Here is a 144,179-nt window from a genome sequence, read left to right on the forward strand (position 1 = left end):
TTTGTTTTCATCTCAATCTGGGACAATACATTGAAATTACTATTTTTTTCAGCTAATGAAAAGTTTCAAGAAATTTCCTACATCCATATGACTCTAATGATGCACCACACTGGTCAGTCAAAGGGAAGACTACATTGCATCATAGAAGATGTAGTTTGACCAGGGACCTTCGCTCATTGGAGAGAATGTGGGTAGCAGGACCCAAACTACAACTCCCATAAAACAACAAAACCTAAAATGAAATATGTTGTTTTGATTTACCCAACATTTTTTTTCCAAAATCAAAATTTTCCCATGGAAAAATTTTGATTTTGCAACAATTGCATTTTTCACTGAAAAATCAATTCTACACTAAATTTCCTACTGTTCTACTACTAAAGGAATTTATTGGCTGGAATATTTTCAAAAATATCAAAGTTAAGCTAATCTTTGTGATGTCTGTCTTCAGGGATCAGGTCATGTGACCTATGGCCAACATTTTCAAAAGTGACTAGTGATTTCTGGGTGCCTCAGTTTTTGGGTAGCTGATTTGAAAAGGACCTGATTGTCAGAAAATTCTGAGCACCATCTGACACCTTTAAGGTGTCTCAGGTTGAGCATCCAAAATCATTAGTCATTTTGTATAGTTTAGGTAGGGTTACCATATCTCATAAATAAAAAAAGAGGACCCTCCACGGGCCATAGCCCCGCCCATTTCCCCACCCCTAGCTCCGCCCCTTCCCCCACCCTAACTCCGCCCCCTCCTCCCTTCCACTCCCAGCCAGGGGGAAAGGGCTGCCCCAATGCTACCAGCATCACGGTTTCCCGGGCAGCCCCCAGACCCTGCACCCCCAGCCGGCGCTTCCCCAGCGCAGCTGGTGCCCGGGAGGGGAAGCGCCCAGCCGGGGGCGCAGGGTCTGGAGGCTGCCCAGCAAACCGTGAAGCCGGTAGCGCTCGGGCTTTGGGCAGCCCCCATGCCTCCGGACCCTGTGCCCCCAGCCGGGCACTTCCCCTCCGGGGCTCCAGCGGCTCTGCGTAACTTACACTGTATAAGTTACACAGAGCCGAAGAGGAGCAGAGCCTCCGCAGCTGGAGGCTCTGCTCCTCTTAGGCTCTGTTTAAGAGCCGGGCTGCCCCAGCGCTACCGGCTTTGGGCAGCCCCCGTGCCTCCGGACCCTGCGCCGCCGGAGCCCGGGAGAGGAAGTGCCCAGCTGGGGGCGCAGGGTCCGGAGGCAAGGGGGCTGCCCGAAGCCGGTAGCTCTCGGGCAGCCCGGTTCTTAAACAGAGCCTCCAGCGGCTGGGGCTCTGTGTAACTGACACTGTGTCAGTTACACAGAGCCCCGGGGGCTGGAGGCTTTTCTCCTCTTTGTCTCTGTGTAACTGACACTGGGTCAGTTACACAGAGCCCCGGGGGCTGGAGGCTTCAGCCGCCCCCCGCTCTATTTAAGAGCCGGGCTGCCCAAGCGCTACCGGCTTCGGGCAGCCCCCATGCCTCCAGACCCTGCGCCCCCAGCCGGGCACTTCCCCTCCCGGGCTCCAGCGGTGCAGGGTCTCCAGGCATGGGGCTGCCCGAAGCCGGTAGCGCTCGGGCAGCCCGGCTCTTAAATAGAGCCGCGGGGGCTGGAGCCTCCAGCCGCCGGGGCTGTGTGTAACTGACACAGTGTCAGTTACACAGAGCCGGGCTGCCCGAGAGCTACCGGCTTCGGGCAGCCCCGTGCCTGGAGACCCTGCGCCGCCGGAGCCCGGGAGGGGAAGTGCCCGGCTGGGGGCGCAGGGTCTGGAGGCAAGGGGGCTGCCCGAAGCCGGTAGCTCTCGGGCAGCCCGGTTCTTAAACAGAGCCTCCAGCGGCTGGGGCTCTGTGTAACTGACACTGGGTCAGTTACACACAGCCCCGGCGGCTGGAGGCTCCAGTCCCCGCGGCTCTATTTAAGAGCCGGGCTGCCCGAGCACTCCCGGCTTCGGGCAGCCTCGTGCCTGCAGACCCTGCGCCCCCAGCCGGGCACTTCCCCTCCCGGGCTCCGGCGGCGCAGGGTCTCCAGGCACGGGGCTGCCCGAAGCCGGGAGCGTTCAGGCAGCCGGGCTCTTAAACAGAGCCGCCATTTTCCCGGACATGTTCCGCTTTTTGGCAATTCCCCCCGGACGGGGGTTTGACTGCCGAAAAGCCGGACATGTCCGGGAAAAAGAGGACGTATGGTAACCCTAGTTTAGGCCTGTGTGTTCAATCAACACTGCTTTAATTTATATTTTTTTTAATACTGAATCCTTGTGATGAAATTCTCCTAATTAAGCTGCAGACAAAGAATTGCTCTGAGCAATTTATGCAGCAAACTATTTCTAATCATTCAAGAAAACTGTGATAGCTACATGGACAATTCATAAAGTGAATGTGTCCTGGATTGTTCAGACAGTTCCAATTATACTGTTAAATGGCACTTTTACTAATTCCTTAATGTGATCAGAAGAAAAGGGGGGAGAAAAATACTGAAATGAATGTTACCCTATGCTGTTTAAAGTATACAAGCCCTGGTCCAAAGACCACTGAAATCAATAGGAGTATTTCCTTTAACTTAGTAGTTTTTGGAGAATCATAGAATCAGAATCATAGGGTTAGAAGGGACCACAAGGGTCATCTAGTCTAACCCCTGCCAAGATGCAGGATGCCCATAGTTCATTACTAACTTTTAAAATCCTTGCTAAATTTGAATATATATTACAAAAGAATGGATGAACAAATTCCACTTTTCACCTTCTTTCCTTTACCCAGAATCAAATCTGAACCCAGCCTAATATAACCAAAGCTAATTTAGTTTGAGACTTTGTCCCCCTGCACTGGCCAGATCTTGTGTATAGACATGAGTGTAATACCTGCAGGTTCATTAATTATCCTTGCTCTCTAGCTCAAGCAATACGAACTCATGTTTTTAGATTCAGAGGTTCTAGAATCAGTCCCCATATATAACCCAGATAAATGCTTTGTTACACTAATATTTAAGTGTAAAAATATTTCCTTTCTTAAACAAACAAACAAACAAAAAATTGCATGTCTGCACTTCTTGCTTCCAGTCTATAGGGTCAGTCCCTTAGCAGGTACAAATTGGCATAACTCCACTGACTTCAGGAGAGAGAGAATGATTTACATTAGTTGATGACATGGTCAAAATCCCACACGACTGTTCTTGGTCTATTTCTAGCCAGACTTGAATCAGGCAGTACTAGAAATCTCATGAGAAGCCTGTACTTGGAAAAACAAACAAACAAACAAACAACCTACAGGTCACTTTTACAGTCCCAAGAGGTTGTGTTAAATTTCAAATAAGCATTTGGACATGGAGGTGTGCTCTGAACTAACTCTCTGAATCCCCAAGGAATTGCAATTGCATTCCTTACCTTGATAATTGGGACCTCTCAATCTCTGGCCATCTCTCTCCCTTGTCTATCCAACACAGAGCTTCCTTTTGTTTTTCCTTATGCTTTTACACTTCTCCAACCATGTGAACCACAGAAAAATGGAGGATTAAATTCCACAATACATACCACCTGAATTTTTTAGCACATTTGCATCAACATTTTCAATTTTTTCCAGATATTTTCAAACTGGTTCTATTGTGCATAAACTTAAAACTTCTCACTTTCAATGCTCTCTATGTTCTCATTATCTCCAAACTTCCTTACTCCTCCCCTTGATCTGCTTCATCTCTCCTTTCCCACTCTTGAATTCATGCCTCTCATTACGATTGGAATAGCCTTTTAATTGATGTATATCAATGCAATGCCCTCTATTTTCCTTTAAGAAACCTCTTAATGTGCCTGTTTTACAAAACATTCCAGCTATGATGATCACACATGTCGTGTTTGCTCATTGAATCACACCCATCCATGCATTAAAATTATAAGCACTTTGGGGCAACATTTTTGTTCTTTGGTGAGTGTTTTGTATGTATTGCAAATCACTGTGGGTAAGCCTACACAGCAGAGAGAGACCTTTGGCTGTTCAGTGCTGTCTGACTCAGGCTCACAGGGCTCAGGATGCAGGGCTATTTCATTGCTCTGTAGACTTCCATGCTCGGACTGGAGCCGAGGCTAGAGCCTGGGCCAGCTGCAGGTTTTTCTTGGCTGTGTAGACATAACATGTGTGCCCTGCAAAAGACTCAGTCCCAGTGCTTAAAGTGCACCAGAGCCAATAGGCTGCAAATGTACACAAAATGTCTACAAAGGGAATCAGATCACTAAGGGGTGCACATTTGAGCTCTGCCTGGAGGAAGACCCCTTCTGAATGGCTGCTTTCCTCACTTGCCTGCCTCCTGGGGCAGAGCAGCCAATCAGAGCTGCTGCAAGAAGCAGGCAGAACTGTCTCCGTCTCCCCTTAGCAACTGAAGACCTTCTCACAGGAGGAAGGAGGGAACAGAGTCCAGCTATTGAGAGCAATCTCCCTTCCCTCCTCCCTTACTGCGAGCAACAGGACAACTCCTCTTGTTCCCGTCTCCCTACCCGCAACATCAAGGCTGGGAAGGGGGAGAGAAGACCCTGCCTGGGAGAGGGAGTGAGGAATCCCAGGAGAAGCAGAGGTGAGGGTGGGGGCAGAACAGATATGGGGTCTGAATTGATGGCGGGCAGCGGGACAGGCAAATAGGATGTCACTTTAATTTCTGTAGAAGATGATAGGACCTGCTGTCCCACCCCCACACATTCTAATTTTCACAGACTACATTAAGCAATGCTAATTCCTGCAGTTTTGACTCTAGAAAAGTGGGGGGGACATTGACTTTAGTGGACATTTCAAAGGAGTATGGTCTTTAGGATTTGAACCCATCATATTTATCATAATGGTTAATAAAATAAAATGCATGTTTTTTTCCCCCCAGCTATTCTCTCTGCTGTGGGGATGTAAAGAGATCAAGGGAACTGGGATGATTCATGAACAATAAGAGGGCAGTGATGTTGTCTTACAAGTTTACCAGAGCTTTCCACGAGAGTGGGAAAGACTAAGGAACAAATCACTCCCTCACAACCACCACTGGAGAAAAAAATAATCACACGTATTTTTTCCCATGGGGAGTGGAAGAGAAAAAGGAGAGAAAGCACATGTGCCAGATGTTAGTCAAATCACTTATGTCTAGATCCTCAAAAGTCTTTAGACATTTAACTGCTTGAAATCAAGGGGAGTTTTAATAAATGTCCCCAACGGCTGGAGATGGGACACTGCGGACTCTGAATTATTACAGTGAATTCTTTCCCAGATGTCTGGCTGGTGGATCTTTCCAACATGCTCAGGATCTAACTGATTGGCATATTTGGAGTCATAAAGGACTTTTCCCCAGGTCAAATTGGTAGAGACCCTGGAGGGGTTTTTGTTTGTTTGTTTGTTTGTTTTCCTCTGCAGCATGGGTCACTTCCTGATTTGAACTAGAGTAAAGGGTGGATTCTCTGTATCTTGAAATCTTTTAATCATGATTTGAGGACTTCAGGAACTCAGCCAGAGGTTATGGGTCTTTTAGAGGAGTGGGTGGGTAAGTTCTGTGGCCTGCAATATGTAGGAGGTCAGACTAGATGATCATAACGGTCCCTTCTGGCTTTAAAGTCTATAAGCCTTATTAGAACGTGTTCATGGCTAGGCTCCCCTCCCCGCAAATCTATCTCAACATCTTTTCTCCAGTGTGGATTGAATCACCCCACTCACATGCCCAGCACTGTAGCCAAAGCCCCACCACATCTGGCAGTGCCAGGCCAAGAACGGGGCAGGATGCATCATGGCAGAGGGAGGGCCCTATCTGCATGTGAACACATGTCACAGAACGTTGTGGTGCAAGCGATGAGAGCCAACAGACCAAAGCAGGGAGCTGGGCCCAGCCCCAAAGGACAGAGGCCACTGCTTGTGGGGTGGGTGGCCTGGATTTGCTCTCCAACACTCTCCTCCCCCAGGGCATCACAGTAGCCAATAAGTTTTACTTATCCCCCCCCCCAACCAGTATTTTCACCCACCGCATATGGGTATAAGAACCTGATGAGAATAGAATATCCTGCTCAATGGTTGTTGAATTTTTGTGTAGGAACAGAGAATTCTTCCTTCAAGCAACTTCTCCTTACAGCTGATGCACAGGCCATCCATCTCTGTTATTTTCTGAAAACTATGCCATGCTTCATAGGGAAAGCTGAAGGATATATTTTGGCTATATTATAGTGGGATCTTTTATTTTCTCCCATGTGTTCCTTAATGAAAGAGCAGACAAGGAAGTTCAAGCAAAGTTCAAGCAGATTTGCCCAAAGCACCACCTGATAACACTTTCTTAATGTTAAGACCATTGTCAGCTAAAATACAACCAACATACAAAGTTGGCAATATGGGCCAATGCCTTATCTTTCTCTGTTAAACTCATCCAGGATGTTCAATGAAGTACACTCAACAGGAAGGTACAATAAAGATAAGAGAAATATGTTGCTACCTTTTGAGCCTTGCAAATCCCTGACTGCAAGAGATAAAAGGCATTGTAGTGAAGAGTTCCTCAGTTTTCTGCAAAATTATTCTCTTCTTTCCATGCAAGACAATATTTTTTTTCCATCTGTGCAAGGAAGCCCAATGCTACCTCTAGACCAAGTGTGAAAGTTACCCAATGCATATTTAAATAAAGGGTTTCCAATATATGCAAGCCCAGAAAGCTATGATATCTTTTAAAGTAGTTTAACAGTGGTGAGTGCGAAGATATAAGAGATACCATTCCTCCGGGGACAGAGGCTTGCAGCTGTCTGGCTGGCTGATTATCCCTGTCTGCTGCATCTGAGAAAAAGTTGGAACTTAATTACCTGACCCTTATAAAAGAGGACAGACGGAAAAATGGAGAAGGGAGAGTGTAGCATCTTCTGGGAGGCTGGGGTCTGTGCTCCCAGTCGACTGCTACTGAAACAACTGCAGAGAGGAGGTGCTCCAGAAATCAGATGGAAAAAAGGAAACTGGGTGGAGTCCTTTATTGCTGAGGCTCTGAAGTAAGAACCAGGAGATTTTAGTTCCTGAAATTACTGGCGTGAGGGACAGACTTGGGAAAGGGACTACTCGGCCTGCACAGACTTTTGAGGGAAGAGCCTGCAAAGTTTTGATTTGTCTGTTAAGAAGGTTTAAAATATAACTAACCAGCCCTTCTGGAAACTGCTTCTCGGGATTCCCTGAGAGAGAGCTCATACAGAACAAACCCAGGGAGTGAATTGACTCAGCAAGAGCAAAGCCTAGTCTGGTAGGAGGAGGGTGCTATAATATAAGCCCCGATCTTTTTACAGTGAGACTAAAGTTCATGCCACATTCATTTCCAAAACACTTGCTAAGTGGTTGTTGGCTACCCGGCTATATAGTGGTGCCAGGTTTAGGCTGAATAGAAACCTTTTTGGTCGATCTTGCGGTCAATGCTGGAATAATGTACATCTCAAAATACATTAACATTTCCAAAGAGCATGACTTCCAGTTTTTAACCATAGCAAAACAAAAATCCATAAAAAAAATAACAAAGGAGGGAATGTTCTGAAAGTGCCTTAGTTAATACATCAGTTGCTATTAAAAGTGCCTAGTATGCTGGGTGCAGTCTAGGTTAACTTTTAGAAACATAAATCACATCTGTCAGAATCAAGTATGTCTTTGCAAACACTTGCTCTACTCCATGATTAAATTTTAATTTTAAAAATGTTTTCAATGAGAGCAGCTCTTTGTTAGCTAATGTGGAAGGCAATTTGTAAATGTGCATATTTTCCACTGATCTAATTGTACTTGAGATATTGGGCCAGGAACATGGAAAAAATAAGATAGGGAAAAGAGATACTATGCTGGCTACAATCTCCACCCAAACTGCCATCAGCCCCTCCAATGCAACCACTAGAACTGGCCTTTGAGTCCTGCAACATCTGTTGCTGCAGTCCACCCTTGATTTGGAAGACATGTAAATTGAAGGAAGATCTCAGCTTTTATTCTATTACATTATTTTTCTAGCCCTTTTCTTTGAGGAAAGTAGCCATAAAACATAAACTGACAGCACAAGAAGAAACATCTGAGCTCCACTTCTGTAGCATGCCTGACTCTGTGATAGCTGGCACCCTGCAGCATGGGTAGAATGGACAGGAAAGGGGCAATATACAGTATCGGACAAATCATGAAACACTTAGGCCTGGTCTACACTACGACTTTAATTCGGATTTATCAGCTTTAATTCGAATTAACCCTGTAACCGTCCACACAACGACGCCATTTAATTCGATGTAAAGGGCCCTTTAAATCGATTTCTGTACTCCACCCCGACGAGCGGAGTAGCGCCAAAATCGATTTTGTCATTTCGAATTAGGGTTAGTGTGGCCGCAATTCGATGGTATTGGCCTCCGGGAGCTATCCCACAGTGCATCATTGTGACCGCTCTGGACAGCAATCCGAACTCGGATGCACTGGCCAGGTAGACAGGAAAAGCCCCGCGAACATTTGAACTTCATTTCCTGTTTGCCCAGCATGGAGAGCACAGGTGACCACAGATACCTCATCAGCACAGGTAACCATGCAGGCTGATAATCGAAAAAGAGCACCAGCATGGACCGTGAGGGAGGTACTGGATCTGATCGCTGTATGGGGAGAGGATTCAGTGCTTGCAGAACTTCGTTCTAAAAGACGAAATGCAAAAACTTTTGAAAAAATTTCCAAGGGCATGATGGAGAGAGGCCACAATAGGGACTCTGAGCAGTGCCGCGTGAAGGTCAAGGAGCTCAGACAAGCCTATCAAAAAACAAAGGAGGCAAACGGTCGCTCCGGGTCAGAGCCGCGGACATGCCGCTACTACGCCGAGCTGCATGCAATTCTAGGGGGGGCTGCCACCACTACCCCACCTTTGTTCGTGGATTCTGGGTCGGGGATAGTCTCGACGCCTGAGGATTCTGCCGATGGGGTAGAGGAGGAGGAGGAGGAGGATGAGCTTGCAGAGAGCACACAGCACTCCATTCTCCCCAACAGCCAGGATCTTTTTCTCACCCTGACTGAAGTACCCTCCCAAGCCTCCCAAGCCAGTACCCAAGACTCTGACCCCATGGAAGGGACCTCAGGTGAGTTTACCTTTTAAAATATAAAACTTGTTTTAAAAGCAAACGGTTTTTAATGATTACTTTGCCTGACTTTGCATTCGCGGTCAGTTCAGCTACTGGAAAAGTCTGTAGCTACTGGAAAAGTCTGTTAACGTGTCTGGGGATGGAGCGGAAATCCTCCAGGGACATCTCCATGAAGCTCTCCTGGAGGTACTCCAAAAGCCTTGCCAGAAGGTTTCTGGGCAGTGCATCCTTATTCCCTCCTCCATGGTAGGACACTTGACCACGCCATGCTTGCAGCAAGTAATCTGGTATCATTGCCTGACAAAGCCTAGCAGCGTATGGTCCCGGTGTTTGCTGGCATTCAAGCAACATCCGTTCTTTATCTTGTTGTGTAATCCTCAGGAGAGTGATATCACTCCTGGTAACCTGGTTGAAATACGGGAACTTAATTAAGGGGACAGAGGTGGCCGTTCCTACTGGGCTGTTTGCCTGTGGCGGAAAATAAATCCTTCCCTGCAGTTAGCCAAGCGCAGATGGGAAATTGGCCCTGAGGTTTTCCGCGTCTGGCTAGCAGGGTTCTTCCCTGTTACCAGCCACGCGGTGGGGGGAGGGTACCGTGATCATCCCAGAGAATTCATGGCGAGGGGGGGGGGTCGGCGGCGGGGGGGGGGGGGTAGTTTGGTGCCTGCAGGGATCTTCCCTGATACCAGCCATGCGGTGGGGGGAGGGGTACCGTGATCATCCCAGAGAATTCATGGCGGGGGGGGGTTAGTTTGTTTTCTGGTGCTGCTGAATGTTAACAGAAAAACCGCAGCACTCTACTTGCCTGAAGGGGCCCAGACAAGCCCCCCCACACTGCCCCCCCCCCCAACTGGCTGAGATTGGCCAGGCTTCTGCAGCACTCTACAGGCTATGCTTGGTATGTGGGAAAGGAGGGTGCAGAAGCTGTAAAACAATGGCTTACCATGGCCGCATGCAAGCCGAATTCTGTTGCCCAGACCTGTGATCTCTAGCAGCAAAGCCACAAGCACTCAGCATTAAGAGGCAAAATGCGACCTTGCACAGAAATCACATGTGCTATGTAATGTGAACAGTGTTGGTCACCGTGAAAGAGTATAAGCATTGTTCTGCAAAATGTAGCTTTTAAAACAATTCTCTCTTTTTTCCCCTCCCTACAGCAGCTGCAAATTCCTCAAGCCTCCCTCCTCCATCCTGAAGGTTATCACAGATAAGGCGTCGTAAGAAGAAGACGCGGGAGGACATGTTTTCTGAAATTATGCAATCCAGCAGGAGTGACAGAGCTCATCTGAATGAGTGGAAGGAAACAGTTTCAAAGTATAGGAAAGAAGTCAGTGAATGTGAGGAGAGGAGGGACCAACGTGAGGAGAGGAGGGACCAACGTGAGGAGAGGAGAGACGATCGAGATGAGAGATGGCGGCAGGAAGACCAGAGGATGAAGGATGCAACGCTGGGGCTGCTCCGGCGTCTGGTGGAGGTTCAGGAACGGCTGCTGGAAAACAGACTGCCGCTTCAGCCCCTGTTCCACCCTCCCCCCTCCCCATGTTCCGTATCCTCCTCACCCAGACGTGTAAGAACGCGGGGGGGGAGGCTCCGTACACCTTCCCATTCCACCCCAGTAGACAGCCCAAGCAAAAGGCTGTCATTTTTTTAACCTTTTCTTTGTGGCTTTTTCCTTCCCAGCAATCCTCCTCCCAAATACCACCCGGGTTCCCTCCCTCTTTTTCTAATCTATTAATAAAGAATAAATGATTTTTAAATGATAGTGACTTTATTTGGTTTGAAAGAAAGCTGGGGGAAGGGGCAGGGTGGGTTCCTTACAGAAAATCAGTCAGTAAAGGGGGAGGGTTTTCATGAAGGAGAAACAAACAGATATTTCACACGGTAGCCTGGCCAGCCATGAAACTGGTTTTCAAAGCTTCTCTGATGCACAGCGCTTCATGGTGTGATCTTCTAATCGCCCTGGTGTCTGGCTGCGCGTAATCAGCAGCCAGGCGATTTGCCTCAGCCTCCCACCCCGCCATAAAGGTCTCCCCCTTACTTTCACAGAGATTGTGGAGCACACAGCAAGCAGAAATAACAATGGGGAGATTTCTTTGGCTGAGGTCAGAGCGAGTCAATAATGAACGCCAGCGACCTTTTAAACGGCCAAATGCACATTCTACCACCATTCTGCACTTGCTTAGCCTGTAGTTAAACAGCTCCTGACTCCTGTCCAGGCTGCCTGTGTATGGCTTCATGAGCCATGGCATTAAGGGGTAGGCTGGGTCCCCAAGAATAACTATGGGCATTTCAACATCCCCAACGGTTATTTTCTGGTCCGGAAAGTAAGTCCCTTGCTGCAGCCCTTTAAACAGAGTAGTGTTCCTGAAGACGCGAGCGTCATGAACCCTTCCCGCCCAGCCCGCGTTGATGTTGGTGAAACGTCCCTTGTGATCCACAAGTGCTTGCAGCACCATTGAAAAGTACCCCTTGCGGTTTATGTACTCGGTGGCTTGGTGCTCCGGTGCCAAGATAGGGATATGGGTTCCGTCTATTGCCCCACCACAGTTAGGGAATCCCATTGCAGCAAAACCATCCACTATAGCCTGCACATTTCCCAGAGTCACTAACTTTCGTAGCAGCACCTGAGTGATTGCTTTGGCTACTTGCATCACAGCAGCCCCCACCGTAGATTTGCCCACTCCAAATTGATTCCCGACTGACCGGTAGCTGTCTGGCGTTGCAAGCTTCCACAGGGCTATCGCCACGCGCTTCTCAACTGTGAGGGCTGCTCTCATCTTGGTATTCTGGCGTTTCAGGGCAGGAGACAGCAAGTCACAAAGTTCCATGAAAGTGCCCTTACGCATGCGAAAGTTCCGCAGCCACTGGGAATCGTCCCAGACCTGCAACACTATGCGGTCCCACCAGTCTGTGCTTGTTTCCCTTGCCCAGAATCGGCGTTCCATGGATAGAATCTGCCCCATTAACAACATGATCTCCAAAGCACCGGGGCCTGTGGTTTCACTGAATTCTGTGTCCGTGTCCGTGTCCATGTCCTCATCATGCTTGTCGCTGCGCTGCCGCCGCCGCTGCCTCCTCGCCTCGTTTTTCTGGTCCTGGCTGAGCATAAACTCCACAAGAACGCGCGAGGTGTTTGCAATATTCATGAGTGCTGTCTTGACCTCAGCGGGCTCCATGCTTGCCGTGGTATGGAGTCTGCAGTGTTCACCCACCCAGGAAAAAAGGCGCGAAAATGGTTGTCTGCCGTCCGTTGCTTTCATGCAGGGAGGGAGGGAGGGAGGGAGTGAGGCTGTACCCAGAACCACCTGCGACGATGTTTTTTGTCCCATCAGGCACTGGGATCTTAACCCACAATCCCAATGGGCGCAGGAGACTGCGGGAACTATGGGATAGCTATGGAATTGCTACCCACAGTGCAACGGTGCAGAAATCGACGCTAGCCCCGGTACTTGGACGCACACCACCGAATTACTGTGCTAGTGTGGCCGCACTCATTTCGACTTTATACAACCTGTTTCTCAAATCCGAATTATCTAAATTCGGATTAATCCCGTAGTGTAGACATACCCTTAGTTAAACTGTCCTTATATTAGTAGTATCATTCATTTTAGGTTTACTAACATGAGCAAGAGTTTCCCAATATCAGGCTGTATATATATTCTCTACGTATTCATTTGGCTACAAATCTGGAAAACCCCAGCACTCTATTAAATTGCTTCTGTAAAAACAAAGCTGTTTGACTCATAGGTGTATGCAGTATATTGGGCAGTAAAATAGGTAAAACAGATACCCCAATGTTTCAACACTATTTTTTCTGAGGCTATATAGATCCTAGTGCTCTATGTTGGTCCTAATCAGTCAGTTATTTTCATTAAAGAACAAGAATGAGACTTCTGTATCAGGGAGACAATTAACGAAGATGTAAAAAAACAGAACACAAGGAAAGGTGCTTGAACAAGTCAAAATATACTAGGTTTTTAATTATCCACCAGATGGAGCCTCTTACCTCTAAAATGCTTTATTTCATCAGGATAAATTAGCCTAAAGATGCCTGTTCAGATGTATTCAGTAATTAAATATAATAATCTGACCAAAACTGGTGATAAAGCCAACTAAAATACCACCAATACCCCAAAACTTCAGTTATTTAAAAACAACATTCTATTGTATGCAGAATTTCTTTTAAAATAATAATGGCATAACGAACAGTAGCTAGTGGGAAAAAAGATCTTATTTCAGATTAGAAAATTCTATGAATGTATAAATTAATACAACACTGTTTTAGTTTCTATAAAAGTTTTTGCATTTTTAAAGGCTAAATACTAAAATAATATTCCATTTTCAGAGATTTTGTTACATGTGTTTTTTGACTAATGTATATTTTGGCTATTTAAAAAAAATCTGTAACGTGTGGTTGATCATAAATTAGAGAGACATATCAGAGAATCCTAATCTGATAAATTAGGTTTGATTTCTAGTAAAGTACTGTATATCAAGGGAAGTTGAGAGGATTTATCTATAACATTTTAAAATGAAATGTGCTCATTATTAGTTTGAAATTACACTTTTGAGAAAAATATTTATTTTGATAATATTTATATTTAATGCATATATAAAATGTTGCAAAATCACCATTAGTTGCCTAAACTGGCAAATAACATGAATTTAGGGCTCCCACTTCCCACGAGAGTGTCCTAAAGTATCGGGTTAGAGATTCATTGTTACTCTCTCTGGCCCAATGACTATCTGGATCATGGAAATGTTACGTGATTATTGTAACGCCACTCTCCCTGTGAGTGGGTCAACAGCAGGGGGGGATTGAATTTTGGATCTTAATGCATGAGCCTCAACTACCTGAGCTAAAGGGCCAGCTCTGTCAGCCAGTGCTCTAGCAGGCCCATGAACTTCTGATGCCTAGCTACCACCAAAGAGGGGCAGAGCACCAGACTGATGTGGGTTACAGTGTTGTTTTTATTATTTGTGTTCCAATATCTCCTAGACCAGTACTTCTCAAAGCCAGTCTGCCGCTTGTTCAGGGAAAGCCCCTGGCGATCCGGGCTGGTTTGTTTACCTGCCGCGTCCGCAGGTTCAGCCGATCACGGCTCCCACTGGCCGCGGTTCGCCGCTCCAGGCCCATGGGGGCTGCGGGATGTGGCGTGGGCCGAGGGATGTGCTGGCCGCCCTTCCAGGTAAACAAACCGGCCCGGACCGCCAGGGCTTTCCCTGAACAAGTGGCAGCCCAACTTTGAGAAGCACTGTCCTAGAGGTCCCAACCATGATCAAGGCCAAATTGTTGCACTAGGCACTGTTCAAAAACACAGTAAAAATCACTGCCCTGAAGGGGCATAGATAGACAAGACAGATAAAGGTGGGGGATGGGAAACAGAAAGGCGAAGTGACTTGGCTAAGGTTCTCAGAGTAGGTCAGTGGCAGAGGTGGAAAGAAAGCCCAGGTCTCCTAATTCCCATTCCACTGCTCATAATCCTCTATGCTACACTACCATCCATGGAACAAAACTTGGACACTAAAATTCTTCCCAAATAAGGCTTTTAATTGGCCGGTTCTACTTATAACTTATTTGTCCAAAAATCTTAAATTGGCAGTATAACCATATCATGAGGCTTCCATTTAAAAAAAAAAAGTTTATCCTACAGCACTTGAATTAAATCAACTTTATCTGCCTGAACTAACTCATGGCACCAGCATTCTTTTGGGAGCTAGGCCTTTCAAACACACAGAGGATGGTTATTAAACCTTCTATCTATTAATATTCCTGTGAGTAAAATGAGGACAAAACAGACATTTCCTTTCTTACATTTCCCAGTACGTTTGTATTCCACTTCAAGTGCTCCAAGAGATGCTTGAAACTCAGCCTCTGTTAGTAGAATTCCAAATGAGTCTTTGAACCTGATGGCAGAGCTGGGCCAAAAATAGGCTCTTGTCTCTGCATCTCTCAGGGTCAGATCCTAGTCTGTACTAAACACCTCTTGAGAGCTGCTGACTTTTCTGTGGGAGTTGATTGCTTAGTACTTCATATGATTGTGCCCATATGCAAAAGGAGAGGATGAGCCACAGAAAGACAATTTGTTGGTTTGTGTGACTGCTGTAAATGATGATGCAGCTGCCCACTGACTCTACCATAATATAGTTACCTGGAAACTACTGACGCACTGAACTGCATTGGCTACAGGTAAGACAAAGGATATAGTTCAAGGTCTAATTACTCATGCATAAAGCTTTATTAATCTAGGACGTAAGTATTTGTAGGATAGTCTTTCACTCCATTTTACCAAGGCAACTAGAGATTACTGTATAGATGCATGGACCCTTGTTAACTACAGAAGTTCACTCTGGATCAGATGATGGGCCTTCATGTACTAGGAGCTCATATATGGAAGTCATTCTCTGTCTCCCTCTCTGAGTTTTTTTAAAAACAACAAGGAGTCTGGTGGCACCTTAAAGACTAACAGATTTATTTGGGCATGAGCTTTCGTGAGTAAAAACCTCACTTCTTCGGATGCATAGAGTGAAAGGTTTTTACTCACGAAAGCTCATGCCCAAATAAATCTGTTAGTCTTTAAGGTGCCACCAGACTCCTTGTTGTTTTTGTAGATACAGACTAACACGGCTACCCCCTGATACTTGAGTTCTTTTAGAACTCCTTGTAAATATGTCCCTGTGGGGATTGTTTTGTTTAATTTCCCCACCACAGGTGGGGAGAAAAGTGTGTTTAGAACTCTTGTAGCTGGGGCACTGAGTCATTTATAAGTTTTAAACCTACATATTCTATTGTTGTATATGTTGAAAAAGCCGAGGTTTTGTTTTTGTTTTTGGTGTTGCATGACTTGTCAATTATTTAAATAACTAAAAGCAACACTCCCAGCATGTGTTCTAAAGAAAATCCAATCACACACATACACAGATGCTGGTACAAGCTCAGAACACCTTAAATAAGAGGGATCAAACTCATTTTATGATGAGGGCTGTACTACCCTTTCACTCTGGCTATATCTACACTATGAGCTAGGGGTGTGATTTCCCTGCTTCTGTACACAGCCTTGAGCTAGCTCTCCTCAAGCTAGTGTGAATATAAATAGCAGTGTAGCCATGATAGCATGGGTAATAGCAGCGGAGACATGGCTTAACCATGTCCAGTATGTATCCACCAGTTTCCAATATTCTCTGGGTATGTACTTATATGGCTAGCCCAAGCCTACACGTGGGCTACCCCTGGCTACACTGCTGTTTTCAGTGTGCTAGCTCCAGCAAAGTTAGCATGTGTCTACTGAGCTGGGAAGCCTGGTCCCAGCTGCAGTGTATACATACCCTCAGTGTCTGGGGCTGGATGTAAAAAGTTCACTGACAAGTGCCAAACTTGACTGTCTTCTGACTGGAGCATGTACGTCTTTAGTTAGTGAGGTAAATTATTGCATTTAAAAACAAAGCTTTTTTTAAAGTAAAAGCATCCATGAAACCTCCCTCACTGTGTATTCCCCAGTGTTCAGTAATCCCTTACATCTCCCATGTTTGTGAATTTTCCCTACCTGCTGCCCCACTTGGGGCATAAATGCTTTTCTCCAGCTAGGACTTTGGAACTGTTCCTCATCCACCTCTCTCTCTTTCTCTCTCCCCTCAATACCACCGCCAGAGAATTCTCCTTCCCCCTCACTCTTTCCACTTCCCTCGCTTAGGGTAAAAACAAACCTCCCCTTTCTCTCTCTCTTTCCTCCTCATTCCCAACCTGGCTCCACCTTCTCTTTGGGGAAACTCCCCCATATTTTTTTTCTCTCCCACTGGTTTCTGTTCCCTGAGGTAGGGCACTGGGGAGGGGGCACACAACAGAGAAGCAGCAACTTCCAGGAGCCTGATCTTGTAGGACTTAGCAGCAGAGAGGACTGAGGAGGATGCTGGAAAGACTTGTCTTTGATCCCAATGTTGTGGGGCTGGATGGCAGCAGGGAAAGAAAGAGAAAAGGAGCCCGGTTCTAGTATAGGGTTACCATACGTCCTCTTTTTCCCGGACATGTCCGGCTTTTCGGCAGTCAAACCCCCGTCCAGGGGGAATTGCCAAAAAGCCGAACATGTCCGGGAAAATGGCGGCTTTGCTCCTCCCCGACTCTTCGGCTCTGTTTAAGAGCCAGGCTGCCCGAGTGCTACCGGCTTCGGGCAGCCCCGTGCCTCCGGACCCTGTGCCGCCGGAGCCCGGGAGGGGCAGTGCCCAGCTGGGGGCGCAGGGTCCGGAGGCATGGGGGCTGCCCGAAGCCGGTAGCACTCGGGCAGCCCGGCTCTTAAACAGAGCCGAAGAGTCAGGGAGGAGCAGAGCCGCCGCGGCTGGAGGCTCTGCTCCTCTTCGGCTCTGTTTAAGAGCCGGGCTGCCCGAGTGCTACCGGCTTCGGGCAGCCCCCCATGCCTCCGGACCCTGCGCCGCCAGAGCCCGGGAGGGGAAGTGCCCGGCTGGGGGCGCAGGGTCCGGCAGCATAGGGGCTGCCCAAAGCCCGAGCCCTACCGGCTTCACGGTTTGCCGGGCAGCCTCCAGACCCTGCGCCCCCGGCTGGGTGTTTCCCCTCCTGGGCTCCAGCTGCGCTGGGGAAGCGCCGGCCGGGGGCGCAGGGTCTGGGGGCTGCCCGGCAAACCCTGAAGCCGGTAGCGCTGGGGCAGCCCTTTCCCCCTGGCTGGGAGTGGGAGGGAGGAGGGGGCAGAGTTAGGACAGGGAAGGGGTGGGGAAATGTGTGGGGCCAGGGCCCGTGGAGGGTCCTCTTTTTTTATTTATTAGATATGGTAACCCTATTCTAGTAGTGCTCAGCAATGGTAGCAACGGGGACAGGGGGTAGGTGTGACTGGAAAGGAGTCTTCACTGAGCCTGAACTGTTGGGAGTTTCGGCTCCGCTACCTGTAGCTGTACAAAACGTTGCTGAAACAGGAGGAGGGGAAAGAGACTGAGAGGCCTGTGCCCAGTCAGCCATACACTCCTCCCTCAGTTCCTTCCTCTCCGGCCCCAGCTTTTTTCTAGGCCTTTTGTGAACTAGTTGCAGACAGACAACTGTGGACTGAGTACCTTTGAAGTTTGCAGAGGGAGCTGCAGGTTGTTTGTTATTGTTGTTTTTTAAAGAAACGGTCTTGTGGCCAGATGCTACCCCTGGGCCAGTTATTTGACAACCTTCTCTAAGGCCTGGTCTACACTAGGCGTTTATGTCGAAGTTAGCGCCGTTACATCGAATTAACCCTGCACCCGTCCACACCGCGAAGGTATTTAGTTCGACATAGAGGTCTCTTTAATTCGACTTCTGTACTCCTCCCCGACGAGGGGAGTAGTGCTAAATTCGACATGGCCATGTCGAATTAGGCTAGGTGTGGATGGAAATCGACGCTAATAGCTCCGGGAGCTATCCCACAGTGCACCACTCTGTTGACGCTCTGGACAGCAGTACGAGCTCGGATGCTCTGAACTGCCACACAGGAAAAGCCCCGGGAAAATTTGAATTTGAATTCCTTTTCCTGTCTGGCCAGTTTGAATCTCATTTCCTGTCTGGACATCGTGGCGAGCTCAGCAGCACTGGCAACGATGCAGAGCTCTCCAGCAGTGATGGCCGTGCAATCTCAGAATAGAAAGAGGGCCCCAGCATGGACTGATCGGGAAGTCTTGGATCTCATCGCTGTGTGGGGCGATGAGTCCGTGCTTTCCGAGCTGCGATCCAAAAGACGGAATGCAAAGATCTACGAGAAGATCTCTAAAGACATGGCAGAGAGAGGATACAGCCGGGATGTAACGCAGTGCCGCGTGAAAATCAAGGAGCTGAGACAAGGCTACCAGAAGACCAAAGAGGCAAACGGACGCTCCGGATCCCATCCCCAGACATCCCGTTTCTACGAGGCACTGCATTCCATCCTCGGTGCGGCCGCCACCACTACCCCACCAGTGACCGTGGACTCTGAGGATGGGATAGTGTCCACGGCTGGATCCTCGGACATGTTAGCGGACGGGGAAGATGAGGAAGGAGATGAGGAGGACGAGGCAGTCGACAGCGCTCACAACGCTGATTTCCCCGACAGCCAGGATCTCTTCATCACCCTTACAGAGATCCCCTACCAACCCTCCCCAGCCGTTACCCCGGACACAGAATCTGGGGAAGGATCAGCCAGTAAGTGTTGTAAAAATCTAAACATTTATTTGTAACAGAACAGGAATATTAACAATTTAAAAAATGGGTTTCTCATGATTAGTTTGATTAGCTTAACGGTTCAGTCATGGGCAGTGCAACTATTGAAAAAAAATCTAGCAATGTCCGGTTTTGCATGATTGTCCTGCCCAAGCCGCTCTACTGGTTAGTCACTGCTACAGCAGCTACAGTAAAATGCGGTCTATATGTCCGGGGATGGAGCAGAAATCCTCCTGTGACATCTCGAGGAAGCTCTCCTGGAGGTAATTGGAAATCCGCTGCATTAGGTTCTTGGGGAGAGCGGCCTTATTGGGTCCTCCGTAGTAGGACACGTTGCCACGCCACGAGACAAGCAAGTACTCTGGAATCATTGCTCTGCACAGCATGGCGGCATACGGCCCTGGTCTTTGGAGGCTTTCCCGGAGCATTCGCTCTTTCTCGCTGTCAGAGATCCTCATGAGGGTGATGTCGCTCATGATGACCTGCTTTGAATGAGGTAGGGGAATGTTAGTGTTGGGACTGCTTTGCCGTTCCTTTACAGAACTGTAACCGCTGGTTTGCAGCCACGCGGTGGAGGCGGGAGAGGGGCAGCCGAAAGGGATCGTTCCCGGGGACAGCCGCGAGGGTGTGGGACAGGAGCAGACTTCCTGCTTGCCGAATTGCTGGCAGCAGGGACCGACATTGATTTCAATGTGAAATGAGGCCATTGCTAATATTAAAGTTTTAAGCTGCCACAAGTCTACGGCTTACCATGTCTGCCTGCAACAGAAATTCCGTTCTCCTGAGAGGCTTCTCAAATGTGCTGTAGAAGACCCCAGGCACTGAATGCGAAGGCCGAGAATTCGACCTTGTGCTGAGTGCGCATGTGATAGGTGCTGTGCATGGTCTTGTTCACAGAGAAAGACTATGTTCTTTGTTCACAACTACATTTATCTTTCTGAGGAATTCACTCCCTTTTTCCCATTCCCACAGCCCCATCTGCGACTGTCTCACAACCTAGCCTGTCATCACACTCCCAGAGGCTAGCGCGGATTAGGCATAAGAAGAAGAGGACACGGGAGGACATGTTCTCGGAGCTTATAGCCTGCTCCAGAGCCCAGGCAGCACAGCAGACCCAGTGGCGGGAGAACTTGACCCGAATGCACCAAGCCAACATGGATCGGGAGGAGAGGTGGCGTCAGGAAGACCAGCAGGCGACTCAAACCCTGCTTGGACTAATGAGGGAGCAAACGGACACGCTCCGGCGCCTTGTGGATGTTCTGCAGGAACGGAGGCAGGAGGACAGAGCCCCGCTGCAGTCCATCTCTAACCGCCCTCCCCCGCCACCAAGTCCAATACTCCCCTCACCCAAAGTGCACAGAAGGAGAGGCGGCAGAGTCCCTGCTAACTCTCACTCCACCCCTGCAGAGAGCTCGAGCAGCAGAAGGCTCTCATTCCCCAAAATTTGACAAGTTCTTTCCTTCCCGCCTGACACAAGCCCCCGTCCAAGTTTCACTTTCCCAGTTCCATGTTTGGTTGATAATAAAAAATACGTTTCTGTTAACTACTGTTTCCATCATGTTCTTTTGGAGGAGGGGGGGATAGGGGGTTGGTAATTCGACAGGACAGTCACCTTTGGCAGGGTATATAGTCGGGGGCAGGCACAGCAGCAGGGCACATACATAGTGCAGTGATGCAGTGACTAGTTACCCTGGTTAGTCTGGGAGGTTGTTTTCATGTTATGTGGTGGGGGGTGGGTTGCTCTGTGACTTTGTGGCAGGGGAGGGCAGTTACAGATCTTAAGCGGCGGTCCTTAGGCAGGATCACAGAGCCACACAGCAGGGGATCTGTAACCGTCCTCCCCCTGCCACAAAGTCACATAGACCCCCCCATACACACAGTCCCTATCAGGAGGGGTGACAGGCTCCGTTGAAACAACCATCCCACCGCAGCGGAGCCTGTCAATCCTTGAGTTTAGAAGCTGCATTCGCGCCACTACAGTACACCCGCTCCGCACCACAGTCTGCGTCCCAGTTTTAAAAAATTCCCGCGAATACAGTATTAAAGAAAACGGTGTGCTTTAACAAAGTAGAACTATTTTTATTTTGAAACGTGTGTTGGAAGTGGGGTGAAGGGGGTATGTAACTGGATAGGATAGTCAACATTAACTGGGTAAAGAAACGGGGGCAGGTTTAGCTTCTCAATACACAAACTTTAAAGTCACAGGTTACCCTGCTCACTCAGGAACTTTGCTTTCAAAGCCTTCCGGATGCACAACGCTTCCCGCTGGTCTCTTCTAATCGCCCGGCTGTCTGGCTGTGAGTAATCAGCAGCCAGGCTATTTTCCTCAACCTCCCACCCCGCCATAAAGGTCTCCCCCTTGCTCTCACAGAGATTGTGGAGCACACAGCAAGCTGCAATAACAATGGGGATATTGGTTTCGCTGAGATCACAGCGAGTCAGTAAGCTTCTCCATCTCCCCTTGAGACGGCCAAAAGCACACTCCACCACCATTCTGCACTTGCTCAGCCGGTAGTTGAAGAGTTCTTTTTCAGTGTCCAGGGCGCCAGTATAGGGCTTCATGAGCCAGGGCATTAGCGGGTAGGCTGGGTCCCCGAGGATGACTATAGGCATCTCCACATCCCCAAGAGTTATTTTGTGGTCCGGGAAGTAAATACCTTGCTGCAGCCGTCTAAACAGACCAGAGTTCCTGAAAACACGAGCGTCATGAACCTTGCCCGGCCATCCCACGTAGATGTTGGTAAAACGTCCCCTGTGGTCCACCAGTGCTTGCAGCACCATGGAAGAGTATCCCTTTCTGTTAATGTACTGGCTGGCCTGGTGTTCCGGTGCCAGGATAGGGATGTGAGTTCCATCTATGGCCCCACCGCAGTTTGGGAATCCCATCGCTGCGAAGCCATCTATGATGGCCTCCACGTTTCCCAGGGTCACTACCTTTGGCAGCAGTACATCAACGATTGCCTTGGCTACTTGCATCACAACAACCCCCACGGTAGATTTGCCCACCCCAAACTGGTTCGCGACTGACCGGTAGCTGTCTGGCGTTGCAAGCTTCCACAGGGCTATGGCCACTCGCTTCTGGACAGTCAGGGCTGCTCGCATCCGGGTGTCATTGCGCTTCAGGGCAGGGGACAGCAACTCACAAAGTTCCAGGAAAGTTCCCTTCCGCATGCGAAAGTTTCGCAGCCACTGGGATTCATCCCAGACCTGCAGCACTATGCGGTCCCACCACTCAGTGCTTGTTTCCCGTGCCCAGAATCTCCTTTCCACGGCATCAACATGACCCATTGCCACCGTGATGTTCTCGGCGCTGGGTCCCCTGCTTTCTGAGAGGTCTGTGCTACTCTCAGACTTCAGGCCATCACCGCGTTGACGTAGCCTCCTCGCCTGACTTTTCTGCATCTGCCTCAGGGAAAGGTGTATGATAAGTTGCGAGGCGTTGAGAGCGGCCACAACTGCAGTGATGGTTGCAGCAGGCTCCATGCTCGCAGTGCTGTGGCGTCCGCGCTGTCACTGACTAGAAAAGTGCGCGAACTGATTTCCCGCCGGCGCTTTCAGGGAGGGAGGGCGGGAGTGATGGACGGATGACGACAGTTACCCAAAAGCACCCTGGACACATTTTTTTTACCCAGAAGGCATTTGCGGCTCCACCCAGAATTCCAATGGGCAGCGGGGACTCCGGGAACTGTGGGATAGCTGACCACAGTGCACCACTTCCAATGTCGACGCTTTCCCCGTTAGTGTGGACTCACAAAGTCGAATTACTGTCCTTAGTGTGGACACACACGTTCGACTTTGCAATATCGATTCCAAAAATTCGATTTAAGTAAAATCGAACTACTCTCGTAGTGTAGACAAGGCCTAAAAGGTGTAGACTTGCCAGAAGCCTCGTTCTGCCATGTCCGGAAACAACTAACTCATGTTGAACCAACAGGACTTAATCATAAGTTGGAAGAATCAGACGGGGGCGGGGGGGAGGGAGACAACAAACAACTCCTCACCTCCTATGGACTGTAGAGCTCTGCTCCACTATGTGTCTCTTTCTGTAGCAGAGGAGGATATTGGGTACATGGCATCTGAGGGGTGGAGTAGAAGCCAGATCTGACACAGTGGAGATCCTGTGTAAGTGATTAACAGAGACCCCAGATGCTACTGCAGCCATGGTAACATAAGCAAGATCTGAATGAGCTCTCCCCTGGTATCTACTGATGAGCTGGGGGAAAAGACTTCAGGACCAGACTGTGTTAGATAGACATGCCTACTCTGCCTAGGTATGCAGCAAGATGGAGCTGCTTTGGCAAAATGATCAATTCTGGCTGGTTTTGGGTTACAAATCACTTTGGTATTTGGATGCATGCACAATGATATGTTATCTTTATTGTACAAGTGTAAGGGCAGCAGATCTATGCTTAGCATGATCTGATTGAAGGTGTCACCCTAAACTGAACTTCACTGGCTAAGCAGGGGGTAGGGATGGCAAATCCCAGTGAAGAAGAGAATGAGTGGGACAGATGTTTCTACCTGGTGGTGAGAAATCTGCCTAGACACCATTTGACCCACCCCTCTCCAGGGTTAATGACAGAGCTGATTAGACTCCATTAAGAGTTCTTGTCTCTAGTTGGTGAATCCTAGAGCTGTCCTCTCTGCTAAGGCCTAGGGGCTAAGCCTTAGAACTTGTGTGGGAATGTTGAAGGGCAACACAGAAACTGCGCTAGCAGTAAGGTTCCCCACAACCTGCTGAAATCCCTGAGAGCTAGGTTAAGTGGTGAATCCTCAGAATGTGATGTCACAGCAGCAGTGGCAGAGAGAGGGAAGCCAATGGTGGCAGAGAGAGTGATGGCAGAGGTGGAGAGTGGCAGCAGACAGACATTAGCAGCTGTGAGCCAGTTGCAGAGCTGACAGTGGTGGAGGCATTGCTCAAGGCTGTCTTCCTTCCTACCCCCAGGGTGGGAGGTGAATCCTGTCAATGCACCTCTGAACTTGAGACTTCGCTAACCAAGGACAGCCAATGGTGAGTGGGGTGCAATGGAGGGAGAGGGGAGAGAGGAGGGATGTGTTAAGGGGATATTAGTTCATCAGACTTTCCCACCACCAGATGGGAAACTGAGGCAAGGGATCTGGTTTGCTTATGGTCACATACTTTTGAACGCAATTGTGGTGTTTTCCCAAATTAATGATGTGTTCACTTTCCCTTTTAGTAAAAGTTCTCTTTTGTTATGCACAAGCTCAGTGCTTGCAATTGGGGAAGAATTACCTGTTAGAGGCACTTAGGGGGTTGTTCAATTTTCCCAGATTACTGGGTGGGGCTCAAAATGGTTCTGCTTTGTATTGTTAAGAGGAACCCCTATACATTGAACCTGACCCTTTTTTTTCTGCCAGAAGGGTTACAGTAGTAGGGTAGAAGGGTTACAGTAGTAAGTAATGGCAGTGAAGCAGCTGTGAAGTTTCTCTGTACCAAGTCGCTGGATTGAAGGTGGTAGTAAGATTCCTATCTGCAACCCATCTTAGATGAGCTTTGCAGGGATGAGGACAGGTGCAGCATCTGGGACTAAATAATGGCCTATTTGCTCAAGAGGTAGCTTGAGATGTGAGGAATGGGAAGGACAGGCTATACTTAAACAATCCATTTATTCATGTTATTAACTCGTAAAGCAGTGGCAATGTAATTGCTTGGAAAGCACATGACATTTACTGTTAGTATTCTGACGTGACATAAATCTTTGCTGTGATTTGGTTCTGTATTACATACAATGGTACTATACTTCTGAAAACCTTATAAAGTAGGTATAAATGCACTCTTCTCTCACATCACATGACAGAAAATCTGGCCCCAGTGTTACAATGCACTTCATACAATATCATTTTAATGCAAACATCTGAAAAAGTTAATGCAGAAATGGGTCAGCAACCCATATAAATGACTTTACAACACATTCAATGGTGTACTTAGATGAATGGAAATGCAATTAACCTGACTGCTGAAGTTAACTGCAGTAGGCCATTTCTTATGACAGGCATCTGCCTACTGCAGCTAGCTGTGTTTTTAGTGATATTAAATACTTTTCAATTTATGAAATGCCCTGTCGACTTTTTGTGAAACCTTTAATTAAAATATTTAGCTAATTATTTCCTGGTATGAAAGTAGGTGGTATTTCACTGAAAACAACCAACAACGCAACAAGCCTGCAAAGATAAGGGGATCAGAACAATGCAAAAATGATAGCTAAGGTTTACTGCAAAGACAGTTCAAAGGAAGTAAGGCTGTAATTTTAAAATAACATCTCATTAGTTTGTTTAATTACTCATTGTTGGCAGTAATTGATTTTACGGCTGGAAACAGAAACACATAGTACTTAGGAAAAAGAAAGTAATTTTACTCTAGTAAATTGGACACAAGATGGAAGTTCTATCTAAAGTGTGTGCCACTCTGATTAGGTTTCCTAAGTGGTTTAGACTACTATATTTGGAAACTTTTGACCAAAACAAATAGTTGCAGCAATGATTAGCTGTTTGTGACTTCGTATGTTTGTTTTGTGTTTTTGTTTTTTTAAAGACAAATGGAGGAGCTGAGGGAGGGGGAAGTAATTTCTGGGAAGACGCCTGGGTGTGAACTTGGAGGCAGGGCCGGCTCCAGGGTTTTTGCCGCCCCAAGCGGCGGGGAAAAAAAAAAAAAGCTGTGATCGCGATCTGCGGCATCTCCACCGCGCCGCTTTCTTCTTCGGTGGCAATTCGGCAGCAGGCTCTTCCCTCCACCAAATTGCCGCCGAAGAGCCTGACGTGCCACCCCTTCCCCTTCGCCGCCCCAAGCACCTGCTTGCTCAGCTGGTGCCTGGAGCCGGCCCTGCTTGGAGGGTTGTTGGGCAGAAAAGTATGGAACAGAGGGGTTTTTTTTGGGGGGGTGGAGGCATTGTTAGGGAGCTTCCCCCATGCAGACCCTGGCTGACCCCAGCCTCTCCCATTCCATCATGCACATCTGCCCCTGTCCCCATGTCCTTGCACCCCCTGTCCACATGTCCTTCCACCCCTACTCAGACACCCACCCCCCCATCCCCATGTGTTTCTGTGCCCCCACTCAGCCACCCCCCTGTCCCTATGTGGCCCTGCACCTCCCTTCCCCCTGTGGCCCTCTGCCTCCACTCCCATTCAGCCCCTGCCCCAGTCTGTCCTCCCCCACTAGCACTTATGTGCCCCTGTCTGACCTCCCACCAGCCCCACACTATCTGTCTCCCCATAGCCCCTGTCTCCTGACCTGGCCTGACTGGTGCTGTGATGAAAGCAGGCTCTTTCTCTTCTCTAGCTGGCCAGGAGCTGCTGCTCTGTTCTATCACCACAGCACCCTCTGCTTGGCAAAAGGTGAAACTGCAGTAATTTTCCAGCAGAAGCTTTTTTCTGCACAAAAAAAAGTATGTGCTGCTCATTAATTATGTGCACAGGCCGTGGTGCAGAATTCCCACAGGAGTAAGAAAAAGAGAAATGTGAAGGAAGTGAAAGTTAGAAGTGAAAATAAAAGACAATTACTGTTTACTGGGCTGTACAGTACATCTTCTTTATCATTTTGATTGTCCATTCCACCCCATTGTAACAACTGGATTGTGGAAAATACTGCTAATTCACAGAGCTGATCAAAATTCTCCAGAAATCAAGTTTCAGTTAAATTTTTCATCAAACTTTGATGAAAAAGACTTTTTTTAATGTTATCAATTTTGATCAGTTCTACTAGTTAATCAATAGTAGAAAACATGGCTTTGCATTCCTAGCATTCAGGTGTAGAATTAATTCACCAACCAAGTCTTGTCCTTATAATCTGGGGCAATAGAAATCCACTGCTGTGTTGCTGGGCCAGGGACCCTTTTAAACAGTTGCTGTTAGATCTGTTGAGGTCAATAGTCAGAATCCTGCTTCCAGGAAATCTACATGAATTGACACTTAGAAAGTTTACTTTGATGTGAATATGCTCTGCAGAGTAAGGGCAAGAAGGAAAGCCAGCTGAGGTTTTATTGAGTATGCCTTGTAAGAGAACAACCACAAATTGAACTTACAATACTTGCCCTATATGGCAGCAGAAAGTTTTGAGGTTTATTTTCTTCCCTTAGACATACCTGTGGTGAGTGTGGGACAGAGAATGAACAAATGAGAGCAAGTCCTGCTGATATGAGGAGGGAAATAGTTACAGGAGGAAGTCCTTTAACTCATGAGGCAGAGGTTTATACTTTTAGCTCTGTTGGTGTGCAGCAGCCATTTTCTCTTTACTTTGGCTTTTTTCCCCCATTAAGAATCAACATTTGCCAACAAATACCTCACAGTTATTTACTCTTCTAAGCAGAGGAGGGAAATTGATAATCTGAGATATCACCGTGGCAAAGTTTTCTTAGTCTTGGGAAATGATGCTTAGATTGGGAATAGATGTGTCTATGTTGCAACGTAAGCCCAGGGTTAGTGGGACTCGAATCATCTGACCCTGGGTTACAGAACCCAGAATTTGAGTATCTACACTGATTGTTAACCTGACATTATAAATTTTCTAACACAGGCTTGAACCTGGGATTCTGGCATCCACACAGCAGCAAACAGATCCGAGTAAAAACAACAGTATTCCAGCCTTCCTGAAATGTAGGTGTTTTAGTCCTTTCACTGTGGTGCACTGAAGAAAAACTTGACTGTTCACCCTGCACATTGCAGAAAGTTTGAACAGCCCACCCACATATCCTGGCGAGCGGTCCTTTTGGTCTGTGTGCTCCTAGCTACCAGAGCCATCACCACGAAGGAGGCACTTTCTAAAGAACGTCTTTTGCTTGTGTAACCCACACACCTTCTGGGTGTGGTGGTCTGTCCCATCTAGTGGCACCGAGACCATTTAGAGAGAAAAACAAAATGAGACTGTTCTATAGCCTTAGCTAACAGCCAGTTGGATTTAAGCTCATGCAGTAGAGGCTCATGCACTAAGCTCCAGAGGCCCCAGGTTCGTTCCCACCTGCCAATGACTGGGGTTTGTCAGTGTGACACTTGTACTTTCACTCCTGTGTCAGGAAATGGATACAGCTTCCATGAAATGCTGGTGGACATTTTGGCATTATTTTGTGACCTGTCAAAGGCACCTGACACAGCTTATGATGGAGCAGAAGCAGCAGCAGCAGGAGGAGTAGCCAGGCATGGCAGACTCTTATTGGCTGATGCGGCTCATTACATTTGATATAGCTGCTGGTACCCCCTACATCAGGGGTGGGCAAATTTTTTGGCTTGAGGGCTGCATCGGGTTTCAGAAATTGTATGGAGGGCCAGTTAGGGAGGCTGTGCCTCCCCAAACAGCCAGGCATGGCCCAGCCCCCCCCCCCCATCTGACCCCCCCGCTTCTCATCCCCTGATGGCCCCCCGGGACACCTGCCCCATCCACCCGCCCTGCTGTCTGTCCCCTGACCACCCCTGGACCCCCTGAACCCTAACTGCCCCCCGCCGCCCCATCCAACCCCCCTCTCCTTTCTGACTGCCCCCCCCAGACCCCTACCCCATCCAGCCCCCCTTCTCCATTCAACCCCCTGTTCCCCGCCCTCTGACTGCCCCCACCCCTATCTACACCCCTAGCCCCTGACCACCCCCCAATCTCCCCTGCCCTCTATCCAACCCCCCTCCACAGTTCCCTGCCCCCTTACCGTGCTGTCTGGAGCACCGGTGGCTGGCGGTATGAGTGCACCAGGACAGGCAGCCGCGCCTCCCGGCTGGAGCCAGCCACGCACTGCGCAGCACAGAGCACCAGGTCAGACCGGGCTCTGCAACTGCGCAACCCCAGGAGCTTGCAGCCCCGCTGCCCAGAGCATTGCACCTGTGGCACAGTGAGCTGAAGCTGGGGGGAGGAGGAACATCGGGGGAGGGGCTGGGGGGCTAGCCTCCTGGGCCAGGAGCTCAGGGGCCGGGCAGAATGGTCCTGCAGGCCAGATGTGGCCCGCAGGCCATAGTTTGCCCACCTCTGCCCTACATAGATTGGCACTTCTGGAGCAGGGACACAAACACAGACTGGTGGACTCACATCGTCATGCAGATCTGGGATGATCAGCAGTGAGTCCAGAACTTTTGCATGAAGAAAGCTACATTTCTGGAGCTTTTCGAACTGCTTGCCCTGACCCTCCACCATAAAAACTCACTTGCCAGGTTACTATAGCCATCTGGAAGCTGCCTACTTTAGACTGCAGGTCTATTGCAAACCAGTTTGGTGTTGGAAAGTTGACTGTGGGTTAAGTGCCTCAGAAACCTACACTACCAATCAGGCACATGGTTTACCTCAAGTCACAGGCATAAAAAATATTCTTGACTTAACTATTGGCTTTGAGAAAAGGGGGTTTCCAAACTGTGCTGGGGGGATTGATGGGACTTATGTGCCCATAGTTTGCCCTCCTCCAGGAGCACATGAGTATATAGACCTTAAAGGGACTACTCCATTGTTACGCAGACCCTCATGGACCACAGAGGGAGATTTATGAATATCAACATGGGTTGCACTGGAAAGTTTGCAATGTCATGTTTTTTTTTACTGAACAGGAGTCGAGATTCATGGACAAGCTGGGGCGCTACTCCTACCAAATTACATTGTCATAAATGGAGTTACTGTCCCCACCGTTATTCTGGGAGACCCTGCTTTTGCCTTGGCTTACAAAACCATACCCTGGTTTCAGAGGCTGGCAAAAGACAGTTTAATTAGACATTCTGCAGGTACAGAATGGTGTTTGAATGGGATTTTGGCAGATTGAAATCCCATTGGAGATATTTGTACAACCAGTGTCATCAATGTTGTCCTCATTTACTGCGGCTTGCTGTGCTCTTCACAATCATTGTGAAGCCACCAGTGAATCATTTCCCCATGAATGGACCTATGATAGCTACAAAGTGCACCTGCCACATCTGGAGCTGGATGCATCTGGGCAACAGAAGTCAGGGATGCTTTGTGCTCCCACACTATGGACTTGCATGGCCCAATGAAAGAGGGGGAATAGTATTTATGGTGCTCGGCTGGCAAAGGGAGATGTTATTCCAAGCCGCTAGGAGGAAGCCTGCAGTTTATGCAACAGAAATACTCAAACATGTAGTGACTAAACAGCACATCTGTGAGTAGAGTACATGGGTCAGCTACCAAGGTGGCCCTGGAAAAGACCCCCCTTCCTCAAAATGTAACTACCTATCTGGAGTTCCTGCTTCAGGAAAAGTTTGCAGTCATCAGCATCCAGGACTGGGTCAGAACTCATGAAGGAATCAGCAGGATGCAGCGTTAGCTTCCACATGGCTTATCCTGTTATGGCGGTGTACAAACGTGCAGAAATCCATAGCCGCCTTCCTTCTTGCCCCTGGCACATTTCTGGACAATTTCAAACCACAGTTATACTTAGGAGAAACAATTTTGTTACCTGTGAACTGCATGGACTACCTCTAACTGAAATGGATTAGATTTGTGAATGGAACACATTTCCCCAAACACACACACACACGCAGAGAGTTCATGATTTCCAAATACATTGATTGAATGTATTTACAGGCATGATAATATAACATTATTATTTCTAAGGACTGAAACTAGAAAAAAAATCTGTGCCTGTCCATTAAAAATATATTTTAAAGGTGTTCTTCATTGTTGGCATGTCCCAGTCAGCATTTTGAACTCCATGTGGTGGAGATGGGCAGGGGCCAAGGGGGAGGGTGGGGGAACCACGCTACTGGGATACAGTCCACTATTACTGGATATATGCTGCTAGCCAGGTTCATAGAGTGGAAATCCTTTCCATTATGGTAGTAATAAACATTACAATGGAACCTATCAGGCGCAAGGAAAGCATCTGTCTTGTCTATCTGCTGTAGGCTAAATGGCAGGCTGTTCCTCAGTGGGGTGCATCATCTCCTTTGAGTATGGACCCACAATGTGTTACTGACCAAGTCATCACACACCATACAGTGTCCAGCACCCAGGCAAACTCCTGATAAAATAGGCATGATTTTGGTGAGTTGCCCAAGGTGTGGTTATGGTCCCTGGTCTTCTCACACTCATTCCTGAGCCACTTAATGCACTCCCTTCACTGGTCACTAGTCTGGTAAATTTGCAAAGCTGTCAGCTTCTTCACTATTTGCTGGTATGCATAGTTATTCCAGGTACTCTTACTAAAGTCCACTCTTTTGCAGGCCTCGCACCAGAGATTTACCAAAAATCAGGCTGTGCTCCTGTGGCCATGAAGCAGCTCACTTTGCAAAAGACTTGTTCTGTCCATTCTCCATTGCAAACACAGGCGTCTCTCTGATGGTGTGTTTGCAACTCAGTGGTCAGAAGAAGGGTTAATGCTGGCTCACTGAACTGCTGTAGCACACCAAAGAGGACTGTTTCCATTTTCACTAGAGTAGATTTGAGATTCTTGAGATAGATGTAAGTGGGAGAATGGTCCCGCTGTTGTGGGAAACTTTCCTGGCTTATATACTACCCCGGCGAAATGGGCTAGCAAAAGGATCTAGGTCCTCGCTCCAATTTCCTTTACCCAGAGACCTGCCTGACCTCAAGGGCTCTCCTTCCACTCTCCTGTGTGGCAGAGTCCTCGTAACCCAAACAAAGCTGGGGCCAGGATTCCTGGGGGGCTCGACCCTCAACTTTGTCATAGTCACTTAGGGCAGGGGCTAGGGTGTCCCCACTCCAGGGTGCTGTCTCTGCACTGGATGCTTCCCTGACCCACTGATAATTACATACAGTGCAAAGCAAATGCAATTTGTTAAACAGCAATCAATTTTTTAAAAAGGGAAAATAGGAAAGGTTAAAGGAAAACATGTCACCTCTCTCTGTGGCATGGGGACATCACAACCAGTGCCTCTGGAATGTAAGGGAAGTTCAGTCTGTTCCTCACACATCCCAGGCCTCCTTCTCAGGCCCTGGCTGTGCTACAGGGATGCTGCAGGTCGGACACTTGCTCTGGTGTTGGCCATACCCCTCAGGCTCTATATGGCGGGACCCTTCTTCCCAGCATCGCCCCCGCCCCATCGGGGTTACAATTCCCCTCCAAGTCTGGCCTTCAGGGCCTCTTGGCTGGGGGCGTCTCCCTGTGCTGGGCCCGCTGCCCAGGGTCCCCCTTGCTTTCCCCAGCTGCTCACCGCACTCGGCTCCGGCCTGCTCCAGCCCCAGCTCCACTCTGCCTCTGCACGGCTGCTGCTGCTGCTCTGCCTCCAGCTCCCTGGGCTGCTTCTCTGGCCCCTCTGACTCTCGTTGCCACAGCTCTGCTCCCAGCACAGGTCTGCTCTGTGGGCTGCTTCTGTGACTCTTCTCCCAGCACAGACCTGCTTCCTGGGCTACTTTTCTGGCCTCTCTGGATCTGGCACAGCTCTGCTCCCGAGCTCATCTTGGGCCCCTGCTTTCTCCTTAGCTCGGCCCTACTCTGTCTGACCCAGGCAATTCTAGCTCACCCAGAGGATGGGACCCCCCTGGCCTCCTCACTCCCTGGTTAGCCTGCCCGCCTTGTCAATCTGGCTCACCTGGAGCATTGGCCTCTCCCCATTGTTCCTGGGGATTGTCAGACTCAGGGTCCTGATTTCCCATCAACCCTTCCCTTTTTGGTACTGGGAGCTAGCCAACCAGAACACCCCCACTGAGGTTTAGTAAGGGGACAATAGTCCCCTTACATAGAGAAAACAAAGGAAGTTGATCCATGGGATTGTGGGGTATTTTTCAGAGCACTCCCAGGACCCAAGTCAAGCAAGGATGTGCCTACAATAAAAGCAATAGGGCTCAAACCCTGGGTCAAAGATTGACCTGGGCTCAGACCCACAAGGTCTGAGCCCAGTTAACACAATTTGTGTGTAGATGGAAGGGGGGTTAGGCTTGAGCCTGAGTCTGAACTCAGGCTTACATTGCAGTGTAAACATATTCTACGTGTGAGCTATGTTCTGCCTAGAACTTTGTACTCTGTCTCCAACTCCACATGTACAAACCCCATTAGGCATCCTCTATATTTCTCCTCCGTATTCTATCTGACTCTGGTGTCAACAGGGACTGGCAGAGGTTGAGTTTTCTCTTGCCTCTTCCCTGCTTGACATGTTATGCTTTCGCTTAATTTAATGTAGTTTGCAATCAAGCTCATTGCTAGGCTATGAGGACAAGATATCCTATGTTGAACTTTTATTGAAAGCAGTAGGAGTTAGGTGCCTAAACCTTCAAAGAGCTGGCCATGAGTGCCTGGCTTCTCTGCTCACTTCCGTAGGAGGTTACCAGAAGCAACATAATCTCAGAAACAGGTATTGGAAGGAGAACTGACAGTAGTTTTAGGAAAACAGAAGGAGGTGGTCAGTAGGAGAAAAGAGGGAGTTAAAGTTTAATGGGAGAGATTTGAAGATTGAGTCATAAGTGAGGAGAACACTGTATATGTCACTTTCCATATGGCCTTGCAAGACCTGGACTGGACTAGCTCTCTATTCAGTCCTCTTCAGCTATAAAGATTGTGGCTATGATGGAACTTGCTGAGGATTTGTGTGGGAATAGAAGTATGTGGAGTGTCTTGAGTCCAGAAAATGAATCTTAGCTATCCTTCAGCCTAGGGTTACCATATTTCAGCAAGCAAAAAAGAGGACGGGAGGAGCCCCGCCCTAGCCCCGCCCCTGCCCCTCCCACTTCCCGCCCCCCCAGAACCCCCAACCCTCCCCCCGTTCCTTGTCCCCTGACTGCCCCCTCCTGGGACCCCTGCCCCTAACTGCTCCCCAGGACTCCACTCCCTATCTAAGCCTCCCTGCCTCTTGTCCCCTGACTGCCCCAACCCTTATCCACACCCCCACCCCCAGACAGACCCCTGGGACTCCCACGCCCCATCCAACCACTCCCCACCCCCTGACAGCCCCCCCCCCAGAACTCCCAACCCATCTAAACCCCTCTGCTCCCTGTCCCCTGACTGCTCCGATCCCTCTCCGCACTCCTGCCCCCTGACAGCCCCCCCGAGAACTCCCAACCCATCTAAACCCCTCTGCTCCCTGTCCCCTGACTGCTCCGATCCCTCTCCCCACTCCTGCCCCCTGACACCCCCCCCCCAGAACTCCCAGCTCCCCACCCCCCCGCTCCTTGTCCCCTGACTGCCCCCTCCTGGGACCCCTGCTCCTAACTGCCCTCCAGAACCCCACCCCCTACCTAAGACTCCCTGTTCCTTGTCCCCTAACTGCCCCCTCCTAAGACCCCCCCCAACTGCCCCCCAGGACCCTACCCCCTACCTGTACCCTGACTGCCCAAAACTTTCTCCACTCCCCCAAAAAGCCCCCCCCCCGTTTCTTGACTACCCCCTCCAGAACCTCCCTGGCCCCCTTACCCTGCTGCTCAGAACAGGGTGTTGGGCTCTGTGCGAGCCGAGCCGGACACATGGCTGCGCTCCCCAGCACAACAAAACCCGGTCCCTGGCCCTGCACAGTGCTGCTGGACCGGGCTGCCGGGGAGAGCTGCCGGCTCAGAATGCAGGGCGGATCCGGCTCCTCTCCAGCTGCTCCAGAGTCCAGCCCGGGACTTTCCTGCAGCCCTCCCAGCTGCTCGCTCTGCTCTGCCGGGGGAGGGGGGGAATCCCGGACATTTTGAGTGTTTTACAAATTCCCCCCGGACGCTATTTTTAGAACAAAAAGGAGGACATGTCCGGGTAAATCCGGACGAATGGTAACCCTACTTCAGCCCCTTCCTCCCCAAAAATTGACTACAAATAAATGGACTTAACAGGTATATCTTTCCATTTATCAAAGAAAATGAATGTGCTCACCTCTTTCCCTGCTGACACAATCACTAGAAATGCTTTTAAGTAACATTCATTTTTGGACAAAAGCAAGAACATTTCAGAGTTAAAACTGACACAAGTTATTTAACACATGTATGTAGCTAGGTCTCATGGGGTTCTCCAGTCACTCTTCATGATGTGTGCTTTGATAACAGCTACAAAATGGAATGAGTTAAGGTTGAAATGTGTGCATTTTTGTGTCTCCCTTTAGTATGACTCTCCTTGACTCCATCAGTCTGTGTTAGAGCCTTGGGTTCAATTCTGTTCTCAGATACATGAAACCTTTAAAGTTGCATGCTCAGATACATCTTCCCTGTTAAAGTAAATGAGAGTTGCACTGGGGTACTGCAATGAAGATAGAACTGGGCTTTTTAATGTTAATAGTACATTAATTTAATGTTAGGCTTTTTCTAAATGCCACCACACTTTATATTTTTATGATGTTGGCCAAAGATTAAGAGCCCCATTTTCAAATGGCGTGCATGCAAAAGTGCTCATGCACCTTTTTCACAGACCTCATTTAAGCAAGTAAATACCTCTCTATGGTGTTTCTAAAGTTTCTCACTATGACCTCTAAATACTATGCATCCACTCAAGACAGCACTGATCATGCCCTAAATTGTAATGCATATATGTAAGTTGTTGCATCTCCTTATTTACCCTCCAGTCTCTCCAGTTGTGGTGAAAAGATGACCACTACTGGTGGAAAGCATTAAGAAAAAATTGTGTTTTGCATTTAAACCTAAATGCAGTTAGGATTGGATTCAAAATTGCCAACCCCAAGCATTCAAAAAATGTGTCAAACCTATACATTCTGGGTGGTTCTCATTTGCCTTCTGTGCCAGGAGGGAAATGAGGGCTAAAGACTCCAACCCCAGCCCCTTTTTAAGTGGAAGCTGAGATTCTCATGCAGTCTCATCATTCAACCATTTGAGGCTCTAAGAATATCAAAATGCAAGAGCTGGCAACACTGCAGTCTTATTTTTCTCTGGTAAGGAGATCCAGAGCTGGGGTCAAGCCACAAAAAATGCCCCTTCAGCTGCATCTCAGTCTTTTGTAGTGGACAAGACTAGTCATAGCATCCCTGAATAGCTGTCATGGAAAATCATGGATTAATAGGTCATCTATGATATTTCCTGGACCGAGCACAGGGATCGACAACCTTTGGCACGCATCCCGCCAAGGTAAGCACCCTGGCTGGCCGGGCTGGTTTGTTTACCTGCCGTGTCCACAGGTTCGGCCGATCGTGGCTCCCACTGGCCACAGTTTGCCGCTCCAGGCCAATGGGGGTGGCGGGAAGCAGTGGCCAGCACATCCCTCGGCCCATGCCGCTTCTCGCAGTCCCCATTAGCATGGAGCAGCAAACCGCGGCCAGTGGGAGCCGCGATCGGCCGAACCTGCGGACACGGCAGGTAAACAAACCGTCCCAGCCCATCAAGGTGCTTACCCTGGCGGAACGCGTGCCAAAGGTTGCCGATCCCTGGCCTAGCATAATAGACGTCTTTTTTTCTGCTGCAGTTCCAGTTAGTGTAGGGGCATTTCTCTGGGGCTCCACTTCCAGGTGCTGTTGTTTTTAGTTCTTGTAGTCCATGAAATAGTATTGCCTTACCTGTAGATGGGAGCAGAAGAGGACCAGGATGATCTCTGCTCCTTTCTTGCTGAGTTTTCCTAGTGGGTGGTTTTGAGCATATGCTTCCCTCAGAGTACTCTCATGGGGTTTCACAAGGTTCTGTCTTATTTCCCTTGTTGTTTGATATGTATCTGGGGTTGTTTGAAAAGTTATTGAGGCAGCGTGGGTTGTGGACAAGGTATCTTTTCACAAAAAGCCACAAAACTTTATCAAAAATGGCTTTAAAAACTCAACCTCTTATTTTGGTAATCAATTTTGCTTTTTGTGCAATAAAATTTAAAAATTGCAAGACATTTTGAAAAACAAATGTCTTGGGATAATTAAAAATAGCATCTAGAACTGCTAGGAAAATGCCGATATCATTACAATGTGTTCTATATGGGGCTACATTCCAACTCCATGCTGAAAGAAACTATAGTGCAGAATATTTGGCATATCAGCATAAGTGCATAACATCAGAGCTCTGGGATCTGCACTGGGTGCCGGTTATCTCTTTGGAGGAGTTTGTGGTGTTTGTTTTTGACCTTTAGTGCCTTAAAGGTTTTGGGATGTTTCTCTATGAGAGACTTACCTCCAGGGTTTTTGCCGCCCCAAGCGGCGGGGGAAAAAAAAAAAAACGTGATTGCAATCGGCAGCACTTTGGCGGCAGGTCCTTGCCTCCGAGGGGGATCGAGGGACCCGCCGCTGAAGAGCCTGACGTGCCGCCCCTTCCCATTGGCCATCCCAAGCACCTGCTTGCTGAGCTAGTGCCTGGAGCTGGCCCTGCTTGCCTGGACAGAGAGTCATACTGCTGCAGTTGCAATCAGTGGGGGAGGTCAATATAGAGATGCCCTCTTCCTCCTTCCCACATATGCACACACTTCAAAAGAAAGCGAGCTATTTTCTATGAAAGGCAGAGGATCTTGAAACTTGTTCCAGTCTTGAAAAAAAACCTCAAGTCTGTTGACCTTTACACACGCTTCAAAGCTCAGCTATTTTCCCAGGGTTTGGGGCATTGGAGGAGTGTGTTGAGGATTAGAGTTCATAGGAATTGTGGGTGATTCTGATTAATTAGTTGTCAGTTAAACCTGGGCTATAGGATGTAAATAGGCTGCTGCATATTTATATGGATTATATCTTTAATTATTGGCAGAAGTGCCTAGAGCTGGGAATAGGGTTTTTTAAAACCATACACATTAAGATAAAGCAAGAAGATAATAGAGAGATCATTTTTATAGCTGGTTGATGTGATATAAACAATACTGAAATGTCACTGAATTTCTGAAGCTGAATTCGGTGCAGTCACAGTTTTGAGTATAATCTTTGTAGCATATTTCCTTAAAGGAGAAAAAAAGTGTGAAACTAATTATAGTCACTGCCTTGTGCCTTTCATAGTGTGTGAGGCTCCTCTATGGACAATCAAGATACCTCCGCATTTCAAAGTTAATGAGCCAAAAAGATGAGACTTGTTTAGTTTCCTGTTCTTCTGCTTCTAATGGCGTAGTTGTTCCTCTAGCAAACCTTACAAACTGCTGAATTAAATGAAACATGCATTTTGTTGCTGAAGTCACAAAGCAATATTCATATGAAAGCTGATTGAATTCTTCCTAATGGCAGACTATTATATGGTAGCACAACTCCTTATCTCAGTGAATTACGTGGAAAATGAAAGCAATGAACAAAGCTGGTTATAAACAAATCCAGTTATACAGCATCTTGAAAGTTAGCTCTGTAGAATAACCACTGTCATCTTTTTAAGGGTCTCTTCCTGTCCTTTTTCTATAATTGAGACCTTGTGGATAACCTTCCTACTTCAGGAGAGGGTAGGAACTTGAGGTGTGCAGCAACTGCAATATTGCTGTTTTCCTTAGGCATTAGTTGATGCTGTCCCCTTATAAGTAATTTTTGGATAAACAATCCCGCCGGGGGTTAGTACAGCAGACAGTTAGGTGTCCAGAAATGCACTGCATTATTTTTACCACCCCATTAAGCATCGCTGACATAGGCATGGTGATTAGAATATTAGAAGCTAGAGAACAGACAAAACACAGAGATGGCACAGAGAAACACGTTTTTTGGTAGACTGGAGGAAAGCACAGCTAGAAGGAGATGTGGATTTGTTATCTTTCTTATCTCTTGCATAGAAAGCATATTTACTGTGACCTGTATCTGTCAATATGGTACTACCTCAGAAATATACTCAGCATTTCTACTAACAAAAAATCACTGATTGGCACGGTTATTCACAATGCAAAGAATGAGAGTGTATCCATGTAGCTAGATATTGGATTACAACCTGCAGATTGTTTTAGGATGGTGCTCGGTGTCGGTACAAAAGAGTATTTCTTAACCATGCTCTGAACTTCACCAATGTCCAGATCACCAAAGCCCTCAAACAGGGGTAATTTTAATCATCTTTAACCATAAGAAAGTGACTTCAGTGACACTCATATTTAAAATTAAATAGGTGCTTAAGTACTTGATTTGAGCCTAATACCCTATTTAACCAGTCCTTAACAACAAGTGCAGAGAAAGCAGGTACCCTATTAGGAGAGTTCTTCACAGTTAGTGTAAAAAGAGAGAGAGAGAGAGAGAGAGATTTCTACTGAATTTAATAGCCTATCAGGCCTCAGGTGTGCAGTAAAAAAAATAATCTTTACATTAACAGTAACTTAGTGGAGCAGAGCTCACGTTATTCAGTCTGCCTTTCTGCATCTCCTTCCTCCTCCACAGTTGACACCACATTGCTTCTGCTCAAGATAAAAGCTAAAGAGAGCATGATCTCTAGCTCTGCCCCCATGGGAAGATTATGCTACAAATTGATTGTCCTCCATTTTGAATCCTAATCAAAAACTCCTGATGCAAAAAGCAGCCAGAAGCAGGCAGGGCTGGCTCTAGTTTTTTTGCTGCCCCAAACAAAACATTTTTTGGCTGCCCCCCACCCCAGCCCTGGGCTCTCCCCCTCCTGCTGCCCCAGCCCTCGGTCACTGGTAACTCGCTCCCAGGGCGGGTCATTCAGCAGGAATTTTGGATGTGCACAGAACACAGACAGGATTGGTTCCCATATGGTTACAGAACTGCAGTAAAGTGGAACAATTTTCAGCTTGTGTGACTAGAGGATATCTGGATGCACATTATAAGACTGTCCTACATAAATGAGGAAAAGTTGAGGTGCCTTTATTATTCTTTTGTTCCATTCTTTGTTTCTATGGGGAATGCACTATCACAGTCTTTCTTTTAAACAAATAAAACTAAAACTTAAAAAAAAAATAAAGCAATGGCTGTTGAAAATAGCAACTCCAGTCCTAATAACCACTGGGAAGCATTTCTTGCTCAATTTATTCTACTTTTTATACAGCAAGTTACAGTGGATCAGTATATTTGATTTGGGGGAAATGAAGTAACAGCTGCGCAAATTGAGCTTGAGCACTCCTGAATTTTGAGGGTGTTCAAATCTGGAAGGCAGGTGCTAGATTCCCTTTCTGAATATTAGCTATATCTGGAGAGGAAAAGTCAATTTCTGCTTCCATGGCTCAGAAGTGGAAATCCTCCTAAGTGTCTGGTACTGTATCTAAAGCTGCCCAGGTCCAGAGCCTCCCCTCCCTTACTTTTCATTTTAAATTCTAGTGGGATCTACATACCTCCCTTGCTAGGCTTCAGATAGAGAGGTGCACTGTCCATTTAGTCCCCACAATTCCTTCTTTGGGGGAGAAGCCCAGGGCTGGGGTGGCAGGAGGTGCGGTGGGGGGGGGGGAAGAGCCCAGGGCTAGGGCGGCAGGAGGTGCGGGGGGGGGGGCAGAGCTGGGGTAGCAGGGAGTGCGGGGGGGGGGAGGGAGGGGAAGAGCCCAGGACTGGGGCAGCGGGAGGTACGGGTGGGGGGAAGAGCCCAGGGCTAGGGGAGTACAGGTGGGGGCCAGAGCTGGGGCTGCAGGGGGTGTGGGCGGGGGAGAGCCCAGGGCTGGGATGGCAGGAGATGCGGGTGGGGGCCAGAGCTGGGGCAGCCGGGATGCGGGGGGGGGGGGGCAGAGCTGGGGCGGCAGGGGGTGTGGGTGGGGGAGAGCCCAGGGCTGGGCAGCAGGAGGGTGCAGGTGGGGGCCAGAGCTGGGGTGGCAGGAGGTGCGGGGGGAGGGGGAAGAGCCCAGGGCTGGGGTGGCAGGAGGTGCGGATGGGGGGCTGGGGATGCGGGGGGGGGAAGAGCCCAGGGCTCTGTGTGTGTGTGTGGGGGGGGGCAGCAAAAAACCTAGAGCTGCCTCTGTTCCTACCATTCACAGCAAGCTGCAGATTTCAGTTCCATACTCCTTTCCCACACCCCTTCCTGTTACTAGTGACCGAGGGAATGCTGGGAAATGTAGTTCTTTTCCTGCTCCAGGGCTGGCTCTATAGGAAGGGAGCTAACCAAGGAACTACAGCTCCCAGGGGCCCCTGTTGGTTCTTAGCTCCCATGCTGGATTCTTGTGCCCTTTGCAAATCTGCCGCCCCAAGCAACTGCTTGCTTTGCTGGTGCCTAGAGCCGGCCCTGGAAGCAAGTAAAAACAGGAAAATGAAGGAGGAAGAAAAAAACTTAACAAAGCTTGGGATAGATTATGCATCCTTCCAAAACCCTGACCACTTTCCGAAGGAAAACAGGTAAGGTAAATAAAAACTTGGTTCTTTGGGACAAGGAATGCCTCCTGTCATGTTTAACACCCCAATCCCCTGCATGGTTAAAAAACATTGCTGCAGATCCCGTGACACTGTTTCCCCTAGTCATACAGGAAACACTGTAGACACATATGCCCCCATATCTTAAAGAAAAAAAATGATTTTTCAGGGGAAAAAAGAAGGAAAGAAGTGACCTTCACCCAAGTGCAATCAGATAGCACAAGTCCATGTGAACCAGTTGGTTCATGTTAAATTGGTTACAATAAAGCATTGTGCAGTCCTGCACTGTAGTTAATTTCATCTGACAGTATAACCAACATGGATTTATTGGATGTTACTTAAAGAAAAAAATCTTTTTTTCTTTTTTTAAATCTCAAGATGACTATAAAATAGGAATTATAAAGCATTACGCAGAGGGATGCCAGGCCTATTGTAGGACAACGACATCTGCTCATATGCATAGATATGTGCTTTGGCTCCAGTCATGAACAAAAACAAGCATTTCATGGGACAACACATCTTTCTTTTCCTGGTTTAAAGACGCATAAATGAATTTGCATTTTGAAATCCACAGAGAACTGTGGGTTGTTAGATTGTTATGAATTCCACCAGGCGGAGTGTGTTCAACAGTCCCTTGCAATATGATGGTGACATTCTTATTATTTGAGACTATTTTTGTATGCAGCATAAAATATTTCCTGTAATATTGCTGTCTCACAGTGCATTATGTACATGGAAGACTGATTCTCATTGTTGTTCTTGGGTCTTTATGATTCATTAAGGGCTGCTTAAGTCGTGTGTGCGTTGTGGACCTCAGTGAGCTTTATTATTATTTTTCTACTATTCAGTGTATGAACATATAAGGTTAATTAGGTAGTGGTTTTCTTTATTCTATAGCTATGTGTATATTCATGAGAGGAATTGTAGTATAGTACAATAGGTAAGTAAGCTTTCATGTTTACACTTTAAATTAGATGACTCAAGAAGGATTTAAATTAACTAGGATGATTGCTGTATGTTAAGTACCAGTAGGTTATCTAAGCAGTAATACAACAACACATGCTGTGTTTACTGTAGCCACATCCTGTGTTTCTAACATTTAAAGTAGTGCTTATTGAACATAAAAGGCCCAATCCTGCTCACGTTTGATTTTGCCATTGACATCAGTGGGACCAGGATCAGACTCGATAATGCACACTTCTTTTTCAGTAAATCTCTATTGTAGTTATGTAGTGGCTTTCTTTTCACTTTCTTTTATTTATTTTTAGTGCTAACTTACTGGTGCTGGTAGTATCTGTGACCAAGCACTTAAAATGGCACCATATCCGTGAGCAGTGGCATCATATGTCAGAGAGCGAGAATCTTGATAAACTGCCTCTATAGTAAACTGAGTAAACTTAGACCTGAAGTCACTGGGAAACCATGCAAAAGGACCTCCAGCATACCATTTTAAAGAGTAGCATTTTCAAATGGAGCTGTATTTCAAGGGGAAAAAAAATCACAGATACTTCATGTACAATTATCAAATGGTCATGTCTCTGCTAAATCAAAACCAGTGTGAGTCCCCCACAACCAAGAAAGAGCCTTTTCGTCCCTGATTATTATGGACCCAATGCTGCAAGAACTTATCTGTTTCAGTAATTGTATGCATGGGAGTAGTCCTGGTGGCTTCACTGTGAAGACTCACATGAAGAAAACTACTTTCATCCATGATGGTGGATATGATAGTGTGTATAGACTCCACCCGAGTCAGAAAAAATTTAATGGGTGGCTGGATGCCTTAATAGATCCATCCCGTGACACCTGAAGCTAGTGTTTGGCTTCCAGGGAGAAGCAAAAAGGAAGAGTCCAGCTCAGCTGGTGGCTGTTTGGGAGGGAGAATAGACTTCCAATTTACTATGTGGGGCAGCTGGGGATAGGAAGTGGGGAAGACTTTGCTGAGGATTGAGCCCAGGAAGGCCGGAATACTTTGTTTCTCTGTGTTTATTTTGTGCAACGGGTACCCTGGAAAGGCGTGGAACTCTTATATAATTAAGCTGAAGAGCTAAGTAACCTCATTCCGGAAGGGGTTGGAGACTGGGTGGATCAGCTGAAAACCCTGAGGAAAACAGGGGCAGAGTGACTGCTGTATGGTGTTGCAGCATAAGGAGGCATGCAGAGAGGACTCTTGGCCACAACGTGAATGGCCTTGGACAAGTATTAAACTTCAGCTGTCTTTGCTGTAGTTCCATTTCACACATAGGGTGAGGAATCAGTATTTTTTTTTTCATGCCCACCAACCACCTCATAAGGATTTTTCTCTAATTTAAAAAAGTAAAATATAGAAGACAGAATCCAAGCCTAGACAAAGAAATAAGCTGCAAAGATGAACGCTTTGAACAGGTGAAAGAAAGAGATTAAAATTGAAACAGTTTTGCAAATTTAGGATCAAAATTCAACCACTTTTACTCATTATGAGTAGCACATTAGTCCATGCATAGTGCCATAGAAACAGTATATCCATTTTATGTAGATATTTATTATTACTTGACATGCCTTCCAGAATATATGAAAACTATTTGCATTTTCTATAATCACAAAGACTATTTAAAAAAAATCAGTAATTGAAAAGGAGTGGTTTTTGTTGTTGTTGTTTTTTTTTTCAGTGAAATTTAAAATGTCTTCCCTTTGGTATACCCTCTTGACAGAAATAAGTCTATCATGAATTCAGTTTCTAGATTGACTGCTCAGTCAGTTTTCTTATTTTACCAAAAACACAGTGATGACTGAGTTAATGACTGTATTGCTTTTTTGTCAAATGTGCTTGAGTTTTGCATTTGTTACTAATTAGAGATCAGATGAATCTCATTAAAAGGTTATTGTAACTTTTCTCTCCATTGAGAAGAGACAAAGAATTTCTCGTCTGAAAAACAATGCAACTGTCAGCACCTAATGGATTTGCCAATGTTGTTAGGAGTGAATAATAAACAGAAAATGACTTAACATGAACTTTTGTGGAGGGTCTAAATTCAGCTTCACAACACAGATCAATATATTTTTCAAGATGTGACTATGTATTAAAAGTGCTGAGAGTTTTGTTGATAGCAGAGTGACATTTTCCTGTTCATTTAGCTTAGATTTCTCTCCAAAGAAATCTGAAGAAGTGAGGTTCTTACCCGTGAAAGCTTATGCTCCCAATACTTCTGTTAGTCTTAAAGGTGCCACAGGACCCTCTGTTGCTTTTTACAGATTCAGACTAACACGGCTACCCCTCTGATACTTGTCTCCAAAGAATGAAATAGATAAATGAGTCGTGATACACGCTCTAAAATAAATGAATTGCTCTTACATTTAGCTTCCACCATAAACAATGATGTATGTGTTTTTCCTCCTTTTTGTTGTTTCAATAAAATAAGCATTTGATTTTTCCTTTTGTATGTAGTAAAGCCTATGCTATATGGGATAATACCTAAAATAATGGCAGTATATTGTTTGTATTTATTATATCTGTATTGTTTGTATCTTATTAACCTTTCATTACTTGTTTGTGCAGAAACTGTTCTCAGCATCAGTGCTATGTAATTGCAAGGTGTTACTATTACTGCTGTTGTTTCACGCAGGTTTTACACAAAACAAAGTGCAACATAGAACTTTAATGTTAATTTGTGAGTTTGTGAAACCTGTCTGTTTTGTAATATTGTAGTTTGAAAATGTTACAATAGTTGATGTTGTTTATAGTGTGTGTATCTCTCTCTCTCTATAGCCAGCTTTATAGTAGGGCTTGAATCTTCAATTGACAGGTGCTTAGTTCTTTACAGGACCACACCTGTAATGAACTAAGTCACTGTTCCCCCCTCCCCCCTTCAGTTAAATTTGTACAACCCAATTGGTACGGACTGAGATGAATGTTTGTAAATGAGGCTATTTGTTTCTATGTTTTTAATAAGTCTTCAGCATTAGTTCAGATGTAAAAGTTTCACTGAAATAATGAAAGCAGTACTACACAAGTCGAGTTGTTATAGATGTGTTTAGTTTTTAGATAAGAGAAACTTACGAGGCAGCATAGTCAATAGGACTGAGTGTGTAAGTGGAAATTGGGTGCTCTAGTCCAAGCACTGGAACTGAGAAGAGGGAGAATAGCTGTTGTGCTCTCCATGATTCCCTTTCTGATGTCAAGGCATCCTGGATGAGAAGGGGAAAAGTGTCTTACCTGCTTGAATGCAAAGGAGTGGGGAGGGTTAGAGGCTGACAGAAGCAAGCTAGGGGTGAGGCAGTCCAGAAGTGATGAAAGCAGGTGGGGACAGACACATAAAGTGAGAGGTAGGAGCACAGGGAGACATGGTAAGAAGGGGATGGATATGGAAAGGGGTTGAGGGCAGATTGTGGGGAGATGAAGCAGAAGGGCCCGTAAAGACTGGTGCACACTTCTCTCAAAACCTGTAAACAAACCCAGAATTCCTAAGAACCTACTCCTCTGCTGTCAGCAAAAAAGCTGTGAAACTCACTCGCAAAGTGTGTCTCATCCCCCAGGCATTACTGATCACAAAGAGGATAGCAGCCTACCACTACTGTCAAGTTATTCTGTTAACTCAAATGGTAGAGGTCTGTACTGTGAATTTAAATGTCCTAGCCCTGATGACTCATGTGGGATCAAAATGGTTCCACATGATGTGATTTCTGTTTTTATTTAAGCAAACAAACAAAAATAGAAAATGATGACGACAAGAAATATGCCAAAATAAGAAATAAAGGTTGCAAAGTCAAGCACTCCATAGTTAGGAAATGCCAGAATTAAGGTTGCCTATGTTAGACAGTCAGTGTATGGCCTTTTCTCTTATATTGAGATTATTGTATATTTCTTATATATTTGTTAGAGTGAGAAATCAAAAATAAGTGATCTAGACTACTACTCTTCAGCCTGTGGCCCACAGACCCTGGGAGTCTGCAGACTATGTCTAAGATTTCCAAAGGGGTCTGCACCTCCATTTGGAATTTTTTAGGGGTCTGTGAATGAAAAAATGTTGAAAACCACTGATCCAGATTGAAAGTACATGTTTTGATCTTGGGGTGCTGAGAAATATGTCACAGATGAGATATAGCTTTAACAAGCAGCCATGGACAAACTCTAGGAGCAGATGTGACAGAATACATAGTAATGCCATCATACACAATAATACTACTTCTTTATAAATGAATGGGCAACTAATCTCCATTTTCACAAAGAAAATGTTTGCTTGTATTCTATAGTACAGGAAAATCTGAGATACTTGCTGTTCCATTTCCTTCACTACAATCTTAAAGAAAGTGTTGTATTAAAACCAGCATTCTCTGAGTTCAAGAGAACTAGATGGAGAACTGCTTTTTGATTTTATCATTATTAGTCATGTTTATTAGGACAGTGTCTAAGAACTAACTAGGAATGGGGCCCCATTGTGCTAGGCATTGTATGCATACAGAGTAGTAGACAGTCCCTGCTCTGAAGAGCTTGCAATCTAAATAGACTAGACCAGGGGTAGACAACCTATGGCACGTGTGCCAAAGGCGGCACACGAGCTGATTTTCAGTGGCACTCACACTGCCCAAGTCCTGGCCACCGGTCCGGGAGGCTCTGCATTTTAATTTAATTTTAAATGAAGTTTCTTAAACATTTTAAAAACCTTATTTATTTTACATACAACAATAGTTTAGTTATATATTATAGACTTATAGAAAGAGACCTTCTAAAACATTAAAATGTATTACCGGCATGCGAAACCTTAAATTAGAGTGAATAAATGAAGACTCAGCACACCACTTCTGAAAGGTTGCCGACCCCTGGACTAAACCAATGCAGGGTGGGGAAGAGGTAGGGGTGCTGGAATAATTTATATAGGGGGAGAGCTGAGAGCCATTGAACAAAACTGTTAACCCTGTATATAATGGAAACTACTTCAAGCCAGGGAGTGCAGCAGCACCGCCAACACCCCTAGTTCCAGCACCAATGGGAAGGGGTAAACGTCACAAGCAGAGAGAACAATGTGATGGCAGCAAACATCATGTTAGTCACATAGTTTATTTATTTTGTGCGTTTAGTTTGAAGGGGATGAGCTAAACTTAAAGAAAAGTGAAGAGAAGGGGCTTTGGAGGACAGGGCAGGGGAGAATAGGGGAAGAAGTCCAGGGAAGTGGTCTGTGAGGAATGAGGAGGGAGAGGTTTAGAGCAAACATTCAATCATCCGAAGGCAGAAAAAGTTCTGGAAAACTACAGAAAGTTCTCTGAATATCTGATGGTCCCTTCCCTGATTTGGTTGCTTTTGCAGCTGCTCCTCAAGGCTCAAGTTTCTCTGGCTGGCTCCTCTGCAGTTTTTCCCCAAGCCCACATGGCAGGGGGTGGGGGTGAAGGTTTATATGTTGATGAGGAAGTAAAGTAAAGCACCATCTGGGTCCTAATTTCCCCAGAGTAATGGGGGGTGCCCCTGCTTAGAGCTGTTTAATCAGCTAGAGGGTTTACTATTAAGTGATACAAGATTTTTTCCCAAGGCTGAGACCTTGTGCTGCCTTTACAGTAGTTCCAGTCCCTGATAGCCAGTAAGTCGGAACCTAGCTTTGGAAATCAAACTCCATGTTCCAGTCTAGCAATGGTAGTGATGGAATACCTCTAAGAATTTGGGAATTTGATAGCATTTTCCTAGTCACCGATGGAGCTTGTTTTTTTGTTTTTTTTTTTTAAATAAATATATATATATATATATATATAAAAAACCTTTCTATTCATAGCAAGACGGCTTAGTGGGGACCAATTAAAAGTTCCAAGAAAGCTTTTTAAATGAATAAAAGTGAACTGCATGTGTGCACTTCAGATATAACAAATGTGGATGCGGAGGGAGGGAAATGCTTTTAAAAGGCTTCAAAGTCACTTAAACTTTAAAAAGGTTCATAAGGAGTTTTTTAATGAACATTTTTTTAAAAAATGTAAAGTGAAAGTTAATAAGAGATGCAGGCAGGCACTTGTTGGTGGCAGAAATCTTTCAAATAAAATAAAAGTGAAAAAAAAAACTATTTAAGGCCCCATCAAGCAACAATGATCCAACTGTGTAATTTCTGCGGTATATGGTACTCCAACACTGGCCTGGAAAATGTGATAAACACAGTTGTGTCTTGCAGCATAGCAAGGTCTGAACTATATATTTCCAAACCATGTCATAGCTGTGGATGTTTGCAGGGCTACTTCATGACTTGGAAACATGATTGTGCCCCATCCACTTTGCAACACCAAACTGTGTTTTAATTGGTCGAGGAGCTACAGTGTTCTAACTTGGCCACCCAAAGTAGTAGAAATTGCAATGGCGATGGCATTGAACATAAGCCAGAATGGATGTTAACTCTGTTTCCTTGGCCAGAGTATGAAAGAGGTGAGATGTTTGTTAAACGGGTTCACCAAACCCTGCTAGGTTAGTGATTTATACTGTGGTTTTGAAAACCAGTTTAAAATCCTTTGTTCACCTGTGTGCATGCTGGTCAGGCAAACTGTTTCAGCAGCATCTTGGTAGCAAGATTTAGGTTTCAAAAAAATAGTTCTGCAAACATTGTTCCAGCTCCACTGTACTCAGGGCCTAAGAAAAATCATTAAAAAATCATATGGCTACATGGGGAACAGAAGTGGATGCACAATAGCCAAAATAGAGGTACTTGAGGGTAGAGCAAAATAGTGAGGTATATTGGTAGGAGCAGTGGTGTGGTGTTTTAAAAAAAAAGTCATAGTCCCCAAATGAGAAGTGGCTAAACTCAGTTTACCCTTGACTACACTACTGGGTACGAGAATATATCTGAAAGGGAGCAAGCTAGGGGAAACCAATCTCAGGGAAGCTGAGAAAAGAGAGTCCTATGGATTGAACATGAGCAGAATCAAAGATGAAAGGACAGGGCAGTACACCTAGTTGAAACATTTCTATATATTTTTTTTTAATGAAAAATTGAGCGAGGAATGGAAACTGGCTAAAACTTTTGTGATTTTTTTTTTTCTTGGATAAATCAGAGCGCAAGGGGAAAAAAACCCTAAGAGTACAAACCATAAGTAAAAGTAGTTGAGAGAAGCTGGAATTGGTTAGAGTGCCAAGAATCATAGTCTAGAAGCCCCAACTGTCCCCTAGTCAGGTGCCAAATCTCTAGTATCACCGCAACAACTTCTATGATTCAGTTAGGCATTTTTAATTCAAAATTCCCCATTGAAAACTTAATTTAAGGGTAATATAACACTCATTTAATTTAACTGCAACTAAAATAACACAATGGGTGCTGTACTTGTTGCATTACTCATTTTTATATTTAATTAAATAAAACCCTTTATTTTGATTCACTTCAGCAGCTGTCACAAAATGTCACAGCAGAGTGTCATGAATCCAAGAGCTCATGCAAAACAATTTGTCAGTATTGGCACAGAGTGTGCAAGGGGCTTATTTGATTTCAAAAACTCAACCTTGCAATTAATATTATTATTATTTAATAGAATAATATAAGCAGCCATCATGAGGGATACCTAACCAAACCTACCTTCATTGCAAATGCACGGCACATTTCTTTGGCCTTGCTTTCTCTAACATAAATGCATAGCAAGGTCTGTGTGTATATCACTTCTTTGCCTTTGCTTTATCCCATTAATTGGGGTTGGCGTATCTTCATCTCCAAGTATTCCTGTTGCGTATATCTTCCAAACTGTCAAGACAATCTACTACATATTCATATCCCTCTAGGGAGAGGATGAGAGAATAAGTAACAGATGATAATTGTTAGTCACCTCACTTAATGCATTACTTGAAGCCCCTCAGATACTTGGCTGAGGAACACAGTATAATAACCTATATTGAACAGAATAGCAGTGTTCAAGAATTATAGCTCACTAGATGTTATTCTGGCACCATCTGTTTCTCACTACAATTGACTTTTGAAAACATTAGCATCTCCAGCTTTCACAGTGACCTCACAGGAGCCAACCTGCTTGAAACAAACCACTGTGTATTTATATACTCCAGTCCAGTCCCTTGATTTTATCATCACTGATACTGAAAACATTTCAGATCACCACAAGCTGGAAAATGAATATCCCACCAAGGTATGTCAGAATGTCTAAACATGATGCTATAGTATTTCATTAAAAATTATTATAGTATTAAATGCCTCATGACAGAGGTACAACCCAATTGGGTTACACAATTAGGTTTTGTAAAAGGTCTACAAATCTTTGACTAATATCAAGAAGAAAAAAATTAGCTGTGACCATTCACAAATTGGAAGTAACAATTTAATAGAGAATTCAAGGTTTTATAGCCTTCAACTATAAGACCTAAAGGTGAAAATCACCCATATGCAGAGGGTCATCACAAGACCTATGCACTACTTAAATCCCACATAAATCCTATTTTGAGGCTATAGGCCCTCTGCACAGGAGTGACTTTCTGTTTTGGTGAGCAGAAGGAATACAGAGGATAGTGCTGTGCTGATAAATGAGCAGAAGAGACCCAGAAAACCTATATGTTCTATTTTGGAAAATAAAACAATGCATTGACAGAAACTACCACTATTGCCATTCAGATAATGCTCCTTCTCTTGAGAAACCAATACAAAGCTTTTTAAAATTGTATTTGTGTTAGAATTCTGTATTCCCTGGGATATTGAAGTTTTCACAGCATCTATGCTGCCTAATTGTACTACTACTTCCTTTTCCTCACAAGGTTGGTCTATCACATCAATGGAAACAGTGTCTATTAAAGCATTCTGTAGAAATTCTAAAAAATGTATAGAGTTAATGCAGAATATTATTCCTTCTATAGATTTTGGTTTTAAAAATAACATTTAATTACAGCAGAAATAAATTGCAATTACATTTTGCTGAATGGTTCAAAAATAGTCTGACTTTTATAAGTTTTATAGTTTTGTTTTGTGACTTCTCCACTGCCCTCTCCCCCCCAATCAGGGTCAGGACTCCTAGTTTCTAACTTGGATTTTGCCACTTTCTCACTGCATAATTCTGTGAAAGTCACTTAGGGTAAAGTTATCAATTGCCTCTAAAAATGCATCTGCAATACTTGCTGGTGCACCTGTTTGCAAATGCAAAATTATGTATTTGGAAGAGCCAGTTGAGTAATTATATGTTAACCCATTTAGGTAGATGGGGTGAAACTCTTGCTCAATTACAGTTCATAGCAAGAACTCCCATTTAATAAAATGAGGCTATGAGTTTAATTCAAAAGCTTTTGATACTTAACTTTGTGCCTTTGTTTACCCAAATAAATACATACATTTCTAAAATGCATATAATAGTAGTTAACACACAATGGCTTTGTGTAGTTTCATTAATTGTGTATTTTTTAAACTTCTGTGTACAGGATGATTTTATTTACAAAGGGTATTTATACACTGCTATTAGACACATGCGGCTGGCCTGTGCCAGCTGACTCATACTCGTGAGTCAGGCTGTGGGGCTGTTTCATTGCAGCATAGATGTTTGGGCTCAGGCTGGAGCCCAGACTGAAGTACCCTGCAAGGAGGGTCCAAGAATCTGGGCTACAAGCCCAAGATCGAACGTCTACACTGCAGTGAAATAGTCCCACAGCCTGAGCCCCGTTAACAAAAGTCAGCTGGCATGGACCAGTTGCAGGTTTTTAATTGCAGTGATCACTGGAACAATCACATTCATTCAGCAAAGCAGGTTCCAGGTACTATGGGCATTAAACTGCCACAGATCTACTCCTTAAGTGTCTCTTGAATTTTTCACCTCTTCCATGCTGTAGCTTTCTATATGGTGTTGCAAAAACCCCACAGAAAGGAAGCTCTCTGTTAAATTCTGTAAGCTTTTGGAATATCTTTATATAGAATTCTATTAAATTTTTGAGGAACCCTATGAGTTTAATATGCTGTATCCTGTAGGGATACATTCATTAGTGTTTTATAGGTATTATAAGAACTGTATAATGGATCAGACTTATACTTATGCCTATGAAGAAAGAATAGAAATACATTCTGAATTTATGATAATGACAAAAGAAATTTGACAGGCTCTTCTTCTGTTCTTTTTCTCTCCCTTCTGTTAGCATTTATTCAAATGTTGTTACTTTTTTTTTTATTTCAAAAAAGACATGGTGACATTTTTATTATGGAGAGGAACTATTTATCATGTTTATATATATATATTAGACAGGTGGGAAACTTGACATGTCCTCTGAAGATTGTGACAAAGAGGAAGCACATACTGAGAGAATGGAGGGTACCCCCCGATCTCCTTTTGAAGGATCTGTAAACCCATTGACCAGCTGAAGGAGAAGGGGAGCTGAGTGACCTCTCCTTCTCCACTTTTCATTAATTTAAACCTTATCTTGAATTCCTGGGAGCCTCATCCTGCTCCACTTCAGCTGCCCCCCCCCAATTTTAGTATCAGAACTATTTTTTGCAGATGCTGTGGATCCACTTGATCACTTTCTAGGGGTGTCAGGAAGGAATATTTTCTTCCTGTTGGAATCATTTTGGCAGAGGCCTGGTGGGACTTTTCATTTTTGTTTCTTACCTGCCTTGCAGCATCCTGGATACACAGTTGAGGGGGTTTAGTAATTGGTGGTAGTACTATGTAGAGATGTTAGTTTGTCACAATTTGCAGCCAGTTTCCAGTGCAGTTAAGACTGGTTTCCAGAAGTAAAAGACCTGGGATTTTGCTGATGGAACTTATACCTCTGGGATAGGTGGAAACTTCGGTCTTCATGTGCCAAGGCCTGCCCCCATTTTATTACCATCTGTCCCCCTCACGGAGTGGGGAGGGGAAAGGTGAAAGGATTCAGAACAGCAAGCTGAATCACAGGGTTAAGTAAGGAGAGTGTACCCCAAGTGATGGGTTACATGTTAAGAGCCCTGTAACGCCTGCATATGAACCACTTAACATGTCTAGTATTGAGCCTCCCCTGTGTCAAGCTTCTCCTGTTGCTTAAATTCTATCCCTCATTCATTGATGTGTCCTGGTCAATGTAAGGATGAATAGTCGTAGGCATTTGGTGCTCTCTTCTGCATTGTGAAGTGACACTGCACAGTTATTTGGCTAAATTATCTCTTCCAGTTGGTAGGCATAATAGTCTTGTCATTCAAGTTGTGACTGAAATCTCTTATCTGAAATCCATTCCCCCTTCCCCCGGCCCCTCATAGGTGTGCATCATTGTTTTAGCATGCAGAGATATGTTAAAATAGGAAGCTTGTCAAGAAAACAAATCTGTATCCAGTTCCCAGGCTGGAAAACCCAGATAATGGGATGGCAGTGTTAACATGAGGTGTTATCATTTTCTCTTCAAAACCAAATTGAGAAGAATTTGGAAGGGATGCAGTGGTAACAAGATGGTGTATTATTAATGTTCTGTATCATGTTTTTGCTGTAGCTAACAAGCCATTATAATGATCTGATACCATGCCTTATCAGTCAGATCTGATGAGGTGTATGGAACTTACGTGCGTCATCTCTACTCAGTAAAACCTACAGATTGGTACTGCAATATAGATGTAAATGCAGACACCCTGCTTGTTAAAGTAAGAACACCTCAACAAGAGCAAAGACATTCTAAGTTAAAGCTGTTTCACTACTCTTAATGAGGCTTTCTTCTGCTTACCTAATGCGTGGTATAGCATGTAAGCTCACCCTACTGATAGGAGTACATTTAATAGCCATATGTTGCAAACTTAGGTCCTGATCTGATAGGTTTTGTAAAAGAGAGCCAGAAAAACTTTTTTCTAATTCCACTTTTCCCATATTGAGTGGCCTTAGTAATAATACTTTGCATTTATATAGCACCTTTTAACCAATGATGTCAAAATGGATTAAAACACTAATTGTGCCTTATATACCTCCACAAAGAGATGCAAATTACCTCTCTCTATTATAGCTTGTCAGAATATGGTCTTTCTATCCTTCTGTAAATTCTGCCATTTCAAAATTGGAATTCATCCTAAATCAGGACACAAAGCTGAAATTATTGAAGAACAGAAAATCCTAAAATACTAGTCTTGTAAACATCAGAACCATCCTTTTTATTACAAGCATGTTGAAATATTACTATATTACATAAAATATTACATTTGATATTTACATATTGAATATATGTGATTCATTCATGTGTAAAAGTTGGGAATCAAATGAAATAGTGAAATTAAAATACTGCTTTTATTTTAAATTGTTTTGGAAAAACATGAAAATGTCATTGTAAGCAGTACACTATGAAATCCTGGATGTTTACAAAATGCTCAATTATTTCAAAATGCTCTGCAGAGATGTGCAGTTCTTTCGCTTCTCTAATTCGGAATCTTTATGAGCCAATTTAAACAATGTAGTCAGATGCTGGTGTGATGGATATCTTAAATATTTTATTATTAATATGCCCACGGTCACTAAGTAAGTTGCTGGAAGAGATGGAACTGGAATCCATATTTTCTGACTCAGAGAACCAGGTCATCATCCCCTGTTCTAACCCATTTGTGCTGCTCTCTCAGTGCAAAGGAACAATACAGCCATCTCAACAGAGTGCCTAGTGATTCCTCTTGCACAGAAGCAACCTTGGTTGGTATAGCCACCTCTGTCAGTCCATTTTAATTCCCGCTAGGAGTTAGGTGTGACATGACCTCCAGGGTACAACCTGGAACTGTGGGACTGCTGTGGCCCCTTAACTCTCCAGCCTGAGCTGTCTCTCATGATGTTTGGCTAGTGACAAGCAGCACACCCCTTCAGGCGCTATAACACTCAGCCACCAACGTGCAGAGACACACATGCAGCTAAGTTGCATGAATGCTCTCCAAGTAATTTGTGAAGTATAAAGAGAGAGACACCAGTAAATCCCCCCAACCTGCTGCCTTGCACCCCAGAAATGTACCATCTTACACTGCTCTTCTTACACTTCTCTTGAACAATGCAAGCTCATTAATTAGTTTGCCATTTTGTCAAAAGATAGTGGACATACACCAGTCCTTGTAATCTGAGCAGATTCCCCAAGCACATTAGACAAACTCACTGGTAAAAGTAAAACATTAAAATAAGTTGTTATTTATCTTACCTACAGAAAGATAGATTTAAAGTGGTAGGCATAAAGTTCAGAGATAGTTTTCTAAGAAAACTAAACATGCATTTTGAACTTTCAGGCTAAGCAAGATTTGACTCGAACAGTTTTTCGCACCCCACTGTGTATTGCAGGTAGGTGACAGTTCTCAATATATGGGCTGAATTTCCTTCTCATCTGGGGGCCAATCTCCTCAGTTCAAAATCTTTGTCTTCCCGTGTTCTTGTTGCCTTCAGTATAGGTAGGGGAGTCAAGAGGTGGTTTCATGATGCCACTGTCCCTTATTTTATATTCTCAGTTAATCTCCCAGGGAAGATACTGGTCCAGACATGTCTTGGTGGGCCTTGCTGAGTCATAGAGTTGAACAATCCCCATTGTTTGGTGCTTGCACAACTGTCTCTTACAGAATGATAAATCTCTTGTTTCCAAGTCCCCATGGCTGGTCATGGACACTTAATGTCCGTTTAGATGGGGGTCACAAATTTTGTTGCCACTTCAGAACTATCTGTGTGCGTCTCCTGGACACACAACATATGTCAATAACACCCATATAGCAGATTCCATATGCAATTATGATACACATATTTTGACAGAACAATGAGTTTCTGCAGATCATGACCTTTCATATGATACTATGCAAGGCACGTTTGGTATGAAATACCACAGCCATATACCAGTGATTAATATGGGTGCTACTTTTAGGTACAGTGTGTCACAGTATGTCTGTAATAAGAAGGGCAAGTAATAAGAAAGGAACTATATCCCAACAATCTCCACTAGCATATAGTTTATAAGCAGTAACTGCAAGCAAGTGTAAGTTACAGCAGACTTCACTTGTGTTGGGGGCTGGTTCAGCCAGCCCCAGATTGTACACATTTTGATAACTCACAGAAGGTATGTTCTAGTTGTTATAGCGTTAGGCCAGATGCCAAAGAGTTAAATTACAATTCAAAACAGGCTGTGCTCCAGAACAGAGGAGGAAGCCTAGCAGTTAACTACAGGGTACCAGAATACTCTCACATCCTGATGACTGATTTTTATAAAACTCTTTCTACAAATGAATTTAATGAAAGTTTACCTATCCATAAATCTAGGGGCATTTACAAATTACTCCAATTTGTAATTGTAAATAACAGTCACAACTGATACCACTGGACCCTAAAGCAGACACTCTTCTTCTTTACCCACCTCCACCCTTTCCACACCCTTCAAAACCCTGGAAAATACATGTCAATGGACTCTGTGAGAAAGAATGAATACTAGTGCCAAGAACTGCTCCCTGAAGCTCCCTTGAAAACTCCCTGCCATGAGTCTCTACCATTTTAAAATAAGTTGTCACCGAGTGATTACATGAGAAGAAGGGAGTGCGTGGTGCTTCCTGGTGACCGTCTGTACCTCTAAGTCCTTAAGAACATAATTTCATATATCTCTCTATATATACGTACATATTATCTGTCTATGCATTTGGCAAATATGTGACACAAACTTTCAGTAGAAACTTTAAATGACACTCTTTGAACTAAAATGTAAATATCAGATACCAGGGTATTTCCGTAGCCTTTGCTCTCTGCCGGTTGGCATCAAGGTGTCCTTGGGTTACAGGTTGTCAGAACCAAATCCATTTAGAACTTCACAGATCAGAATCGACACCCTGAATTGCACCAAGAAATGGAATTAGGAGCCTTCCACATGCACACACTTGCCATTCCATGTGACTTATTGATAATGGTGAGCTGTTGTAGACCTCCTGAATATAATTGTGGAGAAGTGGGAATCTTCTGATATATATTTATTAAAAATTGTGTGATTCTATTCCCCCTTACCATATATTGTTACCTTCTAGATGTAGAGGGATAACTATGAGGAACTATCAGCCTGTGAACTGAGTTATAGACTCAGAGTATTCAAAGACCTGTGTATCAATCAACTTTATAAGTGTTAAAAGTGTCTGTATGGGCAATAGGGGTGTTACAGGAGCTGCCGGAAGGATCTATCATCAGGAGTTAATGGAAATTCTGAGGCTGGTAACCAATCTGAAGAAACATTCCTCCCTTGGGGGAAATTACATATTCTGGTTTGACTTGGTAGGAGAACTCTGGCAAGCAAAGAACTGGACTATATACAGTGACCACCCAGATATGGTGATAGTGGTTACTCTTACCTGATCCAATCACAGTCATCAGGAGGGATGGACCCTGTGGAAAGGATCTGAATGACTTTGAAATTCACAGGGGTCTCTCTGAGATAAGTCAGACATGCATACAAGCTGTTTGTTGTTTTCAAGATGTGTTTTCTCTGTACTTTTTTTTTCCTGAATAAATAATACTTTGATTTATGAGGGCTGGCTAAGTTGTCATTGTCCCGAGAGAGAGTACAGAGCTGCAGGTGCTCAACTGAACTCAGATATGTTAGGATAACACTGGTCTACAATTTTTGAGAAGTCGTCTGCTTCAGAGATAAAATGTGCTATTTATTATGTATTTCGATGTGCTGAATTCAAATATGACAATTAAAACAACTGATTGGCTACTGTTTCTAAGATATTTAAGTTTTTACATTTTATGTCTATGTATATTGTGTAGATAGTAGAGTGTTAATCATAAATTGTAAACCTAGGTCTTTTCATGTGTTTATGGTTGCTTTACATGATAATATTTCACCTCTCCTGTTTATGTAACACTTTAAAAATCAGCAAAAGGGTTATATAAATAAAATTGATTATGAAACAAAGGGCAAAAAACTATTATGTACATAGTTTAGTCCTATTCAGTGTCTACTTGGCGCTTCTTGGCGTGTCTCTTATATTCATTAAATGGAGCATCTCTTGCATCATAGTCTGCAAGCATTGATGGGCTCCATTTGCCCTGATAGCGTTTCTCCATTGTTGCAATGTCCTGGTGAAATCACTCGCTGTGCTCATCGCTCACTGCTCTGCAGTTCGGTGGAAAAAAATCTAGATGAGAGTGCAAAAAATATATCTTTAGTGACATGTTGCAACCAAGGCTTTTGTATGCCTTGAGGAGGTTTTCCACCAACAACCTGTAGTTGTCTGCCTTGTTGTTTCCGAGAAAATGTATTGCCACTAACAGGAAGGCTTTCCATGCCGTCTTTTCCTTGCCACGCATTGCATGGTCAAATGCATCACCTCAAAGAAGTTCACGAATCTGAGGACCAATAAAGACACCTTCCTTTATCTTAGCTTCACTTAACCTTGGAAATTTTCCACGGAGGTACTTGAAAACTGCTTGTGTTTTGTCAATGGCCTTGACAAAGTTCTTCATCAGACCCAGCTTGATGTATAAGGGTGGTAACAAAATCTTCCTTGATTCAACAAGTGGTGGATGCTGAACACTTTTCTTCCCAGGCTCCAATGACTGTCGGAGTGGCCAATCTTTCTTGATGTAGTGGGAATCTCTTGCACGACTATCCCATTCGCAGAGAAAACAGCAGTACTTTGTGTATCCAGTTTATGCACCTCAAAAATTGTTTCATGTTGTCATAGGTTTCCTTCATATGGACTGCATGACCAACTGGAATTGATGGCAAAACATTGCCATTATGCAGTAAAACAGCTTTAAGCCTCGTCGTCAATGAATCAATGAACAGTCTCCACTCATCTGGATCGTGAACGATGTTGAGGGCTGCCATCACACCATCGATGTTGTTGCAGGCTACAAGATCACCTTCCATGAAGAAGAATGGGACAAGATCCTTTTGACGGTCACGGAACATGGAAACCCTAACATCACCTGCCAGGAGATTCCACTGCTGTAGTCTGGAGCGCAACAGCTCTGCCTTACTCTTGGGTAGTTCCAAATCCCTGACAAGGTCATTCAGTTCACCTTGTGTTATGAGGTGTGGTTCAGAGGAGGAGGATGGGAGAAAATGTGGGTCCTGTGACATTGATGGTTCAGGACCAGAAGTTTCATCCTCTTCCTCTTCCTCGTCTGACACAAGTGAGAATGATTCTGGTGCATCAGAAACCGGCAGTCCTTCTCCGTGGGGTACTGGGCCTATAGCTGATGGAATGTTTGGATAATGCACAGTCCACTTTTTCTTCTTTGACACACCTTTCCCAACTGGAGGCACCATGCAGAAGTAACAGTTGCTGGTATGATCTGTTGGCTCTCTCCAAATCATTGGCACTGCAAAAGGCATAGATTTCCTTTTCCTGTTCAACCACTGGCCAAGATTTGTTGCACATGTGTGGGGCCCACCTCTTGTCCTGATCTCCAATTTTGCAGCCAAAATAAAGATGATAGGCTTTCTTAACCATAGTTGTTATACTGCGCTTTTGTGATGCAAAACTCACTTCACCACAAACATAGCAGAAGTTATCTGCACTGTTCACACAAGTACGAGGCATCTCTGCTCACTTTGGCTAAACAGAAATGTGTCCCTTTGCAAAATCAAACACTGACAAATAAGAGAGCACGACACTGTATGATTTCTAGAGCTGATATAGGGCAATTTGTTCAGCAGAGTCATGTAAGCTTCATTATGATTGCATCATTCATGACTTCTGGGAATAACATGATGCAATTCACATCATGTATGATGCAATACCAGCTTCAGGTTGCATCATTCATTGTTTTGCCTAAAAAGCAAGTATTGTCCAAACCCAGTCATAGATTTATTCATAGATCCAGTCAAAGATGTAGTTTAGTCATTTCTAGTTTAAATTGAGATCCCTTCCTTTTATAACTCACTTATCCTCCCCCATTCCCAAGTCAAGTGTCGTATATACTGACCCAATAGCATATCTTGAAAACTAGAGCCAATCAACAATTTTAAGCATCATTTTCGTTCTCAGTGACCCAGAATTAGTAAAGTTTGACTACATTTATTTCAGAAGCATTTTGGCTGTAGAGCAGTGTAATCACAGCGAATTTCAGGAGGAATTGCAAGCTAATTCCCCAGTCTAGAGGAAGAGAGTCATGGGCTTCTGCCCTGAGAAAGCTGTCTGCTAGAGCTCTAAGAACAAAGTGGGGTGTCCTCAAGGAGGCCACAAGGTGGTCAGAGATGCAGCTACCTTGGGAACTGTGACAATAGTTGTCACAATTTCTTTTCCAATTAAGTGTTGTGTAACTTCCACCACTGAAGCAGGATTACCATATAACCATCCTCACAGTGATTACATTGCCTTTTAAAAACTTCAGACTTAAGCTTTGTTAGATCCTTCTTTGATTCTCTTTTAATTTGCCTACACTACAGGATATCTCCAGAACTTTATTTTTCTACACCCAACCCTCTGAATAGCAGAGAAGTATATGGACAGTTTAAGAGTGCAGCTCATTGAAACCTGCCAAAGCAGGATGATTGTCAGTGTCATTAATGCTAGTTTGATGGAATGAACTGACCAGGTGGTATAGTAGTAAAGATTACAATTGACTGTAGATATCTGGAACAGACTCTTTATTGGCAACTAAAATTGAGTATCCATGGGGGATCATTTTTAAGTTTGGGGGCTTCATGTGGACTGTATTCAGCAGGACCTATTGGCTTTTTAAATCAATATTTTTTGGTTTATTTGGAGCTTTTTTTTTTTTTTTTTTTTTTTTGCTATTGGGTCTTCTTTCTTTCAGTCATAAAGACTGAATGCATAGTTTCCTTATAAGCAAACTTTTCATAGTTTCCTTATAAGCAAAATACTTGATTCCTGCATTAATGTGATCATAAGTAGTTACTATGACATCCCTTCAGTAGAGTCTCAATGAAGTGGATCTTTATACAGATTTTCTCTTTCTTCACAAATTATCATATTTTAATTAGTGTTCTACAAAGCAGGTGTGTGTGTGTGTGTGTGTGTGTGTAATAGCTCAGAACACATTTTTCTCCTGAGGTGGGGAGGGAAATTGATTGATCATCACAATTGTATTCATTCTTTTATTGAAAACCAAAGTTTTCAACACATTTTTGTACAATATTTACATTTTAGTGAACCATTGATTACTGTTACATATGATATATGACTTGCTTTGGTATTCCAATCAAATACTAAGAAAGTTCCTGCACAATGTATTACTGATATCTGTTTTTTGAATAAAAATAGATAAACAAGTCAATAGTCATTGCAAGTTATTGACAGCAGAAAGAATAGCACCTGTGCCTCTAGCTTGCAATGTCCTTTTGATAATATTGCATATTCCTTCATCCACTAACTTCTGATTATAAGAAGCTTATAAGAGACACTCAGTTATATTGTGTAATTTTATTGATGGATGTTGCTATGGTGTCATTGCATCAATACTTCAAACTTACAATATAACTTTAATTGAACAGTTTCAACTTGCCAAAAGGGATTACTGATGTTTATAGGAATGCTAAAAAAAATAAGTGGTTACTGTGCATGCAAAACAGAACATCTCCATATATTTCTATCTAACAAAGAGCAGCATAAGTGCTTTGTGTAAACAATTTTGATTTTCTTTACAGCATTACTGTTATCAAAGTAGTGAAGTCTTGGATGTGTAAGCATGGGTTGTGAGAAAATCCACCTCCATTTTGGCTCTCACATATCAATATTATCCATTCTCTTAAAGGTCTAAAATGATACCAAAATATGCAGAAAGATTGAACCCAATCAAACGTTTTGTATTAATCAGAACTGTTATAGCATTAGATACAGGTGATGAAGGATTATGGAGCTACTTCCTAGATCTGTTTCCTAGAGCATGGTTATTTCTCCGATAATAGAGGGGCATAGAGGAGATAGGGAGCCAGTGTGGGGAACTGAGATCAGATGAGGAACTGAGGGGCATGAGGACTGGGGCTGGTAACCAGTGGGGTGGGGAGGTAAGAAAGACACTGTGCAAGGGAAGAACTGGGAATAGCTGGACAAAGAGACTGGGGTGAGGAGGAGACAGGGAAAGTGAGGACACTGAGATTAGATGAGAACCTTGTAGAGGAAGACTAGGACTAGGAGCCAGTGGAATGGGGCACATGGATGGGCTGACTGGAGGCTGGGGAGGAGAAAGAGATAGATCAGGGAAGTAGGATTGACTGGGCAAGAAGAAAGTCCCACTCCCTGAGTAGGGGAGGTTGAGATGAGAAATCTGGAGGGGTGACATTAGGATTTACTGGGCAAGAAAACTAGGGTTGGGACCAGAAACCTGAGGCATAGAGACTGGGAATGACTATGTATGGAGAATGGGAAAGGGGTGAGGAGCCAGTGGTAGGATAGTGACAGAGCTGGGGAAGGTACAAGTTGGAGGGAACAGGGCAGAAGCTGGCGGGCGGTGGGGGGGAGGGGGAGGTGGAAATTGGTAGAAGAGTCTGTGCCTGACAGAGCACATTCCCCTCAAGAGCCTGGAATGGAACCCAAAAACCCTGAGTCTCACCATTCCTCTGCTGTCCTAGTGCTGGTCCACATAGAGGTTATTAACAATATGTTAATTATTACTCTTGTTATATATTGTAACATATAACTATGTTAATTATGACTATATTATTACTATATGTTAATCCATTACTCAAGTGGAGGAGGTCAGTGTGGTGGATCAAAAGGTTCCAACCCTTTGGATGAACCAAGTGAGTACCAAGATGATGGAATTTCTGCCTTTTTCAGTTTATATTTTAAACACATACAAAAACAAAATGTTAAAGTATCATTAAAGTTGTAAAGTCAAGCACTCAAAGTTAGGAAATGCCAGAATTAAGGTTGCCCATGCAAGTGTAAGTGACCTTTTTCAATTCACATTCACTGGCAGTTCGGGGTGGGAGAGGGGATAATATATCAAGTCCGGTCAAACGAAAACTGAAAATTATTTTTAAAAAATTGGCAAATCGAAAAGAAAGGAAAAAAAAATTTTCGGTCAAATTAAACATTTTTTTTCAATCTGGGCTAGATTCGCAAAATGGGTGCTGATGAGATGGTAGTAGTGGTCCCCTCGCCCTTATGGCATTTTAGCCCATTGGTTACAGGCCCCAAGTGTCTCATAATTGGGCACCCAATATTGGTGAATATTTTTTTTCCTTAACCTATCTTTGCCTCAGGTCTCTGTCTGTAAAATGGTGATAATACCTACTCATCTCAGAGGAATTTTGTGAACATGAATTAATTAATGTTTGTGAAACACTCAGATCTATACTGATGAGTGCCATAGACAAGTCTCTGAGAAAAATAATTCAGTGTTCAGAGTAGAGTATGGATGGGTTTTAGTAAATAAGACATGGAACAAAGAGCTGCTTATTAAGTGAGCAGTATCCTTTCCGTGCACTGAATGAGGCAGGGATACTGTGGGAAAAATAGTATGTGATCATGTAATTGAAGAGGGTATCATAATACATATGCACAAGGGGGCTAAATTATGGATGCATGGGCAACCTTAACTCTGCCATTTCCTAACTTTTGAATGCTTGACTTTACAACCCTAGTAATCTTTTATTGTAGTTTTTGTGTGTGTGTGTGAGATATAGTATAGCAAGAGACAGATTGATTAAATAAAAGTGCTCTGATATATAGGAAGTGGATATTTTACGGATAGGGAAACTGAGGCACAGAGAGGTGACGTGTCTTTCCCAATAGGCAAGTGGCAGTGCTGGAAACAAAACCCAAGTCTCTCCTGAGTTGCAGTCTTGTGCTCTATGCACCAGGCTACACTGCCAGCATTATTGCCCCAAATTTGCTTATTGTCCAATTATATGGGCAGAATAATTTCTTTCTAGTATATGATGAAATAGCTGAAAGCTCTGAAAACAAAGGATGGGCAAAGAAAGACTATGGATTTTAGCTAATATTACTTCATTGCTGAAGTGCAGCCAGCTGGAGGTAAGAAAAGCTAAACTGGGGACAGGGACAAGACAATGATTGATATCCTTGTTTGAGAGCTGGATAAGATCAGTCTAACAGTTTCTGGCACAAGTTGTATTTCCTGCTGTTCAGGCAACTTAATTTCATTTATGACAGTTGGATGTAAGTTATTTTCTCTCTCTCACCTCCCCCCCCCCCCATTTTTGTGTGCTGAAGCTGTACCTTTATTTATTAAATAGCATATCTTTGGAAATATGTAATTAAGCTAGTGTTCACATACTCTACATATCTGAAATTTCTTCAGTTTTCTTTTTATGTGCTCAATAAGAAAGGAGGAGGAGGAGTACTTTATGTGTTCTTTGTTATCTTTCTGTCTAGAGACATACCAGCTTATTGAAACTCGTCTGTGAAATATTTTTCTTTGGACCAATTATCTCTCTGTCTTACACTTTCAAGATCTTGTAACTTCATAGCCACAGAAAATTCACAGTCAGCTATCAGCTGGATTGCTCCCCCCATGTGCGAAGTATTAAGGCATCAAACATGCAATCATTAAGGTAAATTATGTCCTTTTGGTGTGAACATTTAAGTCTCTGTGGGTTTGGGTTTTTTAGTACAAAAAAGATGTTCTGGAATAGGTTATATATAATGGGGATAGAAAATATGAATATCACAGAAAAATGCACCAATTTCTTTCTTGGAGCTCTAGGATAGCAAAAATTGAACATGTTGACAGGGTCTGGGTATACTGCTGTGTCTGGCTAAGTATCACTAGTCTTAAATCTGAGTTGGTATTCACACTGCTGTTCTCAAGCCATCCCGGAATACAAAAAAAATGTTAAAACTATTTTAAGGTCATTAATTTAAGCTCAAAAATCAGGAAAGGGGAAAGTTAATGTTCTAGTAGTATCATTAATTCCCCACACATTACATGTGTGTATATATTTAGATTACTAATTAGATTATTCAATATATACCTAAATATACCCAGTATGTGCCATGTGAATGAGTTACTTTGACCTAGACTATCACAGGCCCCATTCAGACACACAGGAGTAAACCCTTCCACATATACACCTTTACTCCCATGCATAGGTGGGTATGGGTTGTTCAGATTAAGGCAATGTCTACACTAGCACTTTTGTCAGCAAAACTTTTGTTGGTGAATCCCCCCCCCAACCGACATAAGTTTCACCAATAAAAGGGCTGGTGTGGACAGTGCTATATAGGCAGGAGACAGTCTCCCTCTGACATAGGTACCACCGCTCGTTAGGGGTGGTTTAATATTGCCGGCAAGAAAGCTCTGTCCTGCTGGCATAGATCAGCTACACAGGAGACCTTACAGCGGTGCAGCTGCAGTGGTACAGCTGTGCTGCTGTAAGATCCATAGTGTAGCCATAGCCTGAGATACTGGCCATGGAGAAGGGAAAGCCAGGGCTGCTTAGCCAATATTTCCCCTTGCAAGCAAGTTTATGGCGGGGAAAGAGAGGAAGAGGGAGTGGGAGGAGATCTGGTTCTACCCATCCTCCTCACCTACCAGCCAGGGTAGCAGCTTGTGCTCAGAAAACACAGTTAATTGTTCCAGGAAGGGTAAAGTAACTTATTAATCCCACCCCTATCCCAGTTGAGGAGGAACTGGGGAAGAATCAAACTAAGTCACAACTTATTCTCTGGTCTACTCATGGGCAGTGCACCTACACATCAATCCTTCAGATCCAGCTCCCATTGAAGTCAGTAGAAGTCTTTCCATTTACTTCAGTGAGAGCTGAACAAGGTCCTTGTAGCAGGGTGGTTACCCCCCTCCTGTCCTGAAGGGCTTAAAACAGCCCTGGGAGAGGGCTGTGGCACGGGAAAAGCTGGGCTGATTGGGAAAGCAGCCACAGTTGTAGCCAGTGGAATCAGGGCCCAGCTGGCCCTAATAAGAGGGCAGTGGGCCAGAAGGAAAGAGACTCTCTCGCTAACCTCTTGAGAGAGAAGGACCTGGCTGCCTGGGAAGGTGAGAAGGGTACCTAGGGTGGAGCAGTGCTAGGGAAGGGCAGAGGGAACTGGGGAGCTCCAGCCTAGCAAAGCTGCAGGCCGAGTTAAGGGCCCATAAAAGGGTACTAGGGCTGCAGAGGGGTAACGCAGGACTAGGCAGAGGCAGTTGATCCAACCCCCGTTGCTGATGATGAGTCGTTTACAGACTGCAGTCCTTCCCAGTGAGCAGGGGCTAGATGATGACTGGCAGTAACAACTAAGGCAAGGTGGGGATAGAGGGTTGGGGGTTCCCCTGGGAGCGGAGACCCAGAGACAGTGGGTTGCTGCTGGGGGCAGAACCCTGAAGTAGAGGGGCACCGAAGTCCATGAAGGACATGGGGGCCAGCGGTGGGCGAGCCACCAGCTAGCAGAGAGCGCTCTGAGCTGGAAAGAGCTAATTCCAGAGACAACCAGCAGGAGGCACTGTGCCAGTGAGTCGTCGCCCCACCACAGTCCTACATAAACAAAACAATGGCTAACATATAAACCCACTATGTAGAATGACCTGGTAACAAGACAACACTACGTAGATAAACACACAAGAGAAAAACTCACATCAAAGAAAATTTCAAGTGTATTGGACAGAACCCACAGAGCATTGCTGAGCAGGAATATGAATGGAATTTCTACCCTTTCCCAATAAACCCAAAGAACAATAAGGTAACAGAAAAACATTGGCAGGTGAGAGCCTTATTATATTAAGAATCTGCAGAAAGTATAAAGTTTTCCCTTTGGCATCTTTAGGGTTTGGATCAGGCAATGAATGAGGCCAACTTCTATGGAGTTACACCATGGATGAATTTGATCGAGTGTTTTTGGTGTCCTTTTTTTTAAGGTGTATTAGTTTCAGTTAAACTGAGAAACAAATCAGTAGCCTTAGGCCTGGTCTACACTAGGCGTTTATGTCGAAGTTAGCGCCGTTACATCGAATTAACCCTGCACCCGTCCACACCGCGAAGGTATTTAGTTTGACATAGAGGTCTCTTTAATTCGACTTCTGTACTCCTCCCCGACGAGGGGAGTAGCGCTAAATTCGACATGGCCATGTCGAATTAGGCTAGGTGTGGATGGAAATCGACGCTAATAGCTCCGGGAGCTATCCCACAGTGCACCACTCTGTTGACGCTCTGGACAGCAGTACGAGCTCGGATGCTCTGAACTGCCACACAGGAAAAGCCCCGGGAAAATTTGAATTTGAATTCCTTTTCCTGTCTGGCCAGTTTGAATCTCATTTCCTGTCTGGACATCGTGGCGAGCTCAGCAGCACTGGCAACGATGCAGAGCTCTCCAGCAGTGATGGCCGTGCAATCTCAGAATAGAAAGAGGGCCCCAGCATGGACTGATCGGGAAGTCTTGGATCTCATCGCTGTGTGGGGCGATGAGTCCGTGCTTTCCGAGCTGCGATCCAAAAGACGGAATGCAAAGATCTACGAGAAGATCTCTAAAGACATGGCAGAGAGAGGATACAGCCGGGATGTAACGCAGTGCCGCGTGAAAATCAAGGAGCTGAGACAAGGCTACCAGAAGACCAAAGAGGCAAACGGACGCTCCGGATCCCATCCCCAGACATCCCGTTTCTACGAGGCACTGCATTCCATCCTCGGTGCGGCCGCCACCACTACCCCACCAGTGACCGTGGACTCTGAGGATGGGATAGTGTCCACGGCTGGATCCTCGGACATGTTAGCGGACGGGGAAGATGAGGAAGGAGATGAGGAGGACGAGGCAGTCGACAGCGCTCACAACGCTGATTTCCCCGACAGCCAGGATCTCTTCATCACCCTTACAGAGATCCCCTACCAACCCTCCCCAGCCGTTACCCCGGACACAGAATCTGGGGAAGGATCAGCCAGTAAGTGTTGTAAAAATCTAAACATTTATTTGTAACAGAATAGGAATATTAACAATTTAAAAAATGGGTTTCTCATGATTAGTTTGATTAGCTTAACGATTCAGTCACGGGCAGTGCAACTATTGAAAAAAAATCTAGCAATGTCCGGTTTTGCATGATTGTCCTGCCCAAGCCGCTCTACTGGTTAGTCACTGCTACAGCAGCTACAGTAAAATGCGGTCTATATGTCCGGGGATGGAGCAGAAATCCTCCTGTGACATCTCGAGGAAGCTCTCCTGGAGGTAATTGGAAATCCGCTGCATTAGGTTCTTGGGGAGAGCGGCCTTATTGGGTCCTCCGTAGTAGGACACGTTGCCACGCCACGAGACTATCAAGTACTCTGGAATCATTGCTCTGCACAGCATGGCGGCATACGGCCCTGGTCTTTGCAGGCTTTCCCGGAGCATTCTCTCTTTCTCGCTGTCAGAGATCCTCATGAGGGTGATGTCGCTCATGATGACCTGCTTTGAATGAGGTAGGGGAATGTTAGTGTTGGGACTGCTTTGCCGTTCCTTTACAGAACTGTAACCGCTGGTTTGCAGCCACGCGGTGGAGGCGGGAGAAGGGCAGCCAAAAGGGATCGTTCCCGGGGACAGCCGCGAGGGTGTGGGACAGGAGCAGACTTCCTGCTTGCCGAATTGCTGGCAGCAGGGACCGACATTGATTTCAATGTGAAATGAGGCCATTGCTAATATTAAAGTTTTAAGCTGCCACAAGTCTACGGCTTACCATGTCTGCCTGCAACAGAAATTCCGTTCTCCTGAGAGGCTTCTCAAATGTGCTGTAGAAGACCCCAGGCACTGAATGCGAAGGCCGAGAATTCGACCTTGTGCTGAGTGCGCATGTGAGAGGTGCTGTGCATGGTCTTGTTAACAGAGAAAGACTATGTTCTTTGTTCACAACTACATTTATCTTTCTGAGGAATTCACTCCCTTTTTCCCATTCCCACAGCCCCATCTGCGACTGTCTCACAACCTAGCCTGTCATCACACTCCCAGAGGCTAGCGCAGATTAGGCATAAGAAGAAGAGGACACGGGAGGACATGTTCTCGGAGCTTATAGCCTGCTCCAGAGCCCAGGCAGCACAGCAGACCCAGTGGCGGGAGAACTTGACCCGAATGCACCAAGCCAACATGGATCGGGAGGAGAGGTGGCGTCAGGAAGACCAGCAGGCGACTCAAACCCTGCTTGGACTAATGAGGGAGCAAACGGACACGCTCCGGCGCCTTGTGGATGTTCTGCAGGAACGGAGGCAGGAGGACAGAGCCCCGCTGCAGTCCATCTCTAACCGCCCTCCCCCGCCACCAAGTCCCATACTCCCCTCACCCAAAGTGCACAGAAGGAGAGGCGGCAGAGTCCCTGCTAACTCTCACTCCACCCCTGCAGAGAGCTCGAGCAGCAGAAGGCTCTCATTCCCCAAAATTTGACAAGTTCTTTCCTTCCCGCCTGACACAAGCCCCCGTCCAAGTTTCACTTTCCCAGTTCCATGTTTGGTTGATAATAAAAAATACGTTTCTGTTAACTACTGTTTCCATCATGTTCTTTTGGAGGAGGGGGGGATAGGGGGTTGGTAATTCGACAGGACAGTCACCTTTGGCAGGGTATATAGTCGGGGGCAGGCACAGCAGCAGGGCACATACATAGTGCAGTGATGCAGTGACTAGTTACCCTGGTTAGTCTGGGAGGTTGTTTTCATGTTATGTGGTGGGGGGTGGGTTGCTCTGTGACTTTGTGGCAGGGGAGGGCAGTTACAGATCTTAAGCGGCGGTCCTTAGGCAGGATCACAGAGCCACACAGCAGGGGATCTGTAACCGTCCTCCCCCTGCCACAAAGTCACATAGACCCCCCCATACACACAGTCCCTATCAGGAGGGGTGACAGGCTCCGTTGAAACAACCATCCCACCGCAGCGGAGCCTGTCAATCCTTGAGTTTAGAAGCTGCATTCGCGCCACTACAGTACACCCGCTCCGCACCACAGTCTGCGTCCCAGTTTTAAAAAATTCCCGCGAATACAGTATTAAAGAAAACGGTGTGCTTTAACAAAGTAGAACTATTTTTATTTTGAAACGTGTGTTGGAAGTGGGGTGAAGGGGGTATGTAACTGGATAGGATAGTCAACATTAACTGGGTAAAGAAACGGGGGCAGGTTTAGCTTCTCAATACACAAACTTTAAAGTCACAGGTTACCCTGCTCACTCAGGAACTTTGCTTTCAAAGCCTTCCGGATGCACAGCGCTTCCCGCTGGTCTCTTCTAATCGCCCGGCTGTCTGGCTGTGAGTAATCAGCAGCCAGGCTATTTTCCTCAACCTCCCACCCCGCCATAAAGGTCTCCCCCTTGCTCTCACAGAGATTGTGGAGCACACAGCAAGCTGCAATAACAATGGGGATATTGGTTTCGCTGAGATCACAGCGAGTCAGTAAGCTTCTCCATCTCCCCTTGAGACGGCCAAAAGCACACTCCACCACCATTCTGCACTTGCTCAGACGGTAGTTGAAGAGTTCTTTTTCAGTGTCCAGGGCGCCAGTATAGGGCTTCATGAGCCAGGGCATTAGCGGGTAGGCTGGGTCCCCGAGGATGACTATAGGCATCTCCACATCCCCAAGAGTTATTTTGTGGTCCGGGAAGTAAATACCTTGCTGCAGCCGTCTAAACAGACCAGAGTTCCTGAAAACACGAGCGTCATGAACCTTGCCCGGCCATCCCACGTAGATGTTGGTAAAACGTCCCCTGTGGTCCACCAGTGCTTGCAGCACCATGGAAAAGTAGCCCTTTCTGTTAATGTACTGGCTGGCCTGGTGTTCCGGTGCCAGGATAGGGATGTGAGTTCCATCTATGGCCCCACCGCAGTTTGGGAATCCCATCGCTGCGAAGCCATCTATGATCGCCTCCACGTTTCCCAGGGTCACTACCTTTGGCAGCAGTACATCAACGATTGCCTTGGCTACTTGCATCACAACAACCCCCACGGTAGATTTGCCCACCCCAAACTGGTTCGCGACTGACCGGTAGCTGTCTGGCGTTGCAAGCTTCCACAGGGCTATTGCCACTCGCTTCTGGACAGTCAGGGCTGCTCGCATCCGGGTGTCATTGCGCTTCAGGGCAGGGGACAGCAACTCACAAAGTTCCAGGAAAGTTCCCTTCCGCATGCGAAAGTTTCGCAGCCACTGGGATTCATCCCAGACCTGCAGCACTATGCGGTCCCACCACTCAGTGCTTGTTTCCCGTGCCCAGAATCTCCTTTCCACGGCATCAACATGACCCATTGCCACCGTGATGTTCTCGGCGCTGGGTCCCCTGCTTTCTGAGAGGTCTGTGCTACTCTCAGACTTCAGGCCATCACCGCGTTGACGTAGCCTCCTCGCCTGACTTTTCTGCATCTGCCTCAGGGAAAGGTGTATGATAAGTTGCGAGGCGTTGAGAGCGGCCACAACTGCAGTGATGGTTGCAGCAGGCTCCATGCTCGCAGTGCTGTGGCGTCCGCGCTGTCACTGACTAGAAAAGTGCGCGAACTGATTTCCCGCCGGCGCTTTCAGGGAGGGAGGGCGGGAGTGATGGACGGATGACGACAGTTACCCAAAAGCACCCTGGACACTTTTTTTTTACCCAGAAGGCATTTGCGGCTCCACCCAGAATTCCAATGGGCAGCGGGGACTCCGGGAACTGTGGGATAGCTGACCACAGTGCACCACTTCCAATGTCGACGCTTTCCCCGTTAGTGTGGACTCACAAAGTCGAATTACTGTCCTTAGTGTGGACACACACGTTCGACTTTGCAATATCGATTCCAAAAATTCGATTTAAGTAAAATCGAACTACTCTCGTAGTGTAGACAAGGCCTTAGTTCTGTTGTAACTCTCAGGAGAAAAAAGTAAAACAAAGAGTCTGCTAAAATTGGTATATCATTAGTTCTTTGATATGTCATTAGCCATGAAAGAGAGAGGTACTAGTGAAACTTATTACAAGGATTAATGCAGCTCTAACAGAGCAAGAAGATGTGTGAGGGCTTTTGGTTCTAGTCCCCAAAAAACTAAGCATACTTTTTATAGGGCTACTGTAGTTTGTGAAACTGAAAATTCTGGTCAGCCAGAAGGTCACAAAGCATACATTCTCATCCAATACATTTTTTTTTAGGAAATTCAGACTCTTGTGTGGAATAATTTCTTATGCTGGCATCAACTTATGGCCCCCATCATGTCAACACTTGTGCACATGAGTAGTCCCCTTGAATTCAAAGGGAATACTCATGAGTGTAAAGTTTCCCATGTGCATAACTGTTTCCAGAATCAGGAGCTAAGTTAGTAGTAATAGTGTATCCCATACTGATTTTTCTCACTTCAGTTTCATTGTAATGTTTAAGCAGCAAATAGTCCTGTGGCACCTTATAGACTAACAGATGTATTGGAGCATGAGCTTTCGTGGGTGAATATTCCCACGAAAGCTCATGCTCCAATATGTCTGTTAGTCTATAAGGTGCCACAGGACTCTTTGCTGCTTTTACAGATCCAGACTAACATGGCTACCCCTTTGATAATTGTAATGTATAAATGTGTCAGATGAATGGCACAGTTAGAAAAACATCCATATGACTTCTCCTCCCACAATGACCTATCTCTGGTTATGCTAACTTAACAAATGTGGAACTTCAGCTGAGAAAGCTGCCAAAAAAGCACTTTTATCATCTTAAAAGGAAATTTAAAGTATTCCATAATGTATTTGAATGCCAATTTCAGGTGTGGTCATTTCATGTTTGAACTAAAACACATCTTCTAACCCAGAAACACACATATTCAAAAGACTTTGATTAAACAGAATCAATGTTCAATATAGTTGTCACTTTATAAATGGTCACTGTACTGGACATAGTTTGACCTTATAAAATAATATGGAAATACAATTAGAAGTATGAGCATGTGAAAGCCTGTTAATAATCAAGGGACTATCCTTGTTTTATGGTTGTTTTCCAATAGCATGTTGCCCACTACAAAACACATGTAAATCTTGATCCAAGGAAATTATTGTTCTCCTGTGCATGCAGACAAAATGTGACCAATACAGACTGTGAGAGGACATAGGATTTATTCATAGTTCTAGTAGCTGCAGTACGAAAGGGAATGAATTGGAGGTTCAATGTAATATTAATAGCCAGAAAATAAAATTTTATTCTCTATTAGAGCTCAAGCAAATGTTTGCTTAACAATCTGTAAGAGCTATGATTGCTTTTTACACATAAACCAAAGGGAAACTTCAGTAAAAAGAGGAATTCCGATAATTTGCTCTGGTCGAACTAAGAGAATTTGGTCTAGATTTTAATAGTAAAACCTCCTTCTATAATTTGATGAAATTAAGGGGCACTAGATGTTCAAGGGTTTTAGTAATGGAGAGAATGAAGGGAAGATATTGAAGGACTTGTATAGGGGAGAAAGGGAGAAGAAAATCAAAGATTTTTACAAGAGTATGGGGCTAAGAGATGGGAAGCATAATTGTGTCCTAAATGGAGACAGAAGGAGGGGGTAAGGAGAAGGATTGGGATTGGAGGAATGGTTTGAGTCTGAGATGTTAGTTGACCATCCAAAATATATCATATTTGGGCCTGGAGACTTCACTGGAGCTATGTTGTGAAAGGCTTTTTGTTCTGGGCCTGGCTACTACAACTTCCTATTGACCCATTAAAAAGAGCTTGACGGTACATGGGTATCAATCTTGACAATCCTCTCCTTGTATTCATTCCCAGGGGTATTCCTCCATAGTTTAACCAAGAGATCATATCATGTGGAGCTGCTATCTCTTAGCTTAGCTTCTCCCTTTCTAGCTATGGTAGCCCACCCCTCTGGAACTTGATTTGAGCCGTGTCTCTGGGCTTGTCTTCACTACGAGCTAAATTGGTGCTGCTGTGATCGATGCAGCAGGCATTGATGTAGCCAGTCTGGTGAAGACACAATAAGTCGATGAGAGATGCTCTCCCATCGACGTAGCGTGATGTAGACACTGCTGTAAATCGATCTAAGGTATGTTGACTTAGGTTGCATATCTATACCTCGTTAGGATAGACTCGGCCTCTGTGCTGGGGCTTGCACATATTCAGGAGGGAGGAATGATACTACTTAGGATCAGCTCTCTTCCTTCCTATAGGATTTGACCCACTGTAGCAGGATTTCAGCAATTGTTATGAACTCTCCAGCTAAAAATGAAGGGTATAATGTGGCCCTGAATATTTAGTAAGAATAATACTAGTAATGAATTATAGTAGTTACCTTACTAATTTACTAGTTAACAACTAGCTGCTAGTACTGTGTCCTAATACAAATTAACCAGTGTCTTGAGTTAGCATGGTCCATTGCAAAAACCTGGTGGTAAGTCTTGCAGTGTCTTTACAGGTCACTTCTGTATAAAATGCATTGGATTTCTACAGTTTTCTCCTATCTCACTTCCATATTATATTGCACCAATGAAATACAGTGATTATCCTGGGGGGAAAATGTCACATAGTAAGCACATAAATAAAACTAAAGTGCAACCCATTTTAAACCACTCTGTTCAATCAGTAATATTGGCTTTACTCTTGGGGATGCTCTTCTGTATCATGAATATATAAATGTAGCACATTTGGTAGTGCCTCCTCTGCACTGGATTAGACAGGCCAAGGTAGATTAGGAAATATAAGGTGTAAATTCTCTCACTACATCTAACACTAGGCTCTATTCTACAAGATACTGAACACTCCAATCAGAAGGAGAGTAACGTCCACGCCTGCTGTCTTCAACAGGAGTGGAAAGCACTCAACAACTTGCAGAAATCGCCCTGCTATATTTGATTCAAGCAAAATGTTTGTTTGTTTTTTAATTTCTATGCAGAAAGTGGACAGTGTAGTGGACTTGGATTTGGGAAACCTGAGTTCAATCCCTGGCTCTGCCATTGACCTGCGGTTTGACCCTAGGCAAGTTACTTCACTTCTGTGTCCGTTTCCCCTCCCATCTTTTTTCTGTCTTTTCTATTTAGATGGTGAGATCTTTAGAGAAGGGACTCTTTCTCTCTTACTATGTATATGTAGAGTGCCTAGCAAAATGGACCTCTTATCCCAGCCAGGGCCTCTAGGTGCTACTGGAATATAAATAATATTAAAAATCATTTACAATACTGCAACATTTTTTCCATCACCTGATACTCTTACATGTATCAGATACGCTGATATTTCACATGAGGCTCTAATTCTGCAATCGTTACTCACCTAAAATTTGCACTGAAATCATTGGGGTTTTACTTGAGCAAGGACTAGATAAGGATGACAGGAAGAGGCCCTTATTAAAAATTTATGTTGCAGTGATCAGGTTATGAGACTGTAATAAAAATTCCTACGTCCTTTTATAGGGTCCAATCTAGCAAAGCACTTAAGCAAGGGTATGAGTTCAAGCATATAAGCATCCCTGTTGATTTAAGCATGAGTGTTTTCTGGATTAGGGCCAGAACACAGAGATGTAAGAGGCGAGAGTGAAGGAAGCAGTCAGACTCTAAGCTCAGAGCCTAAAAATTGCAGGAGAAAATCAGAATTTTAGGAATACTTTAACACTTTTTAAAAAATGCTGAACTACACATTATGTAACAGAGTAAAGGCTTGCCTCCAATAGATGGAAAAAATTGAATAAATAAATTAGACCATTTTAAAATGTTTGAGTACTCATGCAGCATAATCTGTCTAATTCAAACTTTTTCTGTCCTCTTTGAAGTTATTTGTACAATATTATTGAATGATATGAAAGAGAAAAAGCACAAGGTTTGAATTTCTGAGTGATGGGGCTTTTCTTATTAATATTTCTCTCCTTATATTAATTGTAAAAATGCAGTTCTGTTTCATCTTTAATACAAGGCAGAGATATGGAAAGTGAATTTTCTCCCTTAGCAAAGAGATTGCTAATAATAAAATTACTGTCTTCTTGCAGGTACCAATTTGCTATTTAGTAATATGCTAACACATTGTTTCAGACTTCTATAACATACTGTACCAGCAGGGAGAGAATATGATTGTCATTTACATTTTTGCTATATCTTCTCATATTATATCAAAGAGAGGTGAAGAGTTTTACCTTGGCTGATGGCATGCCACATATAATAATAGCATTGCCCCCAGTACATTTGTTTTGAAAAGTACATTGGATACCTGCTGCCTGAAGGAACAATCTGTTTTTGTTCTGCTGAATAGAAACAAATAGATTAAATATGGGACTTCAGTTATCTATGTGCAAAGAAGGAGGGGAGGTGGTTGTGCCTAAGCATGCATCCTCTTTCTACTATCCATTTGGTATTCCTTCCATGCAGTTTATGCTCTATGGACAAGAAAATGTCAGCTGTGGGGGAGGAAGTGGAATGGCATTTGAGCAAGCTGGGCTTGGATAGCAGGGACTTGAACTTTGGGTCTCTGGCAGCACACATAAGCAGCCTACTCCCTGGGCTATTGGCTAGTCTGGGGTGCCTCTAGTGCTTGTGCGGGGGGGGGGATTGAAAGGTCTTGGTTTTCTGATGCGAAATGAAAACTAGTTTTGAAACCTCAAATTATTGTGTGTAACAGAATTCTTATTTTCCAGCTAGCCTTAGTACTGACCACTCTCGACTGCTGTAGAAGTCAATGGGAGTTGGGGGTGTGAAAGACTGACAATATCCCGAACAAACTTTATGAAATAAAGATAAACTTTATTGAATTAAGTTGCACCCTGTTGAATTAGGGTTAATACCTTTGAAGTTCTTTGTATTAAAAAATGCAATTTTGTATGTGTTCTTGTGGCATTTTATATACCTTCTCTATTAGGGTGAGGGAGGCTAATGTACTTCCTCCATTATCAGCCCTTTGAAGCCACCCCCTGGAGAGGTAAACATATATGAGTTTAAAGTGGTTTCTTTAGGGAACAACTAACAGAGAAAGGGATTTTTTTGATAAATAGCCTAATTTTAAATTGGCTCAGGATCTTCTTTCTGATCCAGCAAATCGACAGAACCCATGGTTCATCAGGGCCCCATCCTTAGAGTAGGTTTGGTAGGATGGGGCCTACTGAGGCATCATAAGACTGATTGCTTGTTTTGAGCTGAATCTGTGATTAATTTGTAACCACAAGGAATCCCCTTGGGTGGGGAGGTGGGGTGGAGGTTAAAGGACTGCTCCTACCAGAATCCATGTTAGGATGAACTCTGATAAATTTATTAGTATGCATATAGCTTCTTTCATTGTTTTAAAATGTTATCTCTATTGTGATTTTTATCTTAAGATTAAAGTAGGTTTGGAAATGCTCTGTGGTACCTCAGAACTGTAGCAATTACACCTGCTAGCATCATTGTCAGGATGATCTTTACCACAGATTTACTTACGGATCCTGAGATGACCCAGGAGTCCGATCCTGGAACCACAGACTCACCCGCTGTAGGTACAGACATTTCCTGGTGGGTCAGCTGCCTGCTGGGAGAAAGTTCTTTCTTTTTCCTTCCTTCTCCCTCTCTTTTCATCATGCTAGCAGTCTCTGAAGAGAAAGAAAGCAGGTATCTTTGGGCTGTCTGTGCTGGGAATAACACAGTGAAGGCAGAGAACTATGCAGCCTGGAGATACCCTGGTCAGAAGGGAGAGAGATGTAACTCTCTATCACAGAAAGGCAATGGCTGTGAGCAGGAAGCATGAGAGTGCGTGCCCTTGCTGTCCCATAGAGGGGAATACAGATGTAGTTGCCCTAAGCTGTAACAGTGGGTTATCAACACTTTTTCAGGACTGGGGACTATCCAATTGGGAGAACAACAAGGAGTCTGGTGGCACCTTAAAGATTAACAGATTTATTTGGGCATAAGCTTTCGTGAGTAAAAAACCTCACTTCTTCAGATGCATGTGAGGTTTTTTACCCACGAAAGCTTGTGCCCAAATAAATCTGCTTAGTCTTTAAGGTGCCACCGGACTTCTTGTTGTTTTTGTGGATACAGACTAACACAGCTACCCCCTGATATCTGACACCAATTGGGAGAGTCCTCCTCATGTGTAGATTTCAGTGTGTTCTCCATTATGAAACCACCCATGTCCTCCCTTCATTTGCAGCATTGGCATGTCTGAAGATTCAGATTCTTGTTCTATTCCAGCAAATAGAGTGTTGCCAGCTCCATCCAAATCTGAACTACATAATACCAGTGCCAAAAAACTTTGGGCTCAGACCTTGGATGAAGTGAGCTACAGAGCCCCTGGAAACTCTGATGCCAAAATTACAAAATGAATATTCCATCTTCATCATATTTATTCTTTGAATTTCCATTGAAGAATCGTCTCTGTAAGACTGGAAAAAGCATGTCTGTAGTGACCTCTTGATATCCAGCCACCTGGATTTATAAGACTATTTTCATCCTAAACTAAATTGCTTCCTTTGTCATGTCAGATTTTTTTTCTAGAGTTGCAAAGCAGCTATTTTATTTTTTGTTAATAACTTTGGAGTCATGGCTACATGTTGCCTGCAACTACAGAAATTGCTGTGGTTGGGATTCTGAACCGGAGAGGTGTTAGCACTGAGAAATGAATCAATGTCTCTAAACAAGCTGTCAAGATCTTTAACAGATGTTTTGTTAAATCATTCTGCACCATTGCGCTAAGTCAGTCTGAAACAAAACTTGCCTTTTTAAAAGATATGAATATCTTCCTTGAAATTATGTGGCTTATTGTTGAAGACAGGGGACAGCGTTCAAGAAAGTCGGGAAGAACTGTATAACCTAATGTAACAACTGTGATGACATGCTTTCAACAAAAATAAAAGAGTAACACTATGAAAGTAGGAGAGTTAGAGGGGTTAACAGATGCACAAATGTTCTGGGTTTAAAAATACTGATTTTTTCATCTCTGATCAATAAACTAGATCCTGTCCTATATAGTAGTTTTGTAGTTGTCAGATCCCAGAAAAATAGCCTTATTAGCTAGGGTGACCAGGCATCCCGATATTATAGGCTTTGTTTTATATAGGCAACTATTTACCCTCTCCCAACCCTGTAAAAAAAGTGCCCCAATTTTTCACACTTGCTATCTGGTCACCCGATTATTAATAAATGTAGGCAGATGGCACTTCTATCAGTTTTCTTCCACTAATTCTCCAAATAGCCTGAGGAAACTGCATATACCAAAACCTCCTCAGTTGGTGTTCGGTATCAGAATCACAGTCGTGTCTTTAATATCATAGTTTGAGCACATCCGGTAATCTGACCTGTCAGCATGCTAGCCAAGTGGAAGTGACAGTGAATGACAATAACAAACAAAATAAGATGGCTGCCAGGTGTGCAGAGAGACCTAGGGACCTCAGTCAACTGAACCACAAATCCATTAAATGATTTAATTTTGTGTATCCAACTGTGGGCTATATTTACAGCAACTGTGAGAAGTATGCAAAAATAAAACATGCATGTGAATAAACAATTGGACAGACGAACAGAGGTAACCCACAGAACAAAACCCACACATTTAATTATTCCTTAGTTATTTGGTAGACATAAGATTAAAGGTTAAAATCACATACATAAAAGAAATTCTTGTCTAATATCACCTTAAACTTTAAAAAAATCTTTCTTAGCAAAATTGCTTTTGACCATTAATGCTGAAAGGAAATATGCATTGTCCTCCATGAAAATAGGCTAGTCAGTTTGACTTTTGTTTTAAGCCGTCTCCTAGTCACTTTCACTTTCTGGCTCACAAGACGATGGAGGCAAACACAAACCAGGAATGTGTAAATTCACACAAAGCGTTTAGGCAAGATGATCTGTCTCCATGGCACTTAGCAGGACCCTGCATGGATCCAAATGTAGGAGTGCAGCTAAAATTGTGGAAATGTTCTTAGGCATTTCTTAGGAAGTGATCTTAGGCTTTTATAAAATTTCTTCCTTCCCACTCTCTGCTTAAAAATCCTTAATTTCAGGCTAAATCAACTCCTTTAAAGTTACTATTTAAAATATAAATCTAGTAATTAAAACCAACAAAAGCGCCTGTTATTCTACCTAAGGTACTTAGAGGGTGCCCATTACTGTAGTCTGAGAACACCTCACAATCTCATCTGAAGAAGTGAGGTTTTTACCCACGAAAGCTTATACCCAAATAAATCTGTTAGTCTTTAAGGTGCCACCAGACTCCTTGTTGTTTTCACAATCTCTAGAGCATTTATACTCAAATAATCCTCTGAGGAGGCAGTATTAGCCCCATTTCATAGCTGAGAGAAAGAGTGAGAGTCCTGCCCAAGGTCACACAGGAAATCTGTGGTAGAGCAGGGAGTTGAACCTAGTTGCAGGTGCTCACCCTAACCACTGGGCTATCCTTTTTCTTAGTATGAGTCTGACTATTATGCAGCTAGATAGCAGGTAAACCACAGGACATGGATTAACTGTAAAAGGGAATGGCTAAAACATGCCTTCAGTAACAAATCAAAATAGATGTCAGTCTACATTTATAAAGGAAAACACCCTTCTTTGACAAGCAAATTTCATTGAATTAACAAGTAGTGTATATTCCCTCTCAGGGGCGGCTCCAGGCTCCAGCGCACCAAGTGTGTGCCTGGGGCGGCAAGCCGCGGGGGAAAGCCTGCCGGTCGCCGTGAGGGCGGCAGTCTCACCTTTGTATGTTAGTTCACACAAACAAATAAATCAAGTTATTTGGATCTTTTGCTGATTTTTTTTCTCTCTGGGATTCCTAATCAACTGCCTTTTGTAATTAAGAGGTCTCTGTTTCCGTTAAACCATATTATTCAACACCTATTATTATAAATATCGTCATTTCTGGAACACAAGGGATTATCACCAATTTTTGATCCTTGGGAAAAAAATCCTGACTCGTGTATGACCAAAACTATGTCTGTGTGAAATGTACCCCTTCACCCAGAACAAAATGCAAATAAACTAGCTTTGTTTAGGGGGGACATTGTGAGTGTTGAGGGGGCACAGTGTCCATCTCCAAATCCATAAGCAGGTTTGTGGCAGCCTGATCAGACTTCTGCAGTTACTGCTCTGTTAGCAGGACAGGCAATGATCCAATGTGCTTTGTACATATGGGATCAGATTTCAAAAAATCTCAGCACTCAACAAGAGCAATGGGATATGCTATGTGCTGAGTACTTCTGAAAATCTCCCATGGGGATTGTAATCATTGGATCCATGTAACTTCAGATCCAGTATCAATGACCCAACAGTTTCCTAACTCGTATCTTCTGGATTGGGCTTCATGGAAATGTTCCCCCATGCACAGTGTATGCAAGGTTGAGTGTCTTACAGGCTGTGTTTGGTCTCTACAATGAAGCATAAATTTCACCCTTAAAGCATAACCTGCTTTCTGTGAAATTGGAAGTGTAAGATCAAGAATTAATGAGGTAGTCATTTTAAAATAATCAGCAGAGGTCGGAGACTGGTTCTGCTTTCTTTAGAGAGATTTAGGTTTAGAGAAAAAGAGGTGAAAATAGATGACTATGACAGTCCTTTTATGGTTCTGAATTGACTGGTTAGAGAAAAGTGTTTGGACAGCCTGGTTTAAACTTAGTAGAAGGATATATTAAATAGGTGAGGTGGATGATTAGACATCATGGAGTGATATATTTATTTATTTAATGCCAACAAAACGAAAACAAAACAAACAAAACTTTGATGCAATATTAAGCCTGCCCTGCTGTAATCACGAAATGCAACAGTTAAACGTCCCATGGCAACCATATTACATATCTTGTGGGACATTTCCTTCACCCCTCAAGGTCCCTTTTCACCTCTCCAGCAGCAAAAAAAGGAACATAAAGATGCTTTAAGGTAGCAGCTAACGAGTCTTTTGTTGGGAATATTGAGCATGTGTGTGAGCTACACCAGCTTCTTCTGCGGCTTCCTGATAATGGGGCATTCCAGGGCATGCTGGGATGGGGGTGGTGCAGTTAGGAGAGAGTGAGTTTGAGTGCAGTGCTTTCCAGTGATACTGGCCAGAAGAGCAGCCCCTTGAAGACAGTTACCTGCTGATGCAAGTGAGGGGAGGCCTTAAGTTGTTCTAATTTGCACTGGAGGCTGTTCTGGTCTACACATCAGAAGGCAGAAAGAATATGTAAAATCACCAACGGCTTTCTCCATCAGATGCATTGAGTGCTGCATAGGTGCAATGATCCATTCCTTTGAGAAATATATTTTGACTGCTTTATGAAAAGAATTACTGGCACTCTTGCTGGACTGTAGACAAGATTTGGAGGCTTTGCAATGGGTCAGCTTCCTATTAAGTATTTTCAAGTGAAATATATTTATTTATTGCTTTTCACATTTTTTCCTATTGAGGAAATTCCTGTCCTCTTGCAGGAAATCTTGAAAATCTGGGAAAGTTGTTTTGTTTTTTTCAATTTTCCCACACAATCTTACTGTTTCCCAACTTTTCCAGTTTGGAAATAGTGAGAAAAGGAATATTGACAAAACTAAATAGTGATGACTTTTGAAATGAGGCTGCCTGATCAGTTTAAAAAGTAACCAATCCAAAATTCATATATGAAATATTAATAGATATAAAACACCATTTAGTCATCTATGTAAACAGCTCATAGCTAGATAACTATTTGCTCTATTTCCATACTTGAGTTGACACCATATCTCTGTTATATTTTGTTAAATGTATTGCATCTGCCTGGGAAGGGGATAGACCTCTCTAAAAATAAAATCATTTTACACTGATTAATAAAGACTTGCTTTAGCATTTTCTACAAGGTAAATTAGTGTGGCATCCCTTCACACTATTTGTGGTTAGGATAAAAACCTTATGGCAAATCCCTGTATAATTAGCTGGGAAGAGACCAGTAGGCTTCTAAAGACTTAAATGTTCTAGAATTTGATAAAGCTAGAAAGAACCACTAACTCGTCTAGTCTGAGCTTCTGCATAACACAGGTGATGGAATTTCACCCAGTGATTCTGATCTTTAGCACAACAACTTGTGGATAAATTTAATATAGAGTTAATTTCTTTGTATAGTTTTTTTTTCTTCTTTTAAACCATCCTATGGAGTTTTGTAACAGGATTATATTTTTTTTCCTAAATGGTTCAAAAAACCTAGAAAAAGGTTATCAGTTTCTTTTAAGTTTTAGCCCATTTCCCAGTTTTTAACAAAATGCAGAATAAAATCAAACTTAGAGTAGTTGGCTGTTAGCTTGCTTGTTTGTTTTTGTACCTTACCTTACATATGTTTGACACATCTCTCTGTGGGCGCCTGATCCTTCACAGTAATCTGTGTTGGCCCTGTAGTAAGCTCTACTGAAGTCAAATAGGGCTCTACATAAATGAAGCATTCTAGTGCCAGTGATCACAATGCAGGTTCAATGCCAAGATTTGGTAAAATTGAATATGTTACATATAGATAGCTTTATAATTGATGTAATTATATGCAGCGGTTCCAGTGAAAAAGTTTCTGCTTGCCTGAAAGTTTTTTACTAGTTTAAGAGATTCCCTCTGCAGATATTAACTGAGATTTTCAAAAGAGCCCAAGGGAGTTAGATGCCAAATTCCCCTTGAAAACTCCAGCTATAATGGATAATCCTGGTGTAGCCAGTAAAATCACTCAAACACAAAGAAATTTAACTATAATCACAGTGAGATTTGTATTAAAGTCATGCACAAATATTTTAAATGTAATAAGTATGGAAAATATTCCCCATGTGAATCCATATCAAAATACAGTATGGAGTATAAAGATACATTAAGAAAAGGACTGAGTTCTGCAAACCATTACACCAACATTTAAGAGTTTGCAGCATCAGCCCCAGATGTTGATGTTTATATTGTTTTTCCCTTCATGGAAAACATCAACTAACCATTCTAAATGACCACTGACACTTTGGTGCATATTAATCAATATAAACCTTTCACTCTTTAATTCTGAACGAATTAGCAGTAATTAAGTTTGCTAGTTTGTCAAAAATATCAGCAGTCATTCTGAGTATACTACCTGTCAGTCAAACATCTTTTAAATAAATCATGATAGCATTTTCAGCTCCAATTAACAGATCATAAAAATCTTTCCCTGTATAATGTTTGTCCCTATGTGTCTATCTATCTAAGGTGTGTTTGTTTGTGAAAAGGGGAATACATGATGTGGGTGCAGTAACTACTTACTCTTTGAACAGAAGTTTTATTGCATGAGTTAAGAAGAGAGCATGTACCCAAATGACACAGCTCTTCTGAGTAGACTATAAATATGATACAGTTGAGGAGGCAACTGGTTCAGCAGGAAATTTCACTGAGTTCTAGAAAGACCAGTGGTTATTTATCTTGAATCAAATCCTGCTCTCCCTTCTCAAAGGGTATCTTACCTGAGCATGCAGAACAGAATTTTGGTTTCTAGACTAGCTTTATTTTAACTACCATTTCTTCCGACTTGTGCTTCCGAAATCACTGTCCAAGAGGAAGCTCTGTAAAGCAGAATATTCCCTAGTCCAACTCAGAATGATGGGTACGAAGTGAAAGTAGGAGGTGGGTTGTGGAGTCCCATCCTGGAAGCAATGAATGCTTAGGTTTCAAATGTTTTTTCAAATTGGTGGCTGTTACACCGACCAGGTTTGGGACATGTGTAATTTTATCTTCTAGGGTGGTGAAACTTCCATTTAATTACTAGTCAAAGCTGATATATAAACAAAATAATGTGCACAGTCGTTTATGTAGACTGGAACAAATCCTTCATATGAAAATATGGTTAGATGCTTTAGCTAACATAACTATTGGAGTGCATGACTGCAAGTTAAAACACTTCCCTAAACAATACAGTAATCTTTCTAGAAGTAGTGAATTCTGAGGAAAACAAAAAAAAGCAAACCCTTTTTATTCATTCAGCGGTAGCGGGCCTGGGGAATAAAAGAACATCAACAATGGCTAAATCTCCCCATGTTAAAGTTGATTGCTTTGGGAGAAACCATCTCACTGTTCTTTGGTAGCTGTTTGTTTATCTAAAGGATGTATTGGATAAATTAAAGAGAATAAGAAGACTAACCATTATACACATTTATGTTGAAAATTCTGTTCTCTCAAGAATGAAAACTACTATAGCTCATCAGTCTCTACAAATTTCCTTGGGACCTCAAGAAAATTGATCATCCCTGCACGTCACTGATATCTGTGCAGGGAGAAGGACCTTTGCATATATATCTCCTCTTTCCAAGTGGCAGCGTGGGAGGGCCCTGATGTTTCTGTGGCACTTTGTATCTCCTTCCTCTGGCCCCTGTGGGGGATGCTTTTCAGGACCAGGGTCCATAGTCAGAGAAGGAATGGAAATAGTGTAACTTCAGTCACAAGGACAGCTCTAGCAATTGGGAGCTCTTGACAGAGTTGCTCCAATGCAGGTGCACTACCAAGGAGCCTGGTGAAGACAGCTGCCATGGGCTAGCAACAGCACAGAGTGCCTCCCTGCAGATGGCTTTAGTCTTCTGCAATGCCCTTGAGATCTGACAGTTTGGGAGTAGACCTTTGGTCACTTCTGTGGGGACACAAAAGGGCAAATTCTAGGCCCCGCAGCAGGATGATGATGTGTGTATATGTGTGGGGATCCTCTTGTAGACATGTCCTTCCCTAGAGTTCTCTACCATGGCTTTTTACTGGAAGAAGGGATGATCTAGCTCCAAAGGTCAGTAAACCAAACACAAAGGAAGCCACCTTTTAGAGAGAGGTAAACATGTACCTACTACACAGACAAATAGATGTGTAAAGTTTCTTTGTGAGAACATGGAGTGTAACACTATCTGGCAAATCTGAACTGTGGTTTTGGTTTTGTGAAAGATGTATCTCCAAGGTCATGATTCTGTCTTTAAGAAGCTACAAAACTCTAGAGCCTTAGATAGAGTGAAAAACTTTCTTGCCATGTTTATTACAAAGTACAGAAAAAAAATTAATAAATAAAGACAATTTCAACACTGACATGCAATGTCAACACTTTTCTTCAGAGTTGCTATCAGAAACAGGTCCAGAAAAAAAATGAAATCAGATCTTGATTGGTGAGTATGAGAGCCCTTAACCTTGGAGCATAGTTGAAAAAATGAGGCACTCTGTGGAGGGGCTGGGAAAAATATGTATTTCCACTAGTAAAATTTGTTCGATCACTGAAATATAATTTTTTTTTTTTTAGTGCAGCTATACCCTAAATGGTGACTCTCTAAAAATTGTATTATGGGAACCTATGATTATTTCTCAATATTTTCCAAATCAAACCTGTTTAGCTTTATTTAAATCATATTTTTTTTATTTTCCTTTAGAAAAAAATTACAATCAAATAATTGATCTAGAATCATTTGAAAAGAATTAACAAAAAAAATAAAAATAAAAAAAATCCCAACATTTATTTCTCACAACACACTGTAATCCAAGAGGAAAAGAGAAGAAAAATTCTGTCAAACAACAGTTCTCTAACATACTACATGAACCTTTTTTTAATAATAATTACTTAGAAGAAAGACTGATGATATAGCTAACAGTGATATAGCTAATAAATTACTGCCATTCTGCAGAAAGGGAATACTTGAAAAATTCAAAGCAATTTGAACTGAATTTTTAGAGGTCTATGATTAACATGGACCCTGAAGATAGATATGTCACTCCCCCTTCCCTCCCTTTATCGTAAACCTCTTTATTTACTTTGTATTTTAATGAATCTCATATTTTGCTATATTTGTTGTATTTGGAAACATTAATAAAAATTATAAATAATAGTAAAAAAATGATATATCAGGATAAACCTAATATTTTGGGATAGGACTTATCAAAAATCTGAAGTCCTCATAGTCCTGCACATCTTTCTCAGAAAAAAAAGATTTTCTGAGTATAAATGTAAAAAGAAATTGTGTTTTTGTTTGAACTGCCAATCCTGTAAACTCCCAGGGATCTGAAGGTCAAGCTGGGTATATTAATTCACACCATTCATACACAATAATAAAAATTCTGCAAACTAAATTTTTCCCTCATATATAATTTTGAAATCACACTATTTTCTGATTATGCCCTTACTCATAACTTTGCAACTTGGTTGAAGACTAATGGAAATTAATGGAGTTATACTAGTATACATTCAGTGTAACTGAGTGCAGAATTTACTGTTCTAAAAGTAACTGGAGTTTATTTCTATTAAAAAAAAATGTTTTTAAATAGGAGCCTAAATTTTGGTCCTAAACCATAAATAAACAGCCTGATTTTTAAAAGTGCTGAGCACCCTGCAGTTTCTACTGACTGCAGTGGTCTTTTGAGCATGTCCTGCACTATGGCTGGAGAGTATTTATACCTGCTGATTTGGAAGTAACCAGAAAAGACTATGTTTTTTTTTTTTCTTCAATAGGGATTTTTGCACATTTCCTTAATCCAAAAGAGATATCAAAATGGGTTGTTCCCCCACTTCTTGGGGCTTAGTAGTTTCAGCTTGGAAATTAAAATGAGGAATACCAAACTATTAGTCTCAGGGCTTGTCTGCATGAACAATTAGTTTGTGGCAAACTCGGGTGTGAATCTGTCCTGATCTGGTATGAAACAACTGTCTTCGTGGACCCTCCTGATGCAGATTAGCAGTTTATTAATGTGCTTTGATCTAGACCTCTTTGAAACAGGAAAAGGGTCAGCAGGGGCCATATGGATAGTTAATCCATGGCAGGCTAGTGCAGGGTAAATTCACACCCCAGCTTGCTGCAGACAACTTGTCCATGTAGACAAGGCCTCAGTTCAGAGAATGGATCTCTGTGGTCTTGAGCAACTTACTCATTCCAAATTTTTCAAGTGTTCACTGACTGAGTGTTTCACTGGGGGTACTCTGCTCTGGTATCATTAACTATTAGTAAGGGGAATAATAATATTCACTTACCTCAAAGGGCTGTTGTGAGGGTTAATTAGATAATGTTCCTAAAGTATTATAAAGATTACAAGCACTATAAAAATGCTTTTATTCCACTTCCTTGTGGCCTGCAGACGGACAATTTATTTTACTATTTATTATGTTGGACATTTTCCAAAAGGAGGGCTAGAAACATTGCTACAATATTTATAGATAACTACATACATATATGAGTACAATTGCAACAGCAGACTAATCAGAAATAAAGTGAAACACAACAAAGAATTACCAGAGCAAGTAAACATATAGTTTTATTGAGGCTATATAGTTTGTTTCAAATGTTTCCCTAATTGAAAAAAGAAACACAGAAATCACCCTGAACACACATTTCATCACATCTAAAGATTTAAATCTTCACCACAGAAAGATCCCATCTGGACGTTAACACCCGAGTTATTCTTCTGATAATTTACTGGAAGGAATAAGGTAGAGTTACAGGACTAGAATCCAAAAACCAGAAATGCAAGTCACATCATTTTCATAGCTAGCTCACAAAATCATAATTGGGTGAATTAAGCATGAAGTGGCGTCTTTAATGTTTGATTTCCATTCCTAACTCAGATGAAATTAAATCTTTCACATTATTTTAATAGTTTAGGTAAAATTCACACACAGTTCATTTTATATTCACGTTGTATACATATTTAAAGTACACTGCTTTAATTTGAATAAATTAATTTCTTAGGAGCACTATGAACTCACACTACACTATACAAGTCACTGAATTTTACACAAAAAAAAAAAAAATTGATACCCACGAGGGCAATGAAGGGAACTACTATCCCTGCTGTATAAGTGAACACTGTCAAGCCCAGTAACTTCTGAAAGTATTTTGACCCTTCTCTTTCTGATCTTATTGGATCCTGATAATTCAAGGAGAAATATCATAGTGGGAAGAGGTAACTAAACAGTTTTGAATCTCTGAGTTTTGGTTGATGGCACTTGAATTGCCACAGGAAGTGTTTCCTGTGAGGCAAACTTAATTTTGGAGTGATGTTCCTGCCAGTTCTCTCTGAAAAGCACTTGATTTACACATTTGATGCTATTCTTTTGTTTTAGAAATTTGTCTTTCCTAAACCAATAAGTAATATGATCAGACATTACAGCTTTCCTTATGAAGAGGAAAATAGCCATGAACTCTCTGGAGAAAAGACTGCCTTTTAATTATACGTACATACTGTGTCTAGTACAATGGGGCACTGATCCTAAGTTGGATCTGTAGGAGCTACTGCAATACAAAACTAAATAATAAAAATAATAATCAAATAAACACATTAATTTAACCTTAATACAGAGAGAGCTTGCATGAGGCCCTGTGTACTGCTGAAATGCTTAGCAGTATCTTCTGCCCTCATGCAAATTAATAGAAAAACTTCCACTGACTTCACTGAAATCGGGATGTGTCTCTGAACACTAGAATTAAGTGCTACATAAGGCCTTAAAGAACCATATGCACTGGGAGCCATGTGAAACGCACCATTTGAAGTGGTAGTGAGGAGTATGTGAAATGCACCCCTATGCAGATAGCTCACTCAAGGTCTGTTCAGAAATCATCCCACTCAATCCCTATTATTCAAGCTTAAGTAGGGCTTAAGTGGCACTTAACTGGTACATGCATAAGTGGAAAATTTCACCTACAGATAAATTGGAGCTGAATGAATATAGATACTAAAGGAAAGAGTATGTGTGTGTTGTATTTTACATTTTATTACTTTTTTTTTAAGTGTATCTGAGCTGCCTATTTCTTCTTAATGGGATCAGCTTCATTAAACCTTCCTCACATTGAAGAGTACTTCATTCCACCAATAATCCATTGAAGTCACTGGAACTACTCACAGAGTAAAAGGCTACTAAGCCAAGGGAAGGGCATTCTAAACTGGCTCTTAGGAAAGAAGCAAAAAAAATTCTGGAGGAAGGGACTGTCTTTTTGTTGTGTGTTTCTACAGCACCTAGTACAATGGATTCCAGGGCCATGACTGGGGCTCCTAAATGCTACCACAATGCAAATAACAAATATTCTGTTGGCCTTTAAGTTATTATTGTTGACTGAGCAGATGACCTGTGACCCAGTTTAATGTCATCCTCAGTAGAAACAGGAAGAGATGAACTGATAAGTCATTTATTTAACAGAACCTACTAAGTTTTATGTTATCATTGTCTGTGCCTGATATGCTGAAACTACTCAAGGACCCTCACAAACAAGGTCAGCTTCAGCCATTCAGCCAGGCCAGGCCCATATGCAGGCCCTCATTCCCATCTTTTTTTTTTTTTTTTTTTTTTTTAAGAAACAGTGCATACATCTTCATACCACTTTGTACTCCAGTAATTGTATATCTGGGTTAAAACTGACTATACTCTCTAATTTTAACACTCTGGAGGGATCAATGTCCAAAGTGATTCCCCCTCCCCCCCCTTCAAAACACAATGGGGATGATTTTCTTTTAACTAAACTACTAATTTGACTATTATTATTACCCTTAATTGTATTATCACATGCAAATAACTAATAATAATAAGTAATTAGTAAGCTGCTGAATTCCATCTATTGAACCTATTTTCCTTTTTTCCAACTGAACACATAAGTCACAGCTATCAGGACTAGCTGAAGAACTAGACATATATGGCATTTGTATAACTCTATGTGAAGGTAACAAGGTTAATGTTGCTATGTTGGAATGAATGACCTGAAGGTGAGACAGTGCTTCTGCCTGTTTTGACTTAAGTGTCAATAAATGGAGATGTAGTGAGATATTTGGTTAACAAATAGTCCCCTCTAGCTCCTTTGCAAAAGCATCCTGTTCCATTTTCTTTCTCCCTTTAAGCTAGAAATAAATAGTGAGGCAGCGGTACTACACCAGGTGAATCTGAACTTCAGAGCATTGAAACAAAGCCAAACCCACAGTGTAATGTAATGTTCAGAATTAGGTCTCTGTTAAGATTCCATTCTACATGTAATGTTTGTCATTCTTCTTTCTTCATGGTACATTTCTGAGTGTGACCATCAGAGACAGAGGATAGAAACTGGAAGCAGGAGGAATGTTACTAAAGACTTTGTTACAACTGTATTGACAGGCACAAACAAAGAAAACTGAAAGAGAATAAAGAAAATGATAACTAAGGATACCAGACTCTAGTGTTCAGAGAAGAAAGCTAAAAATCCAAGGATCTACACTAGGGTTAACATGGAAAAGGGGAGTACCAGTTCCACGTCATATATCTCCCTTCTTCTACTCCTGAGAAAGGTTTTGCTTTGGGATCTCCTTGAGGATTCAGATTCAGAGATTGGGACAATATAGGACTATAGGGGCTGGTTGCTCTGTTCAGCTTGTTCTACCATCACACCCAACCTCTGGGCCATGCACAAGTTACTTTGCATCAGGCCCTCATTAATTTTTGTAGGTTCCCCCTGCATTATAGAATTACTTGTCTCATTCTTCCACACATAGGTGTCCTGGGGACAGAAGTGGTTAGGGAGTTGCAGAGGCATGGGATATCTTGGGAAGATAGCCGTTGCCCTTGCAGATCATGGAGGAAGTAATGAGCATAGCCTCCTCTATGGAGCTGAACTCATGGAAAACTCTGCCTTCACCTATAGAAAAAAATATACAGAAATTCCACAATTGAAACACACAGGCATTCTAATCAGGTATATGGAAGTACCACACTTAGAAAAGCATGTGGCCGTGTGTTGGGAACACAACAAATAACTTGGAAGAATAAGGGATGTCTTTTGGAAAGGAGTCAGCCTTGGCATTTGAGTCATAACAAAGGTTGTTGGTGTTTGAATCTAAGCTTTTGTTTTAGAGCTCAAACTACCACTTGCCAACTATATCAAAGCACAGGTGCCTAATCCTTGTCTACAACCCTGTGGTTAGTGGTGTCTGCCTTAACTTTCACATTTTGCCTAAATTTTGTCTCCCCAGTAGGTGATATTTCTATTTTTTGGGGCATTTTAATTAAGTTGATGGTAAGTGACAATGGCAAACTATAGCTTCCTTTAAAGTCTTTCTAGAATTAAGTATTTATTTTTAATTGCCTTGCTACCCTATTTTTTATCCATTTAAGTTCCCCGTTGATTTTAATTAGGCTTTCCCACAGGTTAGAGCTTGTTCATCAAGCAGGTTTTCTCAAATGCTCTCAGCTATACCTTTAGCACTATTTAAAGAAATACAAGAAAAAAGTTGCTGCCCTCAATGGCACAGAATAATTAATAATAATAGCTATACAGCAAAGATGGAATCAGGTTACTTTCATCCTAATTAAGGGCTGTGGTAATGCAAATCATTATTTGCATTTGAAATGGCTTGTGGCTGCAGCAGCTCACAGTAAGGCGCCATATTCTTGGTAAGATCTCAAGACAGGAATAAAATTAATTTATGACATGCACACATGATCTACTCTGAGAGGTCATTCTGAACGTTGAGATGCCAGCTGCAGTGAGACAGCAACAGAGTCTCTGATAAAGAGGACTTTAGTACGAGCTGAAGTTAGGTGCTGAGAGAGTGAATGGAAATGAGTGACTATCAGAGCTGAGAGTTAACTGTTCCATAGACAGTCAAAAAGATAACTCAGCAACTGCATAGGGAAATATGGTACAACTCAGCATGAGAACAAATGGTGGCAGAATTGGATCCTTAATTAGCACTGCAGAAAACAGGAAGGTAGCCAGTAGAGGAGTTCCAGAATTAATTGTTCTTGAGAGCTTACATAGGAACGTAAAGATCCTGTAATCTGTGTTGTGACCTAAGTTCCCTGTAAGTTGTGGGGTTACGCAGCAGTGCAGCAGCCTATGTAGCACTGTTCAGGGGCTCAGGGAACCAACCCGGGGACCTGCAGTGGCTGGGGGAGGGGTGCCCCTCCCCTGGCCCCAACCTAGCCTGGCCCCCAACCTGCCATAGCTGGGATGGTCCCCCAGCCCCAACTATGCTGTGGCCCAGACCTACCGCGGCCAGGGCACTCCTACCCCGGCCCAAACCTGCCCGGGGAGGCGCAGCACAGCCTGGCCCCTGCCACTGCTGGGGTGGCATGGCCTGGACCAGATCCAGCCTCAGCAGCCCAGCTGGGACCTGAATTCGGGTGGCCTGGCCTGGACCGGACCCAGCTGCTACGGCCTGGCTCAGCCCTAGCCACGGCTGATGCAGTCCAGCCCAAACCCAGGCGGCCTGGCCCAGACCTGTTGCGGGGTGCCGCTCCCCAAACCCAGCCCCGGCCTGGACCTGAGGGGGCCGGGGGAGAGGCACCTATCCTGCAGCCCCAGCCCCGGAGTTGCCGCGATGGGGAGAGGTGCCTCTCCCGTACTAGCCCATGTGCTGCTGCATAGAGAGAGCTGGGGGGAGTCCTCTCTCCCCACAGTAGCCCTGGAGCAAGCTCCTGCACCCCAAACCCTTCATCCCCAGCCCCACCCCAGAGCCTTCACCTCCAGCCGGAGCCCTCCTCCCCACCCAAACCCTCTGCCCCAGCCCTGAGCCTCCTCGCACACTCTGAATCCCTTGGGCCTACCCCAACCACATGAATTTTGTTATGTGCACCATGAATTTTGATGTGTGACACATTGGTGCACATAACAAAATTGGTGCACATAACATCCATATTGGTGCACATAACAAAATTCATTCTGCACATGGATGGGAAAAATTAGAGGGAACACTGGTGGTGAGTGGCTGAATCCAGTGCTGAATTGGGCTGTGTGTATTTAGAAGTATTGTCCACCTGAGTGCTATGTCTAGAACTGGCTGGTGATCAGCATAATGGGTTTGTTAATGTGGGGAGACTAGGAAAGCAGCTTGGAGTATATGATTTTTTTTTTTTCAAATGGGACGTTGTGCTTCTTCCTGGGAGTCAGAACATGAGCTGGGTCAAGAAGAAAAAAGGATTTCCTGAAAACTCTGGAGCTCTTTAAGTGTAGTGCATGAAGGGAGACGACAAATGTATCTGGAAAGAGATTTTGAAGAGAGTCAATACTGATTAAGTAGACTGATTGAAGGCTGCCATCTTGGATTACTGCCATCATCTGTTCTCATGAGATTTTGGCCACACCAAACTGGAGCTGTAAAATCAATCCTTTTCTTTGGTCACAAGGTGGCCCAGGGTCAGGAACACCTGGAGGCACTGATTCATAATCACAGGTTTGGATCCAAACGCTGCTGCATTCAAAGTGCTTACGGTTTGATAGACTGTTTTGTCCCATTTTCAGTATAAAGATCAAAGTAAAATGCTCAAAAATAAAAAAAATAAAAATTCTAAGGGATCAGATGTTCCCAGTATCTATGTTTAATAATTCAGAAGAATAATTAAGGCTTCTTATTTAGAATGATGTTGTGTATTGTTCCAACGTACTTTACATTACATGGTATAATATGCAGATAGGGTCAAATCTTTCTCCCTGTGCCTAGCCTGTGTAGATGGGTATGACACAGAGGGCTCCCCTTGTTTGTGTAATTGGGCTGGATGGAATCCTCCCTCTGAGACCAGAGAGCACCAGTGGTAGTGAGGAGGACTTGCCCCTTAAACCTAATCTTGGGAAAGATACAGTATAAGGCAAATCTTGCCCCTTCTTGATACAAAGCGTGCTTGGATGCAGTGGAACCAGTGTGATTCAACTGCAGAAAAGAGGACAAGATTTGAAGAGCACATTCAGGGAGTACACCATACCTGTGTACTGTGAAGCTGTGGGACTACCCGGGTCCACTAGCCAAACACCATGTCTGCTTCTAGACAGAACTCTGGATTCAAACATCTTGGACCTGGGAAAGTTTGTATCTAGAGGGCAAGATCTATATCCTTCTTCTTCTGTTTTTTATGTTCAGCTGGATCCAAAAGTAAGGAGAGGCGAGTTGCTGTTTCTGGGACCCAGGATCCCCATGCACCCACCCTTCCCAGCTGGTTCCCACCTCACCATTGCTGAGTTCTAGCCACTGACCTCTGACCACCACCCACTTTTTTTGCCTCTTCTGGTGACTGTCAGCTCAGGTCACCAACCCTGCCAATCCAACTAGGGTCTTTCAAGGGGTTAAGCTAGCTGGTGAAAAGGCTTCTAGTATTTGAAGTTCCATCAGCTGCTGCTAGCAACAAGGTGAAGATCAAGCCAATCCCTGCTGTTTCAGGTAGGGGAAGTAGAAGTGGGCACAGGGCCGGCTCCAGGGTTTTGGCCGCCCCAAGCAGCCAAAACCAAAAAAAAATAAAAAAATCCGCGGCCGTGATCGCGATCTGCGGCGGCAATTCGGCGGGAGGTCCTTCACTCCGAGCCGGAGTGAGGGACCGTCCGCCGAATTGCCGCCGAATACCTGGACCTGCCGCCCCTCTCCCAAGCGGCCGCCCCAAGCACCTGCTTGAGAAGCTGGTGCCTGGAGCCGGCCCTGAGTGGGCAGCAGTGACTATGAGATGATTGAGTTTAGCTTAAGGAGAGTAGCAAAATACAGACCCTGGACTTCAGAAAAGCAGACTTTGACTCTCTTAGGGAACTGATGGGCAGGATCCACTGGGAGGCTAATATGGCGGGGAAAGGAGTCCAGGAAAGCTGGCTGTATTTTAAAGAAGCCTTATTGAGGGCGCAGGAAAAAAAACATCCCGATGTGCAGAAAGAATAGCAAATATGGCAGGCTACCAGCTTGGCTTAACAGTGAAATCTTCGGGGAGCTTAAACACAAAAAGGAAGTTTACAAGAAGTGGAAACTTGGACAGATGACTAGGGAGGAGTATAAAAATATTGCTCGAGCATGCAGAGGTGTAATCAGGAAGGCCAAAACACAACTGGAGTTGCAGCTAGCAAGGTATGTTAGGGGTAACAAGAAGGGTTTCTACAGGTATGTTAGCAACAAGAAAAAGGTCAGGGAAAGTGTGGGACCCTTAATGAATGGGGGAGACAACCTAGTGACAGATGATGTGGAAAAAGCTGAAGTACTCAATGCTTTTTTTTTGCCTCGGTTTTCACAGAGAAGGTCAGCTTCCACACTGCTGTCCTAGGCAACACAATATGGGGAGGAGGTGAGCAGCCCTCGCTGATGAAAGAACAGGTTAAGGACTATTTAGAAAAGCTGGACATGGACAAGTCCATGGGTCCAGATCTAATGCATCTGAGGGTGCTGAAGAAATTGGCTGATGTGATTGCAGAGCCATTGGCCATTATCTTTGAGAACTCATGGCAATCGCGGGAGGTCCTGGATGATTGAAAAAAGGCAATGTAGCGAGGCACGACTCACCCGGTACAGCACCTCCTGCTGGTGATCCTGGGAATTAACTCAATTTCAGCCTAGAGCTCACCTGCCTCAGGCCCCATATCCTGCCTGGACCCTGGTACCCTTTACCTTGGGGTTCTGCCCCTCCTGTACCCCTACTCTGAGTCTCCTCTCCCAGGGGAACCCCCATCCTCTAAACCCATCTTGCCTCAATTTCTGCTGCCACTGGGGCAGACTGCAGTCTGTAAACCACTCATCATTGGCAAGGGGGGCAGGTTTGGACCTGCTGCCTCTGCCTAACCACAGGCTGCACCTTTGCAACCCCAGTACCTGTTTTGGCCTTTGATCAGGCCCGCAGCCTGGGGATTTGCCAGGCTGGAGCTCCCCAGCTCCTCCTCCCTTTCCCCAGCACTGCTCTGTCTCAAGTTCCCTGAGCTCCCAAGCAGCCAGGTCCTTCTCCCTCCAAAGCTGGAGAGAAACTGTCTCAGCCCCTGCTTCACAGACCTTTTATAGGGCCAGCTGTGGTCTGATTGGGGCATGGCCCCAGCTGTGGCTGCTTCCCCAATCAGCCTAGCCTTTTTGGCTCACAGTCCCAGCCCTCTCCAAGGCATGGCTTTTATCCCTTTCTGGGCTGGAGTAGGATGATGGCCCTGCTACAGGCAAATACAGTGCCCATCTTTAAAAAAAGGGAAGAAGGAGAACCCGGAGAACTACAGACTGGTCAGCCTCACCTCAGTCCCTGGAAAAATCATGGAGCAGGTCCTCAAGGAAACCATTTTGAAGCACTTGGAGGGGAGGAAGTTGATCAGGAACAGTCAACATGGATTCACCAAGGGCAAGTCATGCCTGACCAACCTGATTGGGTCTGTGGATATGGGGAAATTACTGGACATGATATATCTTGACTTTAACAAAGCTTTTGATACAGTCTCCCACAGTATTCTTGCCAGCAAGTTAAAAAACTATGGATTGGATGAATGGACTATAAGGTGGATAGAAAGCTGGCTAGATTGTCAGACTCAACAGGTAGTGAGCAATGGCTCGATGTCTAGTTGGCAGCCGGTATCAAGAAGAGTGCCTAGGGATTAGTCCTGGGGCAGGTTTTGTTCAACATCTTTATTAATGATCTGGATGATGGGATTAATTGCACCCTCAGCAAGTTCGCAGATAACACTAAGCTAGGGGAGTGGTAGATACCCTGGAGGGTAGGGATAGGGTCCAGAGTGACCTAGACAAATTGGAGGATTTTGACAAAAGAAATCTGATGAGGTTCAACAAGGACAAGTGCAGAGTCCTGCACTTAGGATGGAAGAATCCCATGCACCGCTACAGGCTGGGGACTGACTGGCTAAGCAACAGTTCTGCAGAAAAGGACCTGGGGATTACAGTGGCTGAGCAACTGGATATGAGTCAGCAGGGTGCCCTTGTTGCCAAGAAGGCTAACGACATATTGGGCTGCATTAGTAGGAGCATTGCCAGCAGATCAAGGGAAGTGATTATTCCCCTCTATTTGACACTGGTGAGGCCACATCTGGAGTATTGCGTCCAGTTTTGGCGCCCCCCACTACAGAAAGGATGTGGACAAATTGGAGAGAGTCCAGCGGAGGGCAATGAAAATTATCACGGGACTAGGGCACATGACTTACGAGGAGAGGCTGAGGGAACTTGTCTTGGTTAGTCTGCAGAAGAGAAGAGTGAGGGGGAATTTGATACCAGCCTTCAACTAACTGAAGGGGGGTTCCAAAGAGGATAGAGCTTGGCTGTTCTCAGTGGTGGCAGATGACAGAACAAGGAGCAATGGTCTCAAGTTGCAATGGGGGAGGTCTAGGTTGGATATTAGGAAACACTGTTTCACCAGGAGGGTGGTGAAGCACTGGAATGGGTTACCTAGGGAGGTGGTGGAATCTCCATCCTTATAGGTTTTTAAGGCCAGGATTGACAAAGCCCTACCTGGGATGATTTAGTTGGGATTGGTCCTGCTTTGAGCAGAGGGTTGGACTAGATGACCTTCTGAGGTCTCTTCCAACCCTTATCTTCTATGTTTCTATGCCTCTGGGTAGAGAATTTCATACCCAGTATTAGCCCTCGAATGACCTTCTTTGGACTGGTGGGTGAGGTCTAACCAAGCATTCCCCAAGAAGTCGTAGTGGAAGGGGAGTAGTCAGCCAGCACCTACCTGTAAAGCCTAGAAAAGGCTAGTGGCCGACAGACTTTGTTCCTCACATAAGACGGCAGCGATGACTGGGGACCTTGCGAGAAGATGAGTACAAGAGGAGGATGCAAATCTTAAAAGGATATTCTGATTCCTCTAGTGAATGAGGATGTGGATGCAGGCTATTGCTGGTGTTCAGTAACCACTAAATTCCAGTTTTGGTGGCATCTGTATCCTGATGGGATCATATCATCCGATCATTATTAACATTTTAGTTTCATTTTAAAAATGTATATAGTGTTTAGAGGACTTTACGAAGACACGTAATTTGCATCCTTGTGATTTGCTTGTTTTGTACTATGAAAATTATAAAATACATTAAAATTTATAATTGAAATGACAAAGTAATTCCAAAAGGATTACAAAGGTACTACTACTACTATAACGTCTTTGTCTTCTGCAAAGAAATAAGTAAGTATTTAGGTTTCACAGGTTGTTTTGATTGAGCACAATACTTAACCGAAATCAAGCTCTGCGATAAAGCCCCATTAACCATGCCTTTTATAGTTCAAAATAATGTGATTTTAAGTACAAATTTGTTGATAGTTGATAATAAAGAAAGTAGTAAAAAAACCAATAATCATGAATTAGAACTATAAGAGATTTAGATAATACCGTCATGTGAGCATTTTAGTTAATCTCTAAAGAGATTTTATGACCAAATAAATAAATAATGTTTGGTATAATTTTTCCCCAAATGTATTCCATTAACTCTCCTATCAAAGAGCCACATTCCTAGCTGCTGTAATCTGACTGCATTGGAGCTATGCTGAAGATATGGCACTAAGTGCATAGTGAACTTACAAATACACAGTAAACACATAACATATTTTTGCCTTACCATTGTAATTTGTATACATCAAAATGAATAGCAATCAACCAAAGTCCTTTTATTGTTTTACTATGGTCCTTGCTTGAGGTTTGTATTACTTTTCATGTCTGCGGTAACATCCTAGCAGTACTAAAATAAGAATGGCATAGCTCATACTGCATTGTACTGGAGCATGCACATTATACACCACCTTTGTGGTATATGGTGCTACTGTCTCTGAGCATGTCATTTTCAGTATTTCCAAGCCCATGGTTTGTGTTTTGCCTCAGTTCTGTGACATACTTACCTATCTGTTCGTCCCTTAGGTGTGAGTGAGACTAGAACTGGTAATGTTCAAACACAACATTTTTCTTAGGGTCACCATAGTGCCTAAGCATTGCTGAGAACGCATCCAAAGTGGGAGGATTTTCAGTTGGCTAATGTACAAATGTGTTATAAACTTCCAATGCCTCCGCTCTCACTGGGTGCAGTCCAAAGGCTATTTTTATGTCCTCTTCTGTTTTAACATTTCCCGAAGTTTCGTATAAAGGTAGAAGCATAGTTACCGACTCCTCCAATTCTCAGCAAGAGTACCAAGGAAAGATAAATGTGTGGGTGGCTTGAAGCCCTGCATCTTCAGGTGTTTTTAGTTTGTTTCACTTGTGTGTTCGGTATGTCCACACTGCAATAAAAGACCCTACACACAAATGCAGCTGACCCAGCTCATCTGACAGGCTTGCGGGGCTAAAAAACTGTAGTCTAGATGTTCACACTCAGGCTGGAGTCCAAGCTCTTGCCCCCCACAAGGGGGGGGGGGGGCAGTGTCTTAAAGCTCAGGCTCCAATCCATGTCCAAACATCTACACTGCAATTTTATAGCTCCGCAACCCAAGACCATGAACCTGAGTCAGCTGACTTGGGCGCTGAGACTCAGTGTCTTGGGTTCTTTATTGCAGTGAACAGAAATCCACTGTGCCCTATGGGCATGTCTACACTAAAAAATTATGTTGATCTATATTACGTCTTCACCAGTGATTCAATCGCTTTTGTGTGTCTACCCTATGCTCCTTGTGTTGGCAGTCCTCTCGTGGAGGTGTAGTTATTAAATCGGCCTAGCAGGGCAGTGACGTCGGTGAGAGCAAAATTTTAGTGTAGACACTTACATAGGTAGGTTGACATAAGCTACCTTGCATCCACCTAACCCTGTAGTGTCTCAGTGCTCTGTAGTTTCTGTGTGGCTTTTGCTGATCTGTGGACTGCAGTTTCCTTTTTATGTAGCGCTTTGCACTCTGTACTGATCCACTGCACCCCTGACAAAAACAGCCAGAGTGTGGCCACTTCTAACACCATGTTGTGCTTTCTAGCATGGCCAGGCAACCAAGAGTACCTTTCTTGTTAGTATGTTGCAGCCTCTGTACTTCAGGAACCAGAGACTAGCATGTAAAGTTTAAGCCATGACTCTCTTTATTAGTTACATTACAGATAGGTCCTACAGACTCTGAGCATGCAAGCCCTGAGCATGTCTGCCTCATTATCAGAGTGAGATCTTCAGAATGGGAGAGATCCTCTGGTGAGTACACCTGAATAATTTTAAAGAGACGGTATTTCCTTAGCACTGGTGGGGGACTTATGACTCTGTGCCCTTGCAGCTATAGATTTATGCTTTTGGTACATCTGGGGTAATTTACTGTAATTATCAAAGTACATGTAATCACAGTCCATCTTAATCATAGCTGTTTCCTTTAACAAATATCTAATATAATCTTAAACTAAGCCAAAAACGTATGCCAAGTGAGTGAAATTAGCAAAATGGCATTTTGCTCCAAGTGAACCAGTAGAATATATCCATGTGACAATTTACAAAGGAGAGAGAAATAGAAATGAAGGAAACCAAAATAACTATAAAAATCAGAATAAAAAGATTTGACAGACAAGTACTAGATGCAGTTGAGAATATGAACATTTGGCCAAATATGCCATAAATAAATGGGAATAATATTTCCCTTGCATAACACAGTTAAAGCTAACTGTAGAGCTGTTAAGAGGACAACAATTCCATTTTGCCACAACTTTTGACGTTTCAAAATTTGTTTTCAATCCGCAGTGGAGAAACCAGGAGATATTGAAAAGGCAGAATGAACAACAGACTGGGGCCTGGTCTACACTACGACTTTAATTCGGATTTATCAGCTTTAATTCGAATTAACCCTGCAACCGTCCACACAACGACGCTATTTATTTCGATGTAAAGGGCCCTTTAAATCGATTTCTGTACTCCACCCCGACAAGCGGAGTAGTGCCAAAATCGATTTTAGCAATTCGAATTAGGGTTAGTGTGGCCGCAATTCGATGGTATTGGCCTCCGGGAGCTATCCCACAGTGCATCATTGTGACCGCTCTGGACAGCAATCTAAACTCGGATGCACTGGCCAGGTAGACAGGAAAAGCCCCGCGAACATTTGAATTCCATTTCCTGTTTGCCCAGCGTGGAGAGCACAGGTGACCACAGATAGCTCATCAGCACAGGTAACCATGCAGGCTGATAATCGAAAAAGAGCACCAGCATGGACCGTGAGGGAGGTACTGGATCTGATCGCTGTATGGGGAGAGGATTCAGTGCTTGCAGAACTTCGTTCTAAAAGACGAAATGCAAAAACTTTTGAAAAAATCTCCAAGGGCATGATGGAGAGAGGCCACAATAGGGACTCAGATCAGTGCCGCGTGAAAGTCAAGGAGCTCAGACAAGCCTATCAAAAAACAAAGGAGGCAAACGGTCGCTCCGGGTCAGAGCCGCGGACATGCCGCTTCTACGCCGAGCTGCATGCAATTCTAGGGGGGGCTGCCACCACTACCCCACCTGTGTTCGTGGATTCTGGGTCGGGAATAGTCTCATCAGCGACGCCTGAGGATTCTGCCGATGGGGGAGAGGAGGAGGAGGAGGATGAGGATGAGCTTGCAGAGAGCACACAGCACTCCATTCTCCCCAACAGCCAGGATCTTTTTATCACCCTGACTGAAGTACCCTCCCAAACCTCCCAAGCCAGTACCCAAGACTCTGACCACATGGAAGGGACCTCAGGTGAGTTTACCTTTTAAAATATAAAACTTGTTTTAAAAGCAAACGGTTTTTAATGATTACTTTGCCTGACTTTGCATTCGCGGTCAGTTCAGCTACTGGAAAAGTCTGTAGCTACTGGAAAAGTCTGTTAACGTGTATGGGGATGGAGCGGAAATCCTCCAGGGACATCTCCATGAAGCTCTCCTGGAGGTACTCCGAAAGCCTTGCCAGAAGGTTTCTGGGCAGTGCATCTTTATTCCCTCCTCCATGGTAGGACACTTGACCACGCCATGCTTGCAGAAAGTAATCTGGTATCATTGCCTGACAAAGCCTGGCAGCGTATGGTCCCGGTGTTTGCTGGCATTCAAGCAACATCCGTTCTTTATCTTGTTGTATAATCCTCAGGAGAGTGATATCACTCCTGGTAACCTGGTTGAAATACGGGAACTTAATTAAGGGGACAGAGGTGGCCGTTCCTACTGGGCTGTTTGCCTGTGGCGGAAAATAAATCCTTCCCTGCAGTTAGCCAAGCGCAGATGGGAAATTGGCCGAGTTTTTCGTGTTTGGCTAGCAGGGATCTTCCCTGTTACCAGCCACGCGGTGGGGGGAGGGGTACCATGATCATCCCAGAGAATTCATGGCGGGAGGGGGGCGGCGGCGGGGGGGGGGTTAGTTTGGTGCCTGCAGGGATCTTCCCTGATACCAGCCACGCGGTGGGGGGGAGGGGTACAGCGATCATCCCAGAGAATTCATGGCGAGAGGGGGGGGGTGGTTAGTTTGTTTTCTGGTGCTGCTGAATGTTAACAGAAAAACCGCAGCACTCTACTTGCCTGAAGGGGCCCAGACAAGCCCCCCCACACTGCCTCCCCCAACTGGCTGAGATTGGACACAGCTCGTGTGGAGTGCTGCCACTTCATTTCCCAATTCTGCAGCACTCTACAAGCTATGCTTGGTATGTGGGAAAGGAGGGCGTAGAAGCTTACCATGGCCGCATGCAAGCCGAATTCTGTTGCCCAGACCTGTGATCTCTAGCAGCAAAGCCACAGGCACTCAGCATTAAGAGGCAAAATGCGACCTTGCACAGAAATCACATGTGCTATGTAATGTGAACAGTGTTGGTCACCGTGAAAGAGTATAAGCATTGTTCTGCAAAATGTAGCTTTTAAAACAATTCTCTCTTTTTTCCCCTCCCTACAGCAGCTGCAAATTCCTCAAGCCTCCCTCCTCCATCCCGAAGGTTATCACAGATAAGGCGTCGTAAGAAGAGAACGCGGGAGGACATGTTTTCTGAAATTATGGAATCCAGCCGCAGTGACAGAGCTCATGTGAATGAGTGGAAGGAAACAGTTTCAAAGTATAGGAAAGAAGTCAGTGAACGTGAGGAGAGGAGGGACCAACGTGAGGAGAGGAGGGACCAACGTGAGGAGAGGAGGGACGCTCGAGATGAGAGGTGGCGGCAGGAAGACCAGAGGATGAAGGATGCAACGCTGGGGCTGCTCCGGCGTCTGGTGGAGGTTCAGGAACGGCTGCTGGATAACAGACTGCCGCTTCAGCCCCTGTTCCACCCTCCCCCCTCCCCATGTTCCGTATCCTCCTCACCCAGACGTGTAAGAACTCGGGGGGGGGGAGGCTACGTACACCTTCCCATTCCACCCCAGTAGACAGCCCAAGCAAAAGGCTGTCATTTTTTTAACCTTTTCTTTGTGGCTTTTTCCTTCCCAGCAATCCTCCTCCCAAATACCACCCGGGTTCCCTCCCTCTTTTTCTAATCTATTAATAAAGAATAAATGATTTTTAAATGATAGTGACTTTATTTGGTTTGAAAGAAAGCTGGGGGAAGGGGCAGGGTGGGTTCCTTACAGAAAATCAGTCAGTAAAGGGGGAGGGTTTTCATGAAGGAGAAACAAATAGATATTTCACACGGTAGCCTGGCCAGCCATGAAACTGGTTTTCAAAGCTTCTCTGATGCACAGCGCTTCATGGTCTGATCTTCTAATCGCCCTGGTGTCTGGCTGCGCGTAATCAGCAGCCAGGCGATTTGCCTCAGCCTCCCACCCCGCCATAAAGGTCTCCCCCTTACTTTCACAGAGATTGTGGAGCACACAGCAAGCAGAAATAACAATGGGGAGATTTCTTTGGCTGAGGTCAGAGCGAGTCAATAATGAACGCCAGCGACCTTTTAAACGGCCAAATGCACATTCTACCACCATTCTGCACTTGCTTAGCCTGTAGTTAAACAGCTCCTGACTCCTGTCCAGGCTGCCTGTGTACGGCTTCATAAGCCATGGCATTAAGGGGTAGGCTGGGTCCCCAAGAATAACTATGGGCATTTCAACATCCCCAACGGTTATTTTCTGGTCCGGAAAGTAAGTCCCTTGCTGCAGCCCTTTAAACAGAGTAGTGTTCCTGAAGACGCGAGCGTCATGAACCCTTCCCGCCCAGCCCGCGTTGATGTTGGTGAAACGTCCCTTGTGATCCACAAGTGCTTGCAGCACCATTGAAAAGTACCCCTTGCGGTTTATGTACTCGGTGGCTTGGTGCTCCGGTGCCAAGATAGGGATATGGGTTCCGTCTATTGCCCCACCACAGTTAGGGAATCCCATTGCAGCAAAACCATCCACTATAGCCTGCACATTTCCCAGAGTCACAAACTTTCGTAGCAGCACCTGAGTGATTGCTTTGGCTACTTGCATCACAGCAGCCCCCACAGTAGATTTGCCCACTCCAAATTGATTCCCGACTGACCGGTAGCTGTCTGGCGTTGCAAGCTTCCACAGGGCTATCGCCACGCGCTTCTCAACTGTGAGGGCTGCTCTCATCTTGGTATTCTGGCGTTTCAGGGCAGGGGACAGCAAGTCACAAAGTTCCATGAAAGTGCCCTTACGCATGCGAAAGTTCCGCAGCCACTGGGAATCGTCCCAGACCTGCAACACTATGCGGTCCCACCAGTCTGTGCTTGTTTCCCTTGCCCAGAATCGGCGTTCCATGGATAGAATCTGCCCCATTAACAACATGATCTCCAAAGCACCGGGGCCTGTGGTTTCACTGAATTCTGTATCCGTGTCTGTGTCCATGTCCTCATCATGCTGCCGCCGCCGCTGCCTCCTCGCCTCGTTTCTCTGGTCCTGGCTGAGCATAAACTCCACGAGAACGCGCGAGGTGTTTACAATATTCATGACTGCTGTCTTGAGCTCAGCGGGCTCCATGCTTGCCATGGTATGGAGTCTGCAGTGTTCACCCACCCAGGAAAAAAGGCGCGAAAATGGTTGTCTGCCGTCCGTTGCTTTCATGCAGGGAGGGAGGGAGGGAGGAGGTGAGGCTGTACCCAGAACCACCTGCGACGATGTTTTTTGTCCCATCAGGCACTGGGATCTTAACCCACAATCCCAATGGGCGCGGGAGACTGCGGGAACTATGGGATAGCTATGGAATTGCTACCCACAGTGCAACGGTGCAGAAATCGACGCTAGCCCCGGTACTTGGACGCACACCACCGAAGTAATGTGCTTAGTGTGGCCGCATCCATTTCGACTTTATACAACCTGTTTTTCAAATCCGAATTATCTAAATTCGGATTAATCCCGTAGTGTAGACATACACTGTGTTAATTCCAAAGTTGTAACTGAAAAGTAATGGACAGTAATAACTGATTCATATGACTTAAGTAAAACTATAAACAAGAATATTTTATTTGCCATTGAACATGGCTTAATGTATTTTATGTTAAATGAATGTCCAGTAAAATCCAAATTTGCAAGAATTTTTCGTTTGGCTTATATTTTATTCTCTCCATTATATCAAGAGTCCCCAATAAGTATGAGTTAGGCCAGCGGTGGGCAAACTATGGCCCGTGGGCCAGATCCAGCCCACCAGCCATTTTAAACTGGCCCTCGAACTCCTGCTGGGGAGCAGGGTCTGGCACTTGCCCCGCCAGCCAGGGAGCAGAGTTGGGGGTAGCTCCATGCAGCTCCTGGAAGCAACAGCATGGCCCTGCTCTGGTTCATACGTGTAGGGGAAGCCAGGGGGCTCTGCTCTACACGCTGCCCCTGCCCCAAGCGCTTCCCCCGCAGCTCCCTTGGCCTGGAGCCCCCTCCCACACCCTGAACTCCTCATTTCTGTCCTTACCCTGGAGTCCACACCCCCAACCAGAGTCCTCACCCCCTCACACACCCTCAGCCCCAATTTTCTGAGCATTCATGGCCTGCCATACAATTTCTATTCCCAGATGTGGCCCTCAGGCCAAAAAGTTTGCCCACCCCTGGATTAGGCAAATGTGACCTAACAATTATGTACTAGGGTTCCGATCACCTGAGTGAGGGATGTCATTTGTCTAGCTGAAAACAAATAGATTTATAAAGCAAGATTGATTAAGAGTTCTTTATTAAATGCCCAGCCCCAGAGGCATAGTACTGTATCATATTTGACTAGGTACTAAAAAGTTTGGAATAATATTTTTACAGTATTTATTTAAATACTGTATGGGGACTTACACAACTTCATGACAGTGTAGTAAAAAATACATCATCTCATATCTCTACCTGCTGCTAGCCCTTGTCACAGGCTCTCTTCAGCACAGCATGGCTGCTCATCAGTGGACCACCCTGTCTCTTAGACCTGTACTGTCTAACAGTAACCTTTGAAACATTTGGGAAATCAAGCCACCTGGTATGCCTAGCCAAATCATAGTCAGTGCTCCTGAAATAACACCCAATGTTTGGATCGGGATAGGAAACCAATGGACGTTTTGGCCACTGGAACCCCCACAGCTTCAATGTGTACGTAAACTCAAACCAGGTGAAATTGTTACTGTTTACGACTGTTTGTTGGGAGGGCCTGGGACAAGGAACTCTCCTACAAGGAGAGATGCTCTTCCAGGCTAATAACAGTTGTGTGTATGTTTCGGTCAATATCATACATGATGCCAATTTTAACCTCACTACAACCGCAGACAACCATGTTATCTACTGGCCTGTGGATAAAAAGTTACAATCAACCCTCAGGTATCAGGTGCCCTTTAACTGGATGACCTTAATGCCTGACCACTTCCAAAATCTGCTCTCATTGTTACCAGAGGTCCAGAAAATTTCTGACTTGCAGGGACAAATTGACATCCTTGAAAATGTATATCAGGTGGAAAAAGGTGCCTTTCAGACAGCCTATAGATGTCTTCTTTGTGTACTAGTCAAGATGTGGTGTGTGCAATAACTAAGATTATGCGTAACCCCCCCCCCCCGTATTGTTACAATAGGTGGACTGACTGCTGTAGTAGGGTTATTTGCTTTGGTGTTGTGCTTTTGTTATTGTGGTTGTAAGGGATATTGCTGTGCTTGTAATTTTTCTGCTAGGCCCAATGCAAGGGAGCAGGTGGCATTGATGGTTGTTAACGAAATTTATGATAAAAGTTGGGATGAGAAAAGGGACAAGGAAGAGGAGGAGATTAGTGGGCTCATGAATATGGAAGTTTAGGCCAAGGTGATGCCAAATAGGCATCAAAGGAGGGGATTGTTGTAGAAAAATGTGCTAAGCCTAAATTTTGGTTGGCGCAGGTCTGTATTTTGGCAAGTTGACTGGAAGAAGGGGGTTTTTGAAGGCAGGGTGAAGTACAAAAGCAGAACTATCACAAGGCTTGTGATTCATAACTGCCCACTATTAGTTTTAGGGGAAGCTTGTAACCGCAAAGGGCAAATTGAGAATAACAGGAAAGGTAGGACAAGAAGTAATAGGTTTAATCGGCAGCCAGGGAGACTTAAGTTAGATATTAGGGAAAAAAACTTTCTAATTGTAAGGGTAGTTAAGCTCTGGAATAGGCTTTCAAGGGAGGTTGTGGAATCCCCATCATTAGAGGTAATTAACAGGTTAAGCAACCACCTGTTAGAGACAGACTAGATATACATGGTCCTGCCTCAGGACTTTATGACCTCTGAGTCCCATCTAGCCCTACATTTCTATGGTTTTATTATTCTAATTTCATAAACTACTCCATAGATATATGCATGTTGGTTAAATCACCAGTAGGCCAGGTATTGTTCACGTAACATCAAAAGGAAATTTGTCATTTACCTCAAAGAAAGAGGTTTGGATTCTAAGACTGGAAAGTCTCCTTTAACCCACACTTTCTAATATTTAAGTGTCCAGGATGTAAAAACATTTAATTTTCCGATATAGCGTCCACATCAAACATGAAGTTTAAATCTGGCTTTACAATACAATACGTTAAATATAAGTTGATTTTGTTTTTAATTGGAATGATCTTTTGAAACTATTTCATATGGGGATCATTTTATTATTACCATTATATGAATGCATATTTATTGATGGAGGAATAGATCTGTAACAATAATTTGTTCTTTATATGAATAACTATAAAATACTAATTTAGTGTTCAACTGAGGATTTGTTTTTCATAAATGTCCCTTGAATTGGAAAGATGTTATTTAAATGAAATATTTATCCAGTCCTTTTTACAGTGCAGGTTTTGGCCAAAAACACAGACTCTTTAATGAGCAGGATAAAGTTTAATGAATATATAACAGATCTTCTCATAAATATAATAAAATTCAATAACAGATATTGCCAGTTTAAATTAAACCAATAAACTACAATAGAAAGGACTACATGAAAAATTGATGGAAACAAAATGAGAGATGTGCTGAACATGTCGGTAAAAAAAAAAATCAGGAATTGTATCTGCACATATTTAAGGAGACACTTACCTGACATGTTGTAGTGAGCCAACCTACTGATCTGTGACTTCTATTCAGAACTTGGTTGTGTAAATTTAGCAAGATACCATTGTGCCCAGTAGAGTTTTATTATGTAATAAATATAAATAGAGACAATCCATCTCTGTTCTTCAATTTCCTATCTGTAACACTGGAATAATGGTCATATACCTGTTTGATAGAGACAAGGTGAGTGAGGTAATATATTTTATTGGACCAATTTCTGTGGATGAGAGAGACAAGCTTTTGAGCTTACACAGAGCTCTTCTTCAAGTCTGGGAAATGGACTCAGAGTGTCACAGCTAAATACAAGGTGGAATAGATTGTTTAGTATAAATAGTTAACGCATATTTCAAGGGATCATTGAAAGCAAAGTGGCCCAGGAACACCTCTCCATCATGAGCTGGGAGAAAGCCACGGAGGGTGAGGGAGTTAAATGGGTTATAGATAAATGTAATAAGCCACAAACGCAGTGTCAATATTCAGTCCATGATTTTTCGCATCTATCACATTTATTAATTTAAGCTTCCAGTCTTGTCTTTTGAAGGTGTGCAGGTTGCTTCATAAATAGAGTGTGATTACTTTATGGAAAGCATTCACCCAAGACAAAAGCACCATATCACCTGTAGGTGATCACTTTTCACAAAGCAGTCACTCCATATCTGATCTCTAAAAGGAAAACCTTCACAACACCTTGAAAAGATGAGCCTGGGAGCTTAAATTCATAACTTTGCTAAATACTAAAAATCATAGACTGAATAAAGATGCTGCATTTATAACTTATTACAACTAATACGCTTTCCCCAGCTTCCCCCCCCCCCATGTCTGGAGACTTGTTAACAGGTCACTTCACCTTGAATAGTCCCTTGAAATATGTCTTAACTATTTGATAAACAATCTGTTCCACATTGTATTTAGGTGTGACATGGTCCCTGTGCCTACACTGCAATTAGACAACCGTGGCTGACCCATGCCAGCTGACTTGGGCTTGCGGGGCTGTTTAATTGCAATGTAGAGGTTTGGGTTCAGGCTGGAGCCTGAGTTCTAGGACCCTCACAGCGTCCTAGAGTCTGGGCCCCAGCCTGAGCCCAAACCTCTACACTACAATTAAACGGCCCTTAGCCTGAGTCTCATGAGCCTGAGTCAGCTGGCACAGACCATGCATGAGTTTTTAGTTGCAAACTCTGAGTATATTTCCCAGACCTGAAGGAGAGCACTGTGTAAGCTCAAAAACTTGTCTCTCTCACCAATAGAAAGTTGGTCCAATGAAAAAATATTACATGATCAACCTTGTCTCTCTAATATCCTGAGACCAGCATGGCTACAACAACACTGCATGTAGCTTCTTTATAATGCATTTTGAGAGCTGTATATAAAAAAATCACTAGGAGCACAATGTGATGCACCCACATATGGGAGCAAGGGTGTGTGCAGTTCTCCCCTACATTGGCTACCTCTTTAATAGTACGAGAAAAGAAAGCAGCCTCCATAGGACTGCTGTGCCCGTGGACATGAAGGGGTGATCTGAAGTGAAAAATGGGGCAGTTCTTAGCTCCATCCCTGCAGCACATCAGCCCAGCACAGTTGAGTCTGTATGGAGGGAGAAGTAAATTGTGCCAGGTATAGGACTGGTACAGATAACTTCCCCTATTTGGGCAAAGGAGGAACCAGAGTCCAGATGGAAACTTCCTGAGAAGCCCTACTCTGTTAATGCGGCAGAACAACTACGTATTGCTCCTTATGGAGAGCTTGTGGCTAAGGCACACTCTAGTCTGTATGAATGACATTAATAATTACCAATCATGATAGTTATATTATGAATAATAGACTTTAAGATTTCTTCTTATTGTTAGCTTCTTTCCCCACACCTCCCACTCTCATTTCTGTTCATTATTATTTGTTTTACACAAGAAAAAAATATTAGCCAGACTAACAATACTGTCCACCTGAAGCTTTAAAGTAAAATGACATGGGAGGCAGAATAAATGTCTTTTGTCAAATGAGATCCACACTGCTGCATTAGTTTGTCTTTAAGACAATGGTTTTAATTGCTTAGAAGTCAGTAAAGCATTATTTAAGAATTGTCCTCAGTAATTAAATTAGGTTACTCTCTTTGCTTAAAGACACATTAATCTTTCATGGTGACATCAAATTTGTAAACACCCAGTGGAAAAATACTGCAGCAAATCATTTTTAATGTAATAAATATTTAATCTATAACATAATAGAATCATAGGACAGGAATGGACCTCAGGAGGTCATGTAGTCCAGTCCCCTGCAAGGCTAACTATTATCTAGACCATCTCTGACAAGTAAATGGAGTAGAACACTTCAAAGCAGTTCTACTTTACTGCTCTGCTGTACTTGCCAGGAGCTAGTGAGCTCAAAGCTCTTTAACAATTCCAGAGTGGAAACACCTTTATCACGAGCATTGTACCAACTCCTTTTGTGGTTTTTAGCTTCTTTGTTTTGTGTTCCATTCTGTGAGATAGTATATGAGGACAAATTTGTAAAGAAGAGAATACATGGAAACTGCATCCTCTAGGTACAAATAAGGCAATTGATTCTTACAGCTCACCTGACCTGTTAATTATTGACAAAGTATGAAATGGCCAACTCCTAATTCAGTTTCTTTTGCAAACAACTGATACTTTACTGACATGTATCAAAAGCCATTTTATCATGAGATAACAAATGTGTTCTCATGACAATTCAGGAGTTAATGTTTCTGTTACCATTTCCCTATGGAAATATCAGATCATGGTTAAACAAGACAATTTTGATACACTCAATGGAAGCAAAATAAATATCTAAACTGGAGCAAGTCCTTTAAAAAAGTCTATTTAAAAAAGTGTGAGCAACATGTTTGTTCTTCAGATTCATTTTGAAATATCAAAATGGAAAACACAACTCAGTGTAACTCCTTAGATAATATTTAGCTTGACTACATGTAGAGGGGTGGACTCACCCCTGCGACACCCCCTGCTGGTCTCTTCTGGGAATTAGCTCTTCCAGCACCCTGGAGCACCCCCTGCAGGCTGGTGATCCACCTGTCCTCTGGCCCCCATGTCTCTCCCAGACCCCAGTGCCCTTGTATCTGGGGGACTACCCTCTGGCAGAACCCCTTCCTCTGGGTTTTCCCCAGTGGGAACCCCCACCCACTATCCCTACCTCACCTCAGGATAAGGCCACTGCCAATCACCAACTAGTCCCCACTCCCTGGGGCAGACTGCAGTATAGGCCACTCATCATCGGCAAGGTTGGGTTTGGACCTGCTGCCTTGGCCTACCCCTGGGTTGGGCTGCCCTCTGCAATCCCCAGTACCCCTTGGCCTTCTGCTAGGCCACAGCCTGGGGCTTTCCGGGCTGGAGCTCCCTAGCTCCTCCACCTTTCCCCAGCCCTGCTCCACTCAGGTATCCTGTCTCTAGATCCCTGCAGCCAAGCCCTTCTCCCTCTGAATACAGAGAGAGAGACTCTGTGTCCTTGCTCCTGGCTCCCAGCCTTTATAGGGCCAGCTGGGCCTAATTAGGGTGTGGCCCAGCTTCAGCTACTTCCCCAATCAGCCCAGTAGCTTTTCCCTTTGCCCCAGCCCTCTGCCAGGGCTGTTTTAAACCCCTTCAGGGCAGGAGCGGGGGACCACCCCGCTACACAACCCCTCCACCCACTGGAGTTTTGATCAGTTATATTGATCTGCGATATGCCTTATTGGATAATATTAATCATGTTGCACTACAGCATGTCTGATTCTGTATAACTGGCATAATTCATCTGAGGCATCATGCAGTTATGTTTTAGATATGAAACAAAAACAAATATATTGTTTAAAAAAACTCATAAATTACCTTGACAGTTTAATATCTCACACTGCACTAACTTAAACAACTATTGTCTCCCCAATCTCTGCATGATCTGTTTTGGAAATGAGAGATGTTCTGGAAAGGATTGCACCTAATGGTGGGCTGATGGACGTTTGCAAGCTGTGCAGCTGTTACATGGCAGATAGGAGACTTAGCACTATTGAAACTCCTGGCCTGTGAAGGCTAGACTTGGCTGAAGTGATGTAGGTCACTGCTGGAAAAGGAATTAGCATCATCACTCCTCGAGTCTGTTGTTCTGCCTGTATCAGCTCTGAATGTAATTTCCTTTCCAAGTGGCAAGTTGAGGTATTGGAGCTTGACCCTACAAGGTGCTTTGGTAAATCCCATCATCTCCCATTGGATTTTGCAGTGTTTGTGCTCAATATTATAATATGCTTACTACCTCTTCTGAGCTGCTGAGCATCATCAGTTCCTAATGACTTCAGTAGTAAGTTGTGGGTGACCAGTTACTTGAGAGTGCATCAGAACATAAAAATGGACATACTTGGTGAGAACAGTGGTCCATCCAGCCCAGTATCCTGTCTTCCAACAGTGACCAGTGCCAGACCAGTGTCAGACTGAATGAACAGAGCAGGGAAATTACTGAGTGATTCATCCCATGTCATTCATTCCTAGCTTCTGGCAATAGCTGAACCTGAGCCTGTATGAGCAAGAGCATAAACAGAATAACAAACATTCAGAAAAATATAAACATGCATGTGGAAATTGTCATATACTAAAATACAGCTTCAATTTAGATGCATGCATGTATATGCAAATGATTGTATCATATATTCAAATTCTTTGTGTGTATGTAAATCAAGAGGAATTTTTTTTGCACATATACCTTTTGCCATTTCTGTTCAGAAGTCATGGTACACAAAACTTACACCCAAAAGTAAATATATGATCAAAGTTACAAATACCTAACTAGAGACTGGGTTGAGATCCCCCAAAAATTAAGCAATTTTCAGGGGTGCTGAGTACCTGTATCACCCATTGATTTCAGTTTGAGTTGCGGCTGCTCAACACCTCTGTAAGTCACTCTACTTTTATTTAGATACCTAAGCTTTAGGTACCTACGTTTGAAAATATTGGCCATCGTTTATAATCCAAATTTTACTGACAGTTCTAAATATTTTGGGAAGTCACCAGCTGGTACTATTGCTAATTGTCTTACAAGTTCGGCTAATCTGAATGTATAAGCTGTTAGATCTTGGAGAAATGTCTATTATTAGGTATGGTACAGTTCTGTTTAGACAATGAGCATATCACTAGTAGAGTCTGCTATGTCTGAATCTCTCTCTGGCTATGTTTCATCAAACATTACATATTGTCAAACAATTACAGTAGTTTTGACTGCAGTTTGGAAGCAGTCTTTCAAATCTGTCGTGGAGATATGGATCAAGCAGTGTCACCAATACACATTCCTCTTTTAAACATTTTTGTGTCTCAGAGTCTGTAGAATGCTTTGAAGATTCAGTCAGTGTAACTGCAGATATGTCTTCTTCGCTTTCAAAATCAATCTGCAATTGTTTTAAAGAAAGAGGAAAAAATGGTGGCAACACCAGGCTTGTATTATCACTGCTGCCTTGTCCTTCAGATGGAAACATGATCAAATTTGCAATAGTAAAAATGTTCTAGAGAATGGGAGCTGAAGGCAGTCTCTGCCAATCATTGCCATAATCCAATGCCATTTCATCACTTTAAATAGGCTGACCATATTTCCCAAAGGGAAAATGGGACACAATGCAGGGCTGGCCTGAGCCACTCGCCCAAGCGCCCACACAGGGCTGGCATTGCTGCTCACACAAGTCCTGCCTGCTCCCCACGCTCGAGCCCTACCTTCCCTCCCTCCCCCCTGCATAGGGCTGAAATCGCCATTCTCCCCCTCACATGTTCATCCACACCCCAATTTTTTTTATTTTTTTTTTACAAAAGTGGGCATTTGTTGGCAAGAGCAAACAGGACTTTTGCAAAAAAAAGTTGGGACAGCCGGGACAGGACTTAAAAAAGGGACTGTACAGGCCAAAACGGGAAGAATGGTCACCCTAACTTTAAACCTTGGATAGACTCAAGGGCTCACATTCTCTTGCTTCATGAAACCACCAAAATCCATCCTATGTTTCAATTCTGCTGAAGAACAACAACATTGCACCGAACACTTGAAATGTTAAAAATGTTTCTTTTCACTTTAGCAATGTCCCTCTTCTAGCACATTTAAAATGTGAATATTCACACTAGAATAAAGATGGAAAAATCAAAGAGAGATGCAGGGAAGAAATCCAAAATGATATAGAAAATGTGAGAAGAAAGGCCTCATCTGAATGACAATGAAAAATCTGACCATTTCCCTCCCTCCCCCCCCCAAGTCGCTCTGTCACCCATTTTAAGTGTCAATGCCATACTGTGGATACCATTTTAACTGGCTAATTCTAGAACTAGTTTTGGGCCAGGAGTCTTTCAGTTAGCCAATTTAGATTTTCAAGGATAAGTATAATTAAGAATGAGTATTTGTTTCTGACACTGAGTGAAATTAGTCATGGGTGAAATATGATTATTAAACATTATTGTTTAGTAATACCTAGGGATTCCAATAAGGATTGTGGCGTCACTGTGTTAGGTGCTGTACAAACATATAAGATGACACAGTCTTTACCTTCGGGAGCTTACCATATAAGGAAAATTTCAGTTCAAAGGACATGTTATGCGGCACAACTTTCAATTAATAATTGTTTATGAGGAGTTCAGCTCCAGCCTCTCATATATTTAGATTACTCAAATTGCTTTCTCTAATCCTTAAGAAGTGGAGATCTGTAACACAGCAATGGCCCACATGCTGTCTTATATCTAATATCAGGCTTTACATGATATCATCATAGAAATATCCATTTGTGGAATTGAGGTAAGGCATCAATTTATTTGTACCATCTGATGTTGCTTTACCACAAGAAAGATTTAAAAATGAAGGGCTCTACCAATGGCTTTCTATTTATCTAGTTCTAGTTGCTGGTTTTATGCATGAAATTTGTGCTAATTGTCCTTTCCCTGGCTTCACTTGTGCCTCCATAATGACTCCCTAGTGCCCACTACCATGTAGCCAACTAAAATCCTTTATAAGATCAAAGGATGGAGCTGGTCAACATTTCTTATTTGATATTTTGGTCTGAAAAATGGTCATGTTCAAAAAAAGTTGAATAATAAACACATAAAAACTTACTAAAAATTCTTCAACTTTGGAAAAGTTACAGAGTAGTAAAAGGAAATACAAACCTCTGTAATTTAGCCACTGTGACTTTTCCAGGCTGCAAAAGTTTTGAAAAGTTAAAGTGTGGCAGAAAGAAAAAGTGAAAAAAGCAAACAATCAAAAGAACAAAACTAAGCCCTGGTCATCATTCATTTCATTGTGACCAGTGGCAAAAAGAGAGGAGACAATTATGGGAAATTAAAATGTTAAATGAAAAGTTCCATGACAAATTTTGAAAAGAAGGAAAAATTGTTCCATTTCAAAAGCTGCAAAGTGGAAATGACCTTCCCATTTTAAAAATGTTGTGCAATTGTTTTTCCAGTTTTCAACCAGTGCTACAAAAGGTAATTATGGCCACATTGCAGATTTTCACCCACTAAGGACAGGTAAAGCAATCGTCTCTTGTAGGTTGAAAAGAATCCTTTATTTGCATCTTATAGTATATTCATAAGCAAAACTAACTTAGAAATCTACAAGGAAAATGTCTTGGGTAAACTCTTTTGCTGTGCAGGAAGAGAGTGAATAATGTAGGTTAAGAGGCTCTGAGATGCTAACTTCTTTGGGGAAATGGATGATCTCACTTTCCTCAGTTCTTCAAATAGAATTACACTGGAAGGGATGTTTTTTGTGTTGGTACCTTAGGGAAATGGGGAAAGGTAAACAGATTGGAATTAATAGCTTCAGGATCTGTAAGAAAATTCTGATCCTCATACTCCAGGAATTCTGTCTAATAAATATTAAATCCTTGTAGGAAGATTTATTTTTAATACCTACATTCTATATAAATAAAGACATGCCACGGAAAGAGAAAAGTGTAAATTATATGTACATCTGACCAGGTAGAAATGCAACATATTCATAGAGCTGAGCAGAGGATGACAAATCTATTTTGCAGCAACTTTTGTGGTTTAGAAATTTCTGTTTGTTCCATATTAGAATGAGACCAAAACCCTTGAACCTTTTAAACATTTTTGTGAAAACCAAATTTTGTTGAAATGTCTATTTTCAGACCCCACTCAAAGCTGTGTGTGTCCTAGGGTTTAGAGCATTGCCCTGGATTGTGGGAAATCCAAATTCATGTTCCTACTTTGTGTGACTCACATCAGTTTTTCATCCTATATCACTCTCAATCAGGTTAAGGAGGGTCTTAAACCTGGATCTCTCAGATCCCAGGCCAGTGCCCTAACCACCAGCCTACAGAGTATCAATCTTTCTTGCTCCTTCCCACTGCTAAAAACATTGAAGAAACTGATACATTGCAAAATATTTCATATTTGATAAAATGACTGTTTGTTGAAAATATACCAACCATTCATCATACTCTATTCATCATATTCTTGCTAATATTACTTTTGCTGATGAGTCCAATTCTGCTTTCCAGAGGGAGATTGTCTAAGAGCTTGTCATAAACATACAGCTAAGGGTAGCATAAAATCCCTCCTTTACCTGTAAAGGGTTAAGAAGCTCAAATAACCTGGTTGGCACCTGACCGAAAGGACCAATGAGGGGAGAAGATACTTTCAAATCTGTGGGGGAAGGTTTTTGTATTGCTCTCTTTGTTGTTCTCTCCAGGTCAGCAAGGAATCGGAGCAGGGAAAATACATCTCCCAAAGCCATACCTGAACTAAAGGCATCTAAGATTACAAATTGTAAATAACACTGGTCTACAATTTTTGAGAAGTCGTCTGCTTCAGAGATAAAATGAGCTATTTATGTATTTTGATGTGCTGAATTCAAATATGACAATTAAAACAACTGATTGGCTACTGTTTCTAAGATATTTAAGTATTTACATGTTATGTCTATGTATATTGTGTAGATAGTAGAGTTTTAATCATAAATTGTAAACCTAGGTTTTTTCATGTGTTTATTGTTGCTTTACATGATAATATTTCACGTGTCCTGTTTATGTAACACTTTAAAAATCAGCAAAAGGGTTATATAAATAAAATTTATTATGAAACAAAAGGTAAAAAACTATTATGTACATAGTTTAGTCCTATTCAGTGTCTACTCAGCGCTTCTTGGCTTGTCTCCTGTATTCATTAAATGGCGCATCTCTTGTCACTGTTCAGCAATAGTCTGCAAGCATTGATGGGCTCCATTTGCCTGATAGCGTTTCTCCATTGTTGCAATGTCCTGGTGAAATCGCTCGCCGTGCTTGTCGCTCACTGCTCCGCAGTTCGGTGGAAAAAAATCTAGATGAGAGTGCAAAAAATGTATCTTTAGTGACATGTTGCAACCAAGGCATTTGTATGCCTTGAGGAGGTTTTCCACCAACAACCTGTAGTTGTCTGCCTTGTTGTTTCCGAGAAAATTTATTGCCACTAACTGGAAGGCTTTCCATGCTGTCTTTTCATTCCCACGCAGTGCATGGTCAAATGCATCATCTCGAAGAAGTTCACGAATCTGAGGACCAACAAAGACACCTTCCTTTATCTTAGCTTCACTTAACCTTGGAAATTTTCTACTGAGGTACTTGAAAGCTGCTTGTGTTTTGTCAATGGCCTTGACAAAGTTCTTCATCAGACCCAGCTTGATGTGTAAGGGTGGTAACAAAATCTTCCTTGATTCAACAAGTGGTGGATGCTGAACACTTTTCCTCCCAGGCTCCAATGACTGTCAGAGTGGCCAATCTTTCTTGATGTAGTAGGAATCTCTTGTACGACTATCCCATTCGCAGAGAAAACAGCAGTACTTTGTGTATCCAGTCTGCAGACCAAGCAAGAGAGCAACAACCTTCAAATTGCCACAAAGCTGCCAGTGATGTTGGTCATAGTTTATGCACCTCAAAAGTTGTTTCATGTTGTCATAGGTTTCCTTCATATGGACTGCATGACCAACTGGAATTGATGGCAAAACATTGCCATTATGCAGTAAAACAGCTTTAAGACTCGTCTTCGATGAATCAATGAACAGTCTCCACTCATCTGGATCGTGAACGATGTTGAGGGCTGCCATCACACCATCGATGTTGTTGCAGGCTACAAGATCACCTTCCATGAAGAAGAATGGGACAAGATCCTTTTGACGGTCACAGAACATGGAAACTCTAACATCACCTGCCAGGAGATTCCACTGCTGTAGTCTGGAGCCCAACAGCTCTGCCTTACTCTTGGGTAGTTCCAAATCCCTGACAAGGTCATTCAGTTCACCTTGTGTTATGAGGTGTGGTTCAGAGGAGGAGGATGGGAGAAAATGTGGGTCCTGTGACATTGATGGTTCAGGACCAGAAGTTTCATCCTCTTCCTCTTCCTCGTCTGACTCAAGTGAGAATGATTCTGGTGCATCAGGAACCGGCAGTCCTTCTCCGTGGGGTACTGGGTGTATAGCTGATGGAATGTTTGGATAATGCACAGTCCACTTTTTCTTCTTTGACACACCTTTCCCAACTGGAGGCACCATGCAGAAGTAACAATTGCTGGTATGATCTGTTGGCTCTCTCCAAATCATTGGCACTGCAAAAGGCATAGATTTCCTTTTCCTGTTCAACCACTGGTGAAGTTTTGTTGTACAAGTGTTGCAGCATATGTGTGGGGCCCACCTCTTGTCCTGATCTCCAATTTTGCAGCCAAAATAAAGGTGATAGGCTTTCTTAACCATAGTGGTTATACTGCGCTTTTGTGATGCAAAAGTCACTTCACCACAAACATAGCAGAAGTTATCTGCACTGTTCACACACGTACGAGGCATCTCTGCTCACTTTGGCTAAACAGAAATGTGTCCCTTTGCAAAATCGAACACTGACAAATAAGAGAGCACGACACTGTATGATTTCTAGAGCTGATATAGGGCAATTTGTTCAGCAGAGTGATATAAGATTCGTTATGATTGCATCATCCATGACTTCTAGGAATAACATGATGCAATTCATATCATGTATGATGCAATACCAGCTTCAGATTGCATCATTCATTGTTTTGCCTAAGAAGGAAGTATTGTCCAAACCCAGTCATAGATTTATTCATAGATCCAGTCAAAGATGTATTTTAGTCATTTCTAGTTTAAATTGAGATCCCTTCCCTTTATAACTCACTTATCTTCCGCCATTCCCAAGTCAAGGGTCGTATATACTGACCCAATAGCACATCTTGAAAACCAGAGCCAATCAACAATTTTAAGCATTTTTGTTCTCAGTGACCCAGAATTAGTAAAGTTTGACTACATTTATTTCAGAAGCATTTTGGCTGTAGAGCAGTGTAATAGGAAGGAAATGCATTAGATTATCTTTTGTTTTAGTTTGTGAATTTTCCCTATGCGAAGAGGGAGGTTTAGTCATGTTTTTTTTTTTTGTTGTTTTTGTTTTGGTAATTTTAAAGTTTTGCCTAGAGGGGACTCCTCTGTGTTTTAAATCTTATTACCCTGTAAAATTACCTTCCATCCTGATTTTACAGAGCTTCTTTTACTTTTTTCTTTATAATAAAGTTCTGCTTTTAAGAACTTGATTGGTTTTTAGTGTCCTAAAAACCCAAGGGGCTGGTCAGTGCCCACTTTGTTAACTTATTTGGTTGGTATATTATTCTCAAGCCTCCCCAGGAAAGGGGGTGAAGGGGCTTGGGGGGATTTGGGGGGAACAGGAACTCCACGTGGTTCTTTTCCTTGAATCTTTGTCTAACTCACTTGGTGGTGGCAGCAGTACTCATCCAAGGACAAGGAAGGATTTGTGCCTTGGGGAAGTTTTTAACCTAAGCTGGTAGAAATAAGCTTAGGGGGTCTTTCATGTGGGTCCCCACATCTGTACCCCAGAGTTCAGTATGGGGAGGGAACCCTGACAGAGCTACATCACAGAACTTGCCACGCAGCTAAGGTAACTTTAAGTCTCTTCACTTCATACTGATCTGGGACTGCTGCAGAGACTGGAGAGGCCTCCAATGCAACTTGTACAGTGCTGTCTAACTTACAGTAGCCTCCCTAGCTACACCTATAGGTAGGGCCCTACCACTTTCACATCCATTTTGGTTAATTTCATGGTCATGGGATTTTAAAAATAATAAATTTCATGGTTTCAGATATTTAAATCTGAAATTTCACTGTATTATAACTGTGGGGGGGTTGCCAGGCTATTGAAGGAGGTGACGGTATTGCCAACCTTATTTCTGTGCTGCTGCCTTCAGAGCTGAGCAGTCAGAGGGCAGCTGCTGGCTGGGCACCCAGTTCTGAAGGTAGTGTCACCTCCTCTATCAGCACAGAAGTAAGGGTGGCAATATCATATCATGCCACCCTCACTTCTGCAGCGCTGCCGACAGCAGTGCTGCCTTCAGAGCTGGGCTCCCAGCCAACAGCCATCACCCTCCGGGTACCCAACTCTGTGAAATCTGGTCTCTCCTACAATAGCCAGATTTCACAGGGGAGCTCAGATTTCATGGTCCATAATGTGTTTTTCACGACCGTGAATTTGATAGGGTTCCACCTATAGAAAGCAACACCTCCAGAAATCTTTGTATTTCTGCATCCTCTGGCCCCACTCACAACCTCACCCTGGTAAACTTTCTTCTCAGAACTTGCAACAGTGTCCTCAGAGGGTAGCCATATGGCTCTCTTCTACTGTGCCTGTATTGAAAAAATACTTCCTCGGCTGCAATGAGGCTTTTAGGACTCTTTTGTACAGCCCTTTAGTCTGACATAAAAGGGCCAGAGTAGATGTGAGGATCTTTACTGATGCACCAGGTTTATTAGTTTCTATTGGTTTAAATGAAGTAAGTGGAAAAACTCCCTATTGATTTTAATCAGACCAGGATTTCAGACATTGATTTGCATGAGAATTTTATCTGAGTAAGGGCTGCAGGACTTCACCCAATAGTTGTATGTTTATGGAGATAAAAAGATTTGTTGGAACAAACAAGGAAGACTGGAAGAAAATTTGGGATTAAATAACAGGTTTTTTTTGGTGAAATAAAATAAATACACTACAACAATATATATGCTACGTCAGCGGTTCTCAAACATTAGTAATCCGAGGAACTCCATTTTGATTTAATTTTTTTCATAGATTCCCAAGCCTAGGGTTACCATACGTCCGGATTTTCCCAGACATGTCCGGCTTTTTGGGCTCCAAATCCCCGTCCGGGGGGAAAGCCCAAAAAGCCGGACATGTCCGGGAAAATCGGGGGGGGCCGGGACGGGACGGGGGCTTGGGGGCCGGGACGGGCCAGGCGGGGGCTCCGGGGCCGGGCCGGCGGTGCGGTGCCTGGCCGGGGGCTCCAGGGCCGGGCCGGCGGGGCCGGGCCGGGGGCTCCGGCGGGGCCGGGCCAGGGGCTCGGGGGCTCTGGCGGGGCCGGGCCGGGGGCTCGGGGGCTCGGCCGGGGGCTCCGGGGCTCTGGCGGGGCCGGACCGGGGGCTCGGTCGGGGGCTCCAGTGGGGCGGGGCCGGGGGCTTGGGGGACGGGTCGGCGGTGCCAGGCCGGGCCGGGGGACCGGCGGTGCGGTGCCGGGGGCCTGGGGGCCGGGCTGGGAACCGCAGTGCTGGGCGGGCCGGAGGTGGTCGGCCGGGGGCCGGGCCCAGTCTGGGCCGCGCCTCCTCCCCCCACACTCCCCCTTACCTGCTTCAGGCTTCCCGTGACTCAAATGTTCGCGGGAAGCAGGGGAGGGGGCGGAGACTTTGGGGAGGGGGCGGAGTTGGGGCGGGGCTGGGGGCGGGGCCGGGGGGCCGTGGAGTGTCCTCCTTTGGGAGGCACAAAATATGGTAACCCTACCCAAGCCCCCACTCAGCTCCAGGCCCCGTCCCCACTCCACCCCTTTCCCCAAGGCCCCACCCCACCTCTTCCCGCCCCACCCCTGCGCCTCCGCTTCCCTGCTTCTTTCCGCCTCCTCCCCCTGTCTCGCAGTACCTCCTACATGCTGGGGAACAATTGTTCCATGGCATGCAGGAGGCACTGGAAGGGAGGGGGAGGAGCTGATCAGTGGGGCCGGTGGACCTCAGAAACCCCCAGGGAGTCCGCAAACCCCAGTTTGAGAAATGTGCTACATAATAATAATTAATACCAAACTAATGGGGAGGAGGGTCACTTCCTTATTCTGAGTCCCAAATAATTGGACACATGAACAACTAAAAGTACAAATATCATTTATACCTAATTGCGACAGACAGACAGACAATGGTCTGGTAGTAAATTATTTCATAACTAAGGAATATGAGGGAGAAGAGTTTTAGCTATAGACAAAAAATGGACAGATCCAGATTTAAACTACCTTCCCCAAGAGCAATGGGCAGGCCTCTGCAAAAGTAATCAATTTAATAAGTTGGGCAGATGCTCAGAGAACATCCCATGAAATGTTGTGCTTAAGGCTTGGAAATAGGAAATTTCCCATTGAGATGGAGTTGATCTACCTCAGGGCATTCGATAGATCTAGTTTTGGTGAAAAAGGTGATCTTGCCTAATATGGTAATGGACTGTAATACATAAGCCTTGAAAAACAATCTCTCTCTCTCTCTCTCTCTCTGACTCTCTCAGTGGACACAGAATGGGGCTGGAACTCTGAAAGAAGTGGTCAGAGCTATGATTTGGTCTTTAGGCACATTAATGAGTTTGTTGTTGCTTTACTGTAACTGCACTAGATATGCCTTAACTAGTTGAGCTTATGGGGAATTCAAATCTAGCTATGTTAGGCAAATTCTTTCTTTGTTTTAAATCCATTTTCACAGTTTTTAATAAATCTTGTTTCAAAAAAGTCTACGGTTGTATGTGTGTTCCAAGCAGTTCATCCCGAATGAAAAAAGAACCCAGGAGCAGTGCTAAAGGATACAAATTTTACCAGACCAAAAGTACCCACTCAGTCTTGGTTAAATGCTATGATCAGAGATGCTTCTCTCATTGAGCCGTGTTGCTTTCACTGTGGTAGGTGAACACTTTTGGAGACTTCAACATCACCAAGGAAGAGACATGAATTGGGTCATACTAACTTTGGGCATTTACATATAACTGATGATTAGCCAAAATATTATCATTCTAAATAACTGCCTTAAGATCTAAGCACTTTGGACATCGATAGTCTTCGGATAGATCAATTGAGCCTTGCATTGTATTACCAGTTAAGCAGGGAAGGGTGACAACTCCCTCCTGCTAGATTAGAGCATCTCTGAGACACATTAACCCCTGGTGACTAACTTTCACTTCAAGGTGAAGCACACTTTCAATATAGTTACATTATTCCTTAATTGTTACCCCTACATACATCTCACAATGATTATAAATGTTGACAAGCATATTGCAGACATCATACATGTTACTCTTTATGGATAAATATCCCACAAAACATGTGTTTGGTGTGGTGAGTTTGTTTGGTTCAAGATGAGAGTTGTTTGCAAAGTACCGGGGACCCTTTGCCACTGAATCTTTGTGTCACAGTGTTCCAGTTAAGATACAAGCAAGAAACTTGGTATGGATGTTGTTTTTCGGACTTGTGGTGGACTCAAAGACCTTGAATAGGGATGCAAGGCTCCTTTGATGATTCATCCTTATGTTGTTACCAGAAGATTTGGTTTAATAATCCTATGCCAATGATGTTGCCTACTTTTAATTTAATTACTAATTAATTTTAATTACTACTTTTAATTTAAAAACTTTTCCTTTATAACTATTTAAACTTGTAACCAAGGTTGTGGCCTGCCCTAAAGGAGTTGCCAGGAAAAGCCGCAGCTAGCTAGCTTTCCCTTGAAAGGATACTGATACAGCCCTCCGATCAAGAATAGACAAGTAGGCAGTAAATCTTTGAAAACAAAAATAATATATATTTAGAAGTGAGTAGTTAAGGTAAAAGAATAAGGGTTACAGTATAAAGAAATGAAGCATCACAGCAAATAAAGATGCAATACTATAATAACAATTTCAACTAACTTTATAGCATATAACGATGTAATCATTTACTTAATATAACAATATATAAATTAAACATTCAATACTATATACTTAAAGCTAAACATCCAGTAAGTGCTGGCCAGGCAATTACTAGATGGGTAGGAGAAGATCTCACTCAGACCACAGACATCCAGCTTTATTTACACTTGAAACCCATGTGCTCTAGGATGTTAAGCAAAAGGAAATTACATTTACAAAAAGCTTCTTAAAATTCCCTCTGAGACCGCCTGAAAGGTCCTTCTGCTCTGTCTGGTGTTGGGGTGTGATGGAAGGGCGATCTCGCTGAGCCTGTGGCTGCTGGCATGGAATAGCTGCCTGCTACCGCTGAGGAAAACGCTTCTTAGGTGAGAGAGACGGAAGCTCGCTTGGTAGCTGCTGCGGTGGCCTCCTGCTGAATGGATAACAGAAGCAGCCATTGCCCGGGACAACCTCAGAACTCTGGATGGGCTGCTGCTGCAATAGTTGCTTTTCAGGCAGCTCTCGACTTCGCAGGGTTCCGCTGATGCTTCTCGGGTAGCTTTTTTCGCATAGACGTTTTCTTCCTTGCAGGTGCCTTGTAGCCTCCTCTCTCTTCCAGGTCCCCGATCCCACTACAGAGTTTAGCCTGCTAGTTGTCACCTTTATATACAATTTGCTCTCCCAATCTCAGCCAATTAGCTTCCAATTTTTCTTAGCTCCGCCCACTACATAGACTTCTATGGGGCTACAATATATTTCTATGGGATTTTGCATCATGCAGAAGAGATGCAATCCTACCTCCCGATTGCATCATCCCCATACATTCCTATAGACTCCCATGTATTCCTATGGGGCTTCTTTTAGCTGATCTGTAAAAGACCCCTAGCTACTTCCTATCTGAGATCCCCATATATTTCTGTGGGCTACAATGTATTCTTATGGGGTTTCTCTCAACTGACGTGTGGATGACCCCTAGCTACTTCCTATATGGAAGCCCTATGTGTTCCTATGGGCTCCAATATATTTCTATGGAGTTTTACTTAGTCGTTCCCCACAGGAAATGGAATCACATCACCCTATGGCTGCCATTACTGAATTTTCTAATTTGAACTATTATTAATTTCTTTTTAATTAAGGCTTTATTCTTGAAACGAATCACTATTCTAAGGATTCCAAATGGTCTTGATATTATCACCACTCTTTTTATATCCAATTGAACAAGTTATATTTTTACCAAAATGTAAACCCCTTCTGAGATTTTTCTGCAAACCTTCAATTGAAAGTAACATCTCTGGTTCAGCTCTACTGGTTATGCCAGTTAACCCTGTAAATTCTATGGGCAGCACCGTAGAGTCTGCATAGAATTTTTTATGCAACAGAAACTTGCTAGTGAACTGTTTATCTACCAGTGGGTCTGTAAAGAACTGTTTGCCCCAGAATCTAAAAAAAAAAAAAAGAGTAGGCACCAGTCTTTAGAAGAATATTTAACTTCTGATTCAGGTGGTGTAGCAATAGTTAATTATAATATGGAGTAAACATTCAAAATGTCCATGATTGATTTTTTTTAAAAAATGTTTACAATAATGATGTCATAAATAAAACCAGCGAAGCCACTGAGCCTGGGAGAAATGAGGTGCTTATGCCATCATTTGGGTTACCATCAGCAGACTCAGAAAAAAACAATTATAATTAAAGGCATTAATTTCAAATAGAAATGGCCACTCCTACAAAGCAAGAGCTGCTTATCAACTTTCAAACTGAGTGCTTACTTCATGTAGTTTTCTGTTGATGATGATGTTTGCCAGTGTTAACTATGAAGTGAGCTGGTGACTGCCTCATTAATTTGAATGTATGCTAATTATTTGATGAGCACCTCTAATGGTCGTTGTATGTCCATATGCTGCAGGAATCAACGGATTTCTGTATCTTTAGTTGTTTTTCTGTCAGTAAGATATGTGTCATATATATTTCCTATATCCACACATTATATCAGAGTAAAGATGTTCTGGTTGACGACATGTTTGTTTCCAAGTGGACATTTCAGCAAGGATACCCTCCTAACCTGTTTCTGACAGGGCTGTATATTAACCCCACCCACCCCCTGGAGTATGATATTTTACCGAAGCTGGGCCTGTGAACTTGCTGTAGGCTTCTTGTCAAGTTGTGCAACTTAGAGCTATTATCATTTTCCTTCTTCCTGTTTTAATGTAATTTTTCTCTAAACTGATACAAAGAAAACTGCTCAATCTACAGCCAGTGAAGTTGAGGTTTTCAGAAAAAGCCATAGGAGAAAAAGTTACTTGAGTTTAGTCCTAATAAAGACTAGCTGATTGTGAGATGTTCTGGGTGGGAAGGGGCTGAGGAGCACAGAAATGAAGCGGACATTTCACCTCAACTTTTTACTAACTTGTTGAGATATCTTTCAATGCAGCTGCCATCTCTTGTGTTCTCACTCCAGGTCCTGTCTGTCTGTATGTGTGTTTCACTTATGTATTTACTGGACAGAGGGAGTAGCTGAGTGAACTTTGTGGCATTCAAGAGACAAGGTGGGTAAGGTAATATATCTTATTGGACTAACTTCTGTTGGTGAGAGAGACAAGTTTTCAAGCCACACAGGGTATCTCCCTCACCAACAGAAGTTGGCCCAATACAATATATGACTTCACTGAACTCATCTCTATCTAATATGCTGGGACCAACACAGCTACAACTACACTGTACACATCAAAGGCATTGGATGAGGCACTGTGGTTTAGCCCTGCAAAATTCAGATCTGGATTAGAGGTTCCAGGTTTGAGTAAAACAACCAATTTCCACCTTGGTCAAAAAGTCAGACAAACCTTTTTTTTTTTTTTTGGTAAGTTTCAAACAAACAAATAAAAAATCCCCCAAAATCTTGTGTTCTTATTTTTCAGTAGTGTTCAGCTCAGTACTTCCAGGAGCTGAACAGGAACAAAGGCCCAGTCTTCAGTATATTGAGCACCTGTGATGTTGCACACTACATGATTTTATGTAAGTATGCTGATGAGTGTGAATATAATGTAACTAAAATATGCTTCACGCAAAAGGTCTCTTGTAAGGTATCATTACAAAGCTTATAATCTACTGAGTGTGGTCATCCTATTTGCATAAATGTATCACTCTTGTATCTGAAACTACAAATATGAAATATAACTCTGAGGGCCTATTGTAATTATGTAAAGTGTGGGCCATTAATGGTGGTTTGGAATCTTAATGGCTCTCATCAACCAGGAGAATTGACTGTGGATGACTCTGTATGCAGGCAGGCCCTCCTGTGAGTCAGGCTGGGAGGAATAAAGTCTTGGGGTCTTACAGTGACATGTGATCATGTCATCTAAACTGGAATCCATCTTTAACCTGGTGCTTTTCCATTGAGAAGGAGGGGTGGGAACCCAGAGGGACAAAGGATTCCCACCTTATGCAAAAGATATATAAATTGGTGGAACAGAACAAAGGGGATGGCTATCATGAGAAATCCCCTACCTACCACCTGAGCTGGAACAAGGGCTGTACCAGGGGAAAGGATTGTGCCCAGACTTGGAAGGCATCCAGTCTGTGAAAGAAATTTATTGAAATCTCTGAGGGTGAGATTGTATCTGTATTCAGTTTTATTACTGTACTAGGCGTAGACTTGCATATTTTATTTTATTTTGCCTGGCAATTCACTTTGTTCTGTCTGTCACTACTTGGGACCACTAAAATCCTACTTTCTGTATTTAATAAAATCACTTTTTACTTATTAATTAACCCAGAGTATGTATTAATACCTGGGGGGAGGGGGGGAACAGCTGTGCATATCTCTCTATTAGTGTTATAGAGGGCGAATAATTTATGAGTTCATCCTGTATAAGCTTTATACAGGGTAAAACAGATTTATTTGGGGTTTGCACCCCTTTGGGCGTTTAGCATCTGAGTTTTAAAGAGAGGAACACTTCTTAAGTTGCTTTCAGTTAAGTCTACAGCTTTGGGGCATGTGGTTCAGACCTGGGGTCGGTGTTGGAGCAAACTGGTGTGTCTGGCTCAACAAGACAGGGTGCTGAAGTCCCAAGCTTCTCCCCAAAGCAGGGGCAGAAGTAGCCTTGGCACATCAGTTGGCAGCCCCAAGGCGGTTTCTGGGATCCAACCTGTCACAGCACCCTCAGCTCCCAACCCAAAGGGCGTGGAGAATGCATAGTACAGGACTGGGCCCCAAAAGGAGAAATTCTGCAATTCCATGAATCAGGCTTATATGAAGAGATTCCTAACCCAATTATAGACTCTCGTGGTCTCCAAAGTTTGAATATCCATACAGAGGCAGATCCTTAGCTGGTGTCGTTACATTGAGTTCAGTGGAGTTAACACAATTCCTGAGGATCTGGCCCCTTTTGGATGTTTTTTTTTTCTGACCTGAATTTTTAAACTTTTGAGATTTATCCTTCATTTGTATAAATTCAGTCATTTAAAATACGCTCTTAAATTTCAGAAATTATTTTCTTCAGTGAGGAGAGGTGCTTAGAAAACCTGCATTTTTTTTATCATCTCATCACTGGGAGATGGGTGAAAACACTAACTTATTTTCTGGGCTGTCCATGTCACATATACTTGTGCCACATGTCAGAAGGCATGTCACATATCGTACAATTAAATTCAGTGCAAATAAAATAAAATTCAAAGAATTGCAAACTTAAAATAAAACATAAACAAACGATGAAGAACACATTTATTTATCATAGACCTCAGTTTCTTTTCCTTTACTGAATAGTTTACATCAGATGTTCCCAAAATGTGGTATGTAGGTCTCATGGTGCTAGCTCCGCCTCCTTTTTCAGGTGTTAAATTGCATTAAAAACATGAATCAAATTCCAATTATTTATTTTTCATGTAAGCAATTTCTGTACTTGGCACAGGGATATTACCTGATCATGAATAAGAGGGGAGGTGGTCTGTCTAATATTGAATGGGAAGGCAGGTATTCATGACTCAGTCTTCCTCTTACAATGGGTCTGCCTTAGGAAAGTTGGTGAACTCATGGTTTCAGTTACATACGTATTTCTCTCAAGATTTTGCCGTGGTATTCAATTATTGGGCAAGATTCCCAGCTGGTGTTAATTGGTGTAACTCCATTCATTCTAGTGTGATGTTTGGCCCTGACTGCTTTATATTGGAGCTAGAAATCTCCCTTTATGGGGGTACTGGGTACTCTTCTGATGTAGGGGAATATGTAGGTGTCATAAAGCTATCTTTATTCCACCTGCTCTTGGCTCCTGGAGAAAGGGGTGGGCCTTGGGCATGCCCAGGCCACACTACCCTTTAGTGATCCTGATCACTGGAAGAGTCTCAAGGGAATCATTCATGCTGATGTAACTTAGAGAGCCCTGTCAGCTGATCAAACCAGGCTACAGCAGATCCCAACATCATAAAAGTTGCAGCTTAAAGATATCTTGGTTCCCTCTTCGCCCACTTTAGGACTTTATGTAGACAGAGTAAATAAATTCTAGAAAGGGTAGTTAAAGCACATCATATTCCCCTCCCAAAGATCAGAGACTTTTGTTTTTTATTTAATGACTTTTAATGCCCCCGGGGCTATTTTTCCCCTAACCAACTACTCTAAACCCCTATCATGCTTCAGTGCTTTAATTAGTTAAGGATCCTAATAAGATCTGATGAATAAAACATTTTAGATTGTTATCTGTAATGTACTGTAGAAGAAGACCTGCTGTAGCTTTTGTGAAAGTCTACATCCTTAGGTTAAAACACCCCTGAATGATTCTAGTATCAGAGGGGTAGCCGTGTTAGTCTGAACCTGTAAAAAGCAACAGAGGGTCCTGTGGCACCTTTAAGACTAACAGAAGTATTGGGAGCATAAGCTTTCGTGGGTAAGAACCTCACTTCTTCAGATGCAAGTAATGGAAATTTCCAGAGGCAGGTATAAATCAGTATGGAGATAACGAGGTTAGTTCAATCAGGGAGGGTGAGGTGCTCTGCTAGCAGTTGAGGTGTGAACACCAAGGGAGGAGAAACTGCTTCTGTAGTTGGATAGCCATTCACAGTCTTTGTTTAATCCTGATCTGATGGTGTCAAATTTGCAAATGAACTGGAGCTCAGCAGTTTCTCTTTGGAGTCTGGTCCTGAAGTTTTTTTGCTGTAAGATGGCTACCTTTACATCTGCTATTGTGTGGCCAGGGAGGTTGAAGTGTTCTCCTACAGGTTTTTGTATATTGCCATTCCTGATATCTGACTTGTGTCCATTTATCCTCTTGCGTAGTGACCAGTTTTGCCAATGTACATAGCAGAGGGGCATTGCTGGCACATTGCTGGCACGGGTGCTAGATTGTGATTCCAGAGTCCTGATTTCTGTTACTCACTCTGCTGCTGAGTGTGAGAGCCTCAATAAGTCATTTGACAGCTCTGTGCTTCAGCTTTCCTAGCCTTTGGGTACGTCTTCACTACCGGCCGTATCGGTGGGTAGCAATCGATTTATCCGGGATCGATATATTGATCGATATATCGCCACTCGTGCTCACCGTCGACTCCGGAACTCCAGCAGAGCGAGCGGCGGTAGCGCAGTCGATGGGGGAGCCGCGGCCATCGATCCCGTGCCGTGTGGACCCTAGGTAATTCGATCCAAGATACTTCGACTTCAGTTACGCTATTCGCGTAGCTGAAGTTGCGTATCTTGTATCGATTCCCCCCCCCCAGTGTAGACCAGCCCTTAGACTGTGATATTAGCCATTATATATCTTTGTAAAGTGCTTTGTGAGCCATGGGTGAAGAGGTATAGAAGTGCAAAGTAATATGAACAGCAAAATGCTGGAGCTTGAGATCTGGGCTCATCTTCTAGAGACTGTTAACTATGAACTCTGACACCCTGGGCAGCATAAGGGCCAGCATGCCCGATACAGAGGGGAACAAATCCATGTGTATTCCACATGGGACCATATGGAAGGAGTAAGTAGTTATATTCAGTATGTTTACCTGTCCAGGGGCAGAGGGAAGTGGATGGGGAATGGCCAGGGCTGGCGCTTCCACTAGGCCACCCTAGGCGGTCGCCTAGGGTGGCAGGATTTGGGGCGGCATTTTGCCACCCTCGGCAGAAATTCGGCAGCGGGGGGGGTCCTTCCGCTCCGGGTCTTCGGTGGAAATTTGGCGGTGGGTCCTTGACTTGCTCCAGGACCCACCGCCGAAGAGCCCCGAAGACGTGGAGCGGAAGGACCCCCGCCTCCGAATGCTCAGAGGAGGAGTGCTGCTGCCTAGTGCAGCAAAAACGCTGGTGCTGCTCCTGGGAATGGCCACACTCTGTGGCATGTTCCCCTTCCCAAAAGTGCAACAGTTCTGCACAAAAAGATAGTGGGAAGCTGGTGCTCCCTGTGTAATATGCAACTCCCCTTCACGGAGCAGGGCTGGTCTGCCAGGCTCCAGAGCTTGTGGTTCCACAAGACCTGAGACTGGAAGGGGTTCTTTCGGATAGAGGCAGCTCTGTGAATGTTCAGCTGCCCACTCCTCCTTACTAAGAGTAATCTGCTGAGCATTTTGGAGCTGAATCCTCTGGGCCTGATCAGAGAGACAGTATAGCTTTTGATGCAAAGAACTCTTGTCAGCAAACGATTTGCACTCTGTTGTCCAATAGGATCCTCCTGGTTTTCAACTCTTTCAACTGTACTTTATTTAGGAATAATCATTAGAGTAAGGATTAGACATGAAGAATCTGTGGAAAGATTTCCTAGTTTTTATCAGCTTTGCCAAAATGGGAATTGGGGGCTCCCTCAAAACTGATAGGACAAAGATTTTTCTCTTTAACACAAAATATAACTTGTGTTAGTTCAGAGATTGTCAACCTTTGGCACGCGGCTCGCCAGGGTAAGCACCCTGGCGGGCTGCGCCAGTTTGTGCTTCAGGGGGATGTGGGGTTCAGGGTGGCCTGAGGGGTTAGTGGGGTTCCTGGTGCCGAAAGCAGCGAGCAACCCTGTTCCACCCCGCCTCTTCCCATCCTGCCCCCACTCAACCTCTTCCCCGAAGGCCCCGCCCCTGAGCAATGCTGGGAACTGGGGAGGTGGGGCCAGATCATTCGCTGCTGCCAGCGCCAGGCCCCCCGCTAACTTCCCAGGCCACCCTGGACCCCATGACCCCCTGAAGCACAAGGCAGGGGTAGGCACCACCATGTTGTACAACGAACACTTGACAAAATTACCGGACTTAGTGACGGACATTGGGGGCAAGGGGGTATTATGCCATTCAATCATTCAACCCATAAAATAGCACACATTTTGCCACACTGGAAAAAAACCCAGTAACAATAACAACAACAATAATAATAATTAATAATAATAATAAATTCAACTCATAATTAATGAAAAATATGTGTATACTTCATATAAGATTATACGAGTATAAGACTTTTCTGGAATGAAGTTAAATGGGCCCTATTCTGAGGGGTGGGAGTATCTTTGGGTAGGTGTCAAGCCCCTCAACTGCATATGAACAGGTGAAAGTAAGTCAAATTTGAAGTCTTTTTTTAAGGAAAAATTACTTATAGTTTATGAGGTCTTAAAAAAACAGCTGAATCCCTCAGGGCCTAGCCTATTAAGGTGTAAATGAATGTTGAGAAATGGTTGGACTGAGCCTTAGGCTAGGTCTACACTACCCGCCTGAATCGGCGGGTAGAAATCGACCTCTCGGGGATCGATTTATCGCGTCCCGTCGGGACACGACAATCGATCCCCTAATCGACGCTCTTACTCAACCAGCGGAGGTGGGAGTAAGCGCCATCGACAGGAAGCCGCGGAGGTCGATTTTGCTGCGGTCCTCACAGCGGGGTAAGTCGGCTGCGATATGTCGAATTCAGCTACGCTATTCACGTAGCAGAATTTGCGTATCTTAAATCGACTCCCCTCTGTAGTGTAGTTGTACCCTTAGTCTGAAATAATGCCTAAAGGAATGTAACACTTTTTAATTCAGTTCTCCTTTCCCTTCCTTGTTTCATCTCTCTTTTTGTCTGTTATTTAATCAGATGTTTCAGAAAGTTTTCTCACCTTAGGTCAGGTGATTTTTGGCTTCCCTTGGCATTCTTACTACTTACCATCCCCTGTGCTATGTCCTTAGAAGTCATCGGTTTTGGAAATTGACCATCAAGATGTGCAGCAACCAGCCAGCTGGATTTTTCTATTCATCTCTATTCTTGTTTCTCTTTCTACTGCATTCATCTCTATTCATATCTCGCTGATTTCCTCTCAGTTTGGGGTCAGCTGGTGGGGCCCATTCTCATTTATTCAGTTTCCTCACTCTAGCAGTCCCATTGTCTTCAATGGGACTACTTGAGTGAGAAAGTGCAAATTGGCCTGAGTAAAGTTTCCAAAACTGGCTTTTTAGCTTTTTTTTGCTTTTTTTTTCTTACTTTGCTGTATTTTTCTCTGTTCTTACTTGATTTTTTTTTTCATTCGGATTTCTATTCTCTGCTTTTCTTTCTTTATATCTTTATTTTCTCTCCTGTGACCCAGACATTGAGATGTTAACAATCTCACTGAACTTTGCTTTGCAGGTCACATTTATATATAATATGGCTGAAATTTTCAAAGGTGGGGATTTAGGCAGGACCGGCGCTTCCATTAGGTGACCCTAGGCAGTCACCTAGGGTGGCAGGATTTGGGGAGCGGCATTTTCCCACCCTCGGCGGAAATTCGGCGGCGGGGGTCCTTCCGCTCCGGATCTTTGACGGAAATTCGGCGGCGGATCCTTCAATTGCTCTGGGACCCGCCGCCGAAGTGCCCCGAAGACGTGGAGCGGAAGGACCCCCGCCGCCGAAGACCTCAGGCCCCCTGAATGCTCAGAGCAGGAGCGCTGCCACCTAGGGCCGCAAAAACCCTGGCGCCGCTCCTGGATTTAGGCATATAATGCAATGGGAGAGGGGTCTCTAAATCCCTTAATTAGCTATGAAAATTCATCTTTTGGGTTAAATTTTGTATCTAGTCACACCAAGGCAATTCCATTGTCAAAGTTCTGAAGTATCATCAAGGCCACAGGATTGTGCAAATGTATCAGAGGGCACATGTGGCCTACAAGTATACAAATAGTGAAAGAAAATGGTCCTTCAGCTGCATGGCAAACTAGTTCTATGCTGTGTAACTTCCTGAATTTGCTGCCAGGTACTATATTCCAGAAATTTCCCTGGGTGGGAAAAAAATTGGAATTTATCTACTGGAATGTAATTGTTGGTTTAGGGTCAGAGAACATATGTTTGGATTGAGGTATAGTACTTCATTTTTCCAAAGGTGCAAACTGAAATATCTTACTACAAAATAAATTACAGAAAGAAAAAAATAATTAAATTATAAATATTGCTGTGACTCTCACATTCAATTTAGACTCTTTTTTTAGAGCCTTTTCTGGGCATCATTTCACTTGTTTCCCTCCTCCTTCCTACTTATATATTAACATATGAAGTGGTGCCCATTCCATTCAGCTAAAAAGAAGGTGTTGATCTGGATTTTATCAGACCTCAGCATCTTACCCAAAGCCACAAGGAAACTGGGCTGTGAGCACACAAGACAATCTCTTCTTTCCCCAATCCTTTTTTCATATGAGACCATTTTTACCACACTGTTCTGAACAGAAACTTTACACACTCTGCTTACTCCAAAATTATCCCCTTCAAGGAGTTTGGCTTTATCTGTAACTTCAAAACAAAACGTCAACTTCAAGCTTGCATGTGATTGTGAACAGGGTTTCTTGGCAACGATCAACTGGTCCTAGGCACCTCTGTTCAGAAAGCCATTCCCATGTCCCATACAGCTGACATGGCATTAGCAAACTGCATCAGCCACATAGAGCCAGCATCTCTCTTCTAGATTCCAACACCTGCTAACTTGATAGGTTCAACCTAGGATTTTATGGGGTTCATTTTGTTTGTTAGACATTTTAATTTTGAAAGAAGTTCACTTCAGTTGGGGTAACATGTTTGGTTGCACACCTGGACTGGATTTTATCTAACGTGAACCCATTAGCACCCCACACCAATCCTCGGAAACTTTCTACGTACTTTTAATTCTTAAGGGCACTACACATATTCTACATAAGATGATAAAGCCACATGTGACGGGGCAGCTCCGCCCTGCACTAGCCTAGGAAGTGACAGACAGGTAGCTCTGTCAGCGGAAGTCCCGCCCTGCCATGCCCGTACTGGGCATGCTCCAAATGCTCCGTGAGTAGAAAAGAGGGAACTCAGCTCAGTCTGGGTGGGCAGCCAAAGGAGAAGGACCTAACTGGGTAGCTCCTGCAGAGGACCAGCCGACGCTCTCAGAGCCGCTCGGAGCGGAGGCTTCTTCTGACTGGCACAAACCCCTATGGGGGAGGAACCAGAGGAGGCGACGGCCCCGGAGACCCACGGAGGACCTTGGGATTCATGGGTGACCCTGACTCCCAAACCGGTAGGAACTGACCTGGGGTGGGTGACAGACTGGTACCTTGCCCCCTGTAAGCCTCAGCGTGTTTTGGTAGGACCACCCCCGCTGAGCCAGCAGTAAGGTCCTGCTGCCCTGTAACCAAGGGCTTGTTCTATGGACTTTGGCCACTAGGCCATGTTGCCCTGTAGCCAAGGGCTAATTCCCTGGACTCTGGCCATTAGGCTGTGCTGCCCTGCAACCATGGGCGATTATATGGACTCTGGCCACTAGGCCGTGTTGCCCTGTAACGAGAGGCGTAAACCCTCACACCAAACCAGGGATTCATGCTGTGCCCTCACCTGAAGTGCATGGCTTCACTGAGTGGTGGTGGCATCAGACTCATTTCAACATATATATATTGAGTGATCTATAATTGTGCCAGACATCTATTACATCCAAAATATGATTTGTGCCTAATCCAGGTTGACTGACTTCTGACAATGTATTAACAATAGTTAAGATATAACTATATAAAACAGAAGCATGGACTCCATTAACATAGTACAATTCTTACAATTTCCTTAAATTAAGTTACACAGATTTCAGAGTGGGAGCCAGGTTAGTCTGTATCAGTAAAAACAATGAGGAGTCCTTGTGGCACCTAAGAGACTAACACATAGGGCATAAGCTTTCGTGGACTAAAACCCACTTCATCAGATGCATTGAGTGAAAAATACAGTAAGCAGTGTATATATATTACAGCCCAGGAGAAGATGGGAGTTGCCTTACCAAGTGTGTGTGTGGGGGGGAGTGTCAGTGCTAACAAGCCCAATTCAATTAAGGTGGAGGTGGCCTATTCCCAACAGTTGACAAGAAGTGGTGAATATCAACAGAGGGAAAATTACTTTTTGTAATGACTCATCCACTTCCAGTCTTTATTCAGGCCTAATTTGATGGTGTCCAGTTTGCAAATTAATTCCAGTTCTGCAGTTTCTCATTGAAGTCTGTTTTTGAAGTTTTGTTGTTGAAGAATTGCCACTTTTAAGTCTGTTATTGAGTCTGAGAATGAAGTGCTCTCCTACTGGTTTTTGAACATTACAATTCTTGATTGCATAATATGTACAATTCTTGTATGCAATAATTCTGTCAGTAGTTAAACTTGTTGAAAGGACCTTGAGGAATTCCACCAGGATTTCAACAAATTCCATCCTACCATCAACCTCAGCCTGGACCAATCCACATGAGAGATCCACTTCCTGGACACTACAGTGCAAATAAACTATGGTCACATAAACACTACCCTATACCCGAAACCTACTGACTGCTATACTTATCTACATGCCTCCAGCTTTCATCCACTGTATTTTTCACTCCATGCATCTGATGAAGTTGGTTTTAGCGCACAAAAGCTTATGCCTAAATAAATTTGTTAGTCTCTAAGATGCCACAAGGAGTTTGTTACACAGGACATTCTTAAAATAAACTGTTAAGAGATTTGGCAGACAATCAACTATGGCAAAGGAGGTGAGAGAAATTTAACTTATTCAAGATTCTGAGTATAGAATGTACAGCATTTGATATACACCATTCCTTTTTTGTGTTAAAATGATCTGTATGCGTGTCTCAGCTGAGGTTATCTGTTGAATTTCATTGTCTCTTTGATTAGCATAACAGGGATTTTTCTCACCAATTCTGGTTGGTATGCTTAAATAAAGTCTGTTACATTTTTGGGTCTTTAGAAAATGTCTTTAAACACACGTGTGAGCAGTGGCTTCTCCTGACCCTGTTCCAAACAGTCTGTTTTAATCCTTTTGGAGATATGGCTTTATCTACAAAAGGAGTTTAAAAATGAAATGCCACAAAATCCAATCCAAGCCTTCTCCACAGGTGTGAATGCCCCCAGGTTTCCATTATGTGGGCTATTCAGTTCACTCCCTGGGTCCTCATTCTCCAGAGAGCCATTTTCACCTTCTGTGTGATTAAAATAATGATAACAAGCTATGTGCCTCAATGAATCAGCAGAACTCCTCTATTCCTTCCCTAGAGGGAAGAGAATTTATAAACCAGGAGGTGTGCTGGAGAAAAACAGTGTCCGGTAGTTGGACTTCTCTCTTCTTTAATCGGGCCTGGCTTGCTTACTGAAAGCACAACTGCAGGAATTCAGCTGGGCAGTAGATGAGATTGAAAAGACTCCTATTCACTTTGCTGGAACAGGACAGGTCCTTACAACTGATGAGAAGGTAGGGAATATCTTATGTTGTTGTGTTTGTCAGTAGGTTTTTGTGTGTCCTTTCATCCTATTTGGGTTTTTATGCTACAAGGGAAAAGTTTGACCCCTTATTTGTCAAAACTATAGAAAATGTAAAGAACCTGGTTGAAATCATCAGCATAATAAATCCTTAATAAATTCATCATCACTTTCTGATTGGCAAAACACCCCTCTATAAGGTTATTTGGAAGGCCTGAAGGCTTTTGACAATATTTTTGTCTTAAAGGGAAAGAAGCTAACGAAAAATAGCTGAAATCTTCTGTGGAATATTATGCCCTTCTCTGAGTTCCAAACAACAACAAAATAAAAGCCTTGAGTAAGCAGAAAAAAAGTAGAGAGAGATATCAAGGGAGTATTTTGCAGCAGTGCATGCCCTCAGAAGCACACACAAATCATATTGTTTTATCCATCAATGGATCTGATTTTAAAAGAGAAGCAGAAATGATGATACACCTAGTCAGGTAAAGTTCACAGTAGTTCTCTAAGGTTAGTAATACTTATGATTGGTTAAGATTGACTCAGACCTGGTGATAAGGCCTGTAACTTCATTGTATATAAATGCCAATCAGGCACCACATCATGTGACAGTCTCAGAGGCAACTCCAGAGTCCTCCAAAAATTGCCTGTGAAATCCATCTGCGACATTTACACCGACAAACAAAAGAATACCGTGTGTGCCATATGGGCATTCCACTTAGCAGCGAAAGGTCCTGCTTAGTAGTTTTCTGTGGGTGGCTACTGATGCTGACCTTAGTGATTGGGGGGTGGGGGGTGGGGGGGGGATTAGATGTGGTTGAAAACAGCAAGGCAATATCTAAACAATAATAAACTATTTGGGGCAAGAAGCATTTTTCCTGTATTTTGTACAGCACCTAGCACAATGAGGTGCAGATCCCTGAGTCGGGTTAGTAGACAATGTATCTAATGTATTGTAAGACTAATTTGATATATGGATATGGTGACAATATCTGATTATGGACATTACGTTAGCTGACCAAAAAAAGAAGCTTTACAGACGATCCAGCTGGGTTTCAGGTTTACCATGCTTAACTCCAAACTCATTGTTTCTATCCACTCATGCTATTTTCTAGTATAATTGTTACATAGTAAATGTCTTAACATTTAACTCTTCCCACTCTTAATAAGCCTATGCCCATTGCCTAGTATTGATAAGACACTGCGCTAGCTCTGGATGAACTGATATTTTTTTTTTCTTGTTATTGTAACACTGTATGTGGGGTTCAGTTTTCTGTCACTGTGTGTTGCATGGGATATGTACTGTGTTGTGGTATTCACTATATAGAGTATTAGGCCATGCAACCCTTTGAATTTACCAGCAGGAAACTGAAAATATATTTAATGAATATGTTTAATGAATTTTTCACTATTTAAACAAATGCAGTACTTCATCAGAAAAAGTCACTTATGCTTTGTGCACCTTGATTTGTGTTACGTTGCTTACGGTTACAGGTGTAAAATATGTAAGAGAGAAAGTCCTTGAATTTCTTTTGCTTCAGTTGCAACTCTATTAATAGAATGGGCAGGGAATTGTAATGCCTCATTGCTTTTTGGCTGATGGAGGGGAATGCAAGGACCTTCCTACTTTCAAAGTGGCTTTGAAATAGTATTACCAGCAACAACACATCAGGGAAGTTCAGCACTGTAAAGTAAAAATTGTATTTTTTTTTTTGTTGTTTAATAACAAAAAGGAAAAATTGCACTTTTCTGACTTTATCAGCAGGAAACTTGGATAACTGGCTCTGTCACTCTTCTTCCCCAGTTTCCACAGCTTCTAAATGACAGTTGTCATAAGGGTCTACTAATGAACAGAAAATTTAATCATAAAAGATCTCTGGTAATAGGCTGATAAAAGTGGACAGTGCATAGCCTTGCAGAATAATCACAATCAGTTACTCATCCAAGTGACAATGAATAAACAACTGATTATGTGATTATATCAGATTACCAGTAATTTGGCAATTCAGCTGCTGTAAATCTACCTGAAATGTTTGGCCTGACCTTGGCAAGAGCTTATACAGTGACATTCCTGTGGATTATTGAAGTCCTGCAGTTTCTCCATTAAGCCAAATTAGAGAGCTTTGACCATTACAATTTGCATCACAGAGTTCATTATGATTTGCCCACAGGTGATTCTGTATGTGCCTTATTACAAGAGATATAGAATAGCTGAGTGAGAATTGTCCTGCAGACAACATTGTCAAACCTATTCATTGGTGTCCAAAATTTTCAAGGTCGGGCAATAGAGATTAAACCATGTGACTTCCATTAATATCAGTAGGAAAGGAATGATTAAATATTCACACACCACTTTGAAAAGGAATTAGCATGATAGTTATCTTACTCTGAAACAATGCATAAATGTACAAAGATTTTGAAGTCACTTTAACAAAGCTCCTCTGATTGTCCCTAAAGAAGAAAACTATCCTGTTAGAACCAGACAGCTAAATGGACACCTGCAGAAATGATTGAAATGTGCATGGTAACTATAATTAACATACTACAAATGGCCATAACAGTGTAGCATTTCTCAGAGCAGAATTTTAAAATGATTCATTGGCACAGTTCTCTTCTTTCCTTACAGCAGGTGATATACATATCTCAATTTGTTGATGGAATGTTAACCTAGGAAGAATCTTTTCATATTGCTATTGTTTGATTTAATTCTGGGTGTTTTTGTAGCAACATTATATCTGATGTCAGCAGACAGGAATACACAGTTTGGGGAGTGCTGGTCTAACTAATCTCTCCTATAGAGCCAGCAGGGAGAGCTGATGTATTGTTCTTGGTGTGACTCACTAAAACCAAAGATGTTTATTTTAAAATGTTCAAAGAAGTAGAATTATGTGAATATGAGATTGAATATGTGGTGTACTAGAAAGGTTTGGTGAGCATGAGTTTTGGATTACTGCATTATGAGCAAGTTCTGCAGGTTTTAACAAATGAGTCATATTTAGTAGCTGTTTGGTCTGTTCTGTATAGTTAGGTTTGGTATAAATTAAAAAGACAAAACTAAGGTGCCTGTAACAATTTAGATTCCAGATGCATTTAAGATACTGCCATAAGTAGATCTCTCTGAAGTAATCTAATCTTGAGGTGATAAAAGCGAGATGGCGAGGTTTGCATTGAAAGGAGAAAAGCTGCAAATCTCTAACCAGATTTAAATGGAAAAATAGTCTGCAACTTAATGTCCTGGCAATAATTGGAAATCTTACCAGACTGTCAAATTGCAAACATAATTAACCTATGTGTTATGGAGGAAAACTATTCTTGGAATGTTTTCAAATTTCTTTGGATGGTTTTTGTATCTTCCTGCCTGGAAAGGCAACTGCCTATGTTGCTATGACTCCAGTATTCCAAAAAACATTCTCTAATAGGTGTGGGTTTTTTGGTTTTGCTTTGTGTTTTTTTTTTTTTTTCTTTTTCTTTTTAAGTAATCACAGTTTTAAAGTGAGGTTTCTCTTGACTTTTCAGGGTAGGAAGTGGATGCCATGTGTACTTTTGGGAAGCTTGGAATTTGCCATCCTCTTTCATTTACAATAAATGATGAGGCAGGAAGAGTTATAAGACAGATATATATTTTTAATTGAGCATGTATGGAAAACAATGCTACATGCTGAGATGTCCCAAAGCTCCAGATGTCTCCCTAACCAAAGTCCATCCTGAAATCTGCCCCTCTTTCTCCATCTCACCCATCCTACTACACTTCCCAAAGGCATAAAGTTCTTATGTATAGCCTGGCAGAGCTGTTAGATAGCAAGTTAAAACTTGGTGTCTATTTTTAACTGTACAAAGCCTGCCATTGGTCTAGCGCTGAATCTTTCCTGTACTGAGTTTCAGTCAAATGTAATTTTGGAGGAAAATTTTCACATTTTGGGGACTAGGAGGAAGTTTTCTCTGACAGTCAGATTTATTTATTTTTTTAAAGAAAGAAAAGTAGCTGTTGGAAGTTGCTTAGGAGTTTAGCATTTTAAAATAACTTCCAGAGAGATGGGTGGCCAAGGGCCACAGGGAGATCATCAGAGTTGCATAATAATCATATCCACATATGTGGCATACAGAACTTATATTTATAAAAAAAAATCATTCTTCCCTCATTAAAACAATTGAATGGCCATTTGGGCCTAAAATCACAAAACTCTGGTAGCTTGTGATACAGTAAAGTGAAATCTCTAACCCCAAGATAGAGTGGGTTTTCTTTGTGATGTTTTACAGATACCTGTCAGAACAAAGCTACTTCAAATTTATTAATTTACTGTGCAAGAGGAATTAACTTTCAAATTAAAACCAATCCAGCTGAGATTTCAATTCTAAACAAAGAATTACATGCCTTTCCAGAAGAGTCAAGACTCCAGAGATTTCTATATTCTGTTGTAATTGGAATTGCTTAATTGCACATCAGTGAAAGCTGAACAAAAATGATAAAGAACAAAATGATTCAATTGTTATGATCATTAGGAAGACTAACATGGATCAATCCCCAAATGAAAAAGGAGCTATAATTTCATAAATTTTTCAAGAAGTCAAACTAATAACAATTCAAATACAATAATGCATGGAAAATCATGGAGTCTTATCTGACCTACCTTAACTCTTGTGTTTGCAAAATTTGTCTAGGATTTTTTTTTTTTAAATTGTCTCTTGTGAAGTTTCATTCTCTTGCTAAATGCTAATGATCCAGCAATAGAGATGGCTTAATACTTTTTGACGGAACAATTTTACACTAGAATACGTCAGTTCTGTTGACCGTTGCAAAAGAAACTAGGCAAGCAGCCCCTGGTTCCTTGGTAGCCCACCTAGAAACTAGGTGGGCTGCCTGGCTACCTAAGTGGCCCAGTGGCTGACTCCCTGGTCAGCCTGCCTGCCAGTTAGCTCCATGACTAGCTTGCCTCTATCTTACCAGCTTGGAAAGTTTCAAAAACTTCCATGTTGGTTCTTCGAAAATAGAATTACATTTTCTGTAGGACAGAGTTTTTTTGTTTTGTTTTGTTTTTTTTCATACTCCCTTTTTGTTCTGGTTCTGAACTACAACGACAAAAATTTGGAAATATAAATGTTTGTCACAGGATGGAAATTCCAGTTTCCACAGAGCTATAGCCACCAATAAAAAGAAAACAACATCTAGTAATATTTTAGCATTTCTGACCTCAGCCCCAGCTGGAATCAGGAAGTGCAGAGGTCTGTAAAATTGTAAACTAAGGTATTAATTAAACTGTTCCAACTTCAGAAGCACTGGACTGTATTTGCATTGATTTCGCAACCAATCTACTGTATTGGAATATGCTTCTAATCTAAAATTTAGCTTCCAGGACTTCTCTCCAACAGTTACTATTGGTACCAACTTGTATTATGCATAGGCAGTAAGCAAACCAGTATCTGTGTGTTTGAAGAGCAATATTTGAATGATGTAGCTCAACTATGGTCCTGCAGGGAAGAAAGCAGAAGAATCAGGATATGACGTCTAATATGGTTTTCATTATTTACATTTAAAAATTGTTGATGTGAGGGTTCACTGTACATAAAAGAGGGGAGATGGCTTTGACATACTGATGGGAGAAAGAGGATGAAGTGGGGGAGAGGAAAAGTACAAAACCAAAGGCAAGGGAAGACAGAGAGGAAGACTGAGAAGAGGCACTACTGTGGATGTAAGTAAAGGATCTATGGGTCATAATGGATAACTAGCTGAACATGAGCTCTCAGTAGATGCTGTGGCTAAGATTGCTAATACAATCCTTGGATATACAAGCAAAGGAATATTGACTAGGAACAGGGTGGTGGTATTGCCTCTGAATATAGCATTAGTGAGAGAATTACTGGAATACTGTGTCTAGGTCTGAGATCCACACCTCAAAAAAGAGGTTGGAAAAACTGAAAAGTTCAGAGAGAAGCTAC

The 144,179-nt window shown here is 43.6% G+C and overlaps 1 long non-coding RNA gene across 1 annotated transcript; it reads left to right on the forward strand.

The window, feature by feature from the left end:
* Window positions 1–41,037: 41,037 nt before the first annotated feature.
* Window positions 41,038–101,307, forward strand: LOC128831086 (uncharacterized). The gene is made up of 3 exons (XR_008443744.1): window positions 41,038–41,179; window positions 100,401–100,499; window positions 101,034–101,307. It is a non-coding gene; the product is annotated as an uncharacterized LOC128831086 (long non-coding RNA).
* The last annotated feature ends 42,872 nt before the right edge of the window (window positions 101,308–144,179 follow it).

The sequence above is a fragment of the Malaclemys terrapin genome, chromosome 2 (assembly GCF_027887155.1).
Source record: "Malaclemys terrapin pileata isolate rMalTer1 chromosome 2, rMalTer1.hap1, whole genome shotgun sequence".
Classification (NCBI taxonomy): domain Eukaryota; kingdom Metazoa; phylum Chordata; order Testudines; family Emydidae; genus Malaclemys; species Malaclemys terrapin.